Raw genomic sequence first — 121,896 nt, 5'->3', positions numbered from 1 at the left:
ACATCTCTATTGAAGATATCCGGAATCCAAGCCTACACAAGAGCCACCTGTGAAGCGCCTGCGGTTGCTATTTCGTCAGATGGGGGGATCCTTGGCTGAGGGAGTTCCAGCTAGGGGATGGCCTCTCGACTAAAAACTCTCAGTCGGCGAATGTATCGGTGGTCCCCATTATGCACAGGTACTGCTTGAGGGCTTGGTGTTATGCGTCTTTCTGTTTGTATTTCATTAGGCTTGTACAAACCAGCCGAACAACAAAGTTTACGATGTTGCGCAAATGTATATAGTTAATATTGTTTTCACTGCCCCATATAAATTGCCCAATATTTGTCCAATAATGAACCAAGTAAAGCCGGATTCTCGCTCTTAGAAACATGCTGTACAATACAAACAATGTACAAAAATGTCGTTTATGAAGTTCTGCCAAGCTGGAACCAGGTATGTGAAGGAGAAACTGTACCTTTCTACAATGAAATGCCGCGTGAAGGCAATTAGGCCGTAAACAAAAATGCGGGCTATCATATGGTGAAGTACTCAAAGCGTTGCAATTTTCCATTCATGCCCTTCATGGTGCCAAGTTTCTGGCACGATCAAGCGGTAGATTACAAAGGGTAGTCATCGAGGCTTCTTTCATTACGCGCGCCAGAGGCACGTGCATAAGCTTCCCGTTTACACAGTTGCCAAAAAAAGAAAGTGTCTTTATGCCGCGTTAAAAGCTTCATTACATTTGTAATGTTGGTATCTGCTATTGTCATACATAAGTTGCCATGCTTCCTCAAAAAAATTTTGTTTATAGCGCGCGTGCCTGCTGTGTTTAAATATTGTACTTGTGTTTTTTGTGCTGACTTTTCTTAAATTTGGTAGCATGCTTTCGCGTCCGATTGCTACCGTGAAGCAAATTTGCACAACACTTCAACCTCATGGATTCGGTAACGCTTCATGACGTGACTTTGTCTTTTCATTGAATCCTAATGATGAGACTCTTTACTACAAAGGACATTTACAAGTAAAATTTATTAACGATTCCATTGTACAAGGCGGGTGACCAGCGAAGCTGTGCAATACACGGCATAGAAGGGACATCAACTTTTGATGAAACGTACAGAAATTTCCCTTTGCATTAAGCGCATGCTCCTTTGACTCGCTTCCACCTCAATCTTCATGGGCCAGAAGTACAACTTAAAGCTTTTTAGCATTATTTCTTAATGACACGAGCAGTCACTGACACTCTTGGTCCTTACAGGAGTACTGAAACGAAAATTTTCACTTCTCGTTTTTTTTTTTTTACGTCAAATTAAAGGTAAAAATCCCCAAGAGCCTAGAAACGGCAGTGCTAAGCGCAAGTGCACCCTGAAAAAGTAATTAGAGTATGTTTCCAAAGGTAGTTGCGGTTTCTACTGTACCCTGACGTCTCAACACAGTATAAGCTTCTCGTCACGTGCTCGCACAATATATAGTGACGTTTCTACGGCCGCTCCACACCGTTGCTCCGATGGTGACACACAAGCGGCTATTTTGAATGTTTTGGTGACGCAGAAGCAGCCATGTTGGAAGTTTTGGTACCTAACGTCATCACAACTAGCCAGACTGCTGCGGGAGGTCACTAGAATTGGTACTGTAGCCTGACGTCAAACTAGTGTGGATGTAGGTAGGTGCGCCATAGAAAAATTGACTTTAATATCAAAATAAAATATCGTATCAGCATTTGCTGAGCTTCACACTCGCTCAGAACCTTGCATACAGGAGGTTTGTATGGCAGAGTCAACTCGCCTTCGAAAAATGGTGTTAGTACCCCTTTAAGCAGTGGCTTTTGGTCGACCAACGACTTCAGGTTTGTCAAAAGCTCCAAAAATATTCCTAAATTCAAAATAAATGACTAAAAATAAAACCTCAAGGTCTATGGTTCTCGTACAAGCTAAAAGTTATACTTGGTACCTATGATATCGGAGCATAAGTTTCCTTTAGAAATAGATAAATTTACTACCCGGATAGCCAATGAAAATAATTCATTTAGTTCATTGAAAGAGCAGGTGGTTTCGTGTGAGCAATTGGCATCGTTGCGCCACGTGGTCGGCCAGGTCTGAAACACGCGCGTGGCCTCAGCGTGCCGCTTAGGCCGTGCGACGAAACATAAGCTGAACCCACGGCTTACACCAGGGCACACAAGGGCCATGGTGTGGGTGCCACTACCAGACACCCAAGTCAAGGATTAGGATCGCATCTAGATTTTTAAAATTTATTCACCGGTTAATTTTTAGTAGACCAGTAATGATTAGTAAGTTTTACCCTATTTCTGTGCAGATACCTCTACTGGGGATTTTCTTTGCACCGAGCGTGTTTTCCCGGAATCGCGAATGGCCTGGTTACATACCGCTTCACTGCGAAATGTGAAAATGTTACTTTAAAGCGCTAGCTGTTACAGGTTCATCTCAATGAACACTTCGGCTGGAGATTTTTTCTGCCGCCGGTCTCCATAGCAACCGCTGTGCATGCTGAGAAGGAACATCACGTTCGCGCCAGAGCCTACTCGAGAAAAATCGACGTAGAATTGAACCATGCAATCACTGAGCCACGTCCGTGACTGAAACTGTGTCGCGAAACGACCGTATACAGAGGCTTCCTCCAGGGTAAAAGTGAGCCGTGCAGCTGTGAACTGTTGTGTGACAGAGTGATATATTTCACCAGGCGTCACACAATGTGAACTGCGCAAGGTATTGGTGCTGCTGAAAAAAAGACCAATTACAAAGGCTTCAGCTATGATTCATCTTGAACAGCACCCACGGCATCAATAACGTGAATGCACACATTGACTTGCACTGGCGATAGCACCGAAACAATTAAAAATGGCTATGTCAGAATTTCTCGCCATGAATAAGAACAACAACATAAACAGTGGCTTCGTACTTGGCGAAAAGTCTTGTGTACAGATATGTATGTGTAAACATTTTCGTTGTGTAGGTCAACTGCGCAAGGTGCGGATGGATTCAAGCTCCTCACAAATTACAAAGAACAAAGGCACAATTTGTAGTCATAATAAGGAAGAGTGCAATCAGCAACGACTAGAGCACTGCACGGGCCTGGCCCGGGCCCGCTTTATGAAGCCCGAGCACAGCCTGGGCCCGTGGTTCCAAGCCCCAGCCCGGCCCGGGCCTGGGCGTTAAATACTAAACTTATCTAGGGCGCGCGTGTTCACGACCAGGCCCTGCCCGGGCCCGCTAGAGGATATTAGTTGTTGATGATGATTATTAATGATGCCTTGCGCTTCGTAGCGGCCGATCGGACAGGAAATCCGGTGTGTACATGCATCTAAATTTTGTTTTGTTCGCGCTGGTAGCTCAGCGGTTAAGCTGTTTCGCTGTTAAGTCCTAGGACGTGGGTGCGATTCCCGCGGGCACGGCAGTCGCATTTTGATGAGGGCAAAATGCAAGAACACCCGTGTACTTATTTTTAAGTGCGCGGTAAAGAACTCCGGGTGGTCCAATTAATTCGGTGCCCACTGCGGCGTGCCTCGTAATCATATCGTGCTTTTGGCACGTAATAACAAGGAATATCAATGAAATGTTGCCTATATGGCACATGGCAAGTCATTACAATAACAGTATAGTCAAAATAAAGCATAGCAACAAAATTTATTTAAAAGAAGTCTACAACTAACATGAAAAGTGGATAGAAGCAAACCCGGGACATTTTCTTTAATGATCTTTTCTACACACGCGCTGGAAACATTAATCCTTGCAGGAGCTTCCTTATGGGTGGGCCACGGTCTGCGCGTGCTCCGCCTAGCCGGGTGTCGCCTAGCAACGGATGCCCTCTCGTATTCTTAAAAGCTTCTTCCTTCGCGCGCCTCTTATTTCTGCTCACGCGTGAGGTGTTAGCAAAATCTCCCAGTGGTAGCTGCAAAACGGCAGGGCCTTCAGTTTCCGGACGGCACGAATTACACGCACTTGCGCCTTGAGATGGGTCAGGTGTGCGCCTCGAGCAAGACAATTATGAACTTACGATGTCTGGGACAACTCATGCCCCTTAATTACCCGTACTGCACAAGCAAATATTAATATGACGCTTTGAAGGTGATTTGAAGCTTACACATGCCTTAACATCAATTCGACAAGAAGGATAGCCACATATAATTCGGTCTACGCCTCTATAGGCGCAACGAAGGACGCGAGCATCAAATATCTTTGTTTACTTACAGATTGTGCAGTATGTGTGAACCTCAAATAAAAGACCGTGATCTAGCTCATTGTTAGTGCTATTATTTTTACGCTGGTGCGCATGTGTTTACCTTTACCGTACGATTTTGTCCTGTCAGGACATCTAGCATATATATATATATATATATATATATATATATATATATATATATATATATATATATATATATATATATATATATATATATATATATATATATTGTATCCTTTTCAAAATTACCCTTCATTATGAATGCACAAACATGCTTATTTAAAGTAGAGCTAACTGGAAAAACATTAATACATGTTCTCCATATAGTTCACCTATAAATGAAGGTTACGTTCTATACAGTACACGGTACACTGTTCGCAGAAAGTGGCTTGCAGGAGATTTTATACGGCCACCGCTGTGCGCCTCTTCCTTCATTTGCTCATCTTTCTTCAACACATCCCAGAAGGTTACGCTCATCGAATGCTTAGATCAACCAGCGCAGCAACGGACGCACGGCTTTGCATTCTTTCACGGCCTTGCACCTTGTGGGGTTTTCGCGCTTCTTTCTGTGGTTTTAATACACAGTCTACCTATACGTACGCTGAGGAATGCGAACCTCTGCGGTAGACGTCACATGGCAGGTGCTTCTCGGAACAGATGGCGTGGCGCATTGAAATAACTCAGGTACATGGCTGCGTAAACAAGGTGACCTTTGTGCCGTCAGAGGCGAAACACGTCCCCTTCGCTCATTACAAGAGCTAACAAAAACATCATTTGAGGCAAATCCTAGCTTATCCACCACAGTAAGGCGAAGATTATTAAAATGTGGCCCACCCGTCGGTATCAATGAAGACATAACTAGCCAGATATTTTTTAAACAACATTATGCTGTACATGTCAGGCCATGCTCCCTTGCTCCAATAACTAAGTAGTGTTTGAGCATTACGTCACCGTAATTATAACTCTTAAATTATTTTCCCTGCTCACGCACTTTCATTTACTGTGTAATTGGTGCTTATTAATTATTTTTTTGTTTATTTATTACACCCCAAACGCCCCCTTCCAGAGGGAATTACGTTGGACTGCTGGCAAAAGGATTACACTCAATAAAACAATCGTTCTATGGATTTACTAAATTTATCTCTGTTGGAATGACGGATTGTACAATTGGGAAGTCCGCTCCAGGCTGCTTGAGCGAAAAACGAGTGATGGTTGGTCGTGGTGCAAGCTGGTGGTGGGTATACGCCCTTGTGGTGACTTATTCGGGCCGCAGCAGAATGGGCTGGTTGAAGCGGGGAGTTATAATGAAACGCGTGATACATATTGTGATACAAGGAAAATCTAGTAATCTTTCGGCGTAGGTCTAGGTTAGGTAGTCCTGCTTTACTGTTAAGGATAGTAACACTGCTATAGTATGTGTAGTCGGAGTAGATGAATAAAAGTGCCCGGATTTAGACGAGTTAGAGAGAACCATTAAGGTTTTTGGAGTGGGTCCCACTTTGTGGATGCGCACTCTTATTTTGGGCGAATTAGTCTTTTGTAGGCTAGTAATTTGACTGATGGAGGGGCAAGTTGCAAGTTACGACGATGGTAACCGAGATCTCTGTTAGCATTAATGATGACTTTACCTACGTGAGAAGAAGCATTTATATTTTGTGAAATGTTAACGCCGAAATACTTAATAGAGCTGAGGGAAGAAACAATGGAGCGTAATTAATATTACGGATTGTGTTGAATAACTTTTGGTGCCTGTGAACGGACACTATTGCAGTTTTGTTAGTGTTGAAAACTATAAGCCATTTGCGACACAACTTATCGAGTATTAGTAGGAAAGACCGGATAGTTGTATCTACAACGCTAATAATTGGCCGGTAGATTAAACGACGGCCAGAAAACAGGTGCATGTTAGTCCACGTATTGTCAGGTAAGTGGTTGATGTATAATAAATAGAGGAGAGGGACTAGAGGGGGGGAGGGGCTCCACCTCGTGGCACACCGGATATTACGTTACAAAGAGAGAGAGAGAGTTTTAGTAGCTTTGGTAGTAGATGATTGAGGGAGCTTTTGTAGTAGACGATTGCGAGGGACTTTGTCAAAAGCTTTTTCAAGTGAATAAACAGGGCGCCAACTGGTATGTTATGGTCTGCGCTAGTGCGTAAAGGGAAGCTGAAGAGGTTTTAGAATTTGATAAAACTTCGTGGCTAGCAAGGAACAGACATTAGTGTCGACGATGTCGTAATTTTTTCCGCGGCTGTTGCAGCAGGAGCTTTAGAATAGGCGAACAAAAAGTGTCTTGCTCCGCCCACGCGAGCGCGCCGAAAGTGAGGGCGTGGAAACCTACGTCATCCTCGGCTCAGTTAGCGGAGCCGTGCTGCACTCCGACGGAAGGTTCCCGCGGCTCACTGATCCGAACTGCGAGAGCGCTTGTTATGTGACGAAGGCCCAAGTTAGTACAGCCGAGGTAAAGTTCTACAGATGGATTACGATATTTAGGATAACGATAAACAACCGAGCGCTACGTGAACAAGCGTCTCCCGTATCTGCAACCGTGGCCTCTGTGACTAACTTGTGACGTGCCATTGCCTGAGCTCATCGAGGAATCCGCGCTTCAGCGGGCTGCTGTTGCAGATAACGCGGCATAGCAAGGATGACGTCACCGCGTTCGCTGAGCATCTCAAGAAGCCCTGCGGCCACAGCCTCTGTTTCTTTTGCGAAAAAGTGCAAGTAACGTTCCCTTTTGAAAACTCCGACATCGCTTTTTGAATTCAGCAAAGATCAAACTGTACTTACGCGCTCCAAAGTCATATTTGAGAGTGCTTCAGCGTACCTTTAGGTGATGAAGGAGTAGTGCAAATTGAGTAACGCATGGGAGTGATTTTTTAAATGCATGTTTGTTAGGCAATAATTAGGTAAGGCAAGGGAATTAGCAACTTGAGAAAGGTATATGTTCCATAATTTTGAAGATGCTGGTTAGTGATATGGGCCGGCGATAAGAAGAACCTGGCTCTCTTATTGGAACGGTATTGTCACGTGGTTGTGATGGCGACGAAGGCTACCTAAGGACTGGGAAATACAGAACGCTTTCTTTGGGCGAACTTGTGCCCGGCAATTGAAAATTCAACGTACAAGCGATTCACGCTGTGCATTCATAGCGGCGACGACAATAGCCGGCCGCCGAGTAATGTGATCAGCGGTAAGGCGCGTGGGCATTTATACATTTGGCGAATACTCCAGGCTTTTCGCCGGTGACGGTGTTAGTTCCAGAATAATCTCTACTGTTCGCGATGGGCGCTCAAGCTTATGAGAACGACGCAAAGCAATACAGAATGCTTGATATTTCGGCGCGGCGCACGCGAGACTGGTTATTCGTGCATCGGGTCGGCTACATGAAACCACGGGTGGCATTGCCCTCCTCTGAAAAAGCATTGTCCCGATGCTGCGAAAGAACACGAAATCCAAGAAAAACATATGTGACGCTTTTCTTTTTCTAAAAGAGCCAAATGCCCTTTAACTGAAACAAAGAAAAACGCACGTGCTCGCTACTGCAAATATGGTCGGGCCTGCTGCAACAATTTTTTGCCAGTGCATTCCTTTCCCCAAAATAAGTGAAATTTGTATTGTGGCTAAAATCTATATAGCCCACTGCCGTCGGTATTCAGGAGTAAACTTTGTATTTGGCTCTTAAAGATTGAAACATTTCTTTTGGGCTTGAATTAGCTCGTAAAAGAGGATTAAAACGATTCGAATGTATGGTATAGCAATATTTTGCGATAAAATTAACATCATCCTTGTGCTTCAGTTGGTGCCGTCCTTCGTCGCATGAGCGTAATGGCGATGACTAGACTTGAGCAGCGAGTGGTGATTTATGGCAAAAGCCGCCCTATTCTAGACTGGCGGCATCGTTTTCGTGTTGTTGACATCTATTTAAGGCCTTGAAAAGTGATCCAGCTCTTTTCCTTCTTCTGGTAGATCGGTGCCCAATATATTCATGTCATATCTTTTATTTCAAATATACCATCTTGTAGCGCAAGAACGGCATGATACTGTAGAGCTAAACTCGAAAAGAAACATTGAGAGGCAAAAAGAAGCAGTAAATTCGGCCTCTTATTCTTTATACTCGAGTCTTGCCCTACAACATCATGTCCTCCAGTAAGTGTCAACTCGCCCTAAAAAAGCAAACTGTGGTACGTAAACACGATAGCAAAACAACGAGGGCACAAATGGAATACACTGGATGAGACCATGTCGGTTCTTCTGGTCACGATTGTTGCCGCAGCGCTGGTTTAATGAATGTGGCTCTTTTTGATTAAAACAGATGAAGCATTTGGCTCATTTCTGACTAGAAACTGCCTTTTGTAGTTCCCGTTAGAATGAGGAATTGCCCCATATTTAATTTCAACTGTTTTAGAAGTTAAAGATACTTAGGCAGGCTTTAATCTCCCGTCAAATAAACACATTTTCGGTTTCAGCATTTGGCTGTTTTTGAAAAAAACAAAACGCCACATATCCATGAATACAGCAAAATCACAAAAGAGGTCCAAAAAAAGTTCTAAAAGTTCGTTATAACGCGCACAGGTAGGCTCAAGGCACGCCACGTTTACGACCTGGGGCCATGACCGGCACCGTAGAGAGTTCGTCATGCCGTCGGGGTCAACCTCATAGTCGAGTGCGCCGAGACGTTTAAGTGGCCTGTACGGTGCAACGTATCGTCGCAGAAGCTTCTCGCTGGTCTGCGTCGGCCTGTTGGCGTCCAGACCTAAACACGGTCGCCGGGCTGGTATTCTGTGTGGCGTCGTCAAAGGTTGTAACGACGGCTGTCGGTCTTTTGCTGGCAGCTGATGCACAGACGAGTGAGTTGCCTGGCTTCTTCGGCACGTTCAAGGCAGACGGTGACGTCGAGGTTTTCTTCGTCGGTGATGTCAGGTATCATGGCGTCGAGCATCGTTGCCGGGTTCTTTCCGTAGACCAACTTGTATGGCGTCATTTTCGTGGTTTCTTGCAGGACCATGTTGAATGCCAAGGTAAAGTACGGAATGACGGCATCCCACTCCCTATGTTCGACGTCGGCGTACATGGGCAGCATGTCGGCGATAAGCTTATTTAGACACTCGCTGAGGCCGTCGGTAGGTTGATGGCAGGTAGCCCGGCGGTGGCTTGTCTGGCTATCCCAACATCACTTGAGTCAAATCAGAAGTACAGGCCATACCTCTGTCGGTGATGAGGACCTCTGGGGCACCATAACGAAGGACGATGTTCTCAACGAATAATTTGGCTACCTCAGCTGCACTGTTTTTGAGCAGGGCGCTTGTTTCGGCATCGATAGTGAGGTATTCACTAGCTACGACGATCCATTATTTCCGAAAGTCGATGTTGGGAAAGGCCCCAATAGGTCCATCCCGATTTGTTTGGACAGTCGGCGCGGTGATACTATGGTCTACAGAAGTCCAGCTGGCCTTGTCGGCAGTGTCTTGCGTCGCTGACAGTCCCGGCACGTCCTCTGGAAATGAGCGACGTCGGAGGTAAGGGGTGTCCTTGCGGCATATCCTTTCGTAATGGGCGACGGCTGCAGTGAGGCGAGGTCAAGAGTCGTTATCTTGTATCCTGGCGCCCAGGCGAGAATGTCCAAGGTGTCCAGCCGTCGTATCGTCATGCAAAACTTCCAGAACATCTGGATCTAGGGATGAAGGTATAACCAGGCAATAGGTGGCGAGAAGTTGTTTAGTGGAACGCCATTTCGGAGGAAAAAGACGCCCAATCCTCGCTTGAATGCCTTCGGAACATCGGCGGTACAGTCCTCGAGGTATTGCACAAGGCCCCTGAGTTCCGGCTCGGCTCACTCTCGTTCAGTCAAATGGTCGGTACTTATGTTCGCGAGACACAGTCATCATTCTGGTTGTTCTGCGCTGGTGGGTCGACGGGTGCACGAGACAGGTAGTCGGCGTCAGAGTGCTTTCTTCTGGGCTTGTAATCGACAATAATGTCGAATTATTGAAGTCTCAGACTCCACCGGGCGAGGCGACCTGAAGAGTCCTTCAATTTAGCTAGCCAGCACAAGGCGTGGTGATCGCTAACAACATTGAAGGGCCTGTCGTAGAGGTAGGGCCCAAACCTTAATGTAGCCCAGGTGATGGCTAGTTACTTTTTGTTTCAGTTGTGGAATAGTTGTCTTCTGACTTGGATAGCGACCGGCTAGCATAACTGACTAAAATAACTAGATAGCATAACCTTTTCTAGTCCCTCAGTCCTCTACATAAGGACAGCGCTTAGTCCTATCCTGCTCGCGTCGGTGTATATTTCCCTACCGGCGTTGGTAATTAGCGGGCGGCTCAGCCACGACAATAATACGCAGACAACCAATGGCTAGGCAAATGATCATTTATTCACTTGTGCAAGTTTATTTTGTAGCTTAACCTAGCAAGGAGAGAGAGGAAAACGGGGCGGAAACTGCTACCACTTCAGCCATCGACAGAAACACGAAGGGGGTAAAGGGAGTGGCGTGAAACACGAAGGGGGTTGTCGGTGGGTGGCGTGAATGCAGCAATGGCGGCTTTTCAAAGCGGGTCAGAGCGAACATAAAAAACAAGAGCGTTTCTGGTGTCCTGACTTCTTTCATGTGTCCGTGTTTGCACGCCCTGTCTTTTTAGAATGAATATTTACGAACTAGCTCAGCTCTCTGTTATTCCAAGAGCTCTGAAGAATTCTTCTAATGTGCAAGAGCGCGAGCGGACACAGAGAAGAAAAAGAAGATCATCGGCAGCGTTCGCCATGAGCACTATGTCAGTGCTATAGTCTGCTTTGATGTAAATATATTCATTACCTCTCTCTCAACTGGTGTGGTTTATTCTACAAGTGGTGCCGAAGACCCGTCGGGAGTTCTACGCGCCAGGACCCTCCCTACCGGAAGACAGCCTCTCGGAAAGCCAGCGGAGGACATTGCCAACCAGGCCGGTGACAGAGATGTCAACGGTGCAACGGAAAGCCAGACTGGGACTGTGATTTCAAGCAGGCCCATCAACGAAAGTGAAAGCAAGCTCCGTTCTACGAATGTGAAGGTGAGCGACAGCAATCACAACCGTGAGAGAGACAATGAACCGTCTTAAAGAAAAGCGCACGTCGCGTCGACAAATGAACACGCGCCTCATCAATGAAGCTAAGAGCGCTTTAGAAGGCGACAACATCGGCACTATAGCGTCACTGACCGAAAAACTCGAAGCGAACAAGGCGGAGCTGGACAAGTTGAACGAGATGATAGAGGAGCACATTACCGACGAGGAGTTCGCTGCGGAATTTGAGGCGGTCATGAGATACCAAGATGCTGCTAGAGGAACGATCGGAGAATTAAAGGCTAGACAGGCACTATTGCGACTTAGCCAGCCTTCGTCCGTGACAGCACCACCGGCAGCAACGCCTATGGTTCAACTGCGTGAGGAGAATCATGCCCAACGATCCATAAGGCTACCAACGCTTCAGTTGCAGACATTTTCTGGAGAAATTTGTAAGTGGCCTGGCTTCTGGGAACAATTTAAGGCATCAGTTCACCAGAATGAAGGACTCACGAAGGGAGAGAAGTTTCATTACTTAAGAAACATACTGAGTGGCGTAGCGGCAAAAGCGATAGAAGGCCTTCAGGCGACGGAAGAGTGTTATGATGATGCCATCGACATCCTCAAAAGTCGCTTCGGGGACAAGCGTCTCATAATTCAGGAGCACCTGCGACGTTTACGAGAGCTGCCGAACGTCACGCGCTCCAATGATGTCCAGGGCTTAAGGACTTTGTACGATTTCGTCCAATGCCACATACGCGGATTGAAAGGCCTCAACATTAGTTCGGCTACTTACGCCACGATGATGACCGACATATTGCTCAGGGCTCTACCGACAGACATCGTTGTTGGATACCACCGGGATCAAGCCAGCGGTGCATCATCTTCCAACGAGACACCTGGTAGCAGCCGTGACATTTGCGCAGACGATGACTTGCAAGGTTTGCTCAAGTACCTTCGAATAGAAGTAGAAAGCCGCGAACGAAGCCAAAGCAATGAAAGTATGGAAAAGAGATACTCCCGAACTGGAGGGAAAAGTGCTTCGTCTTCTCAGCCACCGACAACAGCAGCTCTATGCGCGTCCTCGAAGACAGACAACAAGGCGTGTGTATTCTGTGGTTCAGCCAACCATATTACTGAAGAGTGTAGCTGCAATATAAGCAGAGAAGGAAAACTAAAGAAGCTGACTTCAGAAAACCGCTGCTTTCGCTCTACCATGGTGGGTCACCGAGCCAAAACTTGCCGACGAAAAGTAAAATGCGGCAAATGCCAAGGAAGACATGTGTCTTCAATGTGTGATCCGACATGGAAGCCAAAGAAGGCCGAAATTACAAGTAACACAAGTGCAGTTGCAATGAACAGCCTTCATACAAGCTCATACGCAAGTCTCGGCGCAGACGTTTTGCTGCAAACCTTTCGACTGTGGGTTATAGGGCACACGAAGTGCGCCTACATCCGTGGCATAGCAGACAGTGGTAGCCAACGCACCTTTATACGAGAAGACGTTTCCAAGACGCTCGGTTTGAAAGAGCTTGGAAAAATTAGTCTTACTATCAACATCTTTGGACAGACAGGATCCCTTTCAAGGCTGCACCGCATCGTAGAACTTCGACTGCGTAGTCAGTACGACAACACGGAGAACGTCATTCAAGCTATTGAAATTCCCTTCATTTGCAACGACGTACTGCAGGTGCCAGTGAACCATGAGTTCATAAAAGAGATTGAAGACAGCGGGTGCCCCATTGCTGACAAGCTATTCTCACCTGGAATGACCGCTGTACCTGGAATAAGCTTCCTGCTTGGAGCGGATCACTTGTGGAAATTCATGACAGGAGAGATTCGACGTTGTTCCGGTAACAGCGACTTGGTCTCTCATGGTTCTACATTCGGATGTATGTTTCAAGGGCCACTCTTCTTCAGTACATCGGTCAACTTAGCCACACAAGTGAGCGTACTACGTGTGAACACCTCAAGCGAAACTACCGACAAGGTTCTACGAAAGTTCTGGGAATTTGAGAGCATTGGAATATTACCAGATGATGACAGCGTAGCCAAAGTCAATGCTTCGGTACTGGAAGGGTTTCAGAGAAAGCTCTCATTTGTCGACGGCCGCTATGAAAGAAGATGGCGAGAAACTTGACAGCAATCGAGCGGAAGCTTTAAAGAGATTGTTGTCACTCGGAAAGAAAATGAAGCGTAACCGTGATTTCGCAGTAGAATATGAGTCGACCATAAGCAAATATATGAAGATGGGACACGCTGAACGGGTGCCCAAAGAACCTGAAGAAAGTCACAATGTACCATCTAGGATTTATTACATGCCGCATCATGCCGTCATACGAAGCGAGTCTACGACTACAAGAGTACGTGTGGCCTTTGACGCGTCAGCCCATGAACCTGACTACCCTTCCCTAAACGAATGCTTAGAAAAAGGTCCCAATCTGCTGACTGACTTGGTGGCTCTTCTCATACGATTTAGGATGTATAAAATCGCTTTAACGGCCGATATAGAGAAGGCCTTTCTACAGATCGGTATTAGAAAGGAAGACCGAGACGCCCTGCGGTTTCTCTGGTTCAAAGACGTTCCAACTACAGCAAATCGGGAACCTGAAATTGAAGAGTGGAGGATGACCAGAGTACCCTTTGGAACCGCAGCGAGCCCATTTCTACTAAATGCCACTTTGCGACAACACCTGACGTCCATCCAAGGCAAATTACAGCCTACAGGCCAGATGTTAGCTGAATCTTTTTATGTAGATGACCTTCTCGTGGGAGCTCCAACAGAGGAAGAAGCTAAGCAAATCTACCGGAAAGCCAACGTTATGATAGAATCAGCAGGTATGCGTCTAAGAAAATGGGCATCAAACTCTAAGGCTCTACGTGAATTGTTTGCTGCGACTGAGGAAACCGACATTTCTTCGGACTCCGTGAAAGTGCTTGGACTTATATGGAACCCGTCGACAGACGTTATGACGGTTGCTTCAAAGTCGGCGCTTGGATTCTTACAGACAGAACGAAAACCGTGTAAGAGATCTGTTCTGCAGACGGTGTCAAGAATATTTGAACCGATGGGAGTGATAGCACCTTTCATTATACAGGCGAAGCTACTCTTTCAAGAGCTGTGGAAGAGAAAGGTTGATTGGGATGATGAGCTACCAGAAGATCTTGGTATACAGGGCAGTAAATGGTGCTCAGAATTGCATCAAATTCAAGAGACGGCCATCAATCGTTGGGTGGATGCTTTGCCAGGAGATGGAACAGCGCAAATACATCTGTTTTGTGATGCCAGTCAGAAAGCTTATGGAGCCTGTGCGTTTTTGAGATACGATGGACAAAACAAGACCATCTCGACGGCCCTCCTAATGGCTAAATCAAGAGTAGCACCGCTGCAGAAAGTTACGCTGCCCAGACTCGAACTTCTGGGAGCGGTGCTTGCTACTAGGTTGGCGACATTCCTTATTAGGACCCTCAAGACATTTGAACATAATATAGACGTGACCTTCTGGACCGATTTCACCGTCGTGCTACATTGGATCCGAGGAGCGCCATCGCAAAGGTAACAGTTTGTTGGCAATAGAGTGTCAGACATTCAACGCAGCTTTGACAAAACTCGATGGCGACATTGTCCTGGGACTGATAACCCCGCAGATTATCTTACACGAGGCACAGCGTTGGAATTCCTGAGCCGCGACAAACTATGGTGGCAAGGTCCATCCTGGTTAAGAGAGGAGGAAGCAACATGGCCGACGAACACACCTAATACGCCATGTGAGGAAACAGACTTGAGCGAGTCAAGCGCCGTGCAAGTCTTACATGTGAAAACATTTGGGCCGATTTTGGACCTTCAAAGATACTCGAACCTTACAAGAGTCCTGCGAATTACAGCGTGGGTCTTAATATTTATTCAGAACTGTCGAAACAGAAGGCCTCGAGTAAAATTATCGAGCATAACAGAGAAGGACATGAACAAAGCTGAAGACTATTGGATTAAAGTAGTGCAAGAAGAAGTATACTTGAAAGAGATTGACGAACTAGAGAAAGGGAAATTGTTAAATCAACGGTCGAGTGTGAAGACACTCCATCCTTTTCTGGATGCGGAAAGGCGACTACGTATAAGAGGCAGACTACAGTTAACGCAATAAACAGAAAAAGTGAAGCATCCTGTACTCTTGCCTCCGCATCATCCTTCTAGTCCGTGACTGTCATCGGCGCGTCCTTCACGGAGGTGTACAAGACACTCTTACTGAAGTTAGAGAGAACTTTTGGATACCTCGTTGCAGACAGGTCGTGAAGAAAGTTATCGGTGGATGCAACACATGTGCGAAGTATAGAGCCAAACCAGCGAGCGCCCCTGTGGCACCCTTACCGCGTGAAAGAGTGTGTCGCTCCGATCCCTTTCAGACTGTGGGAATAGATTTCGCCGGTCCGCTGTATGTGAAAACGGACAATTCATCTTCAAAACGTTATATAGCTCTATTCACGTGCGCTGTCACAAGAGCTATACACTTAGAACTGATCTGCAGTGTATCAGCCGACAGTTTCATGCTAGCCTTTCGAAGATTCACCTCACGTCGTGGATTACCTTGTGTAATCAGATTACCTTGCGTGGATTACCTCGCACGCGAAGCGGAATTTTTCTGGGATCAGGGTGAATCCGGAGGCCTTGATTGAAGTACGGATTCCAGGCGCCGGAGGCCAGCGCCGTGTCCATAACGCGTTGGAATGTCATAGGTGCCGACCAAATCCAGAGGGCATGACTTTGAGCTCGAACAGACTATTTGGTGTTATAGAGGCAGTCTTTTCTCCGTCTCTTTCGTCAACTTCTATCTGCCAGTAGCCCGTTTTGAGGTTCATCAAGAAAAAGTACTTTGCGTTCTCGATTTGATCTCGGGTGTTGCCTATCCGTGGGAGAGGGTACACATCATTTTTTTGTGATTTTGCTTAGGCGACGATAATCGATGCAGAAACGTTAGGTTCCACCTTCTCCACTAACACAACGGGAGATGCCCATAGACTCTTCGATGGCTGAACGATTTCGTCTCGTAGCATTTTGTCGACTTATTTCTTCACGGCCTGTCGTTCTCGCGTCGAAACTCGGTATGGGCTCTGGTGGAGCGGAAGAGCATAGTCTTCGGTTATAATGATGTGTTTCGCATCCAGGCTTTGTAGAATCCGCGATGATGACGAGAAGCAGTCTTTGTATTGTCAGAACAAGACTTTGATCTGTTCTCGCCTATGCGTGGAAACACTCGGGCTGACGTCAAAGCGGGTTCACGAACTTACGTCGTCGGTGTAGGTTAGGTGTAATCGGTGAGCGCGAAAGCACTGCTCGCTTCGGCGAATTTTTCGGTAAAGGCGACTGTCGTGCCTTTGTTGACGTGCTTGTACTCGTTGTTTACATTTGTGAGCATCACCTCTCCTTTACGTGCATGAAGCTCGGCTATTCGTTTTTGCAACGCAAATGTCGCGACTGACCAAGAGAAGCTGGCCGCCCTCGATGACGCCTTCAAAGCCTGTGGGTTCTTGGGTGCCAACAGAAATGATGACACTGGAGAGAGACGGAACTGTGACCTGCTCGTCAAGCACATTCAAGGCGTAGTTACCTGGCCTCTTGTGGGGCGGCAATGCTTTTTCTTTAGCTTAGTGTTATCGACTCAGATCTCAGTTTGATGACGGCACCGTGGTGTCTTAGGAAGGCCATCCCAAGTGTCGCATCCCTGAGGCAATATTGCAGGATTACAAATGTCGCAGGATAAGACCGGTTATTGATGGTGACTTTTGCTGTGCAGACCAGTGTTGACAACGCACTTTCCAAAATAACCTTCGCCATGGGCAAAATTACCCTAGTTTACCCTACCCAATTTTTTAATACCTTACTTTTTACCCTACCCCTCAAAATGGAGCAGTGTAACAATGCAAAAGTACAGACTATGCTCTTTTCTACGACATGCAGACATTTAGTGGTGCTGAATTCTGTAGCGACTACCAGCGGTTTGAAAATTATTTTTGAAGAGGGGCTAAAGAACGTAAAATACAGCATATGAGAATATAGAGTGTTCCGGTATTTGGGAGTGGCGTTGACTCGCAGTTGAAAAAAACGTACTAGGAGGCTCATCAGCAAGTATACGACTGGCAGTATAAGTGATATGGTGACAAAGAGCATTAAGCAAAACGTCATATAGAGGCGGAAAATATGAATTGGTTAGCAGCGATTGAACGAAAACCGGCTCTTAGTAGCTACCGAAAGGGTAAAGACAAAATAAGCAAGAAAACATTTTACGGCAATTCAAATAAAAGTGCTTTGCTGTTTGAAGCGAGGTCGGATTGCCTTAGAAAGCGTAGTTATAAAGGGAGATTAAGTAAATAAGAAAAATGCACATGCGTGGGGAAGGTTAGGAAATGACGGAGCATGTTTTAATTGAAAGTGGAGATATACACTCATGTGTATGTTAAAGAACTAGGCTACTGAAGCCTTTGGTTTTAGGGACAACATAGGAAAAGTAAAAAAGGTCGAAGATAGACAAAAGTAAAAGACGGCTGGAGGAATGTTGGTGGAGAAGTAGGCAGAACCAAAAACGTGAGATAACCAAGGTTAGTGTGCAATAAGGTGCAGAAAGTTTGGCCTTGATTATAAGTGGATTTTTAGGAAGAGGACCTTAATTCGGCATAACAAGATGAGGCCGCGGTGCAATAATAATAATATTACTGTTAATATTAATAATAATAATAATAATAATAATAATAATAATAATAATAATAATAATAATAATAACAACTAAAATCTTGAGCTTGGTGGAATGCAGGTCACCGCCCCGTTTAAAAGGGAGGCTCTTTCATTATTTCATCCACTCTCATCGAAAAAACTAGCACGGTCCCTTGTGCATTCGCCTAAGATGAGTGGAAAGGAAAGTAATTTTCTTTTAACACGAAAGCGCATTATGCCACTATGCCGGGGTCTACCAAGATTTCAGTGACGTATTTCACTCACGGATATGACGTTGATAAAATAGACGCTAACGGATGAGAAAGAAAAACCTGAAAGAAGAAGGGAATCAAACCTACGACCTCCCGGTCCACGGCGATCAGCGTTCGCCGCACTCCTAACTAAGGTACCGGGGCAGATGCACGACACTCCGCAAATACGTTTTATCTCTCTCATACATAGTATCTCACATGGGTCTCTCTCTTGGAGGGGATAGGTAGGGCGGGGTGGTGCCACCGTCTGTGAGCGGTGAACTGATGTAATGCGGCATGACACTAGCGGAGGTACGAAACGATTCGGCGACGACGTAGTTAAAGCATGGCTTCCGAGATTGCGTGCCGGCAGGAAACCTGACGGTGCGCATTCTTGGAGGCCATGGTTTAGGCGTCTCGATACCAGCGAAAAACATTGGCAGCGCTAGCATAGAGTTACGCTAGCATCGAGTTAGCCTTAGACGCAGTTACGTTCTTTGCCTTTCGCTTCGTGTTAGCGTGTGACGGCTCGTTGTTGGAGTAGTGCAGCTTCCACGAGCATCAACGGTGTTTCTTTGTCATCGACCGCCTCGTCATGACTTCATGATGAAGTCACAAATTCTGGTGATCTGTGATGTCACGATGACGCCATGAGGTGACGTCGTTATATCGTGATGATTTTTTGCATCACTCACGTTGACGCCGACGGTCACATTCCGTGTTTGATGAGGTACCAAAGGCTATAGCCTTATGCAGAACCGACCACCGGCACAAAATTTAAAAGCCCCACAACGCAACGAAATAATGGGAGACTACGGAGACAGGAAAAACCATCCATGAGAAAAAGAACAATGCCAGCACAGGGATGTGTGACGTACTATCTTTCGTCTGTGCTCTATGCTGCTGATATGAGAATTAAGAGTTGTAATTTTATTCAAAGAAAAAGTCGGTTTTGGAGTCACTTTATAAATGCCATCCTCGGATATGTCGCGCGGATCGTCTGCATTTCTCGGCCATGGATGACAAGCAACATGTCGAAATTGGCATACGTCTTATAAGAAAATTGTATTTCGGCCCACTACCACATGCTGGCCGAAATATTCCGAAAAAAATGTCCTCGGGTTTCACATCCACGTATTGGCTATTTTGGCCAACATAACGCCGCCGTAGGAAATCACGCTACTCACCGATGGTAAGCCACATCCACTCATCATCATCAGCCTGTCTAAGCCCACTGCAGGGCAAAGGCCTCTCCCATGTTCCGCCAATCAACCCGGTCCTGTGCTTTCTGCTGCCACGTTATACCTACAAACTTCTTAATCTCATCTACCACCTAAATTTCTGTCTCCCCCTCACGCGTTTGCCATCTCTTGGAATCCAGTCAGTTACCCTTAATGACCACCGGTTACCCTGCCTACGTGCTACGTACCCAGCCCATATCCATTTCTTCTTCTTGATTTCCACTATGATATCCTTAATTCCCGTTTGTTCCCTGACCCATTCTGCTCTCTTCCTGTCTTTTAAGGTTACAACTATCATTTTTCTTTCAATCGCTTGCTGCGTCGTCCTCAAGTTAAGTTGAACCCTCTTTGTAAGTCTCCAGGTTTCTGCTCCGTAGGTAAGTACCGGTAAGGTGCAGCTGTTATATACCTTCCTCTTGAGAGATAGTGGTAGACTACCATTCATGATTTGATAATGCTTGCCGAATGAGCCCCATCCCATCCTTATTCTTCTAGTTATTTCACTCTCATGGTTCGGCTCCGCGGTTACTACCTGTCCTAAATAGACGTACTCCTTTACAACTTCCAGTGTCTCACCACCTATCGCAAAGCGCTGTTCTCTGCCAAAATTGTTCCACATTACATTAGTTTTATGCATATTAATTTTCACACCTACTCTTCTACTTTCCGTATCCAGTTCCGTAATCATGAGCTGTAATTCGTCCCCCGCGTTACTCATCAATGCAATGTCATCAGCGAATCGCAGGTTGCTCTTATCCCTAATTCTTCCCAATCTTGTGTAAAATTGTGTAAAAAGGCCGGGGTGCAGCCTCACTGGCGACCACAGCCAGCAATGCACTCCCTCACCAGAGCAGAATTGACCACCCTGGTGTAGTACTTGGCCACTACCTCCCACATGAATACACCAATTAACTTCCACTCAATATGAACCCTAATCAGCGAGTGCGGCGCCTTGCCTATGCCAAGATGCATGCTAAAGCTACGAGTTCTCCCCTTACTGAATGCATCATCATATGCACGGACGCTGCACTTTATGCAGACGGTACCAGGAACACTTGTTATGCCACAGTGTGGGACGACCAGACAAATGGAAATAAGAAACGATGCCATCATGTGTGAGCAGACGCGATGTAGAGCACACGAGCAGAGCTAATGGCCATCCCAGATTATTTAGCATGGGCTCTGGAAACTTCATCTGAAACTGACCCCGTACACCGTCATGTGTACACTGACTTCCTGGCTGCCTATCGGGCATGCGAAAACGTTCTTCACACAGTTTCTGTACTGCAGATGATCCGGCACCAGGCGCGCCTGCTCCGCGAATACGGTCACGATGTTACCATCCTCTCGGTTCCGCGCATTCCGGTACCCCTCGGAAACGAGATGGCTCATAGCTCAGCGCTCGCTCATCCCTCCACCGCGCTAGCCAGTGCCTCCGATACTCCTTTTCCTCTCCAGCTAACAGGTATTAAAATGCCTGCCTTAAAACGCTGGGTTAATGGCAAGTGGGTAGAAAGAATAGTGAGATCAGCAAAAGAATAACCTACCATCATGACGCCATGGTGTTTCGTCTCACTACCTTACTTATGCTTCAATATGCGCCTTTTTATGTGCACATATGGCACACAGGAAAGGCAGGTTACCACATGAATGCTGAGGCCATGGAAGTCACATATATTATGCATAAATAGACCAGATTACGCTATATATACAATGTGAGCCGTATCAGTTGTTTCATAACATGGCGTATGCGAGACTGTGCATGCACTGGAAAGATTAAGACTAGGTTATCAATTATATGGCATGAATGCTATGGCGTGTCACCAATGGCATCACAAGCATTTTATGTATTTGAAGACCTTAACAAAAAACGACAAGGTTTCATCAGACTCACTTGATGAGCTGGGGTACCCCTGCATATGCATGAGTATACATAGATGAAATAGCGTAATATATGCCATGACATACGCGGCGTTCACTCGTATAAAACCAACGCGCACCTGCCAACATTGGTCTAGCGTTGTGTAATGGTGCGTAGCATCAGTTAACTGCTGTCTATCGCAAACTATTGTCAGTCGAATACCGGCTACTTTTTCGTAATGTTGGCTAGTGTCCACTATGCGTGACTAATTAACGGCTGCTGGCTAGCACTCCACAATACCGACTGATTGTCATCAAGGGAGGGCTAGCCCTGGCTAATGTTGTATGAATTCGCTAACCTTGTAATGGTTAGATCTCGGCTAGACCTTTATTACTTCCGGACGTTGGCTAATTGTCGGCTAGCGCTAGATAACTTGGACTAATTGTTAGTGCTGGCTAATGGTCGTTGGGGTTGGTCAGCATTCAAAATTGTTTGTTGGTCTCTTTGTGATAGCTGGTGTACGCTAGTCATCGCTGATGCAGGTTCGTCGCAGCTATTTCTTCGCTAATGTTGGACAAGTGTCCGCTAGTGCTCACTAATGTAGCCAACTATCACCCAGCGTTGAATAGTGCGTTTTAATTTTTGCTGGTGTGGGCTAATGTATGACAGCGCAAGTTATTGCTCACTTACAGAGTTTGCTTTCTTGGCTATATATATGTGTCCTTTAGTGCTGTCTAATGTTGTTTACCTTTCGGTTCCTATGCTAATATTGACTACACTCGTGTAATTTCACGATTGCGATTTTTTGGCAAACCGATAAACATTGCATATTATTACGGGAAGTATTAATTCGCAGTCGAAGATAGCAACTTCATCCTACATCATTGACGCGGCGCATAGAATAGGAACACGAACAATGGAGCACAGCCATGTACGTGCTGCCCTCCTGTCCTCTACAGTCAAACTAGTAAAGTCTTTTCAGTTATTTAAATATATGCGTCTTCTTTGATAATGGGTAAACTGATGTGGTGATAATTGTGATATATTCTGTTATGAGCCTTTCTCTACGTTTGTTTAAAGAAGACTTTACCCAATAGATCTGCAAAAAAATTGCTTGCCGTACCAACATTATTTCAACTTTCAACAAATAACTACAGTGCGATGTGTGCATACGTTGTAATCAGATATCAGAGCAAACAAATCCAATGAAAAAGAACATTGACAACATAAAAAATAATCACAATAACTGATATGCTCACGCATTACGACGCTTTGAACTCTTAATTTTATTCCTTTAGGTTTATTTACCTACAAGTCAGGTTTCAACTGATGTCCTAGCGCAGTAATAAATTGAAAATGTTTCATAAAAAGATATTCTTAGCTGCATCGTTGCAACATTCAACGCTACGAAGAAGCATGGTATATAATGTGACAGAAAACTGTTCTCTCTACACAACTGTGACGAATGTGACTTAAGTTCGATTGTACAAGAAAAGTAACGCGAAATATTGCTCGAGAAAGTGTTGCCACAGTTATGAATTTTTTGCAGAAATGCGCGTTGTTAAAGTCAAAGTTAGTAATTGTACCCGTAATGGTAGGTTCAAGCAGTGTTCAAACTTAAGCTGATGCTCAAATGGCGGATATTCTGCTAAAAAAGCTTGATCCGACTGGCGATGCAACAAGTGGTTAAACATTTGAAAAAAAAGAAAACAGTAATGCAAGGCCATAACGAGTTCACAACTGCGAGCTGCATAAATTCCGCACGTGTATATAAAGACCTGGAGCTCCATAAACATCTGGCTAACCTGACCTACATTCAGATGCATCAAGCACAATGTCGCTGCTTCAGGAATTGTTGTTGGCGCTTTTGAACGCTGTTTCAGTCGTAGTGTTCTTAATTTTACCTGACAAATTGCTATATGACACGGCGACTTTGAAAAGCGAGTATGACTACATTATTGGTGAGTGTCACACAAAAGTCTACTGTTACTTTCTATTCCACTGTGCAGCCTAGGCTCCAGCAAGTGTCATGTACTTGAGGAGGTAGGAATTATTTTTTTGTCGTATATGGCATTTACTATGCCCTCTTTACATGCGACGGTATTTCCCTTTCGGTTCGGTTGAACCATGCAAAGGGACTGAAGTTTACAAAAAGGTGTACAGATGATCTTGCCACACGATTTTCTTTTTCTGTTTTTATATACCCAGCTCCTTATACGTGTAACTACGGCCTCGCGCAGGTTGTGCGGGATTTCCTCGAAACGTTCTCGATTATTTTAGAGTCTTCCATAACACTGCGCGCACAAATCCAAGATTTTAAGCTAGGGATAACGCGAGCACCAGCGATAACGGCGGAAGGTTCGCTCAGGAATGTATAAAAGCCGACGCATTCCACAGACGAGAAGATAATTTGATGACCGACGACAGTGCGCATCAATATCGGTGCACTTTCAGAGTCACTCTTTTTCTGGGCAAAGGTTCGCCCAATGAAAATTCTGATCTTTACCAGCTACGATTGGTTTCTTCATCGTCACAACCACGTGGCAATATTGCGACTACATCTAGTAGCCGAGGTTGGTATATTGCGCGCAACCATGATACTGAAATAAGCGCTTGCACGTTACCATTTTCCACTAGTATAGAAAGCTTCCGCTTACTTCCTCATTGCCAGGGGAAGAGTTCAGTACCCTTTTCGCAATAATAATTGACTTTGGCTCTTTTTTATATTCCTGAGCACACTATTTTAAGGATTTATGCAAATACTTACCATTTCTTCAAGTTATATATCTGGACCTTTTCATACAATCCTCTATGCCTGTGTAGCAAGACTTGATTTTAGTATTTTATTATGACCGTCGCCCTTTTTAAGGACCATTATTGCAACAAACCACACTTGTTTGAGCAAGAACATTCTCATTGCTTTGGTGCCCCCACATCACTTTTAGAGGACAACAATAATACCTCCCACCGAGAATAACATTTTCACAATCTACAGGCGGTGATGGCTCAGGAGCCAAAGCGTCAAAGGAAAATTTCACAATTTAATACAAAAATATTGCGCAGCAGTGAAATATGCTCATTAAAAATCTAATTATTGGATCATCGTACATTACATGGTTATCGGTACTGCTCCCATATGTACAGGAATACATACTACTATTCCCCTAGTACTCGCGATATAATTCCTCGTCATCATCCCGACAGCAGGGCAAAGGGATCTCACATGCTTCTCAACTTATGCCGGCCCTTAGTTTCCTACAACCACCTTATTTGCGCAACCGATCTGCCCACCTCACTATTCTCCTGGCGGGCTTGCCATGTGTTGAAGTCTGGTAAATTACTATTAATGCCCATCGGTTATGTCGGCTACTCACTACATGCCCGGCGGATTCCCATTTCTTTATAATTTCGACTATTATATCTTCAGCGCGCGTTTTTGTTCTGACCCACTATGTCCTTTGCTTCTCCCTTAATATTACAGCTATGATGCTCCCTTGTTGTATGGCTCGCTGGGTCGTCTTCATTTTAAGCAGACTTCATTTTATAAGCCTCGTTTTCGGCCTCGTAGGCAAGTGCAGGTAAAATGCAGCTGGTATATGCTTTCTCTTGAGGGATAATGGTAAGGTGTGATTCATTATCTTGAAAATACCTGCCGAATTCCCTTCTCCCCATTCTTATTCTTCTAATATGCCCCCTCTCCTGGTTAACATCAGCAGGCAGTACCTTCCCTAGGCGCACACATAGGCGTGCGCGGGGTTCGCCATCAAGGGGGGCGAAGGTTCACCGCAGCGCCCCCCTCCTACTAAGCCAATGTACGAGGCAGATTTCGCGCCCCTCCCCCCGCTTAGGTGACTAGGGGGGTCAATGTATGGAGCACATTTTGCGCCCCCCCTCTTATGTGACTTGGAGGGGCGGCCGCCCCCCTTGCACCCCCAGTGCGCACGCCTATGAGTACACATATCCTTTATCAATTTCAGTGCGCGCTTCCTGTCGCCAACCGCGGTCCGTTCTCTTCCGAGACTACTAAATGTTGCGTTAGTTTGCCCCAAGAAAATTTTAGATTAACTATCCTGCTTTTTCCGTTCTATTTAGTACAAATCCGTTGCCATTCTGAGCAAAGCAATGTCATCGGCGATCCGCAGGTTGCTAAGTTAGCCTCCAATAACTCTTATTTCAAGCTTTTCCCACTCCAGGGCTCTGAAAAACGTTGTGTAAACACGTGGTGATATCATTTGATAGATAGAATTGCCATACCTAACAGCCTTATTTATTGGGATTTTGCTGGTTTCTTTAGAGAAGACTTATAGATAGATAGATAGATAGATACGCTCAATTATACATATACATATATATATATATATATATATATATATATATATATATGTGTGTGTGTGTGTGTGTGTGTGTGTGTGTGTGGTGTGTGTGTGTGTGTGTGTGTGTGTACGCTCAAATCTGTACCCTGTGTGCCAACATCGGAAGCACGACTTGCCCAGGGTGCTTCACCATTGATTCTCACGAAAACTTGGTGGCGTGACAGTCTATGGGCGTTGCGAATATGTTAACGACTTCAGCTACCGGAAGGGCTAAATCATGATCATGGGTGTAAGTCCTCTGGACAGAAATTTGCCACTAAACGTCAACGTGAGCGCTTCCACATCAAGCGGTGCTATATCTACCGAACACTAATAGACAATGTAGAAGCTCTCATATACCAATGCACTATAAACATTCAACTACTCATATCAAGACTGATTTCACTTTCGTGCTATACCAATTCCTGTGACAAAGGGATGAACCATGTGTTTTAGGGGCGAAGCTCCTTAAGGCGGCACCCGTTCGTCCCTCGTAGTCGTCGTGATCGTAGTAGTGAGTAACAAGTCTTACGCTTTGACCTCCAAGGTGGTGCCGGTGGGAGATTTCTCCTGTGCGTTGTTGAACAATAAAAAATTCGCAGCGTGCGCGTTAACTAAAAGCCGAATTCTTCTGTCTCTCATTCCCCATTAGCAGCCATTGGCATGTTCCAGTAGGAAACGTTAGTAGAAGTAGAAGTGTAAGTGTTAGCTAAAAGCCGACTTCTTCTGTCTCTCATTGCCATTAGCAGCCATTGTTTACCTCCAAGGTAGTGCCTGGTGAGATTTCTCCTGTGCGTGATTAAACAATAAAAATTTTGTTCAAAACGCCGTTGATTGATGAAATAAACCAACGAAAGACGCCAGATGTTTTGTAAAAGCAGAACGAAAGAACGCCAGATGTTTTTCTTAAAGTGTAGTAGTAGTAGTTGTATTTAGCCACCTCGCCCGATCGTCAACGGGCGAGGTGGACCGGCAACGGCGCGAGGACCCTGCCGTACGAGAGTTAAATCACACTAAAAGACATACTTTGCGGGCGATACACTCTAGTGAGCTTTCAACTTTTCGTCTTAATGTACATGATAAAGAAATTATTTCTACGAAAAACGCAAGGCACACCTTGAGCAATATGTTTGGTTTTGGGACGCTAAATGGAACCATGAGCGATGCGAAGCCGGAGCACTTGCACGATCGCGTTCCGTTGGCTTTCGTTGGGCATGCTACCGACCTCGCGTCGTGGAACGCGCGTCCTGTCTTCCCTCTAGCCTTGCCTTTAATTCGCACAGGGCGAGCGGGGAATGCGGTCGCTCTTGGCGCTCTTTCGCTCGGGAGCGGACTTCTTCCTTGCATTTCACCGATCACAAGTGATAATGAAGGGACCACCTAAACCAACAGTACAATAAAAGTTTGATGTTTAATATACACACGATGTTTCACACTCTTTATATTATGTACTGGGCGCATTTCACGGAAGAGTTTCACGGTTTACAGATGATTCCCTCCGTAGCTTCGCCCCACTCATCATCATTCACCCCGTGGATATGCTGTGATTTTTTTTAGATGCGAAGTATCTTAAGGCGGAGCTCAATCCGGTGGTGGTGGTGGTGGTGGTGTGCGGCGTGACCACCCTTACTGCGCATGCGCATACCCTCTCCACACACCTCCTCTCCACTCACCCTCTCCACTTTTCCTCTCCACTTTCCCTCTCCCCCTTTCCACTCTTCCACTGAAACGCGGGCTAGACATGCCGAAATTCTCTCCTGTGCAACGCCGCGATGAGCTCGAGCGCATGCGCGTCCCCTCCCCTTCTTCCTCCTCTCCTACGCTGCCCTCCGCTCGCCCGCCTGTCGAACGCGTTCCCCGCTCGCCCTGTGAGAATTAACGGCCGGGCTAGATGGAAGATACGACGCGCGTAGCGTCCCTCTTCGCGTTCCACGACGCGAGGTCGGTAGCATGCCCAACGAACGCCAACGAAACGCGATCGTGCAAGTGCTCCGGCTTCGCATCGCCTCATGGTCCCCTTTAGCGGGAGATGGTGTAATTTTTCATATGTGGTTCACCTACACCCTAGTTCTGTAATGTTAACGCGATAGAATTAAAGAGCTCGTTTCGCAGGAATTCGGGCGTCGGCGTCGGTGTCGGCGCCGCTGCTTGTGGTGTGGTCAGGTCGAAAAATCGAGAGAAATGCAAGTAAATAAATAATAAAAATGTTCGTCTCGAGTGAGAACCAAAGCCAGTCCTTCTGCAAGGCAAGGAGGTATTCCACTACAGAGAAACGCCATTATTTCAAGCTCCTTCGGGAAACAACGCCATATCAATGTTATGTAGTGGGAGGTGTCTCCTTAACGCACGTACTATTGCGTGGCATAAGCGTACAGTACAGCCAGGCGTCATAACAGGTGAATTGCGCAACGAGGGTGTGTTTTGACCGACAACACATAGCAGAGAGCTCAGACATATTTATTCATCTTCATCAGCAAAAACGTCAATGAAGTGCGTAGCTGCTTAGGGAGAGATGAAAAAACGAAGGCCGAGAGGTTAACCAGATATTAGCATCTGGTTTGCTGCCCAGCACTGGGGTAGGGAAATAAGGGCAAGAAAGGGGGTGTAGAGAGAAAGAGAGAGAAAAAAACAAGAGTAGAAAAAGGAACGCACATACAGACACACGGGACAAAAAACAACACACACAGGAAGGGCGTTCTGGTTACAGTCGTTCAGAAAGGCCGGTCGATCGCAAGAAGCGCAGAAGCGCTTGCTCGACTTTCTTCCGTGACGTCGCGTCCTGTCGATAGCGTAGAATTCTTTCCTCCGACAAAGGCCGGTCATCTAACTTCTTGAGCGCGTTGCAAAGGGATAGTCGTTATGCATTATAGTGCGGGCAATCGCAAACATAAGTCCAGTTGTTTCTGCGTTGCCGTAGTGGTCACAGGCTGCAGTGCCGGCCATCCCGATGGGGAAAGCATAGGCATTGGTAAACTCAACGCCCAACCACAGCCTACACAAAAGGGTCGCGTCTACTCGGCGAAGCCTAGATGGGACGTGAAGACTTAAGGTAGGGCTAAATGAGCGCAATCGAGCATGTATGAAGGGCGGCTCATTCCACTCTGACGTGGTGCGTTGGCGAGCATGCAAACGAAGCTTCCGTGCAGCGTCGGTCCTAGAAAGCGGTAGGACTAGCGCTAGGACGCCGCGGGCTGCACGAACAGCTGATACTCGAGAGAGCAGAGGTTATACACCACCTAACTGAGAAAGCACATCAAATCACTTTTCAGTGGTTACCCGGTCACTGCGGAATCATCGGTAATGAAGGGGCCGATCAAGCTCCCTGCTCAGCCCACGCAGAAGACTCGAGTAGCTGCGTAGGTTCACCGGAAATTCACTCGCTGCGCAAGCGGCGGGAACACCAGGGGTCGAGCCCGACGCGAGAAAATCGGCCCGAGACCGACTTTTCCGCCACGCGAAGGCTGATCGCCTTTCCGCGCCGCAGTTTGGCTTCGCTAGCTTAAATCACGTGACAACCGGCCGCAAATCAACATGGGGGTCAAGGCGTCGGCGGTGGCTCGCATCGGTGCATTTGAAAACTATCCGTGCAGCACGACAAAACTCAGAGCCTCGATAAGGACGCGTTCCTCAAGAGCCTGGTTCGGATTAAGATTGCCGAGAACACTGGCATAGAGGAAGGTGCACCCGCAGTGAGTCGGCGTGCCCTAACGTATCTCACTTTTGCTAAGCCGGGTGAATCCGCCGCCGCCACTGCAGGCGTGTCCGCCTATGTAGTTTGTGCTGATGTATCTCCCGAAACAACGGTTTCAAAATGCAAAAGCTATTTTTTTCCGTGTTTTGCATGCAGAAATTGAATTCGATACGACATTAAATAGTCAGGAAGCGCGCAAAATAGAAAGGATTCTTAAAGTGTCGAAGGCAGCGGCGGCGACGGCATACAGGAGAATCCGAACATATGTGAACGTTCTCGACGCGCGCGGATACGGTTTTCCGGTCGCTCTGGTGTTTTCGCTTTCTCTTCGCTTCTCAAGTGTGAATGCGTCATTACGGACTCATTGTGGGCCTTTCGCTGATTAAAAAATAGAAGAATTATGGCGTAGTGGGCACTTCGCAAACGTATTTGCAGTAGGCATCCTAGGATAGTTTGAAGCGGCCAGTGTTACGCGTCATAGTTGAGGCATCCATCCAGAAGCGATACTAGCCTATCGATTGAGAAGGCGATGCGCACGGGGTCCGATTACGATGTCGCGTTCTCCTCTTGAAGGCGAAGCTCAAGCGTCTGCCAAGGTTTTACATGGCAGCTGAGTTTTCCACTCAATCAAGTGCGCTAACGTAATATATCATTACGAGCCAGGAATCGTTCATTGAGAAAGCTCAATGGCGGAGCTCTAGATGGGGTCAGGCTATGGGAGCAACAACAAAGCCCCCGTCGTTTCTCGTCGTGTAGTTACTCGTCGAGATGCCTTCGCGAATTCCTCCTTGTCATTTCGTTGACTGAATTCAAAAGTGGTCCTTATTAACAATTACCTCCGTAAATACCCTGTAGGCAACGAACACTGAGCTGATTGCTATGTAATTTTTGAAGTTCTTGACATCCCCTTTCTCAAGAGTCATGACGATGCTAGCATTCTTCCAAGATTTCGCCACGCTCACTGTGAAGTAGCATAGTGTATTCAGACTGGCTAGGTATTGTGTAGCAATATCGCCATCTTCCTTGAACAGATCGGCAGCAACTTAATCTTTGCGCGAAGTTTTCCCCTTTGCAGTCCTGAGGTTTATTTTTGTAACAACTTCGACTTTACTGCTAGTATGTGTGATTCTTCTGGGCTGATGCTTGCTTCATTTTCATCCTAAGAAGCTGTTTTGGAACCGTCCACCTAATGCACGTGTCCACTTCGACCGGACGCCATGAGAGGGCCTTCAGTTGCTGCGAAAAGCGGAAATCCGTGACTTCGTAGACCGTTCGGCTGCGAACCTCTCGAATGCAAACTAGTACTGTCTGAATTTGGCTTGGCTTTGTTTCTCGCGGAGTGTCGCGAAACATAGACATACTTTTGGTTTCGAAGGTATGCTCCGCTAACCCTCGCTCATTTGTTCCCAGGAAGTGTGCTGTTGCCAACTCTTCAGGAAATTGTTTGCATTTGCTGGCTGTTGCTTTGGCGCGCTCAGCTAAATTTCAGCGCAAAAGTTTGGGACTCCTTGAGGAGCAGTGAGGAGTTTCGAACTCTTTGAGGAGCGTTTAGGGTGCCTCGTCGACGCCAGCGCGGCCAGTGTCCCTCGCTGGTATCGAGACGCTTAAATCATGACCTCCGATATCGCGCGCAATCTCGGAGTAAGCGCTAGTAAGTGTCGATCGTGACGGATTACTTCTTTTCACATCTCAACAGATGGCGGCACCGCCCCGCCACGCTCCCCCCCGCCTATCTCGACCGCCAACACAGAGAACCATGCGAGAGAGAGTGTGTAAAAGAAATAAGGCGCGTTTGTGAAGTGTCCAGCATCTGCAAGGTGGCTTAGTTGACTTAGCGTCGGGCGCTTACCGACGCGGCTGCAAGGTCGTGGGTTCGATTCTAGGTGGCGGATCTTTGCGCGGTTTTTCTTACTTCTCACCCGTTGGCGCCCATTTCATCAACGTCATATCCGTAACGAATGTACTTGCTGGACCCTGGCATAAAACACTTTCGTCTTTAAAAAATCATGGCTGATCCCTCCGTCATAAGAATCGGTATACCATGAAAGTAAAACGTTTCTTAGAGAAGTAGATGAACTTGCTGCACATTGATATGACGGCTTGCACAATGTGTTCATGTTGGAAGCTACAGCACCGTTCAACGTGGATGCGTATTTATCATACATTGAACTCCTGTGTCACTTTTGGTATATAGGCTACCCAGTTATGGAGACGACCACAAACGCGTCAAGACGTAGGCGGCTAGATAGATAGATAGATAGATAGATAGATAGATAGATAGATAGATAGATAGATAGATAGATAGATAGATAGATAGATAGAAACGGTTAAAGCACCTTTGGTCCGCGAAAAAATGCTACGCATTCAGAAAAAAAAATCCGGCAGATCCCACGAACTGTGGCGATCGATGTAATGCGAAGCAGTCAGAAAGGAGCTACAAACATCACGCTACTTTGCTTGGAGGCAACAAAGGCATTCTTGTCATGACATGTAGTTCGTAATCACATGTTTGTGATGCATGTACGCATGTACAATCTCATATATGCCATGCTAATAAAACGTACATTCTGGTATATACAACGCATGACCTGTCACTGATGTTCTTCACGCACTTATGTCATGGCATACAAATTTTGGTGCATATGCAGTTAACAAAACGGTCGGAAGCGTACCATGAGCATAGCATGTAACGCATGCCGTACATGACATTCATATCATGATTTTTATGTTGATACCTGTCATTTACGTTAATCATACGGTTATGTAAAGTCATACTAATTTTGGCATATATTAAGCTTGCGAAACCGCCTCCAGTGCACCATGAGTGTGGCATATAAGTCGTCCCGTACATGACATGCACGTCATAATTTTCGTGTTACCACCTGTCATTTATATCTGTCGTAGAGAAACGTCACCCTTTACCTATTTTGGTATATATCCATTTAATGAAACAGCCGCTAGTGCCCCAAGACCCTGTCATGTAAATCATGCCGTTCATGAGATGCATGTCGTGGTTTTTATGCTATGACCTGCCATTTATGTTCGTAATACAGCTATGTCATGCAATACAAATTTTAGCATACATCCCATCAGTGAAGCGACTACGGGAGCCCAAAGTCGTACGCGGATAGATAGATAGATAGATAGATAGATAGATAGATAGATAGATAGATAGATAGATAGATAGATAGATAGATAGATAGATAGATAGATAGATAGATAGATAGATAGATAGTCTAGTCATGATCGTTGTGAAACGCATCAGGTAGCGAGGCACGGTCTCGCTGCTCACCATTTTATTTCTTACTGGTAGAAATCGCGCCTTGCCCTCGTAAGGGTAATTTCCCAAGCATATTTTGGTGCCCTATCATACTGACCAATTACTAGAAGCTATGGATGCACCAAATGCGCGGCGTGCGCTTGTTGGAAGCCGTGATTCGGTGAAGTAAGGCTACAACGAGCATTGGCGACGCTGCGGTAAGCTTTGCCTGTAAAGACAATCTCTTGGAGATACACAGCTGCAACCACACATCCTGCGTGCTTGTTACTGGGTGTTTTCTTTGCTCGAAGGTGGAGTTAGGATGAACAAAGTTTACCCAAATAAACTACCAACGTTGTGCGGTGGTTCTGTTCGTTCGCAGTTCTGCTGCGTCTTTTGTCGGACGTGGCGCAGTAATTGATGGAAACTATTCTTAGGCATGCGCGTCCAGGTTGGGGTGGGGTAATATTTTTCTATGCAGTAGCAATAAGCGACACAGCTCGCTTAGCACATTCAGGCCCCGCATATCTATGTGATGCGGCCTTGAGCATTGCCAGCCAACTTTACACGTTTTACGGTCATCTCACAGAAAGGCTATACCTCTGGTAAAGGTTTTGCGGACGCCCTTGTTTTCAGATGAAATGAAATTAGTAGACATGTACCAAAGAAATCTATCTCTATCTCAACAGAAAATAATTGCGAAAGTGAACTGCTATGCGAGGATTCGTTGCTCTCATCGCAACATGCAAAGAATCGTTGACGGCGGCGTTACGACGTTGCCGAGAGTCTAGCAGCGTAGCACTGTCGATATATTCAGATCCACCAAATCTAAGAATCAGACATTCACACATCCTGGTTGTGGTTTCAGTATTATATAAATAACGGTTAAATGCTTGGTCACAGTATTCTTTCCTTACTTTCAGTACCGGCGCCACGTTGTTGAAAACTGTGGCCTGTAGACTAGTGCCGCTTCACAAAGGTCGGTACAAATTTACGTCAATGTGCGGCATACTTCCACCTGCTCATGGCGCTGGCCTCCTACAATGCCAGCTGTGACGGAATCACGCATACGCTGGGCTTCGAGCACTCGAAATATATTGTCGCTTTTTTTTATTTTCCAGACGCCTTGCTGCTGAAAATCCCAGCGAACGCGTGAACCCAATAGCAAAACAAATATTCAAAAATTCAGCGCATCTCCAATAATATAAATCGTGACGAGCGGTGGAGCACTGGGTGTCGCACCGCTTTGGCACCGTACACATCACCCCCGCGTTGCCACTGCGAATGTAAATTGCGTGACATAAATTACACACACACACACATACACACACACACACACACATATATATATATATATGTATATATATATATATATATATATATATATATATATATATATATATATATATATATATATATATATATATATATATATATATATATATATATATATATTATAATTCGTATATTGTCTTGAGTTCTGCATTCCGTTTTCCTTTCAATATTACAGCTTTGTGGACTATGAAATGAATACACAATGGTTCTTCGAGTAGATCTAATCGAATGTTGTCACAGACAAGGTCTATGCATGTTCCTCGAGTGGTTGCTGGTTGTTTCTAGACATATGAAATGAATCGCAGAGCGTATCCAGACATCATATACTACATAATGCAGTCCCTGTCCATAATGTCTCCGTTGAAGTCACCGGCTAGAATAAAGGGCTTCTGCTTGTACAGTAAAACGTCGGTGATACGAATCTCGCGGGGTTACCAAAAATATTCGTATCATCCGAAATTCGTATCACCAGAAAACATGGAAAATTAGTATGCGACAAAACAAATTTGGCATACGTTTTGGTTTTGTGTTTCTCAGGGCCGCAGTGACGTCATGAACAGCTCTGAATGATTGCCAGTAAAGTTTTTAGGCGTCAACGATCGTACTTGTACTCGTAAATATAAGGTGCCTGCGCGCGTGTGTTATTAATGAACCAGATGTGTTGTACCCCGTGACCGCTATAGTAGCCGCTTCCTAACCTTACTACACTTTTTTGCATGACACCAGAATACTGCGGCGAGAGTGACTTAAGGAGCGCTTTGCACACGATAGTTAGACGCCAAGCTCCTTCGCCAAGACGGTCCGCTTCGTCTCTTGGCGTCTTCGTCCACCTTTAATGGGGATTCATGACGGACCCGCAGCCCAAGTTTCAGTGTTGTTTCATAGAACGTCTGATTGCGGGGACATGGCTTGCGTCGACGTGGCAGGCACGTGTTAACACAGTACAAAGACGCTGCTGCCTCGAGCTGTGCATGCACACCGCTTGATGTGCATGCACAAACGTTGACGCCTAGTGACATATTTGCGTCCCGAAAATTAACGCCTGTGACCATGATTTAACCCTCTTGGTAGCTAAGTTGATGAGCGCACTGAGGGCAGGCTTCTAAAGAACGATCAAGTTTTGGCTAATCACACTATCGACATTTGTAGAGTCAGAGGCTATTCCATTTATAAGCTTGCTTTCAGTTGCTGATTGGCCTTCACAATGCTTCACGACGGCTCCAAGGTCAGTGCTGCAGCAGACCTAAAGGTCGTGATTATTTGTCGCAGGAAGTTGCCGTGCTGGTCTAGCAGTAGAGCGCTCGACTGCTGACCCGAAGGTCGCTGGGTAGAGTCCTCTCAGGGGCTGCCACGTTTCAGTGGAAGAAAAAATGCTGCAGGCCCGTGTGCTTAGATTTTAGTGCACGATAAAAAAGTCATGTGGTTGATTTTTCCGGTGCCCTCCACTACGGCGTCATAACCATGCCGTCGTTTTAGGACGTAAGCGCCCCCCCCCCCCCCACACACACACTATATTTATTATGCTTGCGTAGTAACATCCTTGACAATATTCAGCTCAACAGGCTGTCAAAATGCTAGTGTCAGCAGGACCACCCTGAAACAGAAGACAAGGTCATGTCTCGTTTGCGGTACTATTATGTCCTTCATGTGGCTTAGTGAATTTCAGAATGACGGCGATTTAGAGGAAGCTGAGCTGCTGGTGTGTTTTTGCTATCGTATGCCTGCATTGTTCAGCCTTCCTTGTTTTGACATCCGGTGTTTCAGTTATAACACGAAGGCTGCCGGCTTGCTATTATTTCGCCGTGGGGCCCGTAAACTTGGACAATAGCTGCCAAATGAGGGAGAAGTGGAGGGCGCAAGTGATGGCGGAGGAGGGGGGGGGGAAGGTTTCCGTGACGAACTGAGTGAATAAGAAGGAAAGGGAAATTCCACGGAAAAAAACAAGGAAAAATGGGGGGTGGAGCTTCGGGGTGTACGTTTCACTGAATAACGATTTTCAGTGGAAGCACGTGGCATTTAACAATGGGAGATTAGAAATTCCTAGAACAAGGGCTTAACTATTGTTGGTATTCGTTGTGTATGTACTATATCAAATGGATTCAAGAGCCCCCATAGAAACGTTAATACCTGCTGCCTGACGTATATGACGATGTAAACACAACGCTCACATCGTGCTACGACGTGAACGTTGTGATTTCAGCTCCACAGAAAATGTCCCGCTTATGTGCCAGGGTAATGAATGTTATTGACAAAACACCTAGTTCCAGTGCTCCTCTTTGTCTTGTTGAACCTTGGTCAAGGTTTGTCCCCTGCGCCGGCGCAGAGGTTTATGAATTTCCTTTTACTTTTGGGCGGGTGTATGTGGGGCGACCGGGTAGGTATGTAAATATTCGGTTAAAAAAAGAGCACCTTAACAATTGCTCCATAGGCGGCTATTCTCACATGTCTAATCATTGTAGGGAATGTAAAGCACTTGGCAACAACAACAACACGTGCCAATCGCTTCTAAATAAAACCAAGATTCTGTATCGTCACAGGGACTGGTGCACCCGAGAGCTGTTCGAAGTATTCAAAATTAATACTACCCGTCGGTGTATAAGCGAACCTTCGTTATCTATTGCTGATTGTGAGCTGATTGTGGCGTATCATTGTTTCCTCGGTTCACTGTATATATGTCATCTTTCAACTACTAAACTTTCAATTGTGAGTCTGCGCGCGTCCTTTCTTCCCTCGTATTTTTCCGTGTTTACGAGCGCATGTAATGGGCTTTAAAACGAATATGAACCAACTAGCCAGACTTGGTGCTCTACATCAGTATGACTATATTTTCTGTCTCTTGGCGACAGGAAGTGAGTCAAACTTGCGGTCCCCAATAGATAGAAACCATAAACAGTCATACGTTATTAACAAGTTCAGTAGACTCCATCCAGCAGTAATTAACGTTTCTAAGGGGGCTCTTAAATCTATTCTATATGGTACATGCACGACGAACACCAATAGGAGTTAAGCCCTTTTTCTAGGAGCTTCTAACCTACCATTGTTAAGTGCCACGTGCTTCCTCTGACAATCGTTATTCAGCGAAACTTATACCCACCGACCCGGGCTGGGCAAAGGTTCTTTGAAATTGTATAACGACATCATGCCAGATTCACAGGCTAGAAGTATTTGAGAAACATATACAGGATACTAGAACACTGATTGTATCCGATACGATACATTCCAGTTGTGTCTTAAGATACTTCGATACATTCGCGAACTTGTTATTATATATCTATATAACGTAGCACTAAGTGCCTATGCACAAAAATGTTCGCTTGAAAATGTATGAACTCCGACCAATTTCCATTTATTTGACAGAAAGGTGTGTTAGTATCTCAAAAGTTTTGTGCTTCTTGCTTAATGTGTATTAGTTTCGTTCCGAAACAACTTATTGGCATTGCTCTAGCTGCTTCATATGACAGCACTTTATACACTTGGCTGATAGAGGTTTTGGCTTGTCGCTTTTGCAATTGATGGGAGTCGTTGCTCTGCTTGGGGACCAGCTAGCGCGTTGCCATCTAATCACATGAACTTCAATAAAAAGCCTCCGCAGGGTGGTGAAAATACCACTGTGGAGTTCTACCTTGCCCGTAAACGTAATACGGTTTTCACATTAACGGATCACCGGACAGGTGTACGTAACCAAGAACATGTGCCACCCCTAAACGTTTCAGGAAACATTTCAGACGTATTGCACAGTAACACAAAGCGCCACAAGACACCGCCGGTATCCAGGCCATGGCGGCTTATAGTTCCGATTACTTGGTGATTAGTAACAATCAAAGAATTTAGGGAAGCCTAAACACGGAACAAAAATATATGTAAGTAATATAGAAAAGCGGTTCCGTATCACACAGCGAGCAAGTATAGGACCACGATGCAGGCGGCACCCTCAAGAGCTAATAATAATTGGTGCGTTTGACGACCCAAAGCAACGATATGATTATGAGAGACGCTGTAATGGAGTGCTTCGGAAATTTTAACCACCTGGTTTCTAAATCCTAAATATAGGCACACGAGCTTCTAGCATTTTCCCTCCATCAGAATGCGGCCGCCACGACCTTCGAGTCAGCAATGAAGCACCACAACCGCCAACTCGGGTAACCCTTAATAGCTATGAAAATTAAATTTAGCGCTTATTGAAAATAGCGTAAAACGGCTTGTTGGGACGCTCATGAGAAAAACGGACCATTTGGTAACGCAATGTCTCTCGTATACCTTTGCAAATATATTTAAAATTGATCCTTATGGTTTACGTTATTATAATGGAAATTCAATTTGGTGATTTTACTCATAGCAGTAAGCGAAATTTTATTGTGATAGGAATGATATGGACTCTCTCGGCATATTTTGCCGTCGCTGTCACGTCCCGGATATGTATATGTAAGTTTATATGTAAAAAAGGCACAAGAAGGATAAAGCCGAAGAAAAAGTCTCGAAGCGCCCGATCGGGGATTCGAACCAGCAACCCTTCGCTCCTCAGCGCGCTGCGTTAGACAACTCATCCACGCACCATGCATGCCAGATGACCTATCTGCGAGCTATTCATATACACCAATTACCGCCAGTGGGACGTAGATCTCGGAAGAACCTGATCGTGTTTTCTATCACGCAATGCTCCTATATTTTCATTCAATATGAAAACTGCCCTTGACACGCGCACGACAAAGTGGCCCCTTTCAGTACCCACTCGTGATGTGGAACGACAAAAAAAAATTGGCCGCGTATATACGTGCTTCGCTGCAAATGTCGTCTAAAAACGATAGAAGAGGCGCTGCGTGAGATATGGACGCCATCTGGCAATACGTCGGGAAGCATGAGCGCTGTGTTGCGGGCTGGTAGTCCCGGCACAGCGGCAGGCGAAGACCGGCGGTGACCAACGCGACCGGCGAGGACGCCACCCACACCGAACACGCGGTTTGGCGCAAAGCGCCGAAGCAGAAGAACGTCTGCACTCAACGAGTACTATCCACACACTCTTTTATTTACACATCGCCTGGGTAAATCAGGAATGCCAGAGCGGCGCCCCATGCCAGAGCGGCGCCCCACAACAATGAGCTCGTGCGGAGGGCACGGAGGAAGGCAAGTTTAAGCGAAGTCGCATTTTCAGCGCAGCTTAACAAACTAGGGTCTCTTGAATTACGTATCTATGCATTTTCAATTAAAGGAACACACCACCTAATACTTACCTAGTGATGTTGCGCCTCAGATATGCGTAATGTTTGCTTTTTGATCAACAATGCACACAAGTATGAACCTAGTAAGCCGTTCAAGATGGCTGACCCTTGGGCAAGTGGTTCAACTTTGGCCGGGTGGCTGAATCGAGTGACGTGCCGACAAACAGAAAGACAGGCAGAAAGAATTTCTGCGTTTAGGCTCCCCAAGAAATACTATCATCTTTAAAAAGAAAGAATACCAAGCCCACTTTGCGTCAGACGTGGCCGTGTGGCACGAGAAGCAGATGGGTCAATCCAAGCGCCGCAATTTAAAAGAAAAAGAAATATCTAAGAGCGTATGAATCTCCATTGTCGACACTTGTAGCGCGTTGCTTAAGCACAATGACGTAACAACTGCGACATTTGTTAGTTCACGCGTGTCCTCTGTACACCTGTGCGTTGTTTTCGGGAGTCCTTCCTTGTGCTTCAGCGGCGTGCTGCAAGTATCGAGCTGCTTTTCGTTCTTCGTGTGATATTCTAATTTCTTGCTATCGCACTTATTATTGCTTCGCCATTGCTAGAAAACTGTGACTTTTTATGACCTACATGAGTCCCTTATTTCCCTTCTCTTTCGGACTACAGATACAGATAGCGAAAGAGTATCTAAGATAGTATCTAAGATACATGTATCTTGAATACTCCCTAGCACTGCCCTCGTCCCAACCCTCGTTTTCTTCTTGCTTTTCTTTCACGGAATATCCCTTTCCTTCTGATTCACCCAGTTCGTCACAGCGCCCTCCCCCCCCCCCCCCCCCACCCACACTCTCGTAGTTGCCCACCTCTACTCTCTTGTGGAGGAGAGGGCATGGAGCATATACACACGAGCACTTAGAAAATCTGTCCCAGTCTTGAAGAAAAGTCGACTTCTCGAAACGTCGGCTCGAGCACCCACCCCCTGTTTACGGATTTTTTCATCACAACCTTCCCTCTTCCCCTCCCTGCCGATTCTTGTATTACTGCGTACACTGGAGAACACAGAAATGCAGTATATATGTATGTATGTATGTATGTATGTATGTGCCGTTTTTTTAACCGAGCCAAGTGCACTTTAAGTGAAACTGAGAAAAACGCACTTTTTTGCTACTGATAACATGGTCGGGCCTGCTGCAACAATTTTTTGCCAATGTGTTCTTCTCCCCTATGTACCTCAAATCTATTTTGCGGTTATAATCTATGTAGCCCACTATCGTCGGTATTGATGAGTTAAACTTGTATTTGGCTCTTATAGATTGGAACATTTCATTTGGGCTTGAATTATCGTAAAGGAAATGTAAACGATTCGAATATGGGGTATTGCAGTATTTTGCCATAAAATTAACATCGTGCTTCAGCTTCCGTCATTCCCGTCCTTCGTCGCATGGGCGTAATGACAATGACTACACTTCAAGAGCGAGTGGCCTGTACTGGCAAAATGCGTACTATTCTTGACTGTCGGCAACGTTTTCTTGTCCTTGGCATCCATTGAAGGCCTTGAAAAGTGTTCCTGCTCTTCTTCGTCTGAGCTCGTTTCATGTCGTGCCGTTTGGGATCACTTCTTCTTCTTCTTCAAGGAATAGATGGGTGCCCGATATTTTGATTTCATATGTTCTTTATTTCATATATAACGTCTTGGAGCGAAAGAAGGACATGATACTGTAGCACTTTGAGAAATACCTCAAAAAGAAACACTAAGAGGCAACAACAAGTAGGAAAGCCGGTCTCTCACTCTTTATATTCGAGTTTTGCCCTACGACGTCATGTTCTTCAGTAAGAGCCAACTCGCCCTAGAAAAACGATTTGTGGAACGTAAACACGGTAGCTAGGCAACTAGGACACAAATGAAACAGATTGGATGAGACCATGTCGGTTCTTCTGGTCACGATTGTTGACGCAGCGCTGTTTAATGAATGTGGCACAATTTGACTGAAACAAATGCAGGATTTGGCTAATATTTTATTAGAAACTGCCTTTTTGAGTTCACTTTACAATCAGGAATTTTCCCATTATGATTCCAACTGTCTTAGAAGTTAGAGGTACATAGGCGCGCTTGGCGCTCCCGTGATATTTACCCAGTTTCGGTTTCTGCATTTGGCGCTTAAAAAAAACCACGTATTCCTTTGTCACTGCAGTTGGCGCAGGCTCCGCAGGATGCGCTCTAGCCAAGCGCCTGACGGCTGATGGAATGTCCAGCGTGCTGCTTCTTGAGGCCGGGGGACTGGAGGGCGCCGCCGTGCAGGTTCCTTTTCTCTCGGCGATCTTACAGCGGAGTAGCATAGACTGGGACTACACAAGCGAACCGCAGCACAACGCTAGTTTATCAGCGGAAAACCAGGTGACCTTGTATTCGTATCGAATATTGGATTAAATTGGGCCGAAAGAGAGGATGGCTGTGTGGATACCGATAGGGTTCTCACTCAAGCAGCGTCTTTGTTATTTTCTGACCAGCTTTGCGTGTTCACGGTGTGGCAAAGCGCGTCCTGACAGGAGCGTGAGTATTCTGTTGAAGTACGTGTTGACATCAAAGTTGCAAACATATTTCGAGTAACAGGCATGTATGCAGCAATTGATTCCGTCGCGCAACTTTAGCAATAACATGTATTGTAGTTTCGACGATGAATGACTTGCGCTTGAAACGTTACGCAGGTCAGAGCGCTTATGTTTCAACCATCTCTGTTCAGGTTACTCTGAGAATCGAACAGATACGTTATTTTGCGAGACGCAGAGGTAGTAAGTTACGCTCGTCGCACCACGATCAATGCGCAGTGACAAGCGTTCCTGGCCTTATCAACAGCCTTATCACACTGCAGCCATATGCCCGCGTACAAGGGGGGCAGGGCAGGGGGCAGCGGCCACTTCTCCCACCTAACTTCTTGTTTTCCCCACTAAGTTCTTGAAGGGGGGAAGGAGAGAAGGGGGTGCTCGAGTTAAGAGGCGCGGGAGCTCTGACGCGAACCAAGACTTCCCCTAGAAGATAATCCTTCGCAAGCCTAGGACTACGGAGACGCATCGCGCGAAGATTGCATGAAGTTTAGCATGAACGCACGTTCCAAGTAGATGCTTGGAAGAGGTCTTCAGGCTACACGAAATAGGCCGGATAACTTCACGTGATGCGTACATATGTAGTACTTATATTACACCAAAGGGTGGCCTTTCGAATAAAAAAAGAAGTAGATGCTTGCACCATTGGTCCCTAAAACATGCGTATCAAGTCAATACCGCACATGACTAGGGGTGTCCTTCAGTTCGCAGAGTCGTCTACGTCGTTTCGCTATATCCCAATTTCCCCAGTCTGTAACAAAATGGCAAGTTGGGGTGCTTGTTCATTTTTGAACAAAAATAGCGCACGAAAAGACGTAGACAAAAAAGAAAGTCAACTGTTGCAGTTGTAGTGCAGCGCTGTGTATGCTCCCTCTCTTTTTTGTCTACGACTTTTTGTGCGCTGTTTATCTTCAAAAATCCCCAGTCTCAAGAACGTGCAGGAAGACAGCACACCCCTACGCTCTACGTGTGCGATTTAAAGGAGACAAAACAATCAAGTGTAATTTTTTGGAGACGAATGTGTGGGCCACATAAGCTGCATGTGATCACAGTGATGGTCACAGATCTGTTATCTACACTCCCCTTCCACGCGCTCCTATTGTGTATTTGATATAAAATAACGTTATTCATGTTACATGACCAGTCTTCGTAGGTGTGTTGTGCTCAACTATTCGTTTAGTGTTTCCGATGTGGTTTGCCTCAGGTGCCAATTGCTTTAATAGCTGCATATGAACTTCTTTAGTAGCGTACATTCATGAGGTACCGTTTTAACAGCTTCTGCATAATTAGCATTTTGTATTTCTTCGTGCACACTGTAACCGGCTGTGGTAGCTCAGCAGGTAAGGTGTCGGGCTGCTAAGCTCGAGGGCGCGGGTTGGATAGCCGCCACAGCGGCCGGATTTTGATGGCGGTGAAGTGCAACGAATGCATGTTTCCTTAAATTTATGTGTCCGTTAAAAAACTCCAGGTGTTCGATATTGATGTACAGTCTCCCTCTGTGGTGTGCGTCAAAATTGCATCATGATTTTTTTACGTAAAACGCCAGCCATTATCATTATAATTATTAACTTCTACGCTAAGAGCGGCCTCATATGAGGACTAGATACTCTGCAGATAGCGTGGTGTTCGACTTTTCTTGGCTATGTCCCACGAGAGTAGCGTCATCTGTGTTTCTAGTAAAATGACTTCAAAGAGCCACTTGGCCGTACAAGTTACGGTAACTAATACAGTCAACTGAAACGTTGGAATACTTTCTGTCCTGGCAATGAACTGTTCGTGTGCGAATGAGGGGCACCAAATTACGCCATTAGGTATAATCGGGGGAAGATAAACATCTATATGGATAACAATTTACAGCGATTACCCCGGGGACCATAGGCTAGTTCATCAATTGGCTTGCTACTCCGGGTGTCAGGTAATGTCTACTGTATATGCAGTGACCACATGTACACACAAATATAACGTACAGGCAATTAGCGAGAAACGTCAATTATAAATACGCGCCTAGCATTGCTCGGAAAAAATGCCTGTAATGTATTTACGACATGACTGATGCACAAGGCTTATTTGCTGTAACAGCAAGAACGCCGCGATAGGTGACCTAATTTGATGGCGCTTGAGCACAACCAGTGGCAGCCTTGTCGCTTCAGAAGACTTCAATTGGCCCTGCGTGATATACAAGTGGATCCATTTGTTCATTTGGCAGCTGCGATCAGTACACGTTTAGCAGAGCCGTCCAGTGTGAAGTTAGCGGCAACAATTCTCTGCGAAGTATTATTGGATGGTCGCTATAATAATCAAAACACAGAGCGCTGATTTCCTATGTAATCCGCATATAATTAGGATAATAGCGCAGCGACTGAAGAGGAGCGAAAAGAAAGAAAGCGGGAACTGAACTGCACTTGCAGTAAGGCGGTCATACCGGTCTTAACAGTGAACAGACAGGCAATATCTCTTCACCAGGGCAACCACTGCAAAGGGCGGGATTTTACTCAACTACTGCATAGACGAGTAGACTTATCTGGCGCTCCATCGGCGATGCTGCTCGCAGCTTTCGGCATTCTGGTATGGAATCGTGAGAACTGAAAGACGAATAAAAACATAACGGGACTTCCCATTTCGACCACCGGAAGGTCAACTTTTTAGGAGTGATGTGTACCGCTCTGCTTTGTACCCTTGGAAAGTTACCGTATTCAGATGGCGCTGGTAAAGGTATTGAATATATCTCACCTAACATTGTTATGGTTGTGTGAAAGGAATTAGAAGGGCGAAACCTAGGCTGCACTGCGTTAAACATGCGTGGTGAAGTTTTGAAACACCCTGAAATATAGGCTCTCGCTGTTCTTTGCACTCAAATCAGGAAATGTACGCCCATCAAGTGGATTCGTGATACATTATAAATTGTTTGGAACACTTACATCGTCCGCCCTGTTTGCTTCTGCGAAATCAGCTGCTCCTTCAGTAATATATAATATAATATCGAGCCTCATTATCATTTTACGCGTTTTATAATTGGCGTTTTCTATGATGGGCTTCATTATCTACTTAGTTTACGGCGTTATGAGCATAATAATTGGGAGCGTTTGGTTCCCTTTGCATAATTCATAGGCGAGGGGAGAAAGGGCGCGCCGTCACTAGATTTATGTGATAAAGAAGTGATGTTCTTGAAAGATAGCTTGTAGACGTTATCGAGTTTACATTGTGTCCTGCCTCTTTGGCCTATTGCTTGGTGTTGCTCCTCTGACAGACAAGTGTTCATATGTGCCTGCGTAATTGTTCAGTTCAGGTCAATGCAGTTAGCGGTGCATGTCTTTCGACTGTCACTGGCTCATAATGATTTAACAGTTCACCCATGATACTCTATCTGCAATAAGACTATCTGGCTCGGCGCCATGTCTAAAGCAGCGAGGTTTCTGTCATAAACAACTGAAAATTGGCAACCGCGTGGTCGGTTCATGTCTTCACTTCGTCCACGTCCTTTTAGCGTCATATCTGTTTTCTTAGGTTATAAAACTGGCTCGGCAACATGCCCTGTACATTAAGGAGGATGCTTCATATCCTCAGTGAAGAGAAAATCTCATCACATTTCATACTCATACCCTGGGGCTTATAATTAAGACAATGCTCGAATAAAAGACGACGTATGGCACTCGTATAGGCGCTCACATTTTTACAAAGACAAATCAGTGCTATAGTATAGCAAGATCCATGCTCCAGAGCTCTACTTTTACAATGACTGCTTTTTCCTGATTTAGGAACTAAAACTTAGCTTAAATATATTCTTAATCACAAGGCGTATTAGCCAAAAAAATTATGTGTCCTAAACTACGCAAGTGACGTAATGGCGGTAGTTTTGTTAAGTTCCTGTGACGGAAACTCTGTGTGCACTGTACAGTTTCGGTAAACACTCAGGAACCATTCTATAAATCCATGGACTGTGAAAACGTACACAATATACTAGGACTATGCTGTTGGCCGTCTTCCACCTTCATTGTACGCGAATGGAGCGAGTGCACGCCAGTGTAAGGGAGTACACGTCTCACACTACCGGGATCCGGCCAGGCGATGCTGACGTAACGCGTCGGCGCAAGCGAGTAGGGCGCTTTCCAGGTACCGTCACGAAGAAGAGCGAGAAGCGCACGCTACGAGCCTGACGTGCGCGTGACGTAAGCGCAGCGGAGCGCATCTAGGTGCAGCCGGCGCAAACGAGCACGCCACGAGAGGTGCGCACATTATGAACTGGCGTAGTGAGTGACGCCACCCATCCCTTTGCCCTGAACTAAGACGAATGGTACAATACACTACTGTAGTATACTGATGAACATGCACCTAGACCCCAAACCCCGCCTTCCTCGCTCTCGCAGCACTGAAGTTATGGGCACCGTGCATACGTTAGGAGCCGCCACTGACACGCGCTGCCTCCAGCGCCAAAGCGGCGACGGCAGCAGATTTGGCGGGATAAGGAAGCAGACGACGCAGGTGGCGGCAAGCCACTGCGCCGTGCATTGGTGCTTCCCTGAGGCGTTTTCTTTCCCGTTTGCTTCCAAAAGACGTCAAATTGCTAGCAGCTGTCAGAGAACCTACCGTTAGCGCGTATGCTTCTTTTCGCCAGACCTCGTGCATCCTCAGGCGAACGCGACAATATAAAATGCATGAGCTGGGGGAAGACAACAGGGGTGACGAGCCCGTTGAGCGAAACTGCGCACGTGTAACGCGGGCCGCCTCGCTCGCAAAACGATCACAGCTGATCACCCTCAGGCTAACGCGGCAGCGAACACAGCGGCAGCTGGAAACTGGCGATACTAGCAATTGCACTGTCACGGTCGCTGAATGAAAAAATGCTTTCCATCGAACGGCCATGGCACTGCATTCGCTGCGCCGACTTGACCAGTGCACCAGTGTTCGTCGTCGCGACTCGTGTTTGAATCGCAGAGATTGAATGGCAGAGCATGCCATGGCAGAACTCACTTTTGTCGTCTAACGAGTGCGATCCACCATTCACGCCGATTCCATTCATATTCACTAAATGAAAACCGGTACAAACGCGTACCCGGAGAATTCCTGTAGGTGTTATTGCAGCCAACAACGCAGCGATTATTCCTGAAGTTCGGCATTCCTATGAACAGCGCAACCGACACAAAACGAACTGCCCGCGAAAATACCTCGCGCCGTCACGAGCAGGGGTGCAAATCCCGCAGCGATGTTTTATGCTATCTTATACTTATCATCCACCACCTGTGGCTGATTTATCGCGTTGATAATGCGGACGGACCGTCACTCTGGTCACTGGCCAAGCGCGAAAGCGAAAAGCAGGAAAAGTATAGTCATCGTAAAAGGCATCGTTCCTCAATGAGGCTCCGTGCAGACGTAAGTCCGCTCCCTGAGCGAAGGCGTCCCTAGCGTCAAGAAGCGCAGATTTGGCGGGATGCTCTCACGCGCTCGCAATGGGGTGAAATCGAGGAACGATGCCTTTTACGATGATCATACTTCTCGTGCTTTTCGCGCTTGGCCAGAGACCAGAGCGACGGCCCGTCCACGTTATCAACGCGATTAGTCAGCCGCAGGCGGTGGACGATAAGAATAATATGGCATAAAACATCGCTCCGCGATGGCACCCCTGCTCGCTCCACGCTCCCGCTGTGACGGCGCGAGGTATTTTCGCGGGCAGTTCGTTTTGTGTCGGTTGCGCTGTTCGTAGGAATGCCGATCTCCTGGAATAATTGCTGCGTTGTCGCGTGCAATGACACCTGCACGACCACTTTCCATTTAGAGAATATGAAAGAAATCGGCGTGAACGGTGGATCGTACTCATTCGACGACAAAAGTGAGTTTTGTGAATAGACGGGATATTTTTTTCTGGGGTTGCATTTGCCCGTGATTGTTAATCTGCCGAGCAACACCTCTTCCACGACGCCGTGAACGTGCCCCGCTTCGAGGTGGTCTCTGCCCTTCTTCAGGTTAGCTCCTCGGAAGAAACTATCTATATCACGTAGGTCTCTGAATCCAAACGTAATAATAATCGGCACTCTTTGCACTGCCATAGCAGCAAAACACGAGCCGCGACGACGAACTCGGCTGTACTGGTTAAGTCGGCGCAGCGAATGCAGTGCCATGGCTGTTCGATGGAAAGCGTTTCTTCATTCAGCTGCCGTGACAGTGGAATTGCTGGTATCGCCAGTTTCAAGCTGCCGCTGAGTTCGCTGCCGCGTTCGCACGAGGGTGATAAGCTGTGATTGTTAAGTGAGCGAGACGGCCCGCGTTACACGTGCGCAGTTTCTCTCAACAGGCTCGTCACCTCCGTTGTCTTCCCCCGGCTCATGCATTTTATGTTGCCGCGTTCGCCTGAGGATACACGAGGTCTGGGGAAAAGAAGCACATGCGCAAACGCTACGTTCTCTGATCGCTGCTGATAAATGGACGTCTTTTTGAAGCAAACGGGAAACAAAACGCCTCAAGCGAAGCAACAAAACACGGCGCAGTGGCTTGCCACCGCTTGCGTCGTCTGCTCCCTTATCCCGCCAAGTCTGCTGCCGTGGCCGCTTTGGCGCTGGAGCAGGCGCGCGACTGTAGCGGCTCCTAACGCATGCTGGGTGCCCATTGCGAGCGCGTCAGAGCATCCCGCCAAACCTGCGCTTCTTGCCGCTAGGGACGCCTTCGCTCGGGCAGCGGAGTTACGTCTTCACGGAGCCTATAGCCCATGAATCAATAAAAGAAATATACTGAACATTTGAAATCACGAATAACACGGTCGCACCATAGCAAGAAAGTCCTAGAATTCTCATGCAAAACAACTACTTTCCGAAAATCATTTCTTCCCCGAACAGCACGTCGTTGGAACGCCCTGCCCCATGAAGCTGTGTCATCCACAACTGTTTCTTCACTGATGAATGCGATAGCGAATCTGCCAGCCATTTTTTGAGCGGTTTTTTCAAGACAATGCATGTAATCCCTACTGTGCGTGCCTGAGCAGTATCTCTGTGCTATGGTCAGCGCTACCTCGTTTGTATATTTGTGGACATTCTGCTCATTGTGACGATGTGTTTGTTATCCTCGCCTATTCTTTAGAAAAACTGGCTCATTCTGTACCTTTAGTTAACAAATGACAAAAAGGGGAAAAAAGACGGAATGCTGTATTCACTGTTGCGTTTTCCACGTTTTAAAACTTCTATTGCGCCTCTATATTTTTCCTCGACGCACTGTTTTTGTTTTAAGCCTCTTTTGTTGTTTTCCTAGATTGGAAAACGTAATGCAAAATGTATCGGCAACCCACTCCTGCCTACGACTTTGCATAGAAGTCGCCAGTATTGACTAAATCAATCAATCAACAAATGAGCAAATAAATAAATAAATAATCTGTCACGCTCGTTATGAAAAAGGCCAATCGAGAATATTATGTGATCACTTTATGCAACCGGCACGTGATAGTTAATGGCCAACTCCGGCGATTTTTCGACCATGTCAAAGTAATGGTGCTTCTATGGTCCTGAGACGCTCCTGTGACGGGCCCGATAGTAGAAATACGCGACAAATTGCACAATAATTTCAAATAAGCAAAAAAGCGCAACACCGAAACCGAAACCCAACCAAGCAGTCTGTCTTCGCGTGACGTAAAACTTGTTAACCGGAATTTGCGCAAAGCATGCCGGTTCCTCCAGCGGGGAGTATCAAAGCTGCGAGAGCGGCGAAAAGCAGACGCTTAGCAGAAAGGTGAACACGCCACGACAGCCGTACCAAAACTGATCTTGCCGCGTGCATATGCTCCTCGAAGCTTTCGCACAATGACAGCTGCGATTAAGACGCATTTGGCGGTCAATTACAAAAGCCATTCCTCTACGATGAAGTAAAACAACCTGTTTAGCCATGTGCATGCCTGGTTGCGCATTCCAATTCCAGATGGCGTCACCTGTCCAGGTGGCTGAAGCAGGCTGAATTTTGTGGCTGCCGCAATCGGGTGAAGCGCTAACGTCGAAGTTTGCAGACTAACTAAAACTTTTTAACAGCGCAATGGAATGAGTACATACGTTTGTGGATATCGGCGTTTGACAACGCGCCGGTGAGGTCGATGAAAATAAATATTGGCCAAGTACGAACAACCTTTCGCACGACGCACCGCTTCCGGTACACGAATAGTCCCGGTCACGGTGGACCTTGTTTACGTTACGGTAAATGTTTCCGTACGGCAATGTTCACGCATGTGCCTTCCTCAGCCGGTACGGTATTACCGCAGTGTACGTGCGGCAAACCGCCACTGCTTGCTAAAACAGTCTAATATCGAGACGAAAGGTAATCGTTAGCTGCGAGTGTTTCGTGAGTGTTCAGGTAATCACACGGGGAATGGTGTGCAGCCACAACGCAACACCACTTGCCACCCATCGCACGCGGGCCCACAAGGAACTGAAATTCGCACGACGAACCAAGGAAGCGTTGGCCAAACACACGCGATTGCTGCCTTGTGGACAGCAGACGATGTAGTGGCACTTTGGTTCCGTCACTTCCTTCGCTTTGCCGTAAATGACGTCACACAAACAATGTTGCCAATAATTGTGGGACGCCAGTTGGGAGAGTCGGGGCAATCTATAAAATTCATTTGTAAAGAATCTGCGTATCTCTCCAACCTGTAATTTAGTATAAATTACGGAAACGTGCAAAGGAACGTACCCAGTGAATTTTATTGAGATCCAATGACCCCGAAAAATCGACGGAGATGGCCTTTAAGAGGCAACAGCATAGAATCAGATGTAAGCAGATAGAGGCTCTAGTCAGGCACTTGAGGTGTGCACTTGGCTGTAAACCATCGAGGAAACTTCATTTAGTGCGTCTAAAATACGGATGGTCACATAGATTAAATGCTTCAAGGAAAACGCTAACAGATAAGTACCATCTCACCTTCTTACATCGCACCACTTTTTTTTTTCAATTGCAGATTAACAGATTTCCGCGTGGCAAAGTCTTCGGTGGCTCAAGTTCAATCAACCACCTTATATATGCTAGAGGAAACAGGAAAGACTATGACAAATGGGCATCTCACTATGGTGCCGAAGGCTGGTCTTACGACGACGTGTTGCCGGATTTTCTCAGTATTGAAACATCCTACCTAGGAATCGACAATGGTAACGACGCCTTCACTACATATCATATGCTGAACTTGTGACCCCCGTAGTTCTTCTTTTCAGCAAGCGCACAGATGTACTTCTCATTCTTGTTTGTAAAAGGGCGAGTCTATAAACGCGAGAACTGGCTCATTAAACGCGAAATGCCTCTTTAAACGCCAGGAGTGACTACCGGCAGCGTTGGCGTCAATACAAGTGACGCAAAAAGTTATCACATGACGACCTCGCCATATGACGTCATCACGGCGTCATATAGTGATGACCGTCAAAATTTGTGGCGCCATGATGATGTCATGGCGTCACAAATATTCGCGATCGTCACATTATGACGTCACTCGATGACATCATCACATGACGACGTCACTCGGTAAAAGATGAGCCGATCACGGAGTGAGTGCAAAACCGCGTGAGGTGCAGAAAGCTTGCAAAGTCTCCCGTCCTGTCGGCAGTGCAAAACAAATATAGATGCGGAAAGCTTTCGGAAGGTGGGGAGGACCAATACATCGGCCGAGAAGAAAAAGCAAGATGGCGTTCACTTTCGAGTAGTCGTAGGCGAATGCATCAGGGACCCTGTGAGTTTTATCAGCGAAGCAGTTTAAGCTGTCGGTAACTTTTGCTTCGTCGTAAAAACTATCATCACCATGAACCGGCACGCGCTGTCTTCATTTTCTTTACAGTGAAGCTATTTAGGCTATCGGTAACTTATGCTCCGTCGTGCAAAACTCCTCAGGCAGATATGCACCACAGGAATTGGGCAAGCCTCACTACCGTCCTATAAAGTACTATAAAGTACTATAAAGGACTACATCATTGGAATTGTCATGGCCTTTCCATGCATTCGCCCTGCTCTCAGTGGCGCTCATTTGTTTGTTAACTGCTTGAGGACACTAATGTAACCTACGCGCAAACGTTTTTCAGGTAGTGCTTTTCTTTAAAATAAGGTGCATGTTTTTTTTAATAGCAATAATAAATGTTGTGGTTTAACGTCTCAATAGCACGATATGATTACGATAGACGCCGTAGTGGAGGACTGCGGAAATTTAGACCAGCGGGGCCTATTTAACGTGCAGCTAAACCAAAGTACACGGGTCTCAAGAATTTTCGCCTCCTTTTCTTCTTTATTATAATTATATTCTTATTATTATTCTTATTAATATTATTTTGGAACAAGCACGTTAAACGTACAGTAGCTATTATGACAGGAAGAAATCATTTATATTTCAATAACAATCTGTAAATGCTCCCTATGGTACATTACCTGATAAGAGAGAAGTTTAATTTTGCGCGTACTAATTATTTTAGTAGGCATATAGGCTCATCTCACAAATATTCTAGGATGGCCAAGTGGACAGGGAACATTGCTAACTTCGTTGCATTCTCGTAAGTGATGCGTACATTTCACAGAGCTTGGTTGAATATATCTGAAACGCTCTATGTACGCGTACTAACACGCCTATCGTCATGCAGTGTATTTATGGTTATTTAAATCCTTTCTCTTTCTGACCATAGTTGTTTGCTTTTGAGGCATGTTCTCACCATAAAGTACAACATACACAAATAATTTAACCAGACGTTATTTCTCTTTTTGTAGTGTTTAAAGCACTTCCAAGATGTGGAGATATACATCAGTTCGATGTGCGCATAGAGCTCGTTTAGAAAAAAAAAAGCTTGCCGTAACTGAATATCAGTGCAGGAGACCCAGCTCCAAAAGCCTGACGTGTGATCTTTCACCAAGCATAACGTATAAGCAAGATGCGTAGTCACGGTAAGTCTTTTTTTTTTTTACAGGATACCATGGAGACAGTGGTGAAGTACCAGTGAGTTTTCCCAGTTCACGCACAAAGGTTAGCGACTTATTTTTGGAGGCTGGCCGAGAACTTGGTTACGGCAACGGCGACTACAATGGTCCCAATCAGACAAGTAAGATGATCAAAAATCACGCTATGCCTGTTTTCAAACCGACGTTTAGACACTGCGCATGGCATGAGTATGACATTAATGACTTATTGAAAAGCTGGATTAGCGCTGACCCATTGTGCTAATTCCATGAAGCAAAATGGTCTGAGCGCACGACTACTGCCACGATAAGCGCCACTGACTCACGTCCGTAGACTGAAGGTATTGAGTTGAGGTATACCGCAAGTGAGATAGTATTTCGCACTTCCAATTCCCAGTGAGCAAACTTAATCCCAGAGCATAGTTTTGCAAAAGTGTACCTTTATTAGGAGGATCTAATGAAATAGAAGCCCAGTGCACCCAGAGACCTCTCGTGTCTGTTAAATCACCGAATGGAGTTCTAATATGATTATAACTCAAGTATTCCAGAAGTATTTTTTAATTTTTTTTTGTGCTTGCTATTGCAAATGCACCAAATAATGCACGCTTTACACCTGCATAGATAGACATCATTGTACAAAGAAAACTCTCTAACGTGTTAGCAGAGTAGCTGACAAATGTAAGTTACTTCGCTCTGTCAAGCTTTGCTATTATGCGGGACGCGAAAGAAGCAAGAGAGCTACCTGCGTTAGTGCCCAGTCGATTCCTTTGAGCGTTAAGGGAGGCTGCCTATCAAAAAAATGCTGCTTTGAGGGTGTGAAGTCTTTGCTGTTCAGTGATGTTGCCTTTGATAGTAAACATTTCTATGCATTCATGGTATCAGTATAAACACCTGGCTCTCCGAAATAAAATTTAGTTGATAGTTAAAGCACGATATGTCATCTTTCACGTCCCGTCTTCCGTGCACTGTGGCGTCATCGATATTTTATGTGCTAAATCCCTCCTTTAATAAGTGGTTAACTGTATTTCTGTTGAACCTGCTTTAACATAACGCCGTTTTATCTGCGTGAACGGGTTGTTTTAACTTGCGCGAAAAGTTTAGAAAAAGAGAATGAAGTATTGTGGCTCCCCAACACTAAGAAAGCCCAACAAGCTTAGAAAGAAGCGACTAAGACAAACCAAATTTGTAAAGTTGCAAACCAAAGAAGTGTTGGGCAACAGAAATTGTATTTACTTTGGACGCGTTCACTTTGCCCAAGCTTACACTAAGAGAGCGATGACAACAATTGCAAGGTAAACCTACTATTTCAACACCTAAGGAGCGACGAACAAAAATGTGACAATCATTGCTCTTGGATTTTGGTTGCACAGCATTTCGGTGCTTGCAAAGCTGCCGGTAGTTTGTAACGCAGTGCTCTTTTTTGCGCTTTATATCTGTGCTGATCTAAGAAATAAAATTTTGCGAGCGTATATAAAACTGCTGCGCTAAATGTATTGCTGACCACTAACTAACCTAATGCTGATAGTTATAACATTTTATTTAGAATTTATTGGTTAATATTAAGCATAAATGGTTTTAGCTGTCATTGTCGGCGGCCTTCAAGTGACCTTAAGCCAAGTGCCGGCACCGTTATCCGGCTAATGAAACGAGACGTCCGGGGAGCTCAACGAGAGCATACGGGCATTCGTATGAGATCATCCGGGCATTGTGGCCAGACCTCAACAAGACATCCGGCCAGTCAGCCCAAAAGTTAAAAGCCCAACAGCCCACAAATTGAAACCAATGAGCCCAAACATTGCAATTACAGTAAACCCTTCTTACAGGGCCCAAGATATGGCCCGAAAAATTCCATAGTTTATTTTTTCAGAGTTCATCTTAGTATTTCTTCATGCTATCACTGAAGCAGTTACGTATCACTGAAGCTGTAACGTTGAAATCACTTTACCATTTAAAATAGCGACGTTCCATGCAATTGCTCTTTTAAACACCAACTCTAAGTCTGTGCTCTTTCGAACGCCAGCGCGTGCTTGAGTATATGGCTGCGTGGGGCGCACCAGCCTGCTGTCGCGTTCTGGCCACATCGGCCGTACACGCTAGGCAAAGCCTGAGATTTATCTCGCAGAGCGAGAACACACAGCGGCGTCCATACACTCTAAGCACGGTAACGTTTACTAAAGGGGCACATTTTCACAAATTTGTGTACTTATAAAATAGAAGTTATCTAGTAACCTTTAGTACCCGTTCATAGTATCGAGCATTCTCGCGTAAAAATAGAGGTTACGTTGTACAGCACACGGTATACTGTTTACACAAAACGGCTTGCAGGAGATTTTATACGGCCGCATCACGTAAAAATAGAGGTTACCTTGTACAGTACACGGTATACTGTTTACACAAAACGGCTTGCAGGAGATTTTATACGGCCACCGCTCATCATATGCTTGGATCAGCCAGTTGTGCCACAGCAACGGAAGCACAGCCTTCCACTCTTTCGCACTTCGTGCTGCGCATGCCTCGTGTTTTTTCCGCGCTTCCTTGTGCGGTTTTAATACACCGTCTATATGCGTACGCTAAGAAATGCGAACCTTTGCGGAAGGTGTCACATGGAAGGTGCTTCTCGGAACACACGCGATGGCGCATTGTAATAAATCAAGACCATGGCTGCTTATAGATCGTGACAATTGCGGTGACCGAGGCCAAACGCGTCCCCTTCGCTCATTAGAATAGGCAGCTAACAAAACATTCGCATATCCGAGGCGACTTGGAGTTAGCATGCACTACAGTAATAATCAGGCGGGATTATTATTAAAATGTTGTCGGCCCGTCAATATCAGTGAGGACCGGAGATTTTATAACAGTATCATGATATAAGTGTAAGGCAATCCTCTCTTGGTCCAACTTCTATGCAGTTTAAGCAGGTTGGCCTGATTATAACACATCAATTATTTTTTCCTGTCCGTGCAATTTCATTGACTGTATGATTCATGCTTATCAAACTATGTGTTATCTGATAATAAATACCAGCCGTCTATTTGTTATAGGGCTATTTGCCATTTTGTTCACCTTCAAATATGGGATCAGCATTGGAAACGTGGATACTGACAAAATGGGAAGTTGACAAAGCAGGGAAGCTGCTGAAGGCGGTAAAGAAGTGCGCGAAGGATTAACACTACTCCTCACGGCGTAGAGTATATTCAAAATTGATATACAGACCACTCGCCATACGCCACGTTAAGTCAGTTTTACGTACTTCTCGCAAAACCCAAAGAATTGTCTGAAATCATCGCGTAATAAGTAGCTGGCTGGTACGTTTGTGCATGCTATATACAAATGCTGAATGATATTATCAGAAAAACACGCAGTAAATCTAAATGTATGCATACGCAAAACATACAATAATACCAAGAGCGCATATCAAGAGCCGGAACGCGGTTTTCTCGAGAGATGCAAATTGTAGTGCTTAAGCATCTACGTAATTGGGTCAAGAGAGGATACTTGTCTGATACACATGGCACAACTCATGATTAAGAATATCTGTCAATCACCTGCTCTTCTTAATTATCGTTTTAGTGGTATACCGCATTTGAACGACGCGATGCTTGTGGGCGAAGGTGTGACGTTATGATGCATGCAAGCTCTAAGCCAACTCCTAAGGAAATTGTTTTGTGTTTTTCTTGCGATTAGGGAAGCGTACATCTCTTGCCACGGACACCGAAATTGTCGTGCTCTAAGCAGACATGCATGTACTAGAATTATTGCAAAGCTCCAGCGTGTGTATTCAGAAAAGGGCAGGCCATATGACACCTCCGTGAAAGTTCTCATCGCTCAGTGTACATATTTGTACGCTGCATGATAAAGCCGCAGAAAGAAGTACGAAGGATTAGGCGTGCACAGAAAGAAGCACTAAATGAAGAGCCACGCTTCTCTTGCTAGACGACACTTAGCTGGGCCGATCATGCGCGTAGCGAGTGGTCCGAAATGTGTCGCAGAAGGAAGATCGAACGAAAAAAGAGGCACATACCCTGTGTTAGGCGACACCTGGGTCGGTGGACCACGGGTAGAGCGGTCATACTTAGTGGAACCCCTTGCAAATAATACGTGATTAGCGTCGTGCTACTTCTTAAGTACACTAATGTGTGCGGCATACCATAACTGCTGGCACTTTGCACATAAGCAGGACAACGGAAACCCAGAGGGCAGCCAAAAAGAGGGGGATTGTCATTCCTTTACTTTTGTCGCTCGGGTTTTGCGAGCTCCCAAGAAATTTTCTGAAGAAAAAAAAAACATGCACTAATCGAAAAGAATCCACATTTCATTGCTTTATACCTCCAAAGCAGAATACGTCAAAGTTAGCGTGACAGTCATCAATACACATAATTTTATTGATTTATAGCTTGAGGGACTTGTCGAGCTGATAGAAGGCCGCCGGTATTCAAACGTTTCTCCTTGTTTTCGACTGTGGTTAGTACAAATTTACAGAAGCAGGTGGTCGGGATCTGCAGTCAAACCCTCTCTTGCTGCACGCACCATCGTGTTTCATCAGTCAGTATGTCAGTTGCTGATTCGGCAACCTCCTTGCTGGACAGTGGGTCTTAAAAGGAGAGGACCGTTCTTTCACACTATTCCAACGGTTACTGCCACTTTGTACACAACTGCCGATAGCATGTAACGTGAGACACATACTACACCCCCCCCCCCAAAAAAAAAGAAAAAGTGCGTCACTTTACCAATCCATAGGCGTTCCTCAAATCTAGTATCCTGTGCAATACGTTTATCGGAAAACCAAAATCTTATTTGAAAAGGCACGTTAATCACAAGTGTAATTTACTTCTGTTTAGCACAAGAGTCAGCAGTACAAAAATGTACGTGACAGTTTAGTAGCAGAAACACCACAGCAGGTGATTAGAAACAGAATTATTACAATTTACATTTTTCAGTGACCATACTTGGCATTTCACGTGGAGCTTGAATATACTCGTACCTAATTGTTTTCCTCAAGGGGCATATTCCACCTGAAAGTTCATAACCTCGGCTGCACCAAACGTAAGGCATATCGGCGTCTGGAAGTTTCCAAGCTGCCTGATGGGAGATCATCCCAGCATACCTTGGGCGGGATGTATGCTGTAAACAGTTCCAACGCAACACATTTAATATGGCGGGAAAAAAATAATTTGTGTTGTCTACGTACCTTTAAACATTCCGGCTTTGACAGTTAAATCACATGTAGTATACTGATTCATTTTTTCTAACCACAGTGACACGTTGCTTGCACCCTAGAACAGAACGAGAAGAGAAAAAAAGTTATCTCAGTGCCAGAGAACAAATTTTTATCGCCAATGTACTAAAGACATCGAAAGACATACCAACCACACCAACCATGTCCCCCTTTGGACTCCTACTTTGCACGACTGCTGGCATTCGTGCTATCTGAAAAATCGTTAAGCCGCAGCGTATCATTTATTGCGTAACATATCATTCTCAGCTGCCCCGTTTCGATAGCGACGCAGTTAGACGTAATCGAGCGACGCAGAGCAAATACTGCCGGTAACAATGCGTAAAAGCATGACATAATTTATTTTTCTGACTCGACCCAACTCTTACAGTAGCGTAGGCATGAGCATGAATTATCTGAATTTTGAGTATCGTACATTGTGATCTGTATGAGTGCAACTATGGAACGAAGATGACTTCAGCATATATTTGTGTAAGGTTTAAAGTTAGATCAAGACGCAGAAGTTTGAACTCTGACGGATGCCCGTCTGGTTGGGATGGTGACGTTAGAAAACCCGAGGCACTCAGCCGACTAAAGCGAAAATCATACGCACGCACGCACGTACGCACGCACACATGCATACACACACACGCACGCACACACATACACACACACACGCGCGCGCGCACACACACACACACACGCGCACGAGCACACAAGCGAGCAAACACACACACGCACGCGCGAGCACACACACGCGCACGAGCACACACGCACGCGCCAGCACACACACACACACGCGCACGAGCACAAACGCGAGCAAACACACACACAACACACGCACGCACGCGCACACACACACGCGCACATGCACTCACACACACACGCTTACGTAAGAACGCGCACACATACACGCGCACACACGCACGCACAAGAACGCGCCGGCTCAGGCAGTAAAATGAAAACATGTGTCCGAGCAGTTCGCTTTAAATACGCTTCGACTCGAGATAAAGACGTCGTCACAGTTATTTTTCTTTAGCGCGAGCACGTGCTTCCCCCCGGCGATTGCGTGTCCCCTGAAACGTGCTCAGCGAATGCACTGGATTAAACAATTCATTTTTTCACCTCATAAACGTCCTTTAGTGCGTGTGTATTAATTGTTTACTTCGGTAGGCCCAGTGCCTCGGGTTTTCTGCATTCAGTTACACACGGAAGGATGCTGTGATTCCCTTTAAGACACTTAAAACGCACTCTTATGGCTATTTCATTGTCTTTCGTGCACTTAAACTCTCCATTCATTTCGGTAGAGCAAAAAAAAAAAAATGACACAGACACAAGAGACAGGACGGGCGCTAGACATCAACTGACTTTACTGCAAGGAAAAATACAAAGAACCCGTTGCACAGGCGCGCACGCGCTAGATCAGTCTACGAGGGCTTTTTTATTAATGCGTATTTAATTTCCTTTGCGCTACCGAAGTGAATGCCAATGATCACAACCTACTAGCCCGCATTATCGCCTTAAACCCTCACTCGTCCACTTAAAGCTACCGCAGCAGAGATTTAAGCATGGCGAAAAGTTGAATTAGCCGACACACTGCGTATAGACGCCACGAATTATCATACCGGTGACAAGGACATGACAAACAGCCCAGACTGCCATGGACAGGTGCGAGTTACTGCGCACGCAGAGCTCCTCTGGGCAACGCTGATCTGGGGCACTTTGTTTATGCCGCCTACAGTATCTCACACCGTGATAGCAGCCTTCATCGAGCGTGTTGAAGGTACCAAGGCGGCGACAGCAAGAAGGGTTAAACTTCTTTCCTTCATCGCTTCTCACATAAACGTGTATGATAACAAATGATCTTAGTCGGATGTTTGATAATATACGCCCAAATACCCATCTTGTAACGCCAAACGCAGAGCAAATACTGCCAATAACAATGCACTGCATAAAAGCATGACACGATTTATTTTTCTGACAGGACCCATCTCTTACAGTAGCGTAAGCATGAGCATGAATTCAGGTAAACACGTGACATAAACACATATACAAAAGCAAATAACGTACTGAAGAGAGAATATTCCTTACATGGCAGATCACTTTTACTGCTGTCTTCGGCCAACGTAACAACGGATGCAACCCGCTCGACAATTGCTAGTCTCAGGCAAGCGAAGAATCAGCAATGCAGCTCGTTGCAACGGCCGCGCAGCCCACTGAACGTGCCCGTTGCAATGCCTCGTGGCTGATTTGCGGCTGATCGCGCACGTTGATGACTGTCCTTGCTTACTGTATCACATGTTCCACACCACTCACGTACACAACACGATTAGAACACGCACGTCACCAAAGCGCGGAGCGTAAAATCTGGTTAAATCGATAAAACAAAGAGCAGCACAAACACGACTTCAACAACCGCACCAACCGCCTCACATTCGAATGCGCTTCCCGACATACACCTCAAGCTGTGCAAAGCCTAGGAGAGATGACGCCGTCCTGGTTCGATAAAACTGAAGCGGCGCCTCGAGGACGCCACATTTGTGCCTCACCGCGAGCTCACACATCTGTCTATGCGGCTTCACTGGAGCGGCCGTCGTACGCTGTTTTGTGAACTCAGCGGCATATTTTTCTCCCGTGTTGGAGAATTGATGAAGCTTAAGCGTGCTTAGTGCTACGTTGTCCCGTGACGTTTGCTGTAGTTTACGGTCAGTTTTTTAACGCGAAAAAAAAAACTATAGACAACGAGACCGCGCGCGCGCTAACCGACCGCGCCGGTTCCGGGCAACGGCTTGGTAACAACGAGGTTGCGGAGAACAGGGACGCGCCTGCCACATACAACGAAATAACGAAACATTTTTACCTCGCGCGAAGAGTGTACCCACTCCCTCACCCCAAACTCAATAGGCCTCAGGCCCTTACGCTCAGACTACTGCAGACGGAGACGTACCCTAATCCGAGCTCCTTACACGCCATTTATCCCGAGGTATTCCCCAGTGACGCTTGCCCCGCATGCGGAGACGTAGCCACGCTAGCGCATATGCTCTGGGAGTGCAAGGCAACGCACACTAACCCCGATACTGCTTCGGCCAGGTGGGAGGCGGCCCTCCGCAGCTCCCTCCTGGCTGACCAGCTCTGGGCCGTCCAGCAGGCCCGCGGAGCGGCTGGCAGGCTTGGTCTGACGGTCCCGACGTGGGAGTCGCCCGCTGCGCGCTGACGCGCGCCTTGCAGGAACCAAATAAAGTTTTTTCAACCAACCAACCAACCAAAAGGGAAATTCGAATTATTGTATGGCGAGTCTAAAATATTTTTCTCGCGCCACGGGATGGTTCTTCGACCGCATCGTTAGTGTAATTTTGTCGTTTGTCGCGTGCTTGCAGTACTTTATCGTGTCGGCATGTGCGAAGCTTCCCGGATGCAAATCAATTATTTCTGCGGCTTAAAATCAAAATAGATAAAAGAGCAACTTAAGAAGTTATTTAGCACAAACATTTAACCAACATACGATGGTTTTTCGTTCTTGTGCTTTTGCCGATGTCTGTGCAGATTGTCACTTCTTAAATTACGGGTTTTGGAAGCAGGCTTACCTTATAGAACTCCAGTTTTATTTCATACCCCACCATCGCTTGCCTCAGTATGCCGCAATGTAAAATCGCTGCTTCTGTGATTTGCTTTTCTGCTGTCAAGACCCGTTCTGTGTTACATCATCCGCTGTTCAGTTGATAAAGGCAGCCTTGAACAAGAGGGATCGCGATGTGACACATTCATCAATAAACTTCCACTCCATAGTGTAGGTCCCCTGACGAATGAGTCATTGCGCTTTTATAAGTTACAATCTAACGGTTACAATGCTCATCGCGATGCTTTAGCTTTTAAAATGGCACGCTACTGTCGATGTAACCTCTATGGGAGAGGGAAATCAAGAAAACACAAAGATAAAATTGCTGTAACAGCCACGTAACTTATAAATTATAAGTTACATGCTGTCCTAAACGTTACCGTGATTAGAGTGTATGGACGAATGCACCGAGTAGTGTGGTCAAGTTTGGTGGGGTGCGCTCTTCCTTACCTGCACAAGATTGTGAATAGCATTACTCCAACCAGTCTGCTTTGCAGGTAGACATTTCATATTTACATTTACTCTCGATTGCGTGACAGCCAGTGCTTTTATTTCGGTTATTAACTCTGTATGTACAAACAGCCGTTTATGCATCACTGTGGTCAACCATTTTGCCTAGCTGTCATTCGCGCAATATATCTTAAATATAGACTTCTTTTCCCGCGTTTTCCATCGAATTGTCTGCATTTTGTTCCGGTCTTCTAATATCCTGGCAGCGTTTAATGATTCTGTGGCTGCGTATTTATGCTTATTCCAGGCTTTTCGCGCGTACAAAATAACGTGAAGAAGGGAGAACGCTGGAGCTCAAGTAAGGCATTTATCCCCGATGATGTTCGCAGAAGGAAGAACATTGACGTCGCGCTTTATGCACATGTGACAAAGGTAGGAGGCCATATATATGCATGATTCTGCGAGGAACTATAACATATAATTAACATCTACCTACAAACATCATAGCAAGCACAGAATCTGAGTAATCGAAGTATATGTTTGATCTTCATATTAAGCTCAATAAACAAGTACCGAAGCATTCAAAGAGAGCTGTTCTTGCAGGTTATTTTTGAAGGCACAACTGCTGTGGGCGTGGAGTACAAACGACACCTGGGAACGCATAAGGTTCGAGCCAGGAAAGAAGTGATTCTTTGCGCTGGAGCCATTGGTTCTGCACAGCTGCTCATGCTGTCTGGCGTAGGACCTCGGGAACACCTCGAATCATTGGGGGTATGAGGGCGGTTCGACTTTTTTCTCTGATACACTTACACTGCTCTTTTGAGTGCACTGTGCCGAGGGCGAGAAGCAAGTCCTACAGAAGAGCCCTTGGGGCATTTATAGCAAGACTTGTGTTTGGGCAAGGTGGTTCATACTTGATGCGGAACAAACGAGCGCTATGGAACGGGGACATAGACAAGAGGCACACAGGACAGGCGCTCAACTTTCAACTGAGGTTTATTGAGCAAACATGAAAAATTTACACCAGCAACCAGCAAGGGCAATAACATTTGTAAACCATCCACCCGATAAAAAAAGTGCCAAGACCTCTCCAAAAAGCCACTTCATGGCCGCGCACCAACGCTGAATCATCTTCCTACTGCTCAAAGGCGATAGAAAACGTCCAAGATTAGAGACCATAAAACACTTGCACTGAAAAATAAACGTACAAGACGCATGCGCACTCACCGAGCATTAACATCGAAACCCATAAGGAAGCAAGCGCCATCTAAAATACACAGGCCATCAGCCAACCATCCTAACAAGGTGGAAACAAACTACCCCACTATTCAGGAAAAACATTTTTTGTGGGCTAGAGACCCTGCGCATATGTTGAACGGAACTAAAAAATACTTACCCAAGAGCTGCGTAAGTAAAAGAAACAAATATGACAACAGCATAAAAAATAAAAAACAAAACTTGAACACATACGAATCGCCTCAAAAAAAAAAGAAAACCAACAATAGTCCATGAAAAATGCCTAAACAACAAGGAGCTGCGTCAGAAAAACAGTGGAAATCGAAGTAATTAAAAAATAACCCGCTCAGCCCTAGTAACAAGGATAACAGCAACAAAGCAGCTACGCCAAAGAAAGGAGGCTTACAGATAACCTTTAGGAAGGCGACTTCCTTGCCACATAGTGTGATAGAAGATACACTGATACACTTATCATCGGATTTGTGGATATGGTATGCTTCTACGATTTCCCTTTCTCTTCTGTCATGTGAATGCTTGAGGAAGGCAGTGCGCGCAAACTCCGGAATGCAACCACACCTTTTACCTTTTACAATGCTCCGAAAGGTGGACACCAGCGTATTTCTTGATTGACAAACTAGCTCTCTCGCCCTTTCATTGAGATATCTTCAAGAAAGCTTAATCGCATGCGTTGCTGGGCGAGTTGGTGCATTGTCTGAAAATAAAAGCAGAGCGCAAGAAAGACGGGATTACAGTTCAGAACTTTATGTCGGTTTTAGAGTTTTATTTAGGATCCACCATTGTGACCTTTGACAGCAAGCTTTACGTGCAAAAACGTGAGATATGCATCGGTTCGTGTGTGGCACCGGCCCTATGCAATATTTTTTTTGTCTGCAGTGGACAGGCGTTTGAACAGTGCTTTTAATAGTGACAAGGTGCTTGCCGTGTGTATATATGTTGACGACGTTTTGGTGGTTCTTAAGAAGCAGGAGGGCATTAGGGTGAATGGTGTTGATTTTAGTGGTTTTAACGACGTTTTGCACAACACTTTAGAAACTTTTATACAGTTGGGACAGGGTTTCTCTTTCATACACGAGATTCCTGCAGAAGGAAAGTTGCAGTTTTTAGATTTGACGATTGCACTGTCACGCTCACATGTATGTTGGGCCTATAATCCATGCTCCTGCAAACCGCTGCTGCCGTTTGATTCGGCTCATTCAAAGACTGTGAAACGGGCAATTGCTTCCATGTATCTGGAATCCGCCCTCCAAAACTCTTGCGTCCATGCAGCCCCCTGCAGTTTTTACCAGCAAGTGCAACGACTACGTTCATCAGGCTATTCAGACAATCTTCTGATTGCTACCGCGGAGTCGTTGCTTCAGAAGGTTAAGGGCCAGGGCAGGAGGAAAGCCACACACAAAAACAACACGAGGCCTGAGGTGATCCCCTACATCCACAAAGTAGCGCATAACCTCAAGAGAGTGGCGAATAGGCACAATGTGCCGATAATCTTTTCAGCGCCGCGCAAGCTGTCGAAGCTGTGAGCGCGTATCCCCGGTGAGGTAAAAAAGACAAACTTTGGAATCAAGCACACTAGGTGTTGCGTGGAATGTGCGGTAGGGGTGGTATATGACTTGTCACAGAGCTGCGGTAAATCTTACATCTGCCAAACGGGCAGGTGTGTCAACCGACGGGCTCGTGAGCTTGAGTTGACGCTCAAAAATGATAAGGGGGCATCTTCCTGCGCACTGTGCAGTGTGTGGCTGTGTGCCTTTGTTTGCTCGTTTGAATGTACAGGGACGAAGCAGAGAAACGGTTGCTCGCGAACTTTCGCAGGCGTTATACATGAAAATGAAGGGCGCAGATTACGTCAGCCAGACGTCAGTGTGTTTGCGGGAGCGGGAATTTCAATTGCTTTGCCGCAATATGCAGTCGATTTTCAGATGATTAGCTATGCGATGTGTGCGCAGGCGCGCTTGTGACGTACGCTCTGTATATATTGCCCCCAGTTCTTTCGTAAGAAAATCAGTTGGTAGTGAGCGCCCATCTCGTCTTCATGTCTCTTGTGTCCCGTCTTTTTTGCGCTCTGCTTTTTTAGATGTGAAGCATCTTATAGCGGAGTTCAATCCGGTGGTGGTTGTGGTGGTGGTGGTGGTGGTGTGCGGCGTGACCACCCTTACTTCGTATGCGCAAACCTTTTCCACTTCCCCTCTCCACTCGCTCTCTCCCCTTTCCCTCTCTACATCACCTCTGCCCTTCCCTTTCCCCTCTCATTTTCATTTCCCACCCCCTCTCCACTCATCCTCTCCCCTTCTATATCTCCTCCCCTTTCCCTTTCTCCCCCGCTCTCCACATCACCTCACCCCTCCCCTTTCCCTTTCGCCTCCCCCTCTCCATTACCCCTCTTCACTTCTTCTCTCCCCTTTCCCCCTCACCACTCCACCTCTGAAACGCGGGCTCTACATGCCGAAACATTGCTTCGCATCGCCTCATGGTCCCCTTTAGCGGGAGATGGTGTGATTTTTGTTACAAATTGTATTTTTCCAGTCGTACAGTTTCTTGTTCTCTTAGCACTTTATGCATTTTATCCGATTCATCAATCGGTAAAACTTCTGAATGTTCATGCAACGCCTCCTCTAGGCGCTGGCTCATAGCGAGACTAAGCGCGTGGAAAACAGGATATCTTTTCCATTTCAATCAACTTCAGTCAGCGTCTGTCCCTTGTGTTGTCTCTGTGTCCTGTTTTCCGCGCTAAGTTTCGCCATGAATCTGTACCAGCTCGCCCAGTACAGTACTTTACTTTTGTTCTGAATGCACTTGTTTTGGGGAGGTACAGTCGTGGTAGGTCAACAATGCGCATATAGATCAGCAGGGGCATGAAATTCACCATGTCTGCGGCCATGGCCATTTCCCAGGAACCGTCATCTTTGGCATATGACTGCTTGTATGGGATTTGCAACAACGCGCACTAATTTTTGTTAACACAAATCCTGTTTATTATCTCCGCTCTCAAGAAGATGCCCAGAACGCCGATTTTCTTTGTGACACATGCTGCTTCACTGCACAACACCACTCTGAGGTCATGGCTGGCTAGCCTTCTTGGGCTGAGCATTACTCTCTACTGGTTGAAGGTTATGACACCAACATTTTACCATATACTGTTGAGACACTAGAAATAAAAGACATAATAATGCGAGCATCCTCACGACATTTCAGTCGGAGTAAAAAATCGATGTGCCAGAAAGCATAACCTACAGATCAACACCGCACTACGGTCCGGGCTAGTTCTACGGTTGTTTATCATCCGAACTAAATTTCAATACTTGACATGATCCTTGGAGTCACTTCTGTAAGAGGTATTATGTTGTTATGGAAGTGCAGCCAACACTAACCTCAAGTTACGTTAACCCGACATAACGCCTCTATCATGGAAGTACATGTGTAATGTTTATTGCACTGTTATACAATTAGCCAGCAATGTAACCACAATTCGCGTTGCAACGAGATGAAGCCTGCATAGAATATTTTTCCAAAGCAGTTTCAATGCCTGGCGTGGCTCTGTGGTAGAATACGTGACTGCCACGCAGCATGCAGGGGTTCGATTTTTGCCGGGATCCTCATTTTTCTTCTTAGCATTCGCCACGTCAACGCTGGCAATGCTGAATTTTTTTAATGATCTCCACTTTAAAATAACAATATCTGTTCTCGCCTTTCCTGAAAAGATATAACCTGTCGATCACCTGTTGCGCATACCTGCATACCGCGGCCCGTGGCATACGGGCATACTCCACACGTGACTGGAGGAAAGGGTTTCACGACGTACACGACAGGATTTTCACGTTATTCATGTCATGACCAGACGGTTATGTTACTCATGCGCTAATGCCCTCCTGTGGAAATTTCGTTGCTTACCAAGCTAGGGAAGCGACTACGAGAGCATCCTGCCTTAGGCGGCTAGGTAGATAGGTTATCAGAAACGCTCAACTAGCGTTTGGTTCGCTAAGAAATTATGAGCTTTCAATAAACGGTCCTTTGAAAATTGTTAGACGGCCCCTTTACTCTGTCCGAAGCAAGCGCTTATCCTATTCTTTAGTGTCGAAAAAAAAAAGAAATCCTTTCGGCCTGTCAAGAGACTGACAGAACACACTCTGACTTAAGAATTGTGTGGTGACAGTGCACAGAGATATTCCTAAAAGCTCTAGTACGTAGCCTTACTCACTTTAACGAGACGTTTTTATCCACTATTGAAGCTTTCTGGAGCGTTAACCCTTACACAAAAGCAATCTTTATATATTGCAGATAAGCGTCATTGCGGACCTCCCAGTGGGCGAAAATCTGTACGATCACGTCACCGTGAACGGAATCGCTGCAACATCAGCAGAGAACATCCAATTAGATTACTACTCGCCGTCTGCTCTGTTTAAGTATGCTCGATTTGGATCAGGTAAGCAAAAGCCGACTTGAGCGGTCGACGCTGTATCTGTTTCAATGCTGTGTAAAGCAAAGATTATAAAACTGAAATCATAACATTGAACGCCATTTCGCAATGCCTGTTGTCACGCGATTATCGATTTCATAGCGCGAAATAAGCGGAATATATTACTTTATAAGGGTCTCTTAAAGAGAAAACGTTTTTATATCATTTTTTTGGAATTCTCACAATTTGTTTGTAGGTATTGGTGGCGCATAATAATAACAAATGTATTCAGAACACTTAGCGTAACGCGTAAAGTAGATTAGTAGGAATGTGCCATGCGTAAAGTAGAAGACTTCTCCAATGAAATATGGAGGGTTTTTGCGAAGTAAAGTTTCAGGGATATTTTTGAAGAGACATCGACCTTGCAGCTGGCGCAGAGTTTTCTTAATATCACAGGAAAGCAACAGTCCATAAGTCTACAGACGTAGCCCTTTTGCCACTGGTAATCATACCTCACTGTCTGAAGGCTTGCAAGCCGTAAAAATCTACTGTTCAAAATTCTTTTGGCTACAAAGTAACGGACGACACGTGATGTAAGCGCAGTAGCAGGCTCACTGAAGGGAGGATATGTTATACAATATAATGCATTGCATACTTTACAAAGAGATACAATCCTCGTGAAAATTTAATTGTGCTACATGCCAACATACAAGAAATAATTTTTGAGTTCATCTAAAACATTAGGCAGAATTTATGTCTCTTGCATTCTTTAACAAAGTGCCAGCCTACTCAACTGTCGCAGCTTCCATACAGAATATAATTTTAACTGTATCCACACGTATTTATCTGTCTACATTTGTGCTTCTACAGTTGTTTTTACCCCTGACATATTGTACTGAAATGCAAAATTTTTTTCTTTATTAAAACACCTGTATATGTCAATTGATTTCGTGTTATCCCGTGAATATGTCAGTGTAGCTTCCAAAATTTTATACATGTGGGACACATAGAGAATATAAATGGCGTAGCACAACATAGCCATTACAACGTAGCCTAGGTCATAAATACAGCCGATATTAATAAATGCAAGTAATATATAATCTCACATCATTCTTTTTTCAGGCCCACTTAGCCATGCTTATGGCGTCGAATGTGTCGCCTTCTTAAGCACCCCAGGCGCCGACCCCACGCTTCCGAATATCCAGTTCCTGCTTGTGAATCTCAATCCCACTACTATTGAAGCAGGATACATTGCCGGTCAAATAGGAGTCTCGGAGGTGAGCCTTTATTTGCCCGCAATTCCCGTTAAGCAACTAACCAACCCGCCACGATGATCTAGTGGTTATGGTGCTCCACTGCTGACCCGAAGGTCACGGGTCCAAATCCCTACGGTTGCTGCCGCTATTAGATGGAGGCAATATCCTAGAGGTCTGTGTACTCAGATCTAGGTGCATGTTAAATAACACAAGATGGACAAAATTTCACGAACTCTCCAATACGGCGTCCCTCATGATAATATCTTAGTTTTGTGGCGTAAAACTCAACAATTATCATTAAGTGACTAACCTATCAAAACAGCTCGTTCACATGTAGTAAATAAGAAGAGCTTAGTTCAATTTGCAGATTTTGAGCAATCTTGATTATTACTCCGCAATAATGGTTATTAGAGAAGAGGCTGAGTGCAATCTTTCCCGCCGATGCCTTAAGAATGTGAAAATGCTAGTTCTTCCTACTCAGTTATTTTCTATGACAAATTCGAGGATTTTTATCGCGGAATTAAAACTGGAGAATAGCTAGCAAATGATAACATCTCGAGCTCCACGTATGAGGTGAACGGGGCATTTCGTCATACCGAGCCGGACATTGTCAAGAAAAGATCTTTTCATTACACAGTGTATGAAGAGAGTTCAGTTCTGTAGGCCGTATTCTACGTCTTCGCTGAAATTGTATCGAAGCCAACTAGCATCAATAACATTGAGCAGCAGAAAAGGCGATATAGCAACAGAATTATCGCGTCAAGTTGCGCCAACGTTGAAAAACATAAATCAAATAAACGAATCAGCGATACGGCATAGGGCATTCGACTCAAATCCGCGGTGCGGGATTCGTCAAAAGAGATGCGATTGTCACCCCCATCACAGTGTTCGGGGAGGGCGCTCTCTGGCCGGTCGAGATTTCACTCATTGTTCTTGTGTTGACGCAGGCTTTCGGGCACATCTTCCGTTTCACACCCGTACGAGGCGCCTCGCTCTGCGCATACAATGGCGTAAACAACCCCTCGTGCCTTTTCTTTAAGCGGCCTGTCTTCGGTCGGGGCAAGGAATGACCGAGTCGGGAGGGTGGTTCGTGGGCTGCCTTATTTCTCTGAGCCGCCAGCAAGCGAGTGAGTGGTCGAAGACCGTGGCGAGAAGCTGCCTTAAACGTTTCAAGCCCACATTATTTCTGCTCAATCGAGACAACTGGTATCTATAATTTTAGATGTGCGTGATATGGTAGCCAAAAAATGAAAAAGCTCTGCGATCACACATTTTAATCAAAATTATTTATTAATTAATAATATTTATGATAATGTTGATTACCTAATTTAAAATTATTTCGTTTGCATAGAATATTACCGGATAGTAAAAATTCATGGTTTCGGTAGATCACTAGAAGAAACGCCGAACCTCTGAAGGATGAAAAAAGTAGCTACCTCTGCCAAATATTGGAACAGCGCGAGCACTTCTGTAATTTCTTCGATTGCATGTCATCTAACTTCCGTGAGCCTACCAAGTTCGCAGAATATGCATAGGAGGTCTTAAATATGAGTTCCACCAGAAGAACAACTTTTTATTTCTACCACTTGGGTGCTGTCTGAACTACAAAACTGATGATTGTAATTCGAATCACTGAGCCTGAAAAAGTTTAAATACCTACATGAAATATACATTGTGAGATATTTACGCGCTCATCAACTGCTCACAACATTCATCAGTGATGTCATTGTTTTTGTGGCAGTATTGCCATTTTGCATAATTCGGCAACTTTACACATGTATACTTTGGTGAAATTGACGTGTTTGGAATAAAATATATCCATGCTTCTACTTCAGTAAACGTGCTTTGATTCAGGCGCTTGTCCCGCCTTCGTCTTATTCTTTTAATCTCGTTTTAAGTTCACTAGTTCTATTAAATTACGCATCCTGGCCAACGTGCCCAACTTTTCGTATTTCTTGTGCCATTTACGTCTTCTTGCGTAATCTGGCATCAACCGTATGCACCGTATTCGTAATAAAGACTATACTCCGTTTGCAAAAAATATTTTTGATAAACGCCAGCCCGAAACACTTACGTTCAAATCAATCTCGGTGTAGGAGAAAATTTCCGGTAAAAAAGTATTATATATTGCCACGTACGTTTCTTATCACTTGCTGCATTCGCCCACAAAGGCTGTCGGCAACGCTCAGCGCAAACTGCGCCTCATTCTTCGAGAAGCTTCACGATTGTTGTAGATGATTTTGTGAAGATTGCGCGCAAGACGCGAACGCTCGAGCTCATTCTAGAGATTGCGCAACCACCAGCAATATCGCTGGAAAGTTCGATAGCGCCTGTATAAAAGCCGACGCGCTTGACCGCTTGTCAGTTGATCGACGGACGACGCCCTGTTCGCCGCTATCATTGTACAGCGGGTATTGCTGTAGTTCTCGTTCTCATTTTCCGGCCACAAGTTCGGCTAAATAAACAGTTGCACCCTGCAAAGGCCGACTGCTGTCTTCGTCGAAGTCACGACCACGTGACATCTGGTGGAGGTGCTGCTTCATGATCCGGACGCCACCGCGGAGCGCTGACCCAAGCCCAAGCCGCGAAGAAGACGACTCTAAGGACAACCCGGATCCTCGAACCAGCCGTCGGCAGAAAGGACTACCCCCCGAATACGAACCCCTACCGGACAAGACCAGGATCACAGCGAAGAAGACAACAGCCACAATGACAACCGCTGGGGCGCCTACAACGGTCGTCATGCACCAACCGAGGGACCCACCGACATTCCGCGGATCACCATGCGAGGATCCAGAAAGCTGGCTGGAGGCATACGACCGGGTTTCCACGTTCAACAACTGGGACTGCAACGAGAAGCTACGCCATGTCTACTTCGCCCTTGAAGATGGCGCAAGGACCTGGTTCGAGAATCGAGAGTCCACGCTAACATCATGGGACCTCTTTCGCACCGGATTTCTCGACACCTTCACGAGCGTCATCCGGAAAGAAAGGGCTGAAACCCTTCTCGAGACCCGTGTACAGCTCCCCAATGAGAACATCGGACTGTACACCGAAGAAATGACTCGCTTGTTTCGCCATGCCGACCCCGCCTGATGCGGGGAGTGAAGGAAGAACTTTTCGCCGGACTTCTGCGCAACCCACCGAAGACGGTCTCGGAATTCGTTTCGGAGGCCACCACAATCGAAAAGGCACTAGCAATCCGCGCTAGGTAGTACAACCGCCGCATGCCGACGACGAACTACGGGGAAGCACATGCGCTGGGCTCCGACGACCTACGTGAGACGATCAGGGCGGTCGTACGCGAAGAGCTGCGAAGGATGTTTCCTGCATCGCAACCCCAGGTCCATTCCATAGCCGACGTCGTTCGCGAGGAACTTCAGCATTCGCTAGGAGTTGCTGCACCGTCGCCACCTGAGCAGGAAGCGATGAGCTATGCTGCCGTTGCACGCCATGCTGTCGCCAATCCGCGCAATCACCAACGCCCCGTGCCGCCGCAGTTCCGCCGCCAGACACCGCCGCCACCTCCGATGCCATCCCGGCCGCCTACAGGCCAACGCTACACACCCCGAAAGACCGACGTTTGGCGTGCCCCTGACAACCGACCGCTCTGCTACCACTGCGGGGAGGCCGGCCACACGTACCGCCGCTGCCAGTACCGACAGATGGGGCTACGCGGTTTCGCCGTCAACGCGCCGCGCCCGCAGCCAGGCCGCGCTCCAGCGTCATTATTTCCGTCGGCACCGAAGAACCCGCAGACCTTGAAGGTGTCATCGAGGGCGATCAGCACCTACTCCTGAACCGTCAGGTTTGCGTCGCAAGAGGCATTGCCGAGCTGCGTGATGGCAAAGCAAAGGTAGTGTTGACGAACTTTAGCCACGATTATAGGCACCTCAACATTGGTACGACGGTTGCCTACATCGACGAATGTGTGGCCGCCAGCAATGCTTTCGCCCTCTTCGATGCTGCCGAACCTGCTTCGACGAATCGAGGTCCCGAACCAGATTTCGACGTTAACCCGAGCCTTCCGAAGGTCAAGCAAGACCAGCTCGAAACGCTGCTCCTGCAATACAAGGACTGTTTCTCGTCGTCATCGCGGGTCCGACAAACGCCCCTTGCTAAGCATCGCATTATAACAGAAGAAAATTCTCGACCACTCCGTCAGAGCCCCTACAGAGTTTCGACTCGAGAGCGCGACGTGATAAAGACAAGTCGACGAGATGTTACGCGACAACATCATCCAGCCGTCCAAGAGCCCCTGGGCGTCACCCGTGGTGTTAGTGAAGAAAAAGGACGGGACACGGCGCTTCTGCGTTGATTACCGGCGCCTGAACAAGATCACGAAGAAGGACGTGTACCCCCTCCCACGGATAGACGACACCCTGGATCGACTTCACAACGCGAGGTACTTTTCGTCGATGGACCTCAAGACCGGGTATTGGCAGATCGAAGTAGACGAAAGAGACCGAGAAAAGACCGCTTTTATAACATCCGACGGCCTCTTTGAGTTCAAGGTCATGCCTTTCGGTCTTTGCTCGGCACCTGCGACGTTCCAGCGCGTCATGGACACCGTACTGGCCGGATTGAAGTGGCAGTCGTGCCTTGTGTATTTGGACGACGTCGTCGTGTTTTCCTCGACCTTCGACGAGCATCTCCGGCGGCTTGAGGCAGTACTTCAAGCAATCAAGACCTCGGGACTGACCTTGAAGCCGGAAAAGTGCCGATTCGCGTTTGACGAGCTCTTGTTTCTGGGTCATGTGATCGGCAAGTCTGGAGTGCGCCCAGACCCGCGGAAAACAGCTGCCACCGCCGACTTCGCGCCACCCACCGACAAGAAGGCCGTGCGCCGATTTCTCGGCTTATGCGCCCATTACAGACGCTTCGTCAAAAACTTTTCACGAATCGCCGAACCACTGACGCTTCTCACGAAGACTAACGTGGAATTCAGATGGGAAACGGCGCAAGTGCAAGCCTTTCAAGAACTTAAACGACGCCTGCAGACGCCACCCATACTTGCGCATTTCGATGATTGCGCCGATACGGAAATCCACACCGACGCAAGCAGCGTAGGACTCGGCGCCGTCCTTGTGCAGAAGATTGACGGGCAGGAAAGGGTCATCAGTCATGCTAGCCGGTCACTATCCAAGGCAGAAGCCAACTATTCCACAACAGAAAAGGATTGCCTTGCCATCATCTGGGCTACGTCAAAGTTTCGCCCCTACCTCTATGGCAGGCCCTTCAAAGTTGTCAGTGACCATCACGCCTTATGTTGGCTAGCTAATTTGAAGGACCCTTCAGGTCGTCTCGCACGATGGAGTTTGAGGCTTCAAGAATTCGGCATCACCGTCGTGTACAAGTCCGGACGAAAACACTCCGACGCCGACTGCCTGTCTCGTGCCCCCGTCGACGCGCCGCCGCAAGACGACGACGATGACTGCTTCCTCGGAACCATTAGTACCGATGACTTCGCCGAAAGGCAACGAGCCGACGCGGAACTGGGAGGCCTTATGGAGTACCTCGAGTGCAAGACCGCCGATGTTCCGAAGGTATTCAAGCGAGGACTGCCGTCGTTTTTCTTACGGAACGGCGTTCTCCTGAAGAAGAAGTTCTCGCCACTTCGAGCCAACTACCTTCTTGTCGTGCCCTCATCATTACGACCAGAAGTCCTCCAGGCCCTACACGACGACCCGACGGCTGGACACCTTGGTGTTTCCCGCACGCTCGCCAGAATACAGGAAAAATACTACTGGCCACGCCTTGCTGCCGACGTCGCCCACTACGTTAAGATTTGCCGAGACTGCCAGCGACGGAAGACACCGCCGACTAGGCCAGCGGGACTTCTGCAGCCAATCGAACCACCTCACCGGCCGTTCCAGCAAATCGGGATGGACCTACTGGGGCCCTTCCCGACGTCGAATTCCGGCAATATGTGGATCGTCGTAGCAACTGACTACCTCACCCGCTACGCCGAGAGAAAGGCCTTGCCCAAAGGCAGCGCCGCAGAGGTAGCCAAATTCGTGGAGAACATCGTCTTGCGACATGGCGCCCCAGAGGTCCTCATCACAGACAGAGGTACCGCCTTTACTGCGGACCTATCTCAGGCGATTTTGAAATACAGCGAGACGAGCCACAGCCGCACCACCGCCTACCACCCGCAGACCAATGGCCTCACCGAGCGTCTAAGTAAGACAATCGCCGCAATACTGGCCATGTACGTCGACGTTGAGCACAAGACGTGGGATGCCGTCCTTCCGTACGTGACCTTCGCTTACAACACGCCGTCCAAGAAACGACGCAGATGACGCCGTACAAGTTGGTCTACGGAAGGAGCCCGGCGACGACACTCGACGCCATGCTACCGAACGTCACTGACGAAGAAAACCTCGACGCCGCCGCTTACTTACAACGTGCCGAAGAAGCTCGACAGCTCGCCCGCCTGCGCATCAAGACCCAGCAGCACACCGACAGCCGTCGCTACAATCTTCGACGACGCTTCGTGGAGTACCAGCCCGGCGACCGTGTCTGGGTCTGGACGCCAATACGACGACGCTTTTTCGACGATACTTCGGACCGCACAGGGTACTTCGGCGTCTCGGCGCACTCGACTACGAGGTTATCCCCGACGGCATCTCGAACTCTCAGAGGCGCCGAGCTCGACCCAAGGTCGTGCATGTGGTGCGCCTTAAACCGTACTATGCTCGTTAACGCACCTGAGGACTGTAATGTTTGTGTGCTTAGTTTTCTTTAGTATTGCATGTATTCATGTTCTGTTTTTAAGCATCGGGACGATGCTTTTTCAGAGGGGGGCATTGCCACGTACGTTTCTTATCACTTGCTGCATTCGCCCACAAAGGCTGTCGGCAACGCTCAGCGCAAACCGCGCCTCATTCTTCGAGAAGCTTCACGATTGTTGTAGATGATTTTGTTAAGATTGCACGCAAGACGCGAACGCTCGAGCTCATTCTAGAGACTGCGCAACCACCAGCGATATCGCTGGAAAGTTCGATAGCGCCTGTATAAAAGCCGACGCGCTTGACCGCTTGTCAGTTGATCGACGGACGACGCCCTGTTCGCCGCTATCATTGTACAGCGGGTATTGCTGTAGTTCTCGTTCTCATTTTCCAGCCACAAGTTCCGCCAAATAAACAGTTGCACCCTGCAAAGGCCGACTGCTGTCTTCGTCGAAGTCACGACCACGTGACAATATTTGTGTTATCACGTGTCAAAACCGAGGTATGGTTATGAGGAACGCGGTCTTTGGCAAGTGTGGTTTATTGTCATCGTCTGTGGTTCTAAAATGGCACCTAAATCTAAGAACGTGGTTTCTCTACCCTTTTGCTCCCATGGATATGCAGCTGCCTTGACCGGGATTATACTCCGTGGCATCTATCTTAGCAGATCAGCACTTTAGCCGTTGAACAATCAATGTGGGCCCTATGCAGAATTGTGGTTGTAGATGTTTGTGCACGATGCATGTGCGCATTCCGTTTCCGTTGATTCGATTGAAGAATGATGAGTTTTATAATGTAATTGTGTATTTGTGGTGATGCGTTAACAAACTTTCCCAGTGATTGTGGTATTGCTCATTTGGAATTTTATTTCCGCATAGTGATGTTTGTATGTTCGCATTATGTACGCGACAAGGCAGTATAGAAAAATACCGACCAAGCTTTAGCAACACAATGCTTGCAAAACTTGAGATTCGACAGACTTTGGTAATTTTTTCTATCAAATTTTTCAGATCTATGAAAAATACTACAAGAAAAATCAAGGACAGAATGCATTTATGGTTGTACCAATACTTTTGCATCCAAAATCCTCCGGGTTCATTCAGCTGAAGAGCACCAATCCTGCAGAATATCCTATCATTGATCCTAAATTCCTGACAAATGCTGCTGACCTTGACACGCTAGTCGAAGGTGAGCATCCACAGACATCACATTACTTTCAGTTCTATGAGGACCTGCTCCACTATCGGCATGCCTTAGGAAACAAGATGCGAAGGAGAGAAACATAACGAAAATTGTTTCTACAGATGTTATCTCTAACATCTCCTGTGTTCGATCAGCCTAGAACTCGTTTTCACAAGAGCAAGTGGAAGTGATATCTCCGGCTATGCCGAAGGATAAATGATGTTGAGATGACCTCCGTATATTATGTCTCATTCAAATTGCCCAGCGATGTGCCCACCGAACTCTCAGCCTAACCAAACTGCTTCGATTACCGAGATACTAATCGCTAGATGTCTAATGAACGTGCTCACCATGCCATCATTGTAGCGATGCACTTTCTCGGGTCAAGTTCTTATGGTCGGCGAAATAATAATCGAAATCATAGAGACTGTAATAAGCCAGATAATGCCAACATTTAATTTCATTATGCGAACAATCTGCTCTCTTTGTATGGAAAAAAAAGTTACGTGTATGTAAGGGTAATGCAACCATGAACCCACAACAGCAAGCCCTGTATGTATATAACTGCATTTAAAGCAATCATAAGCTCAAGTGCCGCGACACGGGCTCGGCCGCGGCACATAGCCTTGCACGCCTCCGCTCACTGGTCCAGACACTGATAGGATACGCCTTTCAATGCTTTGCTCAAAGTTGACGCAGAAGAATTCACCCCGGTAACGGTCACATGTACTGTTAGTGTGCGTAATTAAGATGTTAGAAGGCCTTTGTCGCGGGATAAACGCGTGAAGAAAGGGACAAATCAGTGGACTGACTCCAAGCGAGGGTTCATATGGTCGGCAAACATTCTCCATGAGGCTTAGATATAAATTAACTTGCCATCTTGAGTGCGCACTGAGGAGCACTCCTGAGCCCTGCTGCAGCTGATGTGCTACCTTCGAGCTGTGACGCCTCTCGCCACAGCACCACCACGATGAATTCGTAGAGAATGAGGTGCAGAGTTTGCCGACCGACGGGTGCGCAGAGCGCATGATGACATTGCCTTTCCAGGTGGCATACTGACGAGAAGTGGGTGGCAAGATTCGGCAGATCATACGCCTTGTGGGAATCGGTTTCATGCGATGCAGTCAGCCAGAGTTCTATTTTGCATTTTTTTGGCTTTGAGTCAAGCGTTGCGAGGTGGATCAACGTGTCTTGACAAATGGAGGAGTTTCGTGTACATCATGGGCTTACCAGGCACGCCAACTACACTGACTTTTAAATAGTAACTTAAGGTATGACGTAGTATCAGTACTCACGTTAGAGCACCGACGTCTGTGTTATCGAAATGAAGTGCACGCTACAGTGCGATGATGTGAATGTCATACGTAACTTTCTTTAGCGTATTCCTCCGGGGTAAAAAAACGCTTGAATATAGCTTGCTGCATGATAGGAATACAAATGTTATGTTTATTAGACTGCTATAAAAAAACGCTGAGCCACCAATGCAACCACAATTGACGTTAACCCGACATGACGCCTGCATCATAGGAGTACATACGCAGTGTTTATTGCTTTACTACTCGTATAAAATTAGATAGCCAGCACTAAAACCATAATTGATGTTGCACTGACATAGCGCCTACATAGGGCATTTTTCCAAAACAGTTTCCAGGCATGGCATGGCTCTGCGGTACAACACCTTGCTGCCACGCAGAATGATCGGGTCCGATTCCTGCTGGGCTCCTAATTTTTACTCTTTGCACTCGGCGCGCCACCGATGCCGGTGTAGGTTTTCTTAACGTTCTGCATTTAAATTACCAAAGGCTGTTCTCACTATTCCTTGGTAGATATAAACTGTCAATCACCTGTGGCGCATGTCCGTATACAACAGGCGGCGGTATAAGGCTATGTGCCACACATGTCTGGAGGAAAAGGTTTGACGACGTATGCGACAAATTTTTTACGTTATTCATGTCATAAGCAGTCATATTCGTCAAACCCTCTTACCCATCGTGCAAATTTTGGTCTACACTAAGTTAACGAGGTGATCACTCAGTCGTTGGCGGATAGATAGATAGATAGATAGATAGATAGATAGATAGATAGATAGATAGATAGATAGATAGATAGATAGATAGATAGATAGATAGATAGATAGATAGATAGATAGATAGATAGATAGATAGATAGATCAAACTGCCTTGGGTTCGCTAACAAATGCTTCACATTTAAAAAATTACGGAGATACCACTCAGCCCGCACCCGAGAGTCATAGGTTTTTTCTGCAACAGAGTCATTGTGTCAGGGCATCGCTTATCCTGGAGGGTCCTGATGATGGTGGTGGTGGTGGTATCTTTATTTCTCCCAGAACAGAAAAAAATTAAAAGACAGAGGATACCAGTACGAAGACTGGTTGCGCTATTTCAGAGGAGGTCGGCTCGTAATGATCAACTGCGGTTATATCGAGGACACTATGTTGTCAATGCTGCGTTTACCGTGACACTTGAGGCATAGCTAGCACCTGCGCTGCCTTCAATATGGTTCTGTGCGGATGAGCCACGGTACACGCATGCATGAATACTTGTCGATAGAGCACATCGGGATAGTTTACGAAGAGGCTTGGTCACCGACACTGTATGTGCAATATCCCGTGTGACGTGGCGTATAACTGCCCTAACAGGTCGCATAACATTTTCCATGCGCAAGCAGATCTCGGACTTTTCCGTGAGATAAAACTAAGAGGAACAACGTGGCGTTCCAACACAACCCTTGGATTAAAGGTATCGTGTTCTACCGACTGAACTAGCTGGACTAGCTAAGTCGAAGCTTAGTGGGTGGAAGGATCAACTCTATTCCGCCTTCAGTGCGATTCCTTGCACACAATCGATGTTTTTCAAAATATAGCAGCGACTCTCCATACTATGCCGCTGAACATGTGAGCAAGACATTGTAGAGTCCATGCTCACGTCATGCCACATGCTATCAGAAATCATAGGCGTGATAGTTCGGGAAAGCAAAACAGGCAGATTACGGCCAAGTGAAGCTGCTGCTTTGTAGCTTTCATCCGTAATGTGTATTCCGTGTTCTAGATATACAGAGCACCAGAACCACCTTCGCCATAATGCATGAACCATCTGCACTCGTTCCCGCCATGACCTTCTTGAGATGTAACGCTTGGCGGATTGGTATGGCTTCATACAGGCTAACAGCGCGACAGAACAGCGACGAAAGGCAAAGAGAGCGTACGCTATATACTTCAGATGATAGTCTGCGCCGTGTTACGTTGTATGAATATGGTAGCCGGCTCTACTGGCTCACCGCTGTTTGTTTCTATCATGTTCCATCGCACGCGATTGGCATCAGGCTGGAAGCGTCGGAAGCGAAGGCCGCCGTGCTGAGTATGCGATAAAATGAAGCGAGCAGATGCTGCATACTAAAGAGAACTTCACAGTTGATTGTTCATGACGACACATTACGTAGAAGGTGGATACTCACCCATGGACTTGATTTGACTGGCTAAAGGCGTATACGTTGCTTTTGTAAGACATCGACCAAGCACAGTTTTTGCTTATTTGTCCACAACAGAAATTTCCTTCCAGCAAGATCTCTTACCTGTCAGTCCTGATTCGTGTATTTTGTAACATTGCTTACATGTGTGCCCATTTTTTCAGGCTCCAAAATTGCGGTGCAGGCACTGACTACTCAGGCCATGAGGAATGGCAACGTGACCATTTGGGACATTGCTCTACCGGCGTGCGAGTCGGCAGGACCCATGTGGAGTGACCCGTACTTGCGTTGCTTCGTGCAGCACACCTCACTCAGTGGTTGGCACCCTTGTTGCACAGCCCCAATGGGGAAGCATCCTCAGGCTGTGCTGGATGCCAGGCTCAGGTGCGTACATTAGTTGTTAAATGGGAAGAGTTTCTTAGTGAACCGAAAGCACTTTGTATCTATCTATCTATCTATCTATCTATCTATCTATCTATCTATCTATCTATCTATCTATCTATCTATCTATCTATCTATCTATCTATCTATCTATCTATCTATCTATCTATCTATCTATCTATCTATCTACGCCTTGGTGGTGTCGTGGTCATCTCCTTAACTTGGTAGATGCCAACAATGGCACTAGAGGAAGTGAGTGCATGACGAACACGAGTCACTGGCCATGACATAAAAAACTTGGAGGTCGCTTGAGCATCGCTTTCAAGAGTAAAACGTGTTAGCGTTATCGGTCCCCGTGCGCACCTCCTTCCTATTTGCTGGCCTAGCTTCAGTTCTCGGTGGGTGCCTGAACCTTGCCCCAGGGAAGCGCATGTCGGTGTGCGTTACATTGGCCATTTCAAACTATCCTAGAATGCCTACGGTAACTGCAGTTGGGAAGTGCCCACTACACCATATTTCTTCCTTTTGCAAATGCGCGAAGGGTCCACTAAGCGTCCGTAAGGCAACACGCACTCCTATGCAGCTGCTCACTTTGTTCATGCTTTTGACGCTGATGATGATTAAATATATCTGAGCGCTTTGTAATGAACGGGCCTTTAACCCTTTCCTTACCGAAGACGAGCTCAACTCGTCCACAGTCTGTGCCGCTAAAACGGAAGAGGAGCTGGGCTCGTCAGCCATGAAACAAGAATTTGGGGGCGCCATAGTTAGGCTACCCTAATTCATTTTTCTGTGTTCTCTTTGGCTTCAAGAGAAAGCGCAGCAGGAGGAGGAGGGATAATCTTTTGCTAAACGAGCAAATTAGTTCGCTGGGCGGAGGCCTCCCACGTCGGAATGTCGAGGTCTTGCCTCTTCGCTGCCTCGCGGGCTTGCTGGGTAGCCCAAAATTGGCCGTCGAGCTGAGAGCTGCGCAGGGCGGCGTGTCTTCTCGACGAGAGGCTGTCGGTGTTAATGGACGCGTATTGGGGCTTACATTCCCACAGAATATGTGGGAGCGAAGCTACCTTGGTCTTACAGTTCTTACAAGTGTGGTTAAGATCTGGGTACATTCTGGGTGTAGGTCTGTATGTATTGTGTGGCATCGTTGCAGTAGCGGGTACGTGTTTGTCTGTAACAGGCGGAGGGTGGTTGCGTGTCCTCTGCTTGGCTCGTGATGAGAGGTGGGAAAGGATCTTCTTTCGAGATGAAATGCTTTTTTGATGTCGTTGCAGCTGGTGAGGCGTTCGCGTTCCGCGGGTACACCTGCGCTGTCTCCGGCAGGGTGGACAAGGTCGCACACTCCGCAGCAGATAGCGCAGTAAAAAAAATTAATGCGCTCAAAGCATGCATTTTGGTCGACAAAGGACTTTTGGTCGAGAAAGGATTCACGTAAACGTAATTAGAAAATGGTGTCTTCCTCTGTGCGCGAACAGTGGGCGCGGGCCGGAACAGCTCCGTTCAGAAAAAAACCCCTTGTTTCTTGTGTGCTTGACAACGATTACACATAGCAGCATAGCTTCTCTAAATCATTGGATTCGGACGACGACCGCGTCTCGACGCATCGGCAGTGGACGCCCTTAGATGTAACCAAACCCCCACCGGCGCGTCCAAGGTGTTTTCACGGACTGAAGAGATTAGGACCGAAGAGATGTTTTCACGACCAAAGACTGAGTAGTTTTGGGCACTTTTCGTGTTGCAGTGCAGTGAAGAACATCTTCCGCATATTTTGAATGTAGGTTGCAAATAAAGCACCTTTGAATATTTTTTCGATCTTTCATGAGACGTAGAAGCAAATAGCCAAGAAATATCGGTATTTTCGTATCGTTTACAGCCCAAAACTTGGTAGAAAAAGGGTTAAAACAACTCGTTGCGCAGTTCACATGTTTTGAGGCCTGGCGTGATTCTTTGCTTCTTCCACGCATATCACATGCGTAAAGGAGAGTCCTCCCGCCATATCCAATTCCTATAGTACGTTTTTGGAAGCCGTTTTAAGCTATGGCGTGGCTCTGTCGTGAGAAACCTGCTTGTAATGCAGGAGATCTCGGTTCGATTCTCACTCGAGCCGAAGTTTTTTAGTATTGATTTCATTTGCATCTTTCGCGATGTTTCCCTCACGGACAACAGCGAGTTTGCTCACCAGTAACGACGCCAACATCGCAATTTCTCCGAAACGAGCACTTTACCGCTATTGCGTTAGAACATGACTTTCCTGTGGCGTACGTCATTAAATAATTTCTACCAGTCACGTGTGACAATAGCCGCATACCGTGGCTCGGGGTATGCGGCTATGCGCCACGGGTAATTCAGAGTTTCTATCGCCCAAGACTGGAAATTAATCGCCACACCATGAAGGAACTCCGGTCGGGGCCGGCGTCGGGCCGCGTTGTCGATGGGTGAAATGTTGCGATGGAGCAAAGAATAAAAAGTTAAGGCAGGTTCGCACTAGTGGTGCCAAGCCTAAAAGAAGGGCGGAGCTGGGCGGCCGGCCTTATCTATCTATCTATCTATCTATCTATCTATCTATCTATCTATCTATCTATCTATCTATCTATCTATCTATCTATCTATCTATCTATCTATCTATCTATCTATCTATCTATCTATCTATCTATCTATCTAACCGCCTACGTCTGGGTGCTCTCATGATCGCGTCCTTAACTTGGTGTAGACCAAAATTGGCATGGGTGGGTAAGAGGATTTAACGAATATAACTACCGGGTCATGGCATGAATAACGTGAAAATCCTGTCGCGTACGTCATCAAACCCTTTCCTCCAGACACGTATGGCACACACCCGTTTACCATGGGCCGCGGTGTATTGGTATGCGCCACAAATGATTGACAGCTTACATCAACCCAGGAACGGTGAGAACGGTCATTGGTAATTTAAATGCGAGAGCGTTAAGAAAAACGGACTTGGGCAGCGTTGACCCGAAGAATGGAGAGAATAAAAAAATCACAGCATATCGACGAGGTGAATGATAGTGAGGCGGGCGATGTTCCGGAGCATGTGGGTGACACCTTTAAACCTCCGAGAAGTGCGCCCAATAAAATCATCATGCAAACACGTGAGGTACGGTGAAGATCTCGTTCCTGATGCCAGAAACCGCGGTGAGGTTATTATCGAACCAAAGTCGATCACACACGTCGCAACTGTGGCCAAACAAATGAGCGAGAAATTCCCGCTCGAACCGCACGTCGGCTCTTTGAATGTGAGACCACTGGAGCCGCTTGGTCGCCGCTTCCCGCGCACGAGCACCATCAAGGTCCGCCAGGCGCCGCGCTCGCTTCGCCGCCGCTTCTCGGGCTCGCCTTTCGGCGTCCGCTGCTCGGAGTGCACGTTGCGCCGCGGCGTCATTGACGCGCACCGTCTCGGAGATCCGCCAGGCGCCGCGCTCGATTCGCCGCGGGGCTCGCTTCGCCCACCAACGATCCGACACGTACGGCGACGATCCAGGAGACCACCGCCATCTAGTGTCGATTCACACAAGCGCAATATTGCACACACTTCTATTGGACCAACGCCATCTAAGAAATGAGACGAGAAATGGTGATGACGACGCAGATTGTGTACAGCGCCATCTAGAATATCATCACTCAACTGCAGTTTGTATGTACTTCGATGAGACAGCGCCATCTATTATACTATTCGGGAGATACTGCAGGTTACGTCTGACATGGGACAAATTTAGACTGAGAGGAGCTACGCCCCTAAAATCGAACCCAAGCATTAGGCGTGGCAATCAGACATTCTGCCACAGAGCCACACCAGGTCTATAAACGGGTTTGGAAAAACATCATATGCAGGCGTAATGTTAATGCAACATCAATCGTGGTTGTGGTGCTCGCTACCTAATTTTACAAGAAAGAAACAAACACTACATATGTACTCCTGCGATGCAGGCGTCAAATCAGAATAACATCGGTGTTTCGAGTGTTGGCTCCGCTTTTAGAGCAGTCCAGTAAGCTATACATTTTTAGTCCTATGATTCAGGAAGCTATATTCAAGCATTGCTCGACCCCGGAGGAATACGTTATCGAATGTTACGTATGATATTCACATGATTGCACCAGAAAGTGCTTTTAGTTGCGACATTACTGTCGTATGTACTCTAACGTACTGTCGTTGTTGCACTGTAATTTACCCCTTAAGCGCCAGTTTTGGCGACGTGCCAGGTAAGCCCACGATGTGCACACAGCGTACAAAAACACGTTGATCCACCTCGTAACGCTTGGCTCAAAGCCAAAAAATACAACTTAGAAGTACTCGCTGACTGCTTCGCATGATACCGATTGCCACAACGCGTGGGATCTGCGAATTTCTTTTTTTCATATTCCACATATCTCCTGGTGTAAAGCGTTCGTTAGCAACATATTCACTAACGTGTAATCTTTTACCATTTCTTCTCCGAGAGAACTTGTGCCCCCCATAAACGCCTTAGACGCATCCCAGTGGCACAAAACGTCGCAGCATATCATTGCTACTCACAATATTGCCACTTCGAGCTCTGCTTACCTGCTGAATAACAACAATAAAAAAACTTTACAGTGACCCAAAAAAGAAAACGAATAGGTATAAGTCAAGAGAGCGATTCGTTGGGCAAGTTGGTGATCCATAATGTTACTAACAGCGCAAAAAAAAGGACAAAGGACCAGGAAGAAACACAGACAAGCGCTTGTCTGTGTTTCTTCCTGGTCCTTCGTCCTTTTTTTGCGCTGTCAGTAACATTAAGGTATAAGTCAAATAGCAGAGCGGTTCCGAGTTATACAACCACAGTGAATAAGCATACAGGTTGTTTCGCGTACGTAGAACCACATATTTTTAAAAAGAGTCAAAGTTTGTTCGCAAGGGCGAAGCAATGAATGTGATAGCAGCCAACTGTAATGTTATACGAAGTGAGGCTGGCAGCTAACACTTTCGGATCCGATCTCGCGTAACGTAGAAGGGGAATACGAGCCACCCGTTGAGAGCGCGCGCACCAGCGAATGGGACCGCGCCCTCAGAATCACAGTTCAACGCTGCTGATCGAACGACTCCCCCCCCCCCCGGCCTTTCCTCGCGTCTTTTGATGCTCCTTTTAATCAGGCGGGGTGTTTCCTCTCTGCTTCGATGACAGGCTTCTCCAGTGAGGTGATGTTAACGTATGCACCCTCCAAGCGACGGAGATGGGCCGGCTCGTTTGATCTCTGCTTCAACCGCGTTTGTCTGCCCCGCGTGCGCTTTTATCCGCGGTAGAATATACGATGTGCAGGGGGATGTTATCAATTTGGACTTTGTACGGGACATGAAGGTGACGGCAACTGCGACAGCGATGGTAAAAACTTGTCAAGAGTGTCCATGTATTCGCTATCGCAATAAAAAAAGTGGTTAACCACGACGGAATAAAACCAACGGCCTATGGTTTACCGTAATATGTACTCGTAGTATTTTTATTGGTTAATTTGTTAATTAACTAAGAACCAATATGCAACATTTTTAATATACACTTTAAGATCAAGTGCGCTTCGCGACGTCGTAGAGCGCATTCAAAAAATCACAGCACATCCACGTGGTGAATGATGAGTGGGGCGAAGCGAACTCTCGCTGCAGCACGGCGATGGCATTGGCGCGAGCCTGGTCCTTCTTGATGGAAAATATTGTGACTAGATTGTTTGAGAACTACAATCTGTTGCACACACCGCAACTATGGCCGAAACTGTTATCAAGGAAGTCCCGCTGGAAGCGCGCGTCGGCGCCTTCGGGCAGAGCCCGCCTGATGCGTTTTGCAGCCACTTCACGTGCTCGCACAGCCTCGGGCTCTGCCTGCCGGTACGCGCGCTTTCTCGCCGCTTCACGGTCCTTCACATTTTGGAGATCCGATTCGCGCCGCAGTCGTGCAGCTTCGGCCTCGCGGGCTCGAACGGCGGGGTCTTCGCGCCGCAGCCGTGCAGCTTGTCGAGCAGCTTCGGCCTCGCGGGCTCGAACGGCGGGGTCTTCTCGCCGCAGCCCTGCAGCTTGTCGAGCAGCTTCGGCCTCGCGGGCTCGAACGGCGGGGTCTTCTCGCCGCAGCCGTGCAGGTTGTCGAGCAGCTTCGGCTTCGCGGGCTCGAACGGCGGAATCTGCTTCGAAGCGTCGACGTGCAGCTTCGGGCTCGCGGGCTCCCACCTCAGGTTTCCGTCTGCGAGCGCGCGCTGCCGCCGCCTTCCGTGCCCTCCGTTCCGCAGCCTTGTCTTCCATCTGGCGACTCCGAGCTAAAGAGAAAGCGTGCCAAGCGGGAGCCTCATGGCGCCTTATTTCTGAAACGTTGTCTTCGGGTGTCGTTGAAAACACGAGACGTAGTACAGAAGAAAGAACACCACACAGGCGAACACGCACGAGAGTCTCACTCGTCAACGTCGTCTTCTTCTACTACTGCATACCAGAACGCGCGCTTCTCACGCGCTAGAGGTGGCTACTACAACGCTACAAACGGAGGATGAACAGACCCACGGCATAAGGAGCTTCGTCCCTAAAACGACTGATGCATTGTTCATCTATTTATTTTTTGGTGACGTCCATGCCGCGTGGTGAATATATTCTGGCTTTTAAAAACGCTCACAAAATATGAAATCAAACCGTGTGATTGCGCTGATGCGCCACCCTACTGCGGCGCCCTCAAACGACCACATTTCTTGCTGCCGTGAGGGGCAGCAAGAATCGTGGACGCAGTGTGGAGGCGATGCAGCGGCCGCTCATTTCGCCACGGTTCACGCGCCGGTTGCGCTCGAGGCACGTTTGAGAGCGCTGAGTACGATAGCGCACGAAGGCAGTAGTAATGTGGTCATATTTCTCCGACTTTCTTTAAAGTAGCACTGACACATGCATTTTGCATCTTGTTTTTTTTTGTTGTTGCACTCGGTAGCTAACGACCCACATATCACTGCTGGATAGCTCGCTTTCTCGAGCGCGGGACGCTTATTTATTTGGAGACGGGTTTACAGCGCTCATTCGCAGTTTAGGTTTTAGCGAGCGCCGAGTGAGGCAGGACCCAGAGGGGTTTTTGTGTAAACATAGCTGGCTACGTGAGCACATAAAACCACGTGTACATAAGCACCGCGTTGACACCTCTATTCAACGAGGGCTTCCTAGGTGCTGCTATATTCCCCTCTGAGGCGTTGGAAATATGCGTGACCCCTCGAAAATGCACTGCCGAGGCAAGGACATCAGCCTTTGTGCCTCCTTGCAAGTCTACCCCCTTCTTTCCGTTGTAAAGGCCTGCTGGGAGAGAGCACTCACAAGAATGGTTGCAGCCAACAAACACTCGTGACACAGGGGGCGGTTGGTTGTTTGCACGAAACCCGAAGGCGCGTTTTGCGTGCAGTGGCACGACGCGCACTCTAAAATTGATTATATATTACGTTCTATGGTATATTACCCGTTGATATTTCGTAGATCATGCCTCTGTGTCTAGACAAATCTATCACACAAGTTACCTCGCCTTGAAAATTTTGTGTAAGTACTGCTTTCAATGACGGAAGATATCTCGACGCAGCATGTACGTTTCCACAAAAAATTGGGTCGGGCGTTTTGGAATGCCTTGTACAGCGTAACGAAGCGCACTTGGCCTTAAAGTGAATATCACAAATGGTGCATAATTCATCTTAGGTAATTAACAAATTAAGCGATATATAGAGATATCCTAGTGAGAGCCATATGACTGTAAACCATGTCGTTGGTTTTATTCAGTTGAGGTTAACCACTTCATTGTAATTATTTCATTGCAGTTACGTGAAGCACCCTGTAGAAACACCATAGACGCGGCTCCCCTAAACCTATGACAATACAGGATGATTGATCGTGATCTTAATTGTGAAGATCGGGCAGTGAAAAGCTCAATGCCTACGAAAATTAGCATAAAAATGGCGCGTGGGGACGCTAATGAGAAATACGGAGTACTTGGTGTTATGCTTCTCAAACCCTCCTTCCTAACATCTTTATGATTGTCATAATTTTCATTGCTAGCTCAATATCGCTATTTTTTGTTACGCTATATTCTAGGCATACTCAGATTATTTCACCTTTGTCCTCAACATCACCTTGACATAACAGTAAACTCACATGGAATGTAGCTATGGAATGTAGCAGAGAATGAATTTAGGAGCATGTTACAAAAGATATATTATAGTAAACAGATCAGCAAAACCTGTACAGAAGTCCAGGTAGTTTTTGCGATGCAAACGGAGGACAGCATATAGAGCACTTGTGCTAATAATCAAATTTTCATTAAAGAGAACTTCTTGAATAATTGAGCAGGAAGAACCAAGATACAGCACGCCAAAATATCTTCTATTACGTAAATGCTTGTTCTATTGCATGTAGGATCGGTACCGGGGGTGCAGGGCGGTTGTGAGCGTCTCTTTTGCATATAAGTGAATTTCATCGTATGGAAGTGACGTATCAGCATTTACTAGATCTTTCAAAGCAAAGCAACCCCCTTCTTGCATTCTTGAGATTGCAACGAAGCACCACGCGAGAGAAACTTCGATAACGACACTATAGCGGCATCAGAATTTGAGAGGAAGGCGCCCGACGCATTGGTGTATGCAACAAAGTGCCGTCGCTACGAACAAATGTCATCACACCGGCACAACTAAACCGAAGGAAAACATCGAGAAAACTATTAAAAGGTCGGCTGCGCGCAGCCGTTCGCGCGCTTCTTAGTTTGGAGATGGCTCGAGAGCCATCACGTGGCCCTGCTTCCCCAATCGGGACGCGTTAATCGGGAAGCGTTAAGGTAAAAAAAAATGTCTTAGTTGTTCTGTTTTATTCTAGTGGCTTACCGGCAGCAGTATCACCTTAGGAAGTAGAGTTCAACCAAAGGTTATTGTTTCGCGCGGTGCTGTTTCTATAGCAGTATCCTGTGTATTAAGATAGACGATTCATTGCTGAATGTATCGGAAACACAGACACTCCTTTTTCGAGAAGTATCGCGATACAGATACAAGATACTCAAAGAGCATCTAAGACAGTATCTGAGATACATATACCTTCGATACTGCCCAGCACTGGTTGAAACGTCAGCCCACGTTTGAGGCGACAGCCAGCGTTAACAAATTTTTTATCCCTTCAAGCTTGCATCTTCACCGGAACTTCTGCCTCTCGTGCATTTATTTCCAATATTGCATTTCTGCACAGATTAAAGTCTGGCACCCCGGCTATTTTTGCGAATTTCTTCAATAAAGCTGCTGCTTGCAATTCTCTGTCATTGCACAAATCTTTCAGAGTTCGTGGAGGTGTGAAAAACCTACGTGTGGTGGATGCTTCATCGATGCCTTACCTCCCCGCGGGAAACCTCAATGCTCCGCTTATGATGATGGGACACCGAGCCGCCGCCATGATCATTGAAGACAATGCAATGTAAGAGTAAACAAAAAAAAGAATATTACAATCTGAAATTATTACGACGTTGCAAGAAATAGCCGGTAAATCTCAGACACTATGGTGACTTATGTAATGTGAAGCCGTCACCGACGAGGACCATAGACCGCATTGTTCTGCTTGAGGTAAATTCAGGCACTCATGCCATGACATGTCAATCACCATCGAATATTTGTCATGCATGCATGTAGTATTTTGGTGTATACCGTGTTAATGAAACGACAGACACGGCTTCACTTTGCGTGATGTCAGCTGTGTTGTCCATGTTATGATACAGATGATATGCACATCATGAATTTTTGTGTCGTCACCCGTCTTTCATGTTCGTCATACACGGGTACTATATGATTTACACTTTAGTATTTAACAAAGTAATAATACGACAAACGTTGCATCACGATGGCGCCTTGTCATGTATTCATTCTAAAAAGACAGGGCGTGCAAACAAGGACACAAGAAAGAAGTCAGGACACCACCTATCTGGTTTGTGGTGTCCTGACTTCTTTCTTGTGTCCTTGTTTGCACGCCCTGTCTTTTTAGAATGAATACTTACCAACTAGCTCAGCTCTCTGTTATTCTAAGTTGTCATGTATGTCATGACGTGCGAGACATGAATTTTCTTGTAACATGAATGTCGCGCTGTTCTTGCCATGACCTTGAATTCATGTTGGTCATGCACCAATGTAACGTTATACCAACTTTTGTACCTACGATTTCTCGAAACGACTACGAGAACACCAAGATCTTGCCGCGTATGTCATGAAGTATATAACATGCATGACATCCTAATTATGCCATGAACTATGACATGTTGGTCATGTGCACATGCAATCCAAATTTGGGTATATATACAAATAATGCAGCAGCCGGGAGAGCAGCACTGAAGTGTCATATATGTCATGGTGCATATAACGCAATATTTATATTACGACCCGTCAGTTACGATCGTCATACAGTCATATAACGCCATGCCTATTTTTGCATATATCAAGTGAAGAAATGGCCGCGAGATGAATAAACCGCGTCGTATGAAATTTCACGAACATGGCAGCAACGCAAGGCCTGCCGCTTACACAGAGACTAAAGGGCAAGCAAATTAGGGTAATAAGTTTTCGCAGCTCTGTCAGGACACGCTTTCCGCCGTAGGCGTGAGCAGGGTTCCCCTTCAGGGGGGCGAAGGTTCATCGCGGCGTCCCCCCTCCCTATTATGTCAATGTTGGGGCAGACTTTGCGCCCCCCTCTTTTTGGGTGACTAGGGGGTGCGACCGCCCCCCTGCCCCCCCCCCCCCCCAGTGCGCACGCCTACGCCTTCTGCTGAGAAGCCCTCAATGCTGCAGTAGGAAGATGCACGGCGAGGTTTGGAGATTATTTGATTATAATTTTGTAGCGACCTCTTCAGCGGGTAGATGTTCGGCTTAAAAGTCTCAGTGTCCCTAGAACGCTTGTCAGAGAAAATATTGTTCACTTTATTTTTGCGATAAGGTATCAGCCTCACAAAGGATCACCTTTGATTTGTCTATGGGAAATGGCGAGGCAGGTCGGCCAGGTGACCAAAACACCCCATCACTGAACCAAGAAGTTCCTTTCTTCGATGGTAGGGCATGGCACAGCCACACGCATCCAGGCGTGCGGCTCTGCAGATGTTATCGATTTGTACTATACACGGAACATAGAGGCGACGCCGATGGCAAAAAGACGCATGGAGTGCCCACACAGGTTATATCGCAGTAAAATTTGCCAACCCCAGAATAAATAACTGAGAATCACGTGAACTAGGTGCTCATAAGAGGCTGTCTGGCCTTCTTGCCTGGTAGGCACAAAATCGCTAATGTGCGAAGTGGTGCGAGAAAGCTGAATGCTCTACACTGTATAAGAATTACAATGTAGGGAGCTTTTGCTGGAATTTTATTTCGGAACATATGTTTTTATTATTTTTCCGCAAGTTTGCTTGGCTAATTCTGAAAGTTATCTTTAACAACTACGCAGGCCGCTCCTTGGTTCGAGTCGCCGCGATGAGAGCTTCAAGGACGTCTGTAGCAATGGTCTTCTGTGTTCGAACGACGGGAACACAAGTGCTGCTCAGACGAATTCGTACTACTCCTCATCCAGAGCTTACGAAGTCAACAACGAGACAACCGAGGTAGCTGCACAGTCTACAAAACAGCTGGTTGTTATATGTTTATTTATTTACTCTCATTAATGCGGCTAAGTGCACCTTATATTTCATTTAAAAATGGTTTGTTTCCGCTGCAAGAAACATTTATTGCATGTTTAATTCTTGGGCCTTGTCGCAGCGTGTCAATCAAGCATCACAGGTGCTTGTGATACCTGTGAGGAGATCTTGGTCATCATGCAATAATGCTCTTATGCAGTGATGCTTTCAGGAATAGCTTTAAATAATCATGCACGTACATTTACGTATGCAGTCGATTTTATATTCTAACTTAATGGTCTGCTTAATCTCTCCCACGGTTAACTCAGCAGGACTGAAGGTAGTGCAAACGTGGTGTTAAAGGGACACTAAAGGCAAATAATAATTTATGTCAGAGTGAAATATCAATGTATGACAACTGCCTAAAACGGCAATATTATCAACAGGATTGCCCTTCTTGTCGAAAAATTAAGCTAAATGGATGGATGGATGGATGCTATGAGCGTCCCCTTTATAACGGGGCGGTGACATGTCTGCCACCAGGCTCGAAGGATAAAAAAAGAAAAAAAGAAAGAAAAACTTCCTTGTTTCATGTTGTCCTAATGCCTTATCTACATTGATTAAATCTATGTTATTATAACAAAAAATATAAATTCACAGTCCATCTCTCTGCCTCTTAAGGCAGAATAGCCTTTTTTTCCCCAATTATTTATTTTTGTACTTTATCTCTACTTTTCTGCCACCAATACTCTAACCGTCTCTTACTCATTTCTATCGCGGGAGTGTTCAGCTTTCCATTGTTGTCCCTAAAACCCAAGGCTTCATGTAGACTCGTGCCCACACGTATACCTGGGTGAATATCGCCACATTCAATCAGTACATGTCCCATCGTTTCCTTAGTTCCCCCGCAGCATGTACATTGTTCTTCTTCGTTACTGAATCTCGCTTTATAACTACGCGTTCTCAGGCAGCCCGACCTTGCTTCAAACAGTAAAGCGCTCCCCCTTGAATTATCATAAAACCTTTCCCTCCTTATTTCGTTTTTTTCTTTTCGGTAGTTACTCAGAGCCGGCTTCTTTTCCATCGCTTGTATGTATCACACGATGAGCGCCATGAGCGGGACATTTTGGAAATGATCCCGATGACATGAAAGAGCACGACTACAATTACTCGCTCGTAATCAAACTAGTTGCAATAAAAATGAACCTTGCGTGCATCAAGAGACGTAATGAAATGCTGCTTGTTCGTTTCCGTTTGAATCATGGAAAAGAGAACCTGTTTGGCGTTGCCATGGGAACGGCGCGCGTGGTTCAAAGGTTCCTTTTTCGCCGAACGGCGCTTAGCCCGGCACCCAGTTTAGCACACGCGGTCGCGTCTCAGTGGTAGTTTCGGTATCGCATACTGGCGCGTGTGCTTCGCACGCTCGTGACAATTGCTCTGACAGAAAGTTCGACAAAATGACGCATGCATGTGGTGTTGCCGGATGCCCGAATGGTGCAAGCCGCCAGTGCACGCCGCTGCGCAGTAACGGCGGGCAACGTTGGGCACGGCGACAGTGACGTGAGAAAGACCACTTTCAGGCGGGTGATTTGAAGTGCGCTTACGCGACGCGGACCACTAAAACCTGATTGTATCTCAAATTAAGCACTTCCTTGGCACAAAAGTAGCTGTACGAGATTTATGGACCCCTCTTTCAACAATCAACGTCGACTTTATATTTGCCTTTAGTGTCCCTTTAAAATGCTCCGGAGAATGAAACATCTGGCGCTAATGAGGTGTTGCGAAAGTTCCGATAGTGCCTAATAATATAAGCACAACTAGGAAACGTATTTCTTATTGCCACGACTGTATCCTTTGTGACAGTAAGCGCTATAGAAGTGGTCTGCCGCAAATAGCTTAAGCGTGTAACATGTGATCTCCACTGCTCCATGTTAGAGCAAACGGTGAAGCTCTTTGAGCACCGCCCGTGTGCTCAAGTTACATGCTCAGGTGCCTGTTAGTTCGAGAAGTTTTCTACATGTCTTGCTGGAGCTGTCCTGCTACATTTGTCAGTGCCGCAATCGGCTAGCCATTTACTTAAGGAGAAGTTGCTGTTGTGACATAATGATGTACAGAAGCGTATGGTAAAACCGACCACTGAAGAACTACTGAGGCGCAACACAACCTGCTGTGTTAACCGTCTGGGCTGCCTTTCATGGCAAACAAATATATTTTCAGGCTCTCAGTAGCCCTGGTAGTACACTGGGCGTTCCTGTTTACTGTGTTAATTTTAGCTTCTGTAAAGCTGTTGGTTCATAAGCTTTTTGCAATAACTGCGGAGGGAAATTTTTCGCAGTGAATAGCAAATAATGCATCTTGATTTTTCCATATGGAAATTCCTCGGGAGCGCTTGTAAGACAGCGCTGTGCTCTGGCCTATTTTATTAAGTATGAGTATTGATTCAGGAATACAGGTTAATGGTCGGCAGTTGTCTTCAACGATTTGATGTGCTCTTTCCCAGATTCAATTAAGTGTTGCAATTTTTCTGCTTCTGCTAGGCCAGGTACTGTTGGAAAATAACAAATTACACAGAGGTTAAATTTGCCTCAGCTATCAGAGCTCGGCGAAGGCCTATGTTTTTCGGAGAATTAAAGTATGGTTTAGATTATAAGAGCCCTAAAAGTTTACACAGAGAAATGTTGTGTCAGTATTTATCGTTCGGCAGACGTTTTGTTGTAATTTTCCATGACATAATAGCAGCAGCCGTCCCTAATTGCCCCTAACTTGTAAATATATTTCGCCTGTGTTTAGTTAATTTGATTTTCATAACGAAATGAAAGCTGTAAACAAATGCAAAATCAGATGAACTTTTCTTCGGCTGGCTGGCGTTTATGGTAGGTTTATTCAACCATAATCTATGACATAATCCCCGAAAAGATAGCTGGTGATGTTGCTTACCTACATTTTCGTTTTCTAGGATGGTCTACTGCACCCTGAACCACAATCCTCATGGAGTAATTCTCAGGTGATAGAAATGGCACTATGCTTGCCGCTACATTCACCTAGACAAGAAGCAGAAGTCCTGAAGATCATTGACGCCCATACATCTAAAGTTGTACGATTTGGCGGGACATATGATGCAGTGTGCAACAACTCAACTGCACATGAACGTATGCACAGTAGTGCCATTGATTGTCCTTACAACAGTCAATATGACAGTATGTTTAATTACACACGTATTGATGCAAGATGCCCTTAATGTGCCGCAGTGCGCAGCGTCTGTATAATTTTACTCTCGGATATTTTTTTCTCACTCTATATCCAACTGTCCAAGCCAAGTACATACGTTAGCTGAAAAGCGGCTAAAGGACCATCGTTATATATCACATGACGCCGAAGACATTACATAACGCACTGTCTGGGGCACTTTGCAATTTCAAAAGCAATTAGAGGTTCATTGCAATGGAACTAAAATTGTGGGTAATCGTTCCACATCTGAGCCCAGTGCGTGGCTACTGATTTCCGCAGGTCTACGGAGGCGATTTGAAGAGGCCTCAGTCTCTGGCTCCTTGCGCTATTGCTCAGATAAATTAAGCCGTGGAGGAAGAAATGTGTCTCGCAAACCATTTGACATTGTTATCCGCCTTTAATCTGAAGACATCAACAAGGCAATCTGAGGCTAGAGGGCAAGAACCGTGCGTCTACGTAGGTAATTGCAATCTTAACAATCGCGCGAATGGCCTGGTCATGTATCTGGCGTTGTATAATGGGTACCAAACGTTAGATAGAGCTAGCACAGTGGTTAGGCAATTTTTTGTGTCTACAACATAAGCGATCACGAACTTCCAGGAATTAGCTATCTTGTTACAGCATAAACACACTGGCGATTACGCGACCGTCTATATAAATATCTATACAGTATCAGGCATGTTGAGTGAACAACTGGTGCCAAGCTTGTACTCATATTTTGTGAATAATAACTAAGTGAAAATTAACTAGAGACTTTCACAGCAAAAGAAAACAGCACTGTTAGGAAAGAGACCCACCAAATCTCAAGTGCAAATGGGTGTTCGGTCGGACGCTTCCCTTTATATTGCCACGCCCACTTCTTGTCTTGTTTTGATGTATTCGGGTTTGACCGGCAGGGACGGTTATCAACGCTCGACGCTGTCCGTGAAGTAGTGTTCTAGAAACGTCGCGATTGTAGTAGATCGGTTTGTTAAGATTGCGCCCCGCACGCGAATGTTCCAGCTTTGTCTAGAGATTACGCCGCCACCAGCGATATTGCTGGAAAGTTCGATAGCGCCTGTATAAAAGCCGACGCGCGTGACGGCTTGTCAGTTGATCGACGGTCGACGTTCTGTCCGCCGCTATCAGTGTATTGCTGTAGTTTGACTTTTAGTTTCTCGGCCACAAGTTCGGCCAAATAAAGTGTTTCATCTCGGACGTGTTCACTGCTGCCTTCGTCGAAGTCACGACCACGTGACAATATACATCTTCATGCGTATCGACCATAAAAAAGTGCCTAAGTGAGGCAGTCTAACTGTAAAACTCTAATTCGTCATGGGCGAAATACCGTGCGTTTATAAAATCTTGTGCACACAAGGCAAGCATTTTGCACAAACGTTTGCAAACACTGCCTAGTGAAAACTACTGACTGATCAATAGTTTTTGCGACCCATTTAACATACGAGTACGCTTACTCTTCACAGCTCCATTATTTGGAGAACATTACATCATCTTAAATTCAAGCAAATAAAGTTACAGCTAATCGCATTTCCTTAGCAAAATAAATAATCATTTTTAACACCATAAACTCAAGGTTATTACAAATAACGTGACTACGTGTTGATAAACTTCGTCTGACCTTATAGAAAACATTATCATCGCGCCAGCTACTTTAGAACCGGACAATTGCCAAGGATACTGCGGTATACATAGATGATAACAAAAAATGGCCAGGCCTGCGCGGAACACGCAGCACAGTCACACCGAAAGCTGGAAGAGCGGCTTTCCAATAGCCGATTGTAGACTCTCTTGGGGCGACTAATACAAGTACAATTCCAAGGTACCCACTACGCCAGAAATCATTGTAATTTTTGTGAAGGAAGGAAGCGCCCCCTATCCCATTATTCATAATTCGGCGGAGAAGCGCGGTACCCGCTGCACATGTGAAAGGCATTATGGTTACTTTGTGATGTGGCTGATGATGATGAATAAATATGACTGAACTCTTTGTAATGGGTTGGAAACATTCAACAACCCACCCGTTGTGCAATTCGCATATTGTGACACCTGGTTGTTATTTCACTCTTCTGTCACGCTACATAACATGTTAACGCGATTCTTTGCCCGACATAAGCCCTCTATAAGGTCTTTTTGCGAAGGATTTTCAAGCCCCGGCGTACCTCTTTAGTAGAATACTCGACTGCCACTCAGAGGGCGCCGGTTCAAAGCCCATCCGATCCTAGATTTTTAAAGCATACCTGAGGTGCAACATCAATACGTAAGTATTAGGTGGTGTGTTCCTTTACTAAAAAATACATACAGGTGCTCCCAAAATAATTCGGAGCGCCGGAGCGGTGGCCGCTCGTTGGCGGAGCGCGCCGGTGAAAAAGTAGTGCCAGTGCCTGCGCGTGCGCGGTTTCCCTAGCAAGCGCGCCTCGTTCCGCAAAGCATCTAAATAGGTGTTGGTTTGCTCCAGAAGAATAGAGCTGGGTGCTTTTTAGCGTTCTGCGGATGCGGATGCGGTCTCAACGCTCTGTGCTCGCGTATGCACGCCGTGGAGCATACGTGCGCGTGCATGTGCGTTAATGGGCACCAGTGCTTTTGAAAGTGAATAGTTTAACTGGCTCATTAGTTGCGGAATGTGACCATCCCGCCGCTCATTTTCGACAACACCTGCGGTAGCAAAAATCAGAAAGCGGCATACTGCACCTCAACCGTTCAATAAAGCACGTAAAAGTGTATTAAGCACCAAGTAACTTCGAGTAATTCAAAAGTCCAAAGGCTAATCTTAAGTAATTAGGGTAATTAGGAAGACCACAACACGGACACCACACGAAACATTTATTACAGCTAGCTAATATGTTTTACTAGGCAAGTAAACATAATTATTAATTAAATGTTTTTGACACGCGCACGATAATAAAAAGAATGAAGCATAAACTCCAGACTGCGTGTTAATACTAGTCACGCCAAATTAAAAAATAGTACGAGTTCCACTAATTACAATCAATTCAAGGCTCCGCAACAGCGAGTCCGTAAATTCAACGATATGACGGTCAATCAATAGTCACAACTAATTAACCAGAATGAAGCAATTGGAAACAGAACGACAACGACGCGTAACGTTTTTGCCATCAAAGTCGTTTTGAGAATCGATAAGAGGGCCTATACAACTTTTTTTTCTTTTTTATTTTTGGCGATGGCACTTCTGTCTCTTCAGATACGCCTGCATGATACGTTACTATAGGTTTGCCATGCGTGACTGCGTGTAGCGCGGCAAAAGGTGCACTTTCATCCGACGTATTCGTGAGCAGTTTGCGCGCCCGATTGATAAGAAGATGTGAAGATATAAAAACCATCGAACTGTCGCGAAATTCAGCCCTTTTCCTGTCGAGGCAGCATGCCGAAGAGAGTGCCAATCGACGAGCGGAGAAGGATAGTTGACCTATCCATTCAAGGTGTTTTTCAATGCGAGATATGCCGCCTCACACGGAGGTCTATGAGTGCCATGAACAGAATTATTCAGGCCTACAGGTCTGAAGATGGCCGACTGAAAGATGCTGCTCGACCAGGACGCAGCCGATGCACATTGGAAGAGTCCGACCGCCTCATCGTTGCTGCAGCAGTTGCGGACCCTTTTCAGAGCGCCCAGCAAATTAAGACCGCTCTCGACTTTCAAGTCGGTGTAGAAACAATAAGAAGGCGCCTGCGAGAAGCCGGACTTCACGGGTTTATCGCCGCCCAAAAACCACACCTGACGGAGCGGCAAAGACGTCAGCGCCTTGAATTTGCTAGAGCGCATGAGCATTGGACGGTGGAAGATTGGAAGGAGGTGATCTTCTCAGATGAGAGCACATTTTGTTCAAGGTGGGACCAGGAGCTCCACGTTTGGAGGCCATACAAGTGCAGGTGTGTGTCTTTTGATTGTGTGGCTATATTTCTTCCAGACGTTTCCTACGTAGAGGCACACCTTTTTGTTTTCGTTTTCTTTGTGCATATGCGACTCTGGATATATTTCCGAGGTCCATAGCAGCGGCCGGTGTGCTGTAAACGTCTGGGGAGCAGTAAGCAATCATGGCCTCGGCCCGCTAGTGCGGTTGTCACGATCTTTCACAGCTGGGGCCTACTGCGAAATCCTCGACAGCCATCTGCTTCCGTATGCTCTGGACGGGCCATTTAAAGACGGTTGCTTCTGGTTTCAGCAAGACCTCAGCCCAGTGCACACCGCCAGAGCTGTTCGGAATTTCCTGGAGGAACGTGCTGTTCTCACACTTCCGTGGCCTCCAAAAGGCGCTGACTTTAACATCATCGAGAACGTGTGGGGACAATTGAAGGAAACCATGTCCCGCATGAATCTAGAAAACGCCAGTGCTGATGAACTGTGGTTTGCCATAGCTGGCGAGTGGCAGCGCCTCGGTGAGAAAAAAGACTTTATAGAGTCACTCTACGAGTCACTTCCACGCCGTATGCAAGCTGCGATTCGCGTGGATGGTGCATGCACGCGATATTGATGTTGTCACCCAACGTGCCTATATTTGTCCATGGTGCAAGCATGGTATTAAACTGCATAGATAGGCCATCATATTGCCACGCGCAGTGCTTTTTGGTTTGTTCATTATGTGTTTACTTGCCAGCGTCCGACAGCACCCGTTTGCCTAATCAACGTTCAAAGCGAAGTCCGTGTTTCCAACTCTCTTTGTAGCCGCGCGAGCAATCTGATTTGATAGAGAGAGTGCTTCGCACTTTCTTCACTAGAGCCATGTTATCGGCACAATTATATGGTATCAAAAAAAAAGAGCGCCGAGGCATAAAAGCCCACCAGAAAAGCGCCGTGGCCATCTTGTTCCCGCCGACGCTCGCCTGCGCACGCCGCTCTATCACCTTCTTCACCGCTTATTTTTGTCATTTTCGGTCTATTTCAGAGCACAAGTTTGTTTAAAGGGCCCCTCACCAGCCCACGTTCAATGACGAGACAGTTTCCTCCTCGCCTCCGCTACCCTTTTTATAGGTGATATATCCCCCTCGCCACATTTTCTTTTAGTAGCACGGGAAACATGTCAGCACTAAGCGGTCGATCTCCGTTCTTTTGCTGCGCTAGAAATGTAACAGGGGACGACACGAGAACACGGAAGTGCGCATTTCTGTGTTCTCGTGTCGTCCCCTGTTACATTTTTAGCGCAGCAAAAGAACGATGCCGTACCAACTAGCCCCCATTGAATCCGTATTCGGTCGATCTTATCAGGATTCCGCGCTGCTCGCTACACGCTGTTATCGCAGATTGCGCAGTCGGATACACACAAACTGAAGTAAAATCTGTTGATCGCACACGATAGTCATGCGAGACAAGGAAGAACGGATGGGCGGCTGCATGGGATGTGTTGTCGCAGCGCTAACAGGGACAAACGACATGCTTTTAACGCAAGGCAACGCCTATATACATAAACTAGGGAACGAATCTTGCTTGCCAGGGACGCCACGCATGCGCAGACCATGGCTGTATATTTCCGCGCGTGTGCTCCGCCGACGAGCGGCCACCGCTCCGGCGCTCCGAATTATTTTGGGAGCACCTGTACATACGTAATTCTAGAGACCCTAGTGATCCTTGCGCTGCGCTGAAAATGCTAGTGTTTTTTGGGCTGCGCTGCAAATGCGACGCTAGGAGCCAGATACTGCGATTCAACATAGAGGAGGAGGACTCATGTAGTACGTCCGGCAGAAGACTGTCGTCTTTCGACGACATTTGCAGCGAAGAACGCATATACGCGGCCAATTTTTTTCTTATTTATCGCAATGACGGTTACGGACACCGGTGGCAACGGCGGACAACTACGGCACCCAAATAGGCTGTTGTGACTGCACACCAACTTTCGCTGTAAAAAACTTACCCCACTTTCACTCACTGTAAAATCTGGTGAAACAGCGTAGCTGTGGCTATCATGTGTTTTCCTTGTTACTACCGTTACGCCCGCGACCTTACGCCATCTATGGGCGAGTCTGAAAGTGTGACCAACGTGGAAATTCATCTGTCGTCAGGCCCAGTCCTACAAAAGCTCCGCTGTTCAACTACTCGAGCCACGCACTTCTCAATTTGCTCAAATGAAGCTGCTGTAGGTCACTTCAATAGTCGTAGCAATGCATGCCTATCACTATTGGCCATCAAATAGCTTATTTTATTTTAACAAGCACGTATTCAGAAAATGTATATTTTGTGACACTTACTTACTCGTACTCAAAATTTCTTTTCCCTCCGACACGTACAATAAAGTGGAAACAGTTGGTCCATACACTTTGCTAAAGCATCGTAATGTGTCCGTTATTTCGCCTTCGTGCCTAAATTATGGGCATTTTAACCAGATTTATTGACGCTATCTTGGTTCAGTAGTCTGCCGTCCTGTCAGGAGCTGTTCAGTGCCGTGAATGACCATTATTCGCTTCATTCTAGTGGGGCTTACCGCAAGTATGCTTGGTGCTCCAGATTTCCTAATATTTATCGATAACCATCCGCAAAATATATATTCGAAGAATGAATTTTTCCCACATGTTTCACATTTCTGCCACTCTCAGAGTTCGGGGAGGGTGACGACAACTCACACAGGTATGTTATGTACTGCTGGAGAGAACCTTGGAAGTCTCACAATTTTCAATATTATCATGTAACAGTAGCACCATAATTTTGTGTCATTGTCCTGTAAATATAATGACATTGGAGCCGTGAATATTCTCCATGAATCCATGAATACGCACATAACTGCCCGCTATGCAAAAGCATTAAATGGCTGCTAAAAGAACCACAAAACTCGCATTAATTCCGCCTCCATTTCACATATTAGCTCATGTTACGTCTCTTCAAGGCAAGCTAGAATTGCTGTCTTCAGAATGACATCCACATCAGAATCATTAGTTGGCGTGCTAGAATGTTTCCAAAATAAATCAAAGCCTTCTAGCACGTAAAACCCGAGCAAAACTGGCAACCTAGGAGCATTATCAACCTTTATCACGGGACATATGCTGCATATTCAGTATCATTTCTGTCAAGTCGCTTCAATTAGCACGTCCATTTTATTTTGCCCATCACATAGTGTCAGACTTCCGTGAAGTCACTTTTACTTGACATTTCTTGCACTTCGCAATATTCATAGAAGGACTTGGTTCCTAAATCTGCAACGTATTTATGTTTGCTTTTACGAATGTGTCATTAAACGTCCCCTTTCCTGTGTGTAAAATTCTCTTTTGGTAAGATTGAAACCAATGATCTTTCTTTGGTACTTATTTTTTTGCGTTTACAAGGGTGCACGTATCTGGTGTATTATTTGCATCGTTTGGCCCGATTCCTGCCTACGTGTGTCCCTTTAACTATATCTCACAACAAATATGAACTGATACAATTATTTTGTTGTATTTGTACTAATCAATTCATCGAGTTTCATGGTTCTCAAATGGTGGTCCGCGGACCCCAGGGTGTCCGCGAAGCCATTTTTGGGGGTCAACAAAGCCCATTCTCAAAAAAGCGTTTCTAGAAGGCACACCACGTCCCATGACAGCGGCCCCTTCTGATTTTGGGTATGCTTCTTCACTTTTGGATTGCACCGGAGCTGTCTTGCGTTTCCAATTCTCCGTGATAAGGCTGTAAAGCTTTTGTTGCAGTTTTCTACGACATGCACGCGAGAATACTTCTGGGCTTGCATATTTCAATAGCAAACGTAGAAACAGGTTGAATGTCGCTGCATCCAGCACAACTTATTGACAAGTTGTTGAGATCTAATTGCCGTGTCACTTTAGTTTGACCATTTTTGCCAGGGAGGAATAAAAGTCACCTATCTTATGCTGCATGTTGTGTTCATTTATGACTGCACCCCCCACCCCCAATTTTCTCTCTATGCAAGGAGTGCCTCATCCCTTCCGCCGGTCCAGAAATAGCCCCCTAAACATTCCTGTCTGAGAAACACTGATGTAAATGTTGCCTTTATAGGCCTTCCTTGAATATCTATGTCGCGTTCCAAACACATTGGTATGTATCTAAATAGCTGAGAAATTCGCTCTAAGCTTTTGTCAGGTCCTAGCCCTTTACCGCTACTGCGAATTTCTGTCAGACATATATTTGACTGCTGCAGCTATAGATGTCTCACACGCTAAGTATTATTTGCCTTTTGTATATACTTTGCGGAGAAATGATCTCACGTGCTCGCCACTGAAGCACCTGCGTGCGTGTCGCGTCGTCTTTGGAATATTCTTTCGTTCATGCGCATCGTCTGCACACGGTCACTTAACGCATCAGTAATACGGCGAGTTATTGTAACCTGGTGTGATTTTCCGCAATACATCGCCGGCTAAAAAGATTGTGGAATCTTGCATGAATAATTGCAAACTATGTTTTAGTAACATTTTCTGAGGACGTTGTGCGTCTACGATAGACACATTAAAATGGTATGCTGCCTTGCTGCCGTATTGTTGTTATTCCATTGATGTTAATAAACTATCCTAATACGACTCATAGAAGAAATTCTGCTTTATTCTTTTGCTTACTGTGTTACAATTTTTAATTCTTCTTTCTTAAAATGTACGTATTGTATCAGATTTTACTCTGTACATTAGGATATTGCGTAAGTGAGGCACTGTACATAAAAATATTCGGCAGATCCCACGTACCGTAGGATTCGATGTTATGCGAAGCATGCGCGGGATGGTGACTGTAGCGTAATCCTTCACATTGAGCGAAACGTACAGAATGAAGCCAGATAAATGTGGAAGTGGTATACGCACACTCATATGTCGAAGAATCGCATATGCGTAAAAAACCAGGTGTTTACAGTTGCGTAACGATGCTGCTCTGCCAGTCAGCGATAGTTACATGTGACTCACCACCGGTGCAATCTGAGAGCTCTGCGCGTGCGCGGAAGCTGGGGCGGCAGTGTTGTGGCCTGGGATGATCCCAGTTGCGATAAGAGCTGTGGCGCCTCTCGACGTTGCTTTCGAAACCTATAATTCTCCGTTATGGCGGAAAATGCATGCACGTTTCACGAATCAGTGCGTATGTAGAAGAGGTTCTTGACAGTTATTTAACAAGGTCATCAACCCCGTGATCAGTGAGCATCAGCAGCTCGACCGGCCTTGTTGATCGGATCCGTTCGTGATCGTGGCTATGAGCAGTCTAAGTGTAGTGATGTGTGAGGTATAGTGCAGCTGATGGAAATCCTGAATGGCTCTTACGATGGAATGATCTATGATGCCTCCTGTCGTGAACGTGGCAGAGCGACCTTTTGACGCCCTATCCACATCCAAGCCATCTTCACGCAGTATAAGGACCAAGCGTTGTTGGGTCTTGTTAAATCAATGTTGTTTTTTGGGGCGTTAAACCCCAGATATTATTATTAAATCAATGTTGAAATCACCAGTAAGAATGAGAGACCTGGTTCTCTCAGCAGGTTTATCCTAGCAAGCATTGATCCCGGTTTTTCCATATTCAAAATGGTCCACGCTGCGGACCACGTGGACGAGTGGATGGCAGTTGAGCGTCTTCCAGGAGTGTTCTGTCTTCAGCTTCTTCACTTCGCTTGCGTCCGCCGCGGTGGTGTAGCTGTTACGGTGCTAGGTTGCTGACACGAAGGCCGCGGGTTCGATCCCGGCTGCGGTGGTCGCATTTTGATGGAGACAAAATGCTAGATGCCCGTGTACTTTGTGATCTCGGTAAGCGTTAAACAATACCAATGATCAACGTTTCCGGAGCTCTTCGTCTCTCATAATCATATTGCGGTTTTGGGACGTAAAACCCCAACGGCTATTATTATCACTTTCATTTCGTGTGAATGTGTGTGTTCGCGGTTACTGTGTTGGTTCAGACTTGGTATTATCTGTGGCACATACCCGCAGAACATGTACTCTGGTATACGGGTATGTGTCATATGTGACAGAGAGAAAGTGTTTCATGACGTGCGCGACAGGTATTTTGTGTTATTCATGCCATGACCAGTGCATCATGTTCGTCATACACTGATCTGTTATGCGAATTTTGGTATATTACAAGTTATGGAGACGACCAGGAGAGCGCCCAGGTGTAGGCGGATAGATAGATAGATAGATAGATAGATAGATAGATAGATAGATAGATAGATAGATAGATAGATAGATAGATAGATAGATAGATAGATAGATAGATAGATAGATAGATAGATAGATAGAAACGGCCAAAGTGTTTAAGGTTCGCTAAGAAATGCTTCGCATTGAAACAAGGAGGTGACGCGCGAAGCTATAGAATCAACAGTTTTTACTGAAGTATAGGCCGATAAATGTCTTTTCAAACCACGTTTAAGCTGCACATGGAAAATAGCATGCTTGTTGTGCAATTATAAAAACAAGGAAACTATTCATTGTCCTACTCCTTACGTCTCTAGCTTCGTGTTTCGACTAAACACACGCCCACTGGAACAGATGTCTGCGAAGAAAGGCCTGCAGATGGATTTATTCCAATTTAGCACTGGGATCAACCTTAATCGGATGACATAGAGCGTGGGCCAGCTTACTCCAATTGCGAGGTAAAGAGACTAAGCAGTGGCTTCTTAAAATGGAGTGTTCGAACGCACCCGGCCGATAAGGTTATATGAAAATCTCTGCTCTCCGGCAGTAATTATTTTTTGGGGGAACAAATAGCATCAAAATTTAGCACTTGACCTTCGCTGCCGTGGTTCCCATTGTTTTGTAGGTATTTATCGGAACGTGCAAATGCAGTAGTTATCTCAAGCGAATAATTGTACAGTTACTAAAACAATGTAGCTAACGAATTCTACGGCTTGAACTGTACACACATGGCTCCATATTTTCGACTATGTTGATAAAAGCGGTGCTGTAGTCACTATGTTTGGTTTTTCCTTTGTAGTGAACAAAGCCGACGCTGGTGTGTCTCCTATATGCACACCATACAGCCGAATGTAGCTGGTGAAGAGTTTCTTTTTTGAACGTCCCATTGATGCAAAAGTTCTATCAGCAGTCGTATGAACAGTCACGAGCTTCAGTCCTATTTCAAGTGTCTGCATAGAGTTACAAAGATAAAAAGTAATGCGCAAACAACTGCAGCCCTTACAGGAAAGGAAAACGCGGAAGCAGACGTCTCGATCTTCGAATATGGCAATTAGGACATTCAGAAATCGCGAATAGTCAATTAGTATGTTTTCACACTGGTTCATATGTGTATGTGTGAAACGTACGTTCATCCGCTGACGTGCAACATGGCGCTTGGCTTAATGCAAAAAAACAACCTTGGTTACCTCTCGCTGACTGCGTCGCATGAAGTTGATTCCCACAATGCGTGGGACCTGTCGGATTTTTTCACAGTATATTCTTTGGGCACCTATATGTACATTCGTTGCTTTATTCCTACATCTACATTGCTAATAGTTCATGTTATTTATTCTTTGTAGTTCAGCAAGGCATCATTAACCGATTATTTTGTAGCATAAATCATTAGTCTTCGTCACAGTGGCGGTAGCTCATTGGTGCACTACAATGATTTCCTGCATCAGGCGGTTCCATCTCTAGAGCACTTCACGGGTGTGCATTTTGAGATTCGTGGATATCAGGATATACACAGTAAAATTTCGTTAATTCAGATTTCATTGGAAAAATAACCGAATTAACCGAGAACGGAATTAGCAAAAGTTAAAAAAAACACATTAAAGAAATTTCTGTTATATTATTACAATTTCATTTTCTTGATGAATACGTAAATCCTGTACTTATTTTGCGTAAGAGCAGTGTAAATGCCATCATCCTGCTGAAAGCTTTTCATCGACTACAGCTCGCGCCGTCTTAGATTTTTGTGACAGCGCGGGCATTGCGGCAAGCCAAACCAAGCTACTGCGCCGCATCCGCTGCGGACGAAACCGTGATTACAGGCCGCGATATTCTAGTGGTTATCGTGTTCGACTGCAGACCCCAAGGTCGCGAAATCGAATCCCGATCGCGGCGGCCGCATTTGGATGGAGACGAAGTAATAGAGGCCCGTTTTCTTTGACTTTGGTGTACGTTAAAAAACCCGAGAAGGTCGAAATTTCCGGAGCCCTCCTCTACTGCGTCCCCCGTAAGAATATCGTGGTTTTGGGCCGTAAAACCGAATACTTATGTTATTAAATTCGCCGATCTTTTTTTTGTGTTTATCCTACTTATTTTTTCAGATATAAATTTCAATAGTCGAAATATCATTTACGAGGTCGTTTATCTAGTCGAAAAATCGTTTACGAGATTGTTTTACGAGTCAGAAAGTCGTTTACGAGAATCAAACGCCTACAAAGAAACCTACGACCGTCTTCAGGGGACTTCGGGGCAGCAAAGTTCATAACGATGCGAACATTGTGCGGATCAGGTCGCGCGAATCAAGAGAGTGTCCAAGGTGTCCGAGGTGTCAAGTACCAAAGCGGTGCTTTGAAGAGTTCAATCGAGCTACCTACTTGCCCAACAACAACTTGTATTTGAATTCAGTTGGAGACTGTCCTGGTAGAGCACGCCAAGAATTTCTCGGGGATGGCCATGATCCAGGCCTGGAGAGCTCCTGACCAGGAGCTCTTGAACCGTTGAAACAAAGCATCATTCGTTTCGACTAAGCCAGCGGGTTATATAGACCGTAGGGCATCGTCTTGAACTGATAAAGAACGCCAGGGGTAACGAACGCAGTCTTTTTTTTTTGTTGTTGACGTCGAGGACGATTTGCAGCTACCCGGAACTGACTGATAGAGGCAAGAAATTGGGCGAATAAGTGATTGTCTAAATTCTATCATTATTGGTGGATGACGACCTGCATCAAGGAAATTGCGGCCGAGCAACAATTAGCTGTCGCGTACAAAACATTCCCTGATTGTGCCGCTTCAGCGTTACGACGAATGATGCCTATAAAACTGTCATATCTTGAGGGCTAGTTCAACAGCTAAAAACATCATTGCTTAATACATCTTTTAGGATGGTAAAGTGGTGCCAAAATGTTCCGGGGTCGCTATCCTATGCAATCCTGAGAACATCTGACCACGCCTTCACGTGATATTTTGTGCTGCTTAGCGGCTTTTGGCTTTCTCAAGGTGGCTAAATCTTCGAGAATCATGGCTATGCTGCGTACATTGTTGAACACCAGAAGCATAGTATAACGTTGGACGAGTTGGCGCATAGCTTAGAGTAATATCTGTGGCGCAACTGAGAACTAGGAAGAAAAGCGAGAGAATAAAGGATGGCGGCCTATCTCTCTTTCGTCGTTTTCTACATTTCGGTAAATATTTCGTTAAACACCAGTACATTGACGACGTTGTCGCAAATTATTTTGAGGACATGGGTAATATCCAAGTCCTCCTACATTTTAGGATCAGCTTTGCTACAAAAGGCAGGACTTCGATAATGTAGGACACCTAGTACTAGGTCGAAGTCTGCACATGGATGGGTGGTAAAGGGCAGTTTGCCGTGAGGTGGCTCACGGACAGGTTGCTCGAAAGGTTACAAAGCTTTTTTTTCTTCAAACATTACATGTTGTGGCCTTCTCTCCATTGATCTGAAGCTAGGTACAATGAGCGCCATCGATGTAAGAAAGAACGAACACGAGCATATCCATCCGATCCCAGCTGCGACTGGTGCTGCCACGCTCGTACACGCTCAACCAGTCGTCAACATCAGGTGCGCCTCCTCCGGAGAACAAGCCGGGATCTCGAACGGTGGATGATGGTGACAAACATAATAGCTTTGGACGTAGAGATTTGAACAAATGAACTAATAGAACGAGGAAATGAGGTGGCGTTGTCAGGTTTTCAGCCAATGTGACCCTCCATGGCGCATACGGAGAACGCTTGTGTCTAAAAATAACGGAATGTGTAACAGAAACACAAGTGAATTTACACATTATCTTGGCGTAGCGAACATCGCAACAACCCAAGAACCAGAGCCCCTTATACTCCCATCCGATATCAATGCAGCCATCTATTTCAAGAATGTATAAATTTCAGACCACATGTAAACTACTTCGCCACATGGTTTCAATAAATCATCACGCAAATATAAATTACAGAGGCGCAATATATGTGCTTATTGCCGGGGGAGATTTGTAGAAGTCGTCCCTTTTTTTGCAATTCCCAGTATTTGGCATCTTAGACGAAGACGGCGGTACAAAATCAAAGCTGTACATCATAGACGTGGTGTCTGTACTTAAATATTTCTTCTTATGCCTGACACTTTTTAAGAAAGTAACGCGAATATTTTACGTGTACCTGAATTGAGAAATGTGAGTCAAGTTTACGATATTGAAGAGCTTGTTTCTAAATGCATGGCAGCAGCAGATCTTGTAGCAACAATTACAGCTGAATTGTCTCATGTAATTTTTAATGTTGCTCCTTATTTTTGTCGAAAAGGGAGTGAGGACGGCGAAGTGCTTATAGCGAAGAAATGCGATTAGTCTTATGACAGGAAATGTCCGCAAGAGTGACAGTAACATGTCACTTTCTATGCAATATGAAAGCGTGTAAATAAAATATAAAATGAAAGTCGTATTACCTGATACCATCTGCGGGGAAATGAAGGCGGTCAGCTTGTTAGCCACACCTTAGATAAAGGTCACTGTGCACCATATGCTACGGCGATTGACTCACACTGGCTTTGCGATATTTGTTTGTAAATTTAGCGCACGGAACTTCCCGAGTATCTGGCTTCCAACTTCTCCTTCGAGTGCCTAATTTTGCACTGCGACTTCCAAATCTTAGGATAACGCGTCCCTTGCAGCTAGTGAATGAAATGTGCAATACATCAACTTATTGCAACGAGAGCCGTGCGCGAGCCAATGTTCATAGGCCGCAATGGACTCCCCAGCCCCTCTTTCGTTTGTGTCGAGGCACGGTTTCCTGAAAATCAGCGACCTGGGAAGCTACTTTCACTCATCCACGCTTCAGAAAAGCAGGAAGCTCATCAAAGCGAACTGCGGGTACATTGCAAATGAACTTTAATTTGTTCCAGCGCGCTGCAACTCGTAAGTAATAGCGAGCGTCACACGACTTCGAGTTCGAGCTAAACCCTCTGATTTCCGTTCAATAGCGCTTAAGTGCGTAAAGTTAGGTAAATAGAAACTGTCAAAGGGATGAACTACATATACGATCAATTTCGTAGCATTTCCTAGAAAATGAAAATGTTATAACAGAAAAGCAAATACAAATACAAGGGATAGGAATTGTTGCCTTTATTTTCCCCAAAGCCTTGATATGATTATGCAGAACGTTGTAGTTAAGGGGTCTGAAATTTCGACCTGAATCTACGCACACGCGCCTCAAGCATTTCGCCTCCTTCTAAATGGCAAAAACAACTGCGATGACAGATCGTAGGATGACAGGTGGCTGAGCACGGTCTGCAAGGGTTAGTTTAAACAACTTCGTATGAGCCACACGAAATGCTATCCAGAATGTGAAGGCACACAGTAGTTACGGAGTTTGGTGCATATCTAAAGTACTGATGCCAAAAATACGAGGGTTCACTCGACGAACTCAGGTGGAGAATACTGGGAACAGACGACTCGTTCTCTTCTTACAATCACTTGATCATACGTCAAAAGGTTAGGTATGTTTAAAAGCAGAGCAATAAATAGTGTTCTAGGGAGCGAATTTTTATTTATGCCGGCAATCATACAAATATTCTTGAACAGCGCAACAGAAACTGTTTTCTTTTGCTTGTAACTCTTCGGGTCATCAAAAATAGAGGAATTTTGGTGGCAGATAAAAAAAACAAGTAAAAATTACAGATATTATCCTCGCTCCTAACCATATCGCTATTTTTTCAGTAGATTTATTTCTCGAGAAATATTGTGCCGATTTCATACCAGTCGGAAATAAATACTGCGGCATTCACCCGTGAATGATCTAACAGCAGTAGCTTACATAGCTCCAATATACGGGCTTGATGTTGAACAACAAGGAGCTTAAGCAGACTTGCAGGTGCTGTGCTTTTCATTTTTACACTTACCAATATTCGGCAGCTAACAAGAAATTGCGATTTAAAATCAAACTTCTGCTGGATAAAGTAGCTTATCTGAATTGGAAAAAAAAGTCTCATTACGTCAAGCGCTTTTCCCAAAAAAGCACGCGAGCACTTGGCGTATATAAGTATCGATAAACTTAATCCTAGTCCATGAAGAAACTGGTTTTCAAAAAGGGCACTTTAAAAGCAGTTCTTGGAAAATTTTCAGCTAAAAGTTCTCGGGTAACTACACGTCTGCTTTTGTTTCATTTGTTTCATCCATTTGTTTTATCATTTGTTTTAGCCGAAAACGTACTACATCTACATTTTCGTACCATATAAATAACACAAATATCTTGCATGACACACAACATAAATATCTCGGTGTTTGTCTAACTTCTACCCTTTCATGGTCAACTAACATTGAATACATTTGCGCAAATGCTTCGAGATTATTGGGCTACATACGCCGTAAGTTACATCATTTTACTAACGATATTCGTAAACTAGCTTACCTAACATTTGTACAACCTCAGCTTGAGTACGCAGCATCCATTTGGTCTCCCCATCAGAAATATCTCATCGAAAAACTCGAATCCGTACAAAATAGGGCTGCACGTTTCATTTCACATTCTTATGACTATAACACAAGCATTACACAAATTAAACTCGACTTATCCCTTCATCATTTTCATAATCGTCGGGATATCGCCCTTCTATCATTGTTTCATAATACATCTTTAACACAGCATCATCATTTTTGCAACTTGAAACTCCACAATATAGGTCATAATGTTGGCACAATCACTTTAATTTCATGCGCATTTACGGGAAGACTAATTCATTTAACTATTCCGCTCTTCCGAGAGCCATTCGCCTGTGGAATGACCTTCCTAACAACATAGCTTCCGTAAGTAACCAAAATTACTTGAAGCATCTACTTACCGCACATTTGTTAAAATAATGCTTTATACCATACCTATTACATTGTCCTATTCTTAGCCTTATTGTTATTGGTGATCAATTTTACATTAAATGTTTTTTTGTAGTAGGAGAGTTATGTCGCGTTCGTTCTTTATATTGCTCGTGTTTTCATGTGCCACACTTAGTTGTGTATATGCGCTGTCGTGATTGAAAGTGTATTTTTTCCTTGTATCTCTTTATTGTATAACGCAATGCTCACTACGTTCCCGCATATGTTTCTGTAATATTTTTTTCTGTTCCTATGTATTTCTTCAGTATTTACACGCGTTCATTTTGTACACTGTTCAAACGTAACGTTTCTTTTTTTGGATTACCCCCCTTGCGCAATGCCTCCAGGCGCCTGTAGGGTACTTTTAAATAAATAAATAAATAAAACTGTTAGTCCGAAATGGTAGTGAGTAGGGTGAAGTACGCAAAGCGGCTAAGTACCGTTGGTCTGGTGGCGAGAAAACTAAGCACGTACGTCAATAAAACGTCAACTTCACAACACATGAAAGAGCGTTGAACAAACGTCACACGGCTGCTGTATATTCATTAATGTCTGCAGGGTACGGAGAAATAACGGCGGTCAGCTTGTTAGCCTCACCACAGAGAAATGTCACTACGCGCCAAATGCCAATGCGATGACCCATGTATCTTTAGCCATATTTTTTGCAACAGAAGAGCCATGGAACTACCGATATAGCGAGCTTCCTATATGACACACAGGTCGCGGGATCGAACCCCAGCCCCGGCGGCCGCGTTTCCCATGAAGGCGAGCATGCTTGAGGCCCCGTTACTTAGATTCAGGCGCACGTTAAAGAAAACCAGGTGGCCGAAATTTCCTCAGGCCTTCATTGCGGTGTCTCTCATAATGATACCGTGGTTTTGGGACGTTAAAACTCAACAGTTATAGTTATTATTAGGAGCTTTCTACTCCTTCCTCAAACCGACGTGAAACCTCTGTTTCCAAATTCTGCGAGTATGTGTGTATTACTCATGCCTATGATGCGCAACAAATTCGCTTATTCATTCAATTATTTAATAAATTGTTTTATAGGCGTACATTAAAAACAATATGAACGAAAGAAAAAGATGCATAGCAAAAATCACCTATGTAGTAATTAAAATAAGTTGATAGAATACATTCTGCAGGGAGTTCTTTAGATTTTCTGTTTTTTGGTGCTGGTTAAAGAAACAAAGAGTGCAGGTGAAGCACACTCCTCGCTTCAGAACTCCCGTCAAATGTTGGTGCTATCGGCGAACCCGCGGTTTGTCTAATGAATACAGTTGACGTATGGCCTTAACCCAGGTTATTTATTGTGTTTAGTTTTCTAAGAATAGGACGCTGTGGCTAGTCGGCAAAAAATTGAAAGGCAGTGAGGCATAAAAAATATGAATTTATATGGAGCAGAAACATAGAGGGCTTACAAAAAGGATTCAACATAAACTGAGGACCACGCAGCGAGCAATGGAAATGAAAATGATAGGCGTAACGTAAGGGAGAAGAAGAGAGCAGAGTGGGTCAGCGAACAGACGGGTATTAAGGGCATCTTAGTTGAGGTCAAGAAGAAGAAATGGACATGGGCAGGGCATGTAGCGCGCAGGCAAGATGACCGTTGGTCATTAGGAGTAACTGACTAGATTCCAAGACAAGGAAAACGCGCCAGGGGGAGGCATAAACTTAGGTGGGCAGATGGGATTAAGAAGTTTGCAGGTGTAACGTGGCAGCAGCAAGCACATGACCGGGTTCATTGGCGGAACATGGGAGAGGCCTTCGCCCTGAAGTGGGCGTAGTCAGGCTGATGTTGATGATGTAATTATTACTTTCCAATCATTACTCTCACTCTCATTAATCATCCACATAGTCATGCTCGCTCATACGTGGACACAATACAATTTGCATTGGCTGGACTCACCTGGACACAAAAAAAAAAAAGAAATATTCAAGTTGACGGCCTGTTTCGGACTCAATAGCACTAAGATCCTCTTGCGCATGGCCCACTAAAGCAAAAAGTAGACACTATTCTGTTCAGCGAATTGCACATGATGTTTACTGAAGTGAACAGGCAAAGCAGAACGGTCGGTTTTAAGATAATTATGCAGAAAACTACGCTTTGCGATTGGTCGAAAAGCACTGCCAGTTCTAAAGGAATACGTGTACTTAGGAGTGTAGTGACCGCATATCAGGACGACGTGGCTGCGGTGACAAGAACAATCGGAATGGGGCGGAGCGTATTTGGCAGGCATTCTCCAGTTTGCCTCTATCCTTCAAGGGAAAGGTACACAAGAGCTGCATCTTGAGCAGAAACCTGGAGCCTTACGATAAGCCTTGAACTTCTTTCAACTGAGCACCACGCAGCGAGCCATGGAAAGAGAAATGATAGGTGTATCCTTAAAAAACAAGAGAGGAGAGTGGGTCAGGGAAGTAACGGACGTTAAGCACTTTTTATTCGAAACCTAGAAGAAGCAATGTGCACGGGCAATTCATGCAGCACTGAGAGAGGGTAACCGCTAAATATGAAGAGTAACAGATTGTATTCCGAGATAAGGCAAGCACGCGATGTGCAGGCATAATGTTAGGTGCGAAGATGACACACGTAGCTAGCAGGTATACTGTGGCTGGAGCAAGCACACAACCAGGTTAGTTGGCGAAAGTTGAGAAAGGCTAACTGCCTGCAATGGGCGTAGCGAAGTTTATGATGATGATGATGGTTCGCTTCAACTGGGATCGCTCAGCCTCGGACTCACCGAAATTCTGATAAACATGTTGACTGCGACGTACTCACGAATATCACGTATACGCAAGCGGCTTAAATTGTAAGTCGGGCTTTCAAAGGCTTCGAGCACAACTGATACGCTGAATGCAATATTATGACATAGTTGACCCTTTGCAACTCTACTTCCAAAATACTTTACTTGCAGTAGGCATTCTACGGTAGTTAAAAACAGCCAATTACACGCGTACACACGCTTCTTTCCTGGCGGCAAGGTGGAGGTTATCAATGAGAAGCGAAGTCTCGCTAGCTGATGACAAGATAAAGCGAACGGGCCCATTTATGCTATGGCGTTTTATTATGGCGAAAGCCTCAGACGCCTCATCGAGCGCGAAAACCGACCGTCGCCGCAGACGTGCCTCGATGTCGATGTCAGCACAAGCGATGGAGAGATCATCATCGCATATGACTTCGCCATATGATGTCATCATGACGTCCAAGTCGCCAAATGTATTACGCCACCATGATGTCAATATGACATCAGTAACGTGACGTCACAGGAAAGTTCCGGTCTCAAGTAAGAGAATGGTCACATTTCCTGCGCGACGAGCGAAGTCAGAATCGATATCGCCATCAAAAGTCGATTTTGAACACCTCAAATTATTGCAACATATGTGATTTCTTTAAAAAATGGGCATGTCAAGAATTCACGCGAACTAGAACTTCCCCATATAAAGAACTGCCCTTAGATAAAAAAATGAGGATTAATTGACCATTTTTTGATAACTATTCACTTCACGGTCATTTTAGCTGCGTCAAGGTATTTCCGCCTCAAAGAAGAGTTCTTGTGCAAAATCTACAGGTGCCTGAGTGTCAAAATTTTTATAGCACACCTGCATTCTTTAAAAAACCCAGTCAATCCCACGCATTGTAGGAATCAATCTCATGCGAAGCAGTCACGTAATAGTAGCCTATGCTCGATTTTTCGCTTTGAGCCAAGCGCTGCGAGGTGGTTCCACGACTTTGTGCAACTTGAGCATTTTTGCGCATACTGTGTGCTTTCACCAACATACAGTAGAGCCGTTGTATATTCTTTAGTCCCGCATTTTTGAGCCATTTAGAACTTCGCGAGCTGGCCGATCGCTCATGCAGACGGAATCACTAACTGAATAGGAGTGGAGATTCTCTTGACAGTGCATTGATGTGCCTATATGAAACTATGTATACCGCAACATTCTTAATGAGCGCGAGTTGGGTAGCTCATGATGAAGTTGAATCTTTCGAGGCAGATTGCACATGAAGCTCCTCATTGATTGCATGGCTTCTAGGGCCCTGCACCGTGACGGTACGGTGCAGGCCGTATGTTTTTAAATTCGAAGCATTTTTAGCGAACCTATGCCACTTTGAGCATTTCCATCTACGTATATATCTATACGCCTACCTCTGGGTGCTTTCGCTATCGCCCCTTAAGTTGGTGTAGACCTAAATTGGCATAGGAGGACAACAAAGTTTGGCGAATATGACTGTCAGGTTATGAGATGAATAACGCAAAAACCTTGTCGCCCACATCATCAAACCCATTCCTCCATACCCGTATGCAATTCCTACATACACGTATGCCCTGGGTCGCGGTATACGGGTGTGCGCCATAGGTGATTGGCAGTTTATATCTAACGAGGAACGGCGAGAACAGACGTTGGTAATGTAAACGCTAGTGTTAAGCAAAACCGACATCGGTAGCGTTGCCCCGGCAAATGCACAGAATAAAAATGAAGATCCCAGCAGGAATCGAGCCCGATCATTCTGCGTGGCAGTCAGGTATTCTTCCGCAGAGCCACGCAAGGTCTTGAAACTCCTTTGGAAAAAGACCCTATGCATGTGCAATGTTGGTGCAACGCCAATTTTGGTTGCAGTGCTGGCTACCTAATTTTATAACAAAGAAATAAACGTTACACATGGGCCCCTATGATAAAGGCATCATGCCCGGTGAACGTCACTTCTGGTTGGAGTGTTGACTCCGCCTTTATAGCAATCTAATAAACGTTACATTTGTATTCCTATGATTCAGCAAGCTATATTCAAGTTTCGACCGTGGAGGAATACGCAACAAAAGTTACGTATGATGTTCACATCATCGCACCGTAAAGTGTACTTCGTTTCAGTAATACTGCCACCTTTGTTCTAACGTGAGTGCTGACGTTACGTCGCACCATAAGTTACCCTTTAAACGCCAGTGTAGTCGACGTGCCTGGTACCCGCGATGTGCACCAAACTGCTCCACTTAGAAAAACACGTCGACCCACCTTGTAACGATTGGCTCAAAGCTAGAGATGCAGATGCAGCGCTAACCGACCGCTTCGCATGAAGCCGATTCCCACAAGGTGCCGGAGCTGCCGTATTAATTCCACTTAACGAAAGTTTCCGAAATCAGAAACGGCGTATGGTCCGTTTATGCGGCGTGTGCACACCCCAAATTGCATAGACACGGCAGATTGCGTGCAAGTGGGCTTCAAAGAGCACTTAAACCCCAGTAATATGTTGTCTGGTATGCTGCTGCTTCACACCTGCGTGTTCGGAGAAAGTCGACTTTGTCAATGGAGAGTGTGCGGGAAAACCGTGAACTAGTGGTGCATCATTCCTACACCTTTTAGAATGAACCACGTGGTTTAGAGGACATCGTTTGCTACACTGCAGTGCTATCAGCAGAAAAAATGGTTCTGGCATGATCTGTCTCCTTGTGAACTGGTTCAGGAAGTGCTAGTGAATCAAATAGTTTTTTTATCTCCCTTGCAAGTTGCCACAGTGGCTCTGCAAACATGCTGTTGATACCAACAAAATCGCATAAATTGAAATTCTTTGCTAACACTCTTCTGACCTCTGCGATTCTACACATGGACATATTTGTGGCTCAGTGTGCCAATGCTTGTACCAGTGAAGAAATTTTGATGAAAATTAGTTATGCTTAGCAATAATTGGAAGAAAGACCTTGATCTCAACTCGATTACTTCCGGAGATTCCCTTCCTTTTGCATGGCGTTCGGTTGTTTATGGGCCACAACAGTATGGTACTGTGTCAAACATGCTACGTTATTGCTCAGAGATGTCAAAAAGTATCATCAAGAGTGAATGACCTGCCACGTGCAGCAGCCAATATCCCCATCAGCTGTGCTTTTAAATAAAGGTATGATACTGCAGGTGTTTGAAAAACATGTGCGGATTCGGCACGATTACATGCACCTAGCAATACAGTTAGTTTTATTCAAATGTAAGCGATGAAATAATATGCTCTGCCTTGGCACACTGCTCATTTTTTTAACAGGAAAGTTTTATGCCGTGCACCACCAAGACTTTCATGACGTATTTCCGACACAGAAATACGTCGCAAAAATAGACTCCATCGGATGGCGAAAAAAAAACTATAAGAAAAATTTGCGTCGCGGGAGCCGAACCCATGACTTATCGGTCCGCGACGGTGGCTGGTGGGCGCTTAGCCCACTGACCTACCGCCAAACACATAGCGGAGAGTATAGGAACGCGCCTTTTTATCTTTTACGCTTTCCTCTTGCAGTACTCTTGGATTGATGGAGGGATGCTATGAGCGTCCCGTTTAAACGGTGCGGTGATATGTGTGCCACCAAGTTGGAAAAAAAAACGCGCCGTTCCTACTACTGTCCCAATCGGCGCGTTTCCAACGGAAGTGTAATTTCGTCAACGCTTTAACACACCGCGAAGTGGTGGGTTTAACCCAAGCCTCGCTCATAGCATCCATCCATATCGAAAAACGCCTCTCCGACGCTCGCCTGGCCGTCGCACCGCGTTCCCCGCTCGCCCTGTGAAAATTAACGGCCAGGCTAGAGGAAAGACGCAACGCGCGTAGTAGTAGTAGTAAACATTTATTAAGCTGTTATATACAGAGAGGTTGTTCGGGAAACCAGCCCCTAGTGGGTGAGCTCCCTTACAATACCAAGTGGAGTCCCTAGTCAGGGACCCCATTGGTCGTGACCGCTGTCCTGACACGCCGGGCCATGGCTTTTTGGGCCGGAAGGTCCTGGTAGCCGAGCAGGGCCGCCTCCCAGTCCTCTCGGGTTGGGTTGGGGTTCGGGGGTAAAGAAGGATTGAGCTGGCATGCCCATACTATGTGGTAGGTGTCAGCCACCTCCGCACAGTACAGGCAGAGACCGGAAAAGAAGAATCAAAATGTTTAAGCACTGCCGGGCACAGTAACGTATTCGTGGATAGTCGGAGAAGAATTCTCTCGTCCGCCTTCCTGAGCCCTTTGCAAAGCGCAGGAAAGCGGCGGTGGGAGTCCCGATAATGAGTAGTTATAGCTTTAAAAGTTAGAAGAGGAGAGTACTCTTCTGGATCAGAGTGGTCATTGGTGGGCGAGGCAGTGGCCTGGGGAATGAGTGCGCGGGCGGCACCGTGCGCTGCCTCATTGCCTACGAGGCCCTGATGTCCAGGAGTCCAGATTGTTGAGCGGGGAGAGGGGTAACCTACTCGCGGACAGGATTTAAGAATTTTGGCAGCTAGGGGTGAGATGCATCCAAGTTCAAAATTTCGGCAGGATCCTCTGGAGTCTGATATTATGGTTTTAGAAGTGTCATGTGAGATAGCTAGGGCTATTGCCGCCTCTTCAGCATGAGTAGCATTGGGTGCGCGGAAGGAGAGACGCAATGCGCGTAGCGTTTCTCTTCACGTTTCACGCTGTTTTAAAGCAGTACATATCGAGTATCAGTGTTTATTATATGCTTGTGAATGCCATCTTTGCGCGGGATTGAGCGTGCGGTGTCCACGTATATATTAAGAACTTCAGCTACCGCAAGGAATAAATCATACTCATGGGCGTTAGTCGTCGGTACGGAGATGTGCCAGTAGGCGTCAACGTGAGTGCGTCCCCATCCACTGGTGTTATATCTGCCAAACAACAGTAGGCACTGTACAAGCTCTCATATACCAGTGCACTATATGCAGTCAGCTACGTCTGTGACGCCACGCTTCACTTTCGTAATATACCGATTGCTATGACAGAGGGATCAGCCGTCTTTTTTATTTAACTTCGTGTTTCTTGGCTCTTGGATTTTCGGGGCTTTATTTTTGTGCAGTCCTGTGAAAAACGTTTCAGTCGGGTTGTACGGTATATAGTTTTGATGTGTGACTGAGTGAGAAATACAATCACATCTGTGTAAACTCTTCACGATACCAGGATCGATTGTGATTGTGTCGAACTTGCAACAACAAGCCTACCAATATGATGTAGACTATAATTCAGTACTATACATCTGCTAAGAAAGAGGACGGGACGCAAAAACAGGTGAAGCAAGTGACCACTGTTTTAAAAATGATCAGGGAGCACGCTGAACTGTTCCGGACTTTAAGCTTTGTGTCGAGTAGTATTTCATATGTGGGTTTGCTTATCGGAAAGTCGCAAAGATTGTCTTGCTACTTCTTCTTGATTAATATGAGATATGTAGAGTGCACTCAAGTCAAATCCGCGTAGGGCACATATAAACAAGAATGTTATGTCATGCTTCATCCATGGCTGGGCTATACGTTTCTCAATGTATACTAATGAGCCTGAATTGAGACTTGGAGACCATATGTTTGTCTTCTTGTCTTTATGTTTTTAGCTCTGGTATTATTCACAGTCACTTGATGCATGAAAGTTATATCAATTGCGAACACTTCTCAATGACTTTTTAGTTCCTGTACTGTGTCTAAAAGTAGTTCTGTATGCCTGAACTTCTGTAGTACTCAGGAGCTTAAGATCTTGCTAGCGGGCATGGGTGCATGCTATTTTGTTGTGCATATCTTTATATCTTCATATTATAAGCGTGTGCTCATGTAGTTCTGAAGAAATTTGAATAAAATATTATGTCCGTCATAACTGTAAATTTGTGGCCTTACTGCAACAACGAAAAATATAGTTGCCTGGGCTTTATACTGTTCATGCAGGGAAACCACCTATTCTCACAATAATATACTAGATATATTTCAACGGTGATTTTCTGGGTTAAAGGCGTATGTGTTCCAGGAAAGCCTCTTGTAGAACATGCCAAATCCATAACGATTTGAAGTTACTAATTTCGTTCCCTGATGTTGCCGCATTAGCTGCTGGCATTCGTCGACTTCGGTTCCCCATTTGTGAGAGCCAAGGTGTGACATGCAGAACTTCCGCGGATCACTGAACATTGGGATATGAATGAATGGTTCCGTTTGGTGCTGTGGCTAAAGAATAATACCGGGCAGGTCGTACATTTGCTTAAGGGCCTGGCCTGGTTTGGAAATTTCTTCTAATTCTCTGGACCATGCAGATCTCGGATGGTCCAACCATGTCGGATCTTTGGACATTTCCCCTTTGTCCAGACAGGCATTAAGGGATGGCAGACCTTGTGCTGAGACGATGCGTTAACAGTCTCAACGTTGCAGTCAGTGATTCATCTCTCATCGCTTCTCTGCGGGGCATACACTAGACAGCTCGGCCCTTAGAAACGCCTTCGGGCACTAACTGCGTGTGTCCAAACAAAAGATATCGACTTACAGCCGTTTCGTATCGCTGGAGTTGTCTTTCATTTCGATAAATCAATTTAACTTGCTTGCATGGTCCAGTAAAAGCTGTATGACGGTCGGCTTCGAGAAGGTGTTTACTCTCCTTCTTTGTTGCTGCAATGGTACACCACCCATGCAATTTAATGAACTCTTTGCACAATGTGTTGAGAGTCTTGAACGGGGTAGAGTCACTCTAGTCGATGATACCGGTTGCTGCAAGTCTTCGAAAGGTCTAATGTCTGTAATGTCACTTCGTAGTCAGAAGAGCTATCCACTTGTAACATACAGACGAACAAGTTTGTATAGCGTTCAATGAAGCTCAGCCGTTCACACAATTTCACAATGTTTACTATTTTGCCTGTTTTTACCCTGATCTCCA

General features: G+C 45.9%; 1 protein-coding gene across 1 annotated transcript; it reads left to right on the top strand.

Annotated features, from left to right (window-relative positions):
* The first annotated feature begins 12,026 nt into the window (after positions 1-12,026).
* LOC119385463 (4-pyridoxate dehydrogenase-like) lies at positions 12,027-107,899 on the top strand. The gene is made up of 13 exons (XM_049413996.1): positions 12,027-12,165; positions 41,281-41,483; positions 50,613-50,799; positions 52,588-52,719; positions 62,162-62,286; positions 62,458-62,625; positions 67,387-67,531; positions 68,627-68,781; positions 76,502-76,679; positions 80,324-80,543; positions 89,821-89,955; positions 91,963-92,116; positions 107,804-107,899. Exons 1-13 carry the CDS (start codon positions 12,027-12,029, stop codon positions 107,897-107,899), a joined length of 2,037 nt encoding a protein of 678 aa, XP_049269953.1.
* The last annotated feature ends 13,997 nt before the right edge of the window (positions 107,900-121,896 follow it).

Source organism: Rhipicephalus sanguineus, chromosome 3 (genome assembly GCF_013339695.2).
Source record: "Rhipicephalus sanguineus isolate Rsan-2018 chromosome 3, BIME_Rsan_1.4, whole genome shotgun sequence".
Lineage (NCBI taxonomy): Eukaryota > Metazoa > Arthropoda > Arachnida > Ixodida > Ixodidae > Rhipicephalus > Rhipicephalus sanguineus.
This window is presented reverse-complemented; position numbering and strand designations above follow the sequence as displayed.

Bases quoted from the DNA above. Each gene is read 5' to 3' on its own strand.
- LOC119385463 (XM_049413996.1), top strand. From the start codon at position 12,027: ATGATGACCGACATATTGCTCAGGGCTCTACCGACAGACATCGTTGTT. The intron at 52,720-62,161 runs GTAAGATGATCA...TGCTTATTCCAG, and splicing joins CAATGGTCCCAATCAGACAA to GCTTTTCGCGCGTACAAAAT. The intron at 67,532-68,626 runs GTAAGCAAAAGC...TTCTTTTTTCAG, and splicing joins GTATGCTCGATTTGGATCAG to GCCCACTTAGCCATGCTTAT.